The sequence below is a fragment of the Sorex araneus genome, chromosome 5 (assembly GCF_027595985.1).
Source record: "Sorex araneus isolate mSorAra2 chromosome 5, mSorAra2.pri, whole genome shotgun sequence".
In the NCBI taxonomy this organism is placed as follows: domain Eukaryota; kingdom Metazoa; phylum Chordata; class Mammalia; order Eulipotyphla; family Soricidae; genus Sorex; species Sorex araneus.
In genome coordinates this window covers 36,963,317-37,103,078 of record NC_073306.1, presented here as the reverse complement: position 1 = coordinate 37,103,078, position 139,762 = coordinate 36,963,317, and the positions used below count along the sequence as shown (strand labels likewise).

General features: G+C 52.4%; 4 protein-coding genes and 1 long non-coding RNA gene across 13 annotated transcripts; 2 read left to right on the top strand and 3 right to left on the bottom strand.

Annotated features, from left to right (window-relative positions):
- Nucleotides 1-19,486: 19,486 nt before the first annotated feature.
- Nucleotides 19,487-35,582, bottom strand: HEYL (hes related family bHLH transcription factor with YRPW motif like). Of its 4 annotated transcripts, none has more exons than XM_004614311.2 (5): nucleotides 35,443-35,582; nucleotides 27,951-28,017; nucleotides 27,127-27,210; nucleotides 25,883-25,964; nucleotides 19,487-22,070 (listed from the first exon to the last, which is right to left on the bottom strand). In XM_004614311.2, the coding sequence occupies exons 1-5, from the start codon at nucleotides 35,520-35,522 to the stop codon at nucleotides 21,415-21,417; spliced, it is 969 nt and encodes a 322-aa protein (XP_004614368.2). In that variant the 5' UTR covers nucleotides 35,523-35,582; the 3' UTR covers nucleotides 19,487-21,414. The 4 variants fall into 4 exon arrangements, with proteins under 4 accessions (XP_004614368.2, XP_054995046.1, XP_054995044.1 ...); XM_055139071.1 differs by having other exon boundaries at nucleotides 27,951-28,013; nucleotides 35,443-35,564; XM_055139069.1 differs by lacking the exon at nucleotides 35,443-35,582 and adding an exon at nucleotides 28,617-28,946.
- Nucleotides 35,583-55,112: 19,530 nt separating this feature from the next.
- On the bottom strand, nucleotides 55,113-73,534 carry NT5C1A (5'-nucleotidase, cytosolic IA). 2 transcript variants are annotated; one of them, XM_004614310.2, is made up of 6 exons: nucleotides 73,304-73,534; nucleotides 62,515-62,682; nucleotides 61,946-62,075; nucleotides 60,379-60,501; nucleotides 56,946-57,130; nucleotides 55,113-56,156 (listed from the first exon to the last, which is right to left on the bottom strand). In XM_004614310.2, exons 1-6 carry the CDS (start codon nucleotides 73,430-73,432, stop codon nucleotides 55,791-55,793), a joined length of 1,101 nt encoding a protein of 366 aa, XP_004614367.2. In that variant the 5' UTR covers nucleotides 73,433-73,534; the 3' UTR covers nucleotides 55,113-55,790. The 2 variants fall into 2 exon arrangements, with proteins under 2 accessions (XP_004614367.2, XP_054996547.1); XM_055140572.1 differs by lacking the exon at nucleotides 73,304-73,534 and adding an exon at nucleotides 72,610-73,134.
- Nucleotides 72,803-87,394, top strand: LOC129405115 (uncharacterized). The gene is made up of 3 exons (XR_008630338.1): nucleotides 72,803-72,934; nucleotides 75,485-75,632; nucleotides 85,755-87,394. It is a non-coding gene; the product is annotated as an uncharacterized LOC129405115 (long non-coding RNA).
- Nucleotides 77,746-89,091, bottom strand: HPCAL4 (hippocalcin like 4). Of its 3 annotated transcripts, none has more exons than XM_004614225.2 (4): nucleotides 88,939-89,091; nucleotides 83,490-83,659; nucleotides 82,833-83,048; nucleotides 77,746-81,443 (listed from the first exon to the last, which is right to left on the bottom strand). In XM_004614225.2, exons 1-4 carry the CDS (start codon nucleotides 89,084-89,086, stop codon nucleotides 81,246-81,248), a joined length of 732 nt encoding a protein of 243 aa, XP_004614282.2. In that variant the 5' UTR covers nucleotides 89,087-89,091; the 3' UTR covers nucleotides 77,746-81,245. The 3 variants fall into 3 exon arrangements, with proteins under 3 accessions (XP_004614282.2, XP_054996548.1, XP_054996549.1); XM_055140573.1 differs by having other exon boundaries at nucleotides 88,735-89,063; XM_055140574.1 differs by lacking the exon at nucleotides 88,939-89,091 and adding an exon at nucleotides 87,409-87,433.
- Nucleotides 89,092-123,197: 34,106 nt separating this feature from the next.
- Nucleotides 123,198-135,255, top strand: PPIE (peptidylprolyl isomerase E). 3 transcript variants are annotated; one of them, XM_004614223.2, is made up of 10 exons: nucleotides 123,198-123,255; nucleotides 124,612-124,710; nucleotides 125,952-125,995; nucleotides 126,396-126,422; nucleotides 128,473-128,554; nucleotides 129,032-129,132; nucleotides 130,669-130,792; nucleotides 132,743-132,928; nucleotides 134,204-134,346; nucleotides 134,482-135,255. In XM_004614223.2, exons 1-10 carry the CDS (start codon nucleotides 123,225-123,227, stop codon nucleotides 134,548-134,550), a joined length of 906 nt encoding a protein of 301 aa, XP_004614280.1. In that variant the 5' UTR covers nucleotides 123,198-123,224; the 3' UTR covers nucleotides 134,551-135,255. The 3 variants fall into 3 exon arrangements, with proteins under 3 accessions (XP_004614280.1, XP_054996633.1, XP_054996634.1); XM_055140658.1 differs by having other exon boundaries at nucleotides 126,338-126,422; XM_055140659.1 differs by having other exon boundaries at nucleotides 123,219-123,247; nucleotides 126,338-126,422.
- The last annotated feature ends 4,507 nt before the right edge of the window (nucleotides 135,256-139,762 follow it).

Sequence of the window (139,762 nt, the reverse complement as noted above, 5' to 3'; positions counted from 1 at the left end):
GAGTATGTGTCTGGTATGCACGAGACCTTGAACCTGGCCCCTGGGACTCTGAGCACTGCCAGGTGGTCCTGCTGAGCCCCCAGCACTGGTGGGTCTGAGCAGTGTCACATGGCCGGGCTGGAGCATTGAACCACCTGGCCCTGTTGGCTGAGTATCAGTGGGAGTGGCCTTCGAGGTCGCTTGAACACTGAGAGGCCTCCCCCACCCCTTGTCTCAAATTCTTTTGCCTACCTAGAATCTGTCAACATTTTTCATTGCTCTTAAGTGAACACCCAGATGGGCTGGAGAGATAGCTTAACGGGCTCAATGTCCGTTGCAGATGGGAGGCCCAGGCTCAAAATCCTCAGCTACGTGGTTCTCTGAGCATTACCAAGAATACAAAGTTGGAAGTAGCTCCTGAGCGTAGCTGTCTGTGGCCCCCAAACCATAAATAACAGTAGGCCTTGGGTTGGAGAAAGAATTCGATGCACTGAATGTGTGGGGGAGTTTGATCCTCAGCATCACACGGACCTCTGAACCCTGCTGGGTGTGACCCAAAACAAAAATAAACAAATAACACCGGGGCCAGAAAGAGAGTACAGCAGGTGGGGCTCTTGTCTTGCATGTGGCCAACCTGGGTTTGCTCCCCAGCACCCCACATGGTAGGGCCCCCCACCCTGAAAGTAAATAAATAACTAAACAGCACCCAGACTCTGTGTTCTGACTGAGAGGCTCATAATATTAGCTCACCGGTGCCTTTCCTCCAGCCTCATCCCACCCTGCTGCTATCGCTATTCCTCCAGCCTCATCCCACCCTGCTGCTGTCGCTATTCCCCGTCCCTTTCCCCTCATCAGACCTCAACACTTGTTTGCTTGGAAGCTTCTTCCCCCATTTATCTCACTGCATGTCTCATTCCTGGAGGGGGCCGGGGAACTCCCCAACAGTACTCAGGAATCCCGGGACCCCCTGGCAGGCAGTTCTTGGCCTCCCAGGCTGGGAGCTCAAAGTGAGGGCCTGAGAATATGGTGCTCCTTAGGCTTGGGGGTGTGGGAGAGTCCCCAGGAGACCAGTCAGGTGGTACTGAGATACCTCGGGGAGCTGACTCTGCTCTGCTCAGGGCCTCCAGGCCTGCGCCCGGTGATTCTCAGACCATGAGGCATCAGGAATCAAACAGGGGCTGGCTGCACACAGGCATGTACCTTAAGCCTTCTTCTCTCTCTCTGTCTCTCTCTGTCTCTCTCTCTGTCTCTCTGTCTCTGTCTCTGTCTCTGTCTCTCTCTCTCCCTCTCCCTCTCTGTCTCTGTCTCTCTCTCTCTCTCTCTCTCTCTCTCTCTCTCTCTCTCTCTCGGCACATCCCACCTTGTTCGACTCCCGAGCACTCGTCTGCAAGTGGAGAGACAGTGCAGCATGTCAGGAAGGAGGAGGTAGGTGTGCTTTGTACAGAACATTTCAGTTGAGTGAACAGATAATCATCAGGTTCAGAAGGCATCTGGACAAGGATGAGGGGACGAGGCCACGGAAACTGTGGGAGGCCCAGGAGACACGTGTGTGTGGGGGGGGTGGCGCAGGGAGTGGCAGCGGTGCCCCTTGTGAGGTGGCTGAAGCTGACTGGTCAGTAGAGAGAGAGGAAGACGGCCGCGCTGGCCAGTGGGCGTGTGTGAGCCCCTGGGTCCATTCCTGGCTCTGCACATGCGGGGCCACAAGATCTCAGAGAGAGTGAAGAATCGTGAGGCCAGACTCCCCCACACTAAGGGGTGTCCCAAGGGGTCCAGGGGAGGCTTCTGCTGGGAGTGGACTCTGAGCCCTCCAGGGCTCCTTTGGCTGCTCCCTGACTCACTCTCCTTGGCTGGCACCTTCCCTGAGGGGTATAGGTGCCCCTGCCCTTGTTCTGCCCGCCGAGGCTACCCAGACCCAGGACTGCCATGCTCTTCTTCCCATGGCACCTGGCGTCTAGCCTCGCCCCAATGGCGTCTTCAATTCTCTCCTGGAACAGCTGCTCGGTCCCTTCCCACTTACCTGGGGTTCCAGCCAGAAGAATGTGGGGGTCATTGGCCCACGACCCCACTGCATCCAGCAATGACCCCACCCAGCAGGGTTTCCAGGCAGACACCCCTTCCCTAGTCTCTGCACCCCCTTCACTCTCCGAGCTATCTTCCCTGGTGCAGATTTGCTGCTGACGTCTACTTCTCCTACTCCCTCAGCAATAGAAACTTCTAGGGCTTTCCGTTAACCGGTCCCAGGTCTCAACCCAACCCCCCAAATATCCGCCTGAGCTCAGCCCTCACCTTCCTTATCTACAGTCTTCCCTGCACTTCCCCCTCTGCAGCCTTTGTGGAGTTTTTGGGTCACCACTCCCAGCTCTGCTCAGGAGACCACGTAGTGGTAGGCTTGAACCCAGGCTTCCGGGGGGGCCAAGGAAACCCCTGGAGCTGTCTCTCCTGCTTCAAAGTGAATAGGTGGTAGAGACCCCCGGCTCCAGAGAGCTCCCTTTCCTCACATCAAGGTGGTCCCGGGAGGAAGTGAGGTAGGTGCCAGTTGTGTCTGTCTTCTTCACTGGGTGCCCCGATATTCAGCACAGGGCCACTCTTAATGTGTCCCCTCCCCAGCTCCATATCAAACAGGCCAAGCTGGAATGCAGGGCCATCTGCAGGCGCCTAGCAAGTGAGTGACTTAGGTGAGACAGGGAGGAAAGAGATGATCACTTTCTCCCCATCCACCTCTGCCACCCCGAGACCCAGCTGGTAAGACTAGGACTGACACAGTCTGCGATGAGCCCCTGCTTGGCACGGCCAGAGCCAACCCCTCCTCCACCACCCCACTAGCCCCACCAGGTGGCCGGCAAGCCACATTTGATGTCTGCTTGGTCTCGCACGGGAGTTGATCCCTGCCACCTGATTTCTCAGGGAGCCACGGACTCAGGTTGGGACGAGAATTGCCACTTGCAGGAAAGTCTGACCTAGATCTTACACAGGGCTACCAGGTTCTTGCCTTGCAGAAAAGAATTTCAGGAGCAGACAAGCAGTGAAGTAAAACAGAATTTTTGGGAGGTTTTTTGGAAGGGGGGGAGGGAAGGAAGTGTAAGGGGCAAGGTGGGGGGAAACACGCTCAAGAGAGAATGCAGGCTTCTCCAAGGCAGAGAGCTCCTACACACACCTCGGCGCTAGATATGGGAGCATGAAAGGACACACGTGCTCCCATACCACATGGGCAAGGCCACGGGGGCACAAGCAGCGTATGAGCTGGGGTAGCATTTGCGCATCCTGCCTTTGTTCAAGGTGGCTTTTATAGGATTTGCCTGTGCTGCCTCACGTGGGGCTTTCTAACCAGCTAAGAGTCCGTTGCTAGGGTGTTCCCAAGGGGGTAGAGTTGGGAGTGGTCCTCTTTGAAATTCCTTTGCTTGACTATTGTCCCTGCTGGGGCTTCACTCAGAGGGTGGGTCCAGTCTTCTCTGGTCTGGGCTAAAAGGAAGGAACTGAGGGTTCTCTAGGAATTTCCTTCAGGCCCTTTCTGGTTTTTGTATTTTTGCTTTTTGGGTCACACCCGGCGTTGCACAGGGGTGACTTCTAGTTCATGCACTCAGGAATTACTCCTGGCAGTGCTCAGAGGAATATATGGGATGCTGGGAATCGAACCCGGGTCAGCCACATGCAAGGCAAATGCCCTACCCGATGTGCTAACTCTCCAGCTCCCTTCAGGACCTTACTTTAGGGAGGGGTCCAGTCTCCTCAGGGTTGGCTGCTGGAGAAGGTCTTATCAGGTCTTGCTTTATGTATCCACAATGTGGGTCAGACTTAGGACTGAGGGCTTTATTATTTCCCAGAAATTGCGTTGCCATGATGGGGGAGGGGGCTTCCCTATTCTACCTGCCTCCATCATAGCAGGGAGAGCTCATCCCTGCAAGGCAGAGGCCAGGGTTCAAGCCCTGGCTCCACCGGGCCCCCCAAGCACTGAGCTGGGAATAGCCCCTGACCAGTGCCAGGTGTCTGGGGTACAGGGTATCTTTTTGTAGGTAGAAGCGAGGGAGGCAGGTGCTGGGGTGGGTCAGAGGCCTAAGGAAGCAGAATCCACTTTAGGTCACCAGCACAGATGATGGGAACCTCAGAGTATGTGCAGAATGGTTTGGGTGGGGCAGGGTGAGGGAGATTGACTGGCCACTGCCCCAAAGCCCTAACTGGCCAGCAGCAATAGCCCATGGAGCTGGTGGTCATCTGCGAGTCAACCCTGTGGTTGGTCCTGGCCGATACAGTGGGGGAGGATGGGAGAACTCACTTCTCTGGGGGCTGGAGCCGTAGTCCTGCGGGACGGGTGCTGGCCTCGCACAGACCATCTGGTCTCCCGAGCACGCCAGGAGCAATGCTTGAGTGCAGAGCCAGGAGTACCCCCTGACACTGTTGGGTGTGCCCCACCCCACAAAAGAAAAAAATCAATAACCAAAGAATCCACTTCTCTGGACAGGCCCTGAATTCCCTGAGAGATCAAACAAAGGGGATTTGGACTTGGGTGGGGCTGGTGGGCCGAGCTGGTGGGGCAGAACCCCCCTCGCGCACCCCCAGGATGTCGGCCTCTGCCTCCCTTCCGCCTCTCCGGGGGCACCTGGCCTCCAGCTGCCCTGCCCGCAGCCTCCGCTTTCCAAAATGTCAATGAGCTCATGTCATCGGCCTCCCACAGCTCCAGCCGGGGTTTCCAGGCTCTGAGGGCCGCTGTGTGCCCACAGACAGAGCAAGGGGCACGCTCGGCACACCCTGGCTGTGGGTTGGAAAAACAGAGCCGGCAGGTCACTCTCTGGATTTTTGCTTAGAGCAAGGATCCAAAGGGAAGCAGCTTCCTCCCTCCCCTTTGTTTTTGGACCACACCCAGCAGTGCTGGGTGGTGGGGGTGGGGGGTGGGGGGGTGGAGAGGGCGGGTTTATTCCTGGCTCTGTACTCAGAAATTACCCCAGGCAGGGCCTCAGGGTGATGAGTGGGGATCAAATCTACCACGCTGTGGTCCACTGCGCCTGTGTGTGTGTGTGTGTGTGTGTGTGTGTGTGTGTGTGTGTGTGTGTGTGTGTGTGTGTGTGTGTGTGTGTGTGTGTGTGTGTGTGTGTGTGTGTGTGTGTGGTGAGAGAGAAAGACAGACAGACAGACAGAGACAGAGACAGAGAGAGATGGAGAGAGAGAACAGAGAGAGACAGAGACAGAGAGATACGGTCTCCAGCTGCTGCTCCTCCTTTGGGCCCTGGGCTCTCCCTCCAACAGGAGCCAGCTTTGAAGAAATAATAGCAAAGCTAGGTGCCGTGAAGGGGGTGTGTGTGTGAATGAGCCCTCCCCTCTCCTGGCCCTCCCCATCCGAGAGGCCTGGCAGAGGTCACCCACTCATCTGCCCGGAATGTTCTGAAGTGTCCTCCCTTCGCCTTATCCTGGTGCCTTATCCTCGCACCCCTCTGCCGGCCCGCGTGCTCCCTGACTTGTGATCCTGTTTGGTCTGGGATTAAATCCACAGCACCCACTGGAATGGGAGTTTCTCAAAGCCAGACTGATCTTGCTCAATCTCAGGCAGGAGTGAAGGAACAACCGCACCCTCGAGGGGAGGAATGTGTCCAGGGGGACCAGGCCCGGCTGGGGACCTGGGGACGCCCCTGTGAAGGAAGCAAGTTTGGACCCCCACCTCCGCACAAAACCCCCGAGCCTCCCCTTGCACCCACTGAGGCAGCTGGGAAGGAGGCTGGAGGGGGTTGGGAAGTGGCGTGGGGGAGGGGTGACTCCTTTCAGAAGCCTGGCGGCTGCAGCCTGTCCCTCTGCCAACAGGGTTCCTGGAGACCAGACTGGGGCCCTATTCGGTGGGGGACCCGGGTGATAGACTCTCAGCTGCTCCTTCAGGCCCTGGGCTGAACCTTTTCACTCCAGCTCTCCCCAGCTGCAGCTTCTGACTCCAGACCTGGAAGGCTAGCTATAGAATGCATTGGTTTTATCTTTGGTTTTGCTTTATTTTATTATTATTATTATTACTATTACCTAAGGGCTGGAGCGGTAGCACAGCAGGTAGGGCATTTATTTGCCTTGCACACGGCTGACCGGATTCGATTCCTCTGTCCCTCTCGGAGAGCCCGGCAAGCTACCGAGAGTATCCTGCCCGAATGGCAGTGCCTGGCAAGCTCCCCGTGGCATATTCGAAATGCCAAAAACAGTAACAGCAAGTCTCACAATGGAGACGTTACTGGTGCCTGCTCGAGCAAATTGATGAACGACAGTGCGACGACAGTGCTACTATTACTTTAAAAAATGTTTTTTGTTTGTTTTTTTTGGGGGGCCCCATACCCAGCGATGCTCCTGGGGTTACTCCCGCACTGCACTTAGCAATTACTTCCAGGCAGTGCTCAGGGGACCATATGGGATACCAGGGATTGAACCAGGGTCGGCTGTGTGTAAGCAAACACCCTACCCACTGTACTATTGCTCTGGCGCCTATTATTAGTTTTTACATTTTTGGGCCACACCCAGTAGTGCTCAGGGGTTACTCCTGGCAGTACTCAAAGGACCATATGTGGTGACAGGCTCTAAGCAAGGTCAGATGCTTGCAAGGCAAGCACTTTTATCCCTGTGCTATCTCTCCAGCCCCCAGAATAGACGGATGTTTTGTTCTTTTGTTTTTTTGGGCTCCCACCAGCAGCACTCAGAGGCTATTCCTGGCTCTGGGCTACGAGGCTCAGGCTGCTCCCAGCAGTGTTTAAGGGACCACATGAGATGTTGGGGACCAAACCAGAGTCAGCTGTGTATAAGTGTCTTAATCTCTGTACTATCTCTCCAGCCTCTGGAATATAAAATCAAAGAAGTTTTTAGAAAAACCCAGAGGATAATGTAACAAATACCCATGTTCTCATCACTCAGAATAATCAACTGTCAACATTTTTTCTCCAGATAGGCTTTTTGAAATATAAAATAAACAGCATTACAGATAAAACTGAAAGCCCACCTTTCCCTTCCTTAGTCCAATTTCTCTCTCTGCACGTTCCCAGGGGCAGTTATTATTATGAATTTGGCTTTCTAATATCTCCTTTCTATTTTTCTATGAAGAAAACAGAATATGTTCACAGAAGACTGAAGCATAATAATCCCCAACAGAAGGAATCCAAAGTCCTTCAACTGATGAGTAAATAAGCAGTTGTTTGTGTGTTTTTGCTACACCCAATTTGCTGCTGGCTCTGAGCTCAGGGATCATTCCTGGAAGGGTCAGAGGACCTTATGAATTGCCAGGAATTAAACCCAGGTAGGCTATGTGCGAGCACGTACCTTACCCACTGTACTATCTCTCCAGCCCCCAGAAGGGAATAATAGTAAGCAATTAAAAAGAAGTTCAATGTTATTCCAGTCTGATGTGGAATAGCCTTGAAAAACAGGCTGGGGCTAGAGCGATAGTACATCGGGTAGGGCATTTGCCTTGCATGTGGCTGACCCAGATTCAATCCCTGGCATCCCATATAATCCCCCAAGCACCCAAGAGTAATTCCCGAGTGCAGAGCCAGGAGTAACCCCTGAGCATTGCTGGGTGTGACCCAAAAAGCAAAAAAGAAAGAAAGGGAGGAAAGAAGGAGGGAAGGAAGGAAGGAAAGGAAAGAAGGAAAGAGGGAAGGAAGGAAGGAAGGAAGGAAGGAAGGAAGGAAGGAAGGAAGGAAGGAAGGAAGGAAGGAAGGAAGGAAGGAAGGAAGGAAGGAAGGGAGGGAGGGAGGGAGGGAGGGAGGGAGGAAGGAAGGATAGGCTAAGTGGAAGAAGAAAGATATTAAAGGCTACATATGTGTGATTCCCCTCATACAGAGTAGGAAACCCATAGGCACAAAGAGAGATAGTACAGGGGTCAAGTGCTTGCCTTGCCTTACATCCCACCTGCCCTGTTCAAATTCCCAATACCACATGTGATCCCCCAGCACTTCCAGGGGTCACTCCTGAGCACAGAGCTAAGAACAGCCTCTGAGCATCACTGAGTAGGGACCCCAAGACAAATAATAAAACAATAACAACAATGCACACACATGAAAAGAGATTGATGTTTGCTGCAGCTGGGTGGGGAGGGAAGAGAGCGGAGGGAGGGCTTTGTGTAGGGATGAGAAATTGTTCTGGAATTCAGTGATGCCGATGGTTGCGAACTCTGTAAATAGAACAGCAACTTCTGGGGGCTGGAGCAATAGCACAGCGATTAGGGCATTTGCCTTGCACACGGCTGACCCGGGTTCAATTCCCAGCATCCCATTTGGTCCCCTGAGCACTGCCAAGGGTAATTCCTGAGTGCAGAGCCAGGAGTAACCCCTGTGCAACGCCAGGTGTGACCCAAAAAAACAAAACAAAACAAAAAAGAACAGCAACTTCTGAGGTGACTGGGAGGTGACTCAAGAGGTAGAGCACATGCCTTGCATATGTATGTGGGGTCATAGGTTTGATCCCTGACACCACATGACCCCCCAGGATACGGCCATTGCCTCCACAACAATGGGGGAAAAATACACACTTGCAGTTTGGCTGGTTTGGGGCCACAGCTGAAGTCCTGGAGTTCCTCCCAGCTCTGTGTTTAGGATCATTCACCGCCATGCACAGGGGACCAGGTGATGCTGGGGACCGTGTACAGAGCCTGCATTCAGCCCAGGGCGCTGTGTCTCTGGCCCACATCTTATTTATGGCTCAACTTTTAAATAAAGGTCTCTCCTGGTGCTGCCTCGGGACCACCAGCGCTATCCCCAGCAGTGCCTGGGGGAGCCATGTGCTGTTAGGGATCAAATTTAGGCCTTGAGCATACCACGTATGTGCCCTACTACTTGAACTATCTCCCTGGCCACTGAATTATACACACTAAGAATGGGGTGCCTCAGTGGCAGAGCACCTGTATTATGAGCATGAGGCTGTGAGTTTGACCCCCCGCCCCCCTTTCATGTGCCCTAGTTAAATCCCAGCAGCCCTGCTGTTTGGAATCCCGGAGAGCAATGCAGTGTTGTGAGCCCTCCCTGGTCATTGCTAAGACAGCACAGGGAAAGGAGGAAGAAAGAACTGAACAAAAGTAGTCAAATAATGAATTGGAGTGTGTGTGTGTGTGTGTGTGTGTGTGTGTGTGTGTGTGTGTGTGTGTGTCTGGGAGGGGGTGCACGCCTGGTGGTGCTCAGTGCTTACTCCTGACTCTAATCAGGGATCACTCCTGGCTGTGCTCGTGGGATCATTATGAGTGCTCAGGATCAAGCCCCAGTCGGCCGCATGCAAGGCAAGCGCCCTTCCCAGGGTGCTGCTGTACGGTGCAGGGTCCCTCCGTACGGCTGTGGTTTCTCCTGCCCAGAGGCACGACAGTGTGATTTTTCTCCATTAGCAGCGAGGCCGATCAAAGCCTAGACCATGTCTCCTGGGGCGTACTGGGGAGACTATCTCTAGAGTGCATAATTGTTAGATTGAAGGAATTACAATTTTTCAAAATATTGTCAAGTTGTTCTCTAAGTGGTGATATTAATACTCTCCAGGCAGTGCAGGGTTCCCACAAGTCTTTAACACTGACACTTGTTTTTATAGCTTTCATTTTGCTCCATCTGAAGGTTGTGTAGTCTTATGTTTTCTTTTTCATTCTCATATTTTCTTTATTTCTAGGGTTTTTTTTTTGTTTTTTTTGGAGGGGGGGCTGTCATACCTTTTTTTTTTGTTTTTGAGGGGGGCGCTGTCATACCTTGCAGAGCTAAGAGGACCTTTCCTGGCCAAGGCTAGAACCAGGGTAGACCATAGCCTGTACTATCTTTCTAGCCCTTTGCTTTTTGGTTTCCCCTTTATTTCTCTCTTCTTTTGTTTTCCTTCCTTCCATTCTTTTTTGGTACTGTGTTTTTTTTTTTTTTGGCTATTCCTGGACTTTTATACTTTCATACAGATTTGGAATCATTTTGTCTAGCACCATGAAAAACCTATCTGATCAATGTTCAGGTTATCCTGCAGTGTGGCTGTACTGACGATTGCCATCGTGAGCAAATGCTAGCCTCTCCTTTATCTAGGGCTTCCTTTACTTTCTCTGAATAGCTGTTCTTTTAATTTTATTCTATTTTATTTTGGTTTTGGTTCACACCCAGAGTGCTCAGGTCTGACTCCTGTCTCCAGACTTTCACTTTTTCCAGAAAGTACTGGCTGGTCTTAAGGGCCTGTGGTCATTTCAGTCAGTCACTCATCAAAGGCATTTCAGGTTCCTCCCTGCTGGTGGTTCGCTTCTTGTTAGAGGTGAATACTGGTCCTTTGTCTGAATGGGCCAATTAACTCACTCATCCACTCAAGGATGTCTTGGTTGTTTCTAAGTTCTGGCAATTCTGCCTAAAGCTGCCATTATCTTCTGCATGAAGATTTTTTTTGTTTTTAATAAGAACATTGGTATTTTCAGCTTATTTGACTGAATACCAAGGGACACTATTGATGGGTCAGATGGTATGGGAATGTTTAGTCTTACAGTGTAAAACATTTTTCTTTCTTTCTTTCTTTTTTTTTTTTTTTTGCTTTTTTTGGGTCACACCCAGAGATGCTCAGGGGTTACTCCTGGTTTTGCACTCAGGAATGACTCCTAGCAGTGCTTAGGGGACCATATGGGATGCTGGGGATTGAACCCAGGTCGGCTGTGTGGAAGGCAAATGCCCTACCCGCTGTGCTATTGCTCCGGCCCCAAGTATAAAACAATTTGGGGCCAAAGAGAGCTCAGTAAGCTGGAGTGCATGCTTTGTGTGCAGGAGGCCTGCGTTCAATCCCGAGCATAACATGGACAACCCCCCCCCCCAACCCCCGGCCCAGCATAGAGTCAGCAGTGATCCCTGGACACCACTGAGTGCAGCCCTTACACGTAACACTTTAAACATGTTTTTGGAATTTGGGGAAATAGCACAAGGGTCAGGGTACATGCTACATGTGTCTTACCCTGCTTCAGGGCCCAGCACCATGTACCCCACACCCCAAGTAGAGCTCAGGAGCCACAGTCAAATTGTCCCCTTGGTCTCCAAAACTGCAGACCCAGGCAGTTCCACATCCCTGGGCCCTCACGCTGAGTTGTCCAGACTGGTTGGCTGAGAATCACCAGGAGTGGCCCCCAGGACCTGGAGCACTGCTTTGGAGGGCCTCTGACACACCAAAAAAGGATATTTTTTGAAATAAATTTCTTAAAAGACAACTAGCAATATTTTGGTCATATATATCTCTAGATGTGTAATACTTTTAATCTTAATTATCCTTTTGGTAATAGATTCCTGTAACTCAAAAAGCATTCAATAAGAATCTAGGGCTGGAGAGATAGTGCAGTGGGTAGGACTCTTACCTTGCCGGAGAGAGACCCAGGTTTGACATATGGTCCCTTGAGCAACCAGGAGTGATCCCTGGGCACAGAGCCCAGGAGTAAACTCTGAGCTCAGCCAGGTTCGCCCCAAACTTCAAAACTAAACAAAACACAAACAAGAGACATTCTATTGATTTATGTAGTTGGATGATCTTATATTTAGTAATCCTGTTAAATACTGCTATTAGGCCTAGTACTTTGCATTTAAATTCCTTTAATTAATTTTATTTATCTTTGTTTGTTTGTTTGTTTGTTTGTTTGGTGGAGGGGGCCTGTTATTATTTTCACATGTGATTGAGTGAGGGGTTTGTTAACGTTTGAGAATAATCTCCTTGCAACTAATCATTTTACCTTACTGGAATCCACCTGGGCTATTTATTCCTATTTACATTTGATGAAAACTGATCTTAGTTTAATCCCTGAAGACTAATAGGATCCAGAAGACTAAAGGAACCAAGAACTATGGGTAGTTTCTTTTTTAGAAACAAATGCCTATGGCCTGAAATTCTTTAGGGATTTTCTTTTTAACACAGCAGTCATTGTTTCAGGTGACCACAAGAGGGCAGTAATGAATCGAGAACTGGAACAATATAATAAAAGGGTTCAAAGGGCCATCTGGTCTCCCAGAGAAACCTGCTGGATGGAGTAATGTCCATCATGGCTCTGCAGGCCACAAAACACAAAACAAAAGGGCAATTTTTCTGTTTCTGCCCAGAAGGACCCCCGAGGGACTGGAGATATAGCTCCACATATAGCTCTTGCCTTGTACGGTGATGCCCTGGCTTTGCTTCCTGGCACCACACACACACACACACACACACACCATAAGGGCCTGAGATTAGGAGAAATTAAGAACAGGGCTAGGAAGACAGCTCAAAGGGTTAGTGCACATGCTTCTTTTTTTTTGTTGGGGGGAGAAAGGGTTGTGTCACATCCACTGAGGATCAGGGTTTACCCCTGACTCTGGGCTCAGGGATCACTCCTCGCAGGGGAGTCTATGTATTGCCAGGAATTAAACCGGGATTGCCTCGTGCAAAACAAGTGCCCTACATGCTGGACTACCTCTCCAGCCCTGGAACATGTGCTGCCTGCAGGAGCCCTGGGTTCAGTCCTGGTACTGCAGGGTCCTCAAGCTGCCCTGGCACTGTCAATTGCAGACCCTCTTGGCCCTGCAAAAAGAAACTTGTCTAAATAAAGTATCTCAATATATAGAAAATTTGGAATTTTAAAATAGACCTCTCTGATTCTCAAATTCACCTATTTTGTACAGGTACACTCTTTTTTCATTCATTCTTTTGAAAGCAACATGATGGACTCCAGACTCTGGGCTGGGAAGGTGGCTCAAGGAGCTAACGTGTATGATACGTGTTGTGGGGAGCCCAGGTCCAGCCCTGGTGCTGCACTGTTATAGCACCCACTGGATGTGGCTCCTTCTCCCTCAGAAAATGAATTCAGCCTCTAGAGTCAGCCCATTTTGATGAAAATTCTGGTCTCGTTACATACTATAACCATCAGTGCTCTGTGTCTCATTGTCTGGTGTGTAAGTGAAATATTAGGGTTTGCTTCATGAATATCACCAAAACAAAATGAGACAATGGTTATGAAGTGTCTGAAGCAGTGTCTGGTACATAGAAAGGGCCTAATGGAGTCAAGCTGTTGTTATTTTTAAACTCAACCAGTATTTATTAAGTGACTACTGTGTTCTAGTTGCTGCAGTTGTAGGTTCTGGGGACAGAGTAATTTTACACACACACACACACACACACACACACACACACACACACACACACACCAGTCTCTTGTACTCTTGCAGCTTGATTCTAGGCATAGTGACTGATGATAAACAAAAGAAGAAAAAGAGTCTTTATTTTTCTTAATACGAAGATAAGATGATCAAAAGCAGATAGGAGGGGCTGGAGCAATAGCACAGCGGGTGGGGCGTTTGCCTTGCACGCAGCCAACCTGGGTTCGATTCCCAACATCCCATATGGTCCCCTGAGTACCACCAGGAGTGATTCCTGAGTGCAGAACCAGGAGTAACCCCTGTGCATCTCCAGGTGTGACCCAAAAAGAAAAAAAAAAAAAAAAAAAAAAAAAAGCAGATAGGAGAGGGCACGCTGGGCTGCAGAACAAGCTGTTCAAACGGGGACTTCAGAGAAGGTTGGGTTATGTGACATCCAGCACAGAGCTGGTGAGGCATGAGTGTATGGACATGGCAGGGAAGCATGAGGGCATGAAGAGTGAGGGTCCCCCCTGGAGCAGAGGGGAACAAAGAGCACTATTAAGGGAGGCAGAGTGGGGGCCAAGGGGTGGGGTGCTGTTGGGGCAGGTCCTGGAAGCCCAGTGGAGGCCATGGCCCTCTCATGGACTGAGCAGTTCTGGGGGGGTTCTGAGCTAGGGGGTAATTGGCCTTCTGTGTACAAAGCCTCACTGGCTGCAAGGTCGGGCTGGCGGCTGCCGCAGTAGGATGGCAGAAAGCCAGGCTCACCTGGAAGCTAGGAGTGCAGAGGCAGGGACAGATTCTAGGTAAGTTCTGTCTGGGGTTTGGGTTTTTTGTTTGGTTTTGGACCATACCTGGTGGTGTTCAGGTTTCTCTCCTGGATCTGGGCTCAGCGATGACTCCTGGCAGTGCTCAGGGAACCATACATGGTCCCGAGTCAGCACAGTGAGGCAAGCACCTGAACCTGGGTACAATCTGTCCAGCCCTTTGTTTTTGTTTTTGTTTGGGTGGGTCTGAAGATATATTGCTGACAGGCTAGATGTGATGCTAAAGACAACTCTAGGGCTTCCTGGCCCCACAGAGGGTACAGTTATTCCTCTCCTCGGCCTTGACACCCGGGAAGAAAAGTGTCCCAGAGGGGCCCAGGGCCTCCAGTTTGCATTTGGGCGTGTTAGCTTTGGATGCCTCTTCCACCCTGGCTGTGGAAACTCCAAGCTGGGAGGAGGGGAGGCGTGGGATTGGGCCAAGATGTGGATCTGTCTGCAGCTCTGAGCAGGCCTCACCCAGGCCCACACAGGGTGGCCGTGGAGTGTTGCCCAGAACTTGGGGTCCGGGTGTTCCCTCCTTCACCTCAGGGTGGGCTGTGCCCTAGTGAGCCTGCTGCAGACACCTGACCCTGCTCTAAAGGTCTCCACACCCCAGGCAGGTGGAAACCGCCCCCCTCCTCCCCGCCGCTCTATCAGTGCACTGAGGCCACAGCTAGTCACAGATACAGGCACACCCCACTTCCGGTTACCCATTAACCAGCACCCTGGCCCGTCCCCTCACAAAACAGGGTCCTGTCAGTTTAGGGAAGGAAGCTGGGCTCCTCACTGGTGCCCATTGTGATGGAGGAGGGCTGACTGTGGGAGATGCTGTCTTGCAAGTTTTTTATTCTTTATATTTCGTTTTTGTTTGTTTGTGGGTCATATCCTTCGATGCTTAGGGCATTGCACTCAGGAATGACCCCTGGGGTTCCCTCCCAAACACTCTATTGTTTCCCTGGTACCACCGGGTAGAGGCGAGATGGCTCAAAGGATGGACGCACAGGCTAAACATTTGGAGCCTCTGGGCACCAGGCCAGAAATGGCGCCATACGTGGTACTGGGGGCCCTTGTGGCCACATGCAAGGTGACCTCCCATATTACCTCTCCGGCCCTATTTTTATTTTTAGTAGAGGTCACTCCCTGTGGTGCTGGGGGCTTGCCCAGTGGTCAGCTAGTGGTGCTTGGGGTGCTACATGGTGCGAGGGATCGAACTCGGGGCCTCCACACAGGCCAGGCATGTGCCGCACCACTTGAGCCATCCAAGTGCTGTAGCACCTGAAGATCATAAATCAGTTTTTGTCGTATTTATGTTTTGATCACACCATGTTGTGCTTAGGGGCTGCTCCCAGCCAGGTGCTCAGGGAACCGTGCGGTGCCTGGGCTTAAACCGGAGCCGACCCCTGCACAGCATGCACTAAACCCACCAGCCTCACTGTCTCCGGGCTGAAAGCGCATGCTCTGCAGGCAGGAGTTCCCTGGGGTTCCCTCCCAAACACTATTGTTTCCCTGGTACCACCGCGTAGAGGCGAGATGGCTCAAAGGATGGACGCACAGGATAAACATTTGGAGCCGCTGGGCACCAGGCCAGACATGGCCCCAAATAAAAATAAGTAATTCAAACCACCCTCAGAAAGCAAGCCAGATGGTCATTAAACGATGAGTAGGTGGCCATAGGTGGCCATCTATCCAATGAGTAGGTGACCTAAGGTGGCCATCTATCCAATGAGTAGGTGACCTAAGGTGGCCATCTACGCAATGGACACATGTCAGCAATCAAGGAGGAGGCATGACTGACCGCACAGTGCTGCTTCCTAAAGCTCCACACTGATTGAAGGACCTGGACTCAGCTGTCACCCATGGGGCTCGTGGAGGTGACTCAAGGGCAGAGCACTCACCTGGCATGTATGAGGCCCTGGGTTGCATCCCTAGCACTGAAAAAAAGAAAAAGTTGGGACTGGAAAGACAGGGACTGAGGCACAGGTCTTGCATGGGACTGACCCTGGTTAGATTCTTAGCACCTCTTAGTTCCCTGGATATCACCAGGTGCATCCAGAAGGCATCACGATGTGGCCTCAGTCATCCCCAGTACTGCAGGCCACAGCAGCGCTGCGTCGTGGGGCCTTGAATTAAACCATTAGCCCATTGGCCGAGAATGGCTGGGGAGTGGCCCCCAGCCTCCTAATTCCTCTCAGGAGTGTCCCATTACTTATTGTAAGATTTCACTGATAAGAACATTTGAAAAAAGGTCAAATACTAGCACCAGAAAGGTCTATGGATCTCTAGTGACATCCAAGCAGCCCCAGTGGCTGAGAAGAATGAAGGGTTGACAGCAGAGGGGTAATAGGGAACTCTTTGGGATGACAAAATGTTCTCAATTGCAATCAGTCATCATGTTGTTAGGACCTTGGCTAGCACCTTGAGAGGAGAGGGGAATATAAGCTCATGTGAACGAGACCGCCATGCCCCTGAGTTCAGAAGATAAAACTATTCCCGGGAGCTTCATCCCCTACAGGAGAAAGGAGCGGGACCAGCCTGGGAGGGACACGAGGTTGGGAGGGGGAGGCCACGTGGCCGTGGAGTCTCACGGAGAAGGACCTGCACAGAACTAGACGGTCCCCACAGTGAGGTTTCTGTTTATGGATTAAGTCAAACTCAGTGCCTTTTCGCTTCAAGGGATGGGCTCCTTCCTAGCACTACTTCTAGGCTGTTGGCCAGAGTCAGAGGCCAGGTTTTGCCTGGAGTATTAGTTATCTATTACTGTCCCATTGTCTGCGGAGTGTGACAAGCAGCACACACGTATTATCTTGCAGTTACTTTTGCTTTTTGTTTTCGGGTCACACCTGAAGGTGCTCAAGGGTTTCTCCTGGTTCGGTTCTCAGGCATCGTTCCTGGTGGTTCTGCAGGGACTGTGCAGTGCTTCTCTCTTCAGCCTGCATGTGCACGCACACGCACGTGCACACACTCACACACAGGGGCACACACACATGCGTGCATGCACATCCACACTCACACACATATGCATACACATGCGCGCGCATGCATACACACTCACACTCACACACATATGCATATATGCACACCCACTCAGACACACATGTGCTGACACACATTCACACTCACACATATGTGTGTGTGCACACTCACACACTTGCAAAAGCGCGCACACACACATACACACATATGGGCATCAGAAATCAAACCCAGGGCCTCACACATGCAAGACAATGCTCTATGGCTGTGCCTCCTCTCTCACCCCAGCTCTGGTGGGGTTTTTTTGTGTGTTTGCTTTGGGCCACACCTGGCTGTGCTCAGGGTTCACTTCTGGCTCTGCACTCAGGGATCACTTGAGGGATCATGTGCCTGCCAGGGATCAAAGCTGATCCCTGATGGCTGTTTGCAAGGAAAGTGCCTTACCCCCCGTACTGTTACTCTGGCCCCAGCACTGCTGTCTTATTTCTTTATTATTTTCTGGCCATGCCTGGTGCTGCTCAGGACTCCGCACTCGAATTACTCTGGCAGCGTTCGAGGGACCATATGAGACGCCAGAGATAGAACCCGGTCCTACGTGCAAGGCCAGCGCCTTCCCCGCTGTGCTATTGCTTCCATTTCTGCACTGGTGTTTCAAAACAGGGTGTAGGTGTTCCCAGTGGCTCTGAGGAGCTGAAGTGTGTGTGGAGTCAGAACTCCGCACCACCCCAGGCGGTGCTTTCTCAAGCAAGAGCTGCCCTTGGCGCTTACCCTTCACCTGGCCCCAACTCCTGGGCTTCAGTGGCTTCAGGCAGAAGCCCGTACCCAGCACAGCCGCTGAGGCCTTTGGCAACCCAGAGCCTCTTTCCAGGGCGGCCCCTGGAGGCTGAGCCAGAGCTTTCCCCTCGCTGCCTTTCCCAGCATTCTCCCATCTGTCCTCAGCCGGCTTCGGGAGAAGACGCACCGAGGCCATTTTCCCATCTGCGCTTTTGTTTTCATGTCTGGTTTTGGTTTAGGTGCTACACCAGCTGTACTCAGGGCTCACTCCTGGCTCTGTGTTTAGGATCACATCTAGGCGGTGCCAGGCATCGAACCCAGCACTGTTCACACTGTATGCGTGTATGCACACCCACACTCACACACACACACACACACACACACACACACACGTGTCTCACCTGCTGTCCTAGCTCTTGGGTCCAGTTTTCCCTTCTGTAAACTGGGCACCGTCCGAGACAAGCCTTTAGCAATGTCTGGAATAAGGTCATCCCTCAGTGACCGCATCACCCCACTTTACAGATGAGAAGGTTGAGTTTCAGGGGTATTAAGTAACTTGCCCAAGGTAATAGCCCTATTAGGTCCAGTGCCCAGACTTGAGCATTTGCTCTGCCCCCAAAGGTCTGTGTTCCACGAAAAGGTCCCCTCTGCTACTAGAATGCCTCCTTCCTCCTCTTCCTGGAAGTCTTCCTCCCTGCACTCCTTTCTGCAGGCCCCGCTGGGGCAGAGGCAAGCTTAGCCTTCTCAGCAGACTTCTCTTTTCACTCACACCTCACCAGGCTGTCACTGGTGTCGGGTTGACAGCGCCCTCCTCTCTTCTGGCTGCCCGGCGCAGAGTAGACCTCCACGAACCTCCCCGAGTGCGCCACGTCCGCTGTGCTTGCTGTGAGCCAGGCCCAGAGGGGAGGACAAGCACGCTGGCCGAGACAGGCCGCCCGCTCCCAGCTGTCCGTGCACTCAGAGCAAACACACTAGCACTTTCCTTTGGCCGGCTGCTCCAGACTGCCGGCCAGAACTCCCAGTCCCTTGGCTTTGCGTCTCACTTTTGCTCTCCAGCCTCCCCCAGAGTTGGCGAGCCTGGAGCATCCAGCAGCCCGTGTCTGGAAGAGGCCTCCCCTCTCCAGTTCACTGATTCCACGAATACGGACTCCACACCGGCCAAGCCAGGCCCCGTGTCTGCTGGAGGCAGGTAGGGGGAGAGGCAGCAGGAACTTACTGTCCAGGCTGGGGGAGGGTCAGTGCATAAGGAAGCATGCAAGGGGACATGCAACGGCACAGTCCTTGTGAGGGGGAGGGGAGAGGGCTTTGAGAGTGACTCTGAACAGGGCCACGTGCCGGTATGAGGCGCTCAGGGTAGGGGAAGCCCTGGGCAAAGGGAACAGCACCTGCAGGCTCATAGGAGCGTGGGAGGGTGCAACGTGCAGGAACGAAGGTCAAGGGGGGTGGCAAAAGCTTGGGGACACAATTGGGGCTAGTAGAGATGAGGCTGCGGGAAGTTCATGACCAGCAGAGGGGAACCTGGATCTTTATTTATTTATTTATTTATTTTTAGGGTTTGGTAGCTTTGGGCCAAAGCCAGTGTGCTTAGGTGCTACTCCTTGCTGGGTGCACAGGGGACCTTGTGGTGCCAGGACTGAACTTCAGGGCTCCCGCATCGAAGCACACACTCCATCTCTTCAGCTCAAGGACCTGGGTCAGGTTCTTAGAAGCCCAGGATGACAGAGTGTGAGTTTGAAACTGTTCAACAGGACTTGCATCTCTGCTTGCTCTTGAGAGCTGACAAAGCTAGAGGGAACCCAGGCTGACATTTTGGGGGTGACAGCAGTGCAGGGAGTGGGGGGTAGGGGTAGGAATGGGTGAGAGGGAGGGGAAAGGTGATGCAGCCAGAGCAGGGTGATAGGTTCAGAGAGAAGCAGTCAGACTCCAGAGTCAGATCTCTTGAAGGTTTCCAGAAGTACAAAATCTTTATTGGCTGCTACCCCAGGCAATGGGGTGGGAGTCTGGGGCACCAGGAAGAGTAGGGATACAAACATATCCTCAAGCATGAGAACACAGGCAGACAGCCCCCACCTCCAGTTTCTAGTGAGGGTGATGAGCTTGAGGAAGATTAGGAAGCTGGGAGCCCAGGCCACCTCCTTAGGGGGCACCTGGACACTGTCCCATGTGGGAGCATCACAGGTATGTTGGGAGTTGGCACCCAAAGAGACGTGTCCCCCATGGCCTTGCAAGTGGTTCACACTGGCCTCCCCCGTTAGGAAGACCCCCGCCAACTGCAGGACTAGTCTGCTACTGGGGACCAGGATCCTCCATCCAGGGTGGGCAGAGAGGGTGGGGGAGAAGAGGGGTGTCGGGGGGAGGACTTCCTGCTCTTGGGGAAAGACGGGAGGGGGATCTTGGCTTTCTGCCACCTTTGCCTGCTCTGTCCCCTCTGCCAACGCCTGGGAGCTGCTGACCACCCTGCCCTCCCCAAGCCTGTACTCAGGACCCCTCTCCGGCCCGAGGTCAGCCTCCAGCTCTCACTGCCTCCTGAAGGAAGGGGCCTTCTCAAAGGAGTTTTCTGGGTCACTCCAATGCCCCTGCCCTCTGCCCCACTTCCCCAAGAGCTCTTTTCCCCCTGGGTTTCTGCAAACTTGACCTTGGGCCCAGAAGGTTTCTGTACCAGAGGAACAGGGAACCACAGTTCCCAGAGGCAACTTTGGAAACACTCAATGGCTGCACAGAAGCTGGGAGCACTGACTGGCAGCTGGAGAAGCGGGTGGGCTCCTGGGGGCAGCCTGGAGGCAATGGGCACGGACCGAGACCCTTCACGGCTACTCTGTTGACACCGACCCTGTGCAGCTCAGCCCTGGGACTGCCCCGTTTGGTCTAGTCTCTGCTGTGCCCCAGGGGATGGCGACTGAGTCGCTCCTTCGCACTGTGCTGACCCAGCGGCCGGGGTCAGCGCGTGGGGGTGACAGTCTGTGAGTGGAGCCAGCTGTGTGGAGTTGGGGGGAACAGGCTCTTAGGCACCTGACCTCTGCACGACCTTGAAGGGCCCAGACGCCTCTGCGGCCCTCACTCTGCCCCTCCTCACGGTTATTTTGGTCCAGCCTGACAGGCCGCGGCTGTCCCAGCAGTCTGCGCTCCCACCGACGGCCGGACGCAAACCAGGCGCGCAATGTCTGCTTCTGAGTCCCAGCGGGTCCCGCTCTGGGCGCCGCGTGTGGGAACGTGGCCTGGGGCACGGTGGACCCAGCGGGGGTCACTCGCCTGGGGGTTCTCCAGTGGTCAGTCTGGTCTCCTGCCCCGGGGGCTGTCCCAGGCCTCCTTGCTGCGGCTGGGAGAGAGAACTGCCAGCTGTCTGAGAGCTGGAAGATCCCCACCCCCAGGCTTGGCCGTTGGTGGACCGTCTGCGTGACAGCGATCCAGGAGGGCAGAGTCAGGCAGACCAGGGGTCCCAGGAGACCTCTTTGTGGCCTCTGTTCGGCCAATCTCTTCAGGAAGTGGGGTAGACGCTGAGTTCTGGTCCCCGACCCTGGTCCTGGGAAGAATGGGAAGGGATGGGGGGGGTGTCTCACTTCATCGGGGGGAAGAGCAGCCTGTCCCCAGGAGTCAAGCCACTCAGGTTCAAGAGTCCCAGACTCGTCTGCTGCCCTGTGGGCCCTGAGACAGGAGAGGGGTCAGGGCACAGCTCTGAGGGCCTCTCCCGGGCTCTCTCCAGGGAAGACTTGCCAACAAGCCTCTGAGCAGGGTAGGGGACAGCTTTGAGCGGGGCACTGAGGCCAGCGGACAGGGAGGGGCCTCAGCGGGGTGAGAAGCCCCGTCTCGGAGCCAGTGCAGGGAGCAGGCCGAGAGGCAGGGCCGAGTGGGGACTCGGGGATGCCAGCTCAGAAGGCCCCGACTTCTGCGATGTCAGGGATCCAGGAGTGGCAGTGCCCCGTGCCCGGGGAAGAGGCCCTAAGAGCAGGGACAGCAGAGTAAGTGGGGGACCTCACTGCCCCAGGCGGCGCGGGGGAAGGGGACCGGAGGAGGGGTGCCATGAGGCTGCTCTGGGCAGCCCTACCACTGGCAGCTGTGGGCAGGGGGGCAGCTGGCCTCTCCAGGGCCCGGGCCCTCCGGATAGAAGAAGCTGCCCCTCGACTGGGCAGCAAAGCCCTCCGGGCAGGCTGGGCAGTGCCAGCGGCTCTGCGCACAGGTGCGGCTCGGAGGGCCGGGAGCGGGTAAGCGAGTGAGGAGGGGCTGGGGGGCACAGGGACGGGCATCCTGCCAAGGAGGGCAAGCTGGCTGTTCGGGGTCGAGAGCCCAGGGCAGCCATGGAGGAAGGCCCAGGGCCAGGCGGGGAAGGCCAGTGGCCCCGGGGGCGTGGGGCAGGGCTCCATCTCAGCCGCGTAGCTGTTGAGGTGGGAGAGAAGACGAATCCGAACAGGGTCCGCACGGCTGCTAGGCCCTTCGAGGACCCCCAGGTATCTGATGACCTCGGTGAGGCATTCCCGAAATCCGATGCACCGGAAATCCACGGCCAAGGCTCGAGCGTTGAAAAATCCTGCAAATCGAGGCACGATGATTTGCTCACCAAACAGGGTTGCTGAACGCCTCACCTGCGGTCACCCACCCTCGGGAGTTCTGGACCACCTCCCACCGCCCTCACTTCCTATAGCCCCAGGATGTGCTACTTCACCTCTCCAAGCCTCAGTCTCCCTACTTACAGAGTGGGAAGAATCACTACGAAGGAAATTTTCTACGCTACCAAGTATCGCAGAATGTTAGGTTTTCATAAGGTTCATGATGAATCCAGAGCAGCAACTTTTTGGTTTTGCCTTTTTTGGGGGACCACACCCCCTGATCCCTGGCATTGCTCTGGGGACCCGAGGGGGCACCAGAGACTGAACTGTGGTCAGCTGTATGCCAGTGTCTTAGCGCCTGTACTCTACCTCTGGCCCCAGAAGCATCTCTGTGGTCAAGGTGACTAGTTTTCTGCAGACACTTGTCTGGGGTGGCTTGGCCGTGCACAAGGTGCCTGGTGCCATGAAGGTCCCTCAGAAAAGGCATCAGAGTGAACTGAGAAGGGTCTTGAGAGGCCCACAGAGCTCTCAGAGTGGGCTTCAAACCCCAGCTCTGCTACTTACCTCCCTGACTGTGGTCACACCTTTGCATCACAGAAGTGGGACAAAGGCGCGTTCCTTGCATGCAACTGACCTGACTTTGATCTCTGGTACCCCGTATGGTAACCCCAAGCACCTCTAGGGCAGAGCCAGGAGTGAGCCCTGCACTGCTGGTATAGCCCCAAACAGAAACAAATCCCAGATGCGCTTCCATTTCTTTATTCTGAAGTGCGCGTGTCACAGAGCCTGGGGGTGAGATGAGATGGACCGTGGTGCAGAAATGCTCAGTTGGTGAACAGTAACTCATCTGTATGCCTGGCCCCTGTGAGAAATGGAGTTTGCCAGCCCAGCGGGCACTTTGGAGAGCAGGACCCCACTCTGGCCCTCAGAAGCTGCCCCCAGTTTGGAGATCCTCGCTTTCATTCTGGTGACACCAGGCCCCTGCTCCCCAGGGTCATCACTGAGGCCCTCCAGCACATGTACCCTCCCCACCCCCTACTTTCTGGGCAAAGACAGTGCCAGTGGGCACTGGCCTCATGACCAGGGCAGCAAATGCCTGTCTGGGGTTCTCAGTGGGGGTCCCCGCGGAGAGCCTGTATTTGGAGTTGGCCTTTTGGGGCAAGAGCCAGCTCCAGGGATCTAAACCCTTCACCCTCTGCATGTGCTGTTTAGTCAATAGTTGCTGAGTCCTGACTAAGCACTAAATTTGCACAATCTAATTTTCTGTTTATTTCCCCTTTTTTTCTGAGGGGGCTCTCCAGGGGCAAGGGGCCATCAGGGTTACTCCTGTTCAGGAGCCCATGTGATGCTAGGAATAAACTCTGGGGTCTTACACATGCCAGGATCGCACCCTGGCTCTCTAAGCTCACGCCACGCCCTAGCCCCTACACGATTCATTCCCCATGAAAAACCCGAGTATGATTCTCTCTGTAGAGATGAGGAAGCCGAGGAATAGGGAATTAAATCATTTGTCCATGGTCATAAAGCAAGAGCCAGAGAGATAGTACAGCGGGTACGGCGCTTGCTTTTTGCACAGCTCACCAGGTTCAATCCACAGCACCACATATGGTCCCATGAGCCCCACCAGGGGTGACCCCTGCATACTGAGCCAGAAGTAAGTCCTGAGCACTGCTGGGTGTGGCCCCCAAGCCAAAATCAAAATGAAACAAGAATTAAAGTAAGGAAGTCGTGGAGTCGGGATTCAAATCCAGGCCAGTGTCCCAATTTTCCATCTTTCCTTTAGCCTCAGCCAGAAGATGGTGATGCCAGTGACCCCACCCTTGAGGCAGATGAGATAACATTACTGACTGTGTCATGAGAATGGTCCCAGGCTACCGCACTCAGCAGTGCCCAGCAGCTACTCCAAGCTCTGTGCTCAAAGGGGCAGAGGTTGTTCTGGCAGTGCTCAGGAACCATTCTGAACTGGTAATTCTGGGCTGCCTGCAAGTCAAGCATGCTCTCAAGCTCGTTCACCAATCTCTCCAGTCCCTGAATCTGTATCTTTCTTTTCCTTTTTCGGGGGAGTGGGGGTTGGGCCACACTCAATGGTGCTCAGGGATTGCTCCTGACTCTGTGCTCATGGGTCACTCCTGGTGGTGTTTAAGGGGGACCATATAGGGTGCTCGGGATCAAACCTGGGCTGGCTACATGCCAGGCATGTGCCCTACCCTCTGCGCCCTCCCCATCTTTAATGCTTTTCTGTTCCTTGGATAAGATACTCATTAAAGAAGTTTGAAACATGCGTGTCCGTCTCCCACCCCACCACAGCTGCTGAGAGAGAGAGAGGACACTGGTGACTGGTAGCCGTGCATGCCTCGAGCAGAAGCTTTTGAAGTGACTGCCTGCATCAGGGTTGCGGGGCACAAAACTTGCCCATTCCTACACTCCAGCCCATAGTCCTATGTACACCTCACTATCTCTGGGGTGTGACCCACAGCTCTGCCTGTTCCCAGATGCTGCTGTTACAGCCCAAGAAATGGCAGTCTGGACTACCAGATCTACACCATCAGGCTCAGCGATCTCCCTTGGCAGGCCTGGGGTATCTCACCCAGGTCGGCTGCAAGCAAGGCTAGTGCCCTGAACTAGCTCTCTGGCCCAGAAGTCTTTTTATTTTTAAAATTTATTTATTTGTTTGTTTTTAGGTCACACCTGGTGCTGCACAGGAATTATTCCTGGCTCTAAGCTCAGGGGTCATTCCTGGTGGACTCAGGGGACCACATGTGGTGCCAGGGATCAAAGCCTGGTTAGCTGCATGCAAGTCCAGCGCCCTCCACACTGTACTATCGCCCCGGACCCCAGAGTCTCTTTAAAACCACCGTTCATGGTCTTACTGGTGTGGACTAGCAGGAATGAGACACCTGTGCCTGGTCAAGCCTGGGATCCATCGTAACTGTGAAGAGAGGAACCTATCACGGCAGTCCTGCCAAGGGCACGACAGCCCAGGAGCAGAGACTCGGGAAAAGCTCAGGACCCTCCCTGAGTTCTGCTTGGGACCCCAGTGAGGATGACTCCATTCGGGCTTAAAGCTTAATGAGGCCTGGAGAGAATGGAGTGTAGGGGGAGCAGAAAGAAGATCCTAGAGGGGACGGAACGATAGAACAGTGGTTTGGACGTTTGCCTTGCATGTGGTTCACCCAGGTTCGATCTCAGGCATCCCATATGGTCCCCTGTACACCGTCAGGAGCAGTTCCTGAGTGCAGAGTCAGGAGTAACACCTGAGCATCACCAGGTGTGGCACCAAATCGAAAATAGAGGAGGAAGAGGAGGAAGAGGAAGAAGAAGACAATAAAGACAATGACTAGGGGCTGGAGCAATAGCACAGTGGGTAGGGCATTTGCCTTGAATGTAGCCGACCCAGGTTCGATTCCCAGCATCCCATATGGTCCCCTGAGCACCACCAAGGGTAATTTCTGAGTGCAGAGCCAGGAGTAACGCCTGTGCATCGCCGGGTGTTACCCAAAAAAGCAGTAAAAAACAAACAAACAAAGACAATGACTACAGAAGAGACGAAGAAAGAAGGAAGATGGGAGGAGCAGGAGCAGGAGAGGAGGGCTGAGAATCATTTGAGTACAAGGCACTGAGGGTGGAGAGGGCAAAGGCCAAAGAAGAAGCCTTGGACTGGGGAAAGTCGCACCTGCAGTTCCTTTGGCTCCCTGCAAGCTTCCTCCACTTTCTCTTAGGGGCGTCCCCAGGGCCCAGTCCCCAGCTCTTGGTGGCAGGGACACTCCTGCCCTGGACAGAAAAGCGCACCTACCTGCCCCGCCTGTGGCGTGGAGCATTTTCAAGTGATCAACGGTCATTTGGAGGACCTCAGCCTTCTCCAGCTTTGAGGAGCCCTGTGCACACAGGAGAGGAGTGAAGACACCCCCACCGCTGCCCGCTGTCCGGCCCGGCTCAGGGTCAATACTGCAACCCACTCAAGGTTCTCTCCCCCACCTCCACTGTACCACCGCCCGAGGCTGCAACTCCGCGTCCATGGCAGCGCCCCGTGGAACAGTCTCTCCCAGGCTCTCCTTCCCCAGCACGGAGCAGCACAGGGCCAGGCTCCGGCTGGCCCTTCCCATAATGCTTTGCCTCTGCACACTGGGGGCTAGGGGGCTGCTGGCTGCCAGATCCCTGTGACCATCAACCACCTCAATCCCTACAAAATCTCAAGCCTCCCACCTTGCACTCTGAGGAACCACCTTCATAGACAACACGCCCCCCAACAGTGCAGTCTCTTCCTCTACCACCTCCCCCAGGAAGTGTTTCCTGGCCTGCAGCCTCAGCTGCGCCCCTGCAGGTGGAAGCTGAGGGTCAGATTCTCTCAAGAGCACAGGGGGAGGGCCTTCGGGCTGTCTGGAATACGAGGCCACCACCCCACCGCGTCCCACGGCAGACGCTCACTCCGTGCGCGTCCTATTCTCTTTGTCTCCTCCTTGTTTGGGGTCACATCTGGAGGTGCTCAGAGGGAACAGAACCCAGAACCCCACTCACACAAGGCAAGAGCTTTACCACCGAGTGGCATCCCCAGCCCCATAGCTCTGGGAAATGCCCCCGTACAGGGGCTGGGAATCACCTGTCCCCACCTCTGAGAGGTCTCTGCAGCCCCCCATGCTCTCAAGCCACCCCCCCACTATTCCACTTCTCTGTCCCCCAAGGTCTTCCCAGTCCAATGGGCATAATTGTTCCTACGCTTCAGGGTTGGTTTTTAGTCTTTTGGGGGGCTGGGGTGCGGGGCCAAGTCAGCAGCACTCAGGACTACTCTTGGCTCTGTGCTCAGGGAAGCTGGAGGTGCTGGGGATGGAGCTGCCAGAGAGGCGCCTCCAGCCCCGTATTTCCTCTCCAGCCTTCAGGGTCTTGAGTCAGCTCAGTAGAACACTCACAGAGCCCAGAGGACCCTCGGTCCCTCCGTAAGCTTCAATGTCCACTCCTCGTCCCTGACCAAGAGGCAGGTGACAGAAGTGAACCCCAGCCACCCCTCTCACCCCTGCAGAGCTGTCCCGCAGGGTCACACACCTGCTTCTCAAAGGCCGTGGGCACCAGGCGCCGCAGCTCCGACAGGCTGCTGTTGATGCGGTCCCGGCGCCGCTTCTCGATGATCTGGAAGGAGGAGAAGTCATGTGAGTGACATGGAGCCACTTCCCCTCTCCCAACGTGTCCTGGACAGACGGATGGACATGGGCTCAGAGATGCTGGCACCATGCTGGTGCGAGGACAGAAACCTGTTTGGACTCTATGCAGGAGGAAACCGAGGTCCCGAGAGGGACAGGGGCTGGCCTAGAGTTGCAAAGCAAGGAAATGCACACCTGGGAGTAGAACTCGAACTCGTCTCTCAGTCTGCAGGGGTGAGAGCAGCAGTGAGCCCACCACAGGGCAGGATCACCTGGAGGCTGGGGAAGTCCCCACATTGTTCTCTCCGGCTCTGAAGGCCTTTTATCCACGCCGTCTCATTCTACTTCACAATACTGGTGGCCAGCAGGACAGAAACCAGAACTCCCGCTGAGGTACGGGACCCAGGGGGACCGCTGGACGTGGGGGGCTGTCTGGCATTTCCTGTCAGTGAGCAGCAGACTGGACCTGCTCTTGGTGGTAGGGGAAGTCTGGTATGGTGGGAGGGGGCAGGGGCGTCCCCTACTCCAGCCTCTGCACAATGAATGCACTCAGAGCTCTGGCTCAGAGCCCGGCAAAGGGTCCGATATTGGGGGGGGGGGGTGCCCTGTCATGGCATCCCTGCAGAGCTGAGGGCACGAGGCACTGGACAGAAGGAGTTGGTCTGGCCAGGATTCGAACCGGGGGTGCAGCTGCTGGGGGTGGAGTCCTCCTCAGACACAGACACTCACCCCTCTGCGTTTCTTCCGGGCTTGCATCTGAGAGGGGCTGGGGGTGGACAGCGGCCTGGCCATCTGGCTGGGGTGGAAGAGAAAGAGGCGGATTTTTCCCAGCCCTGGGCCATCTCCCTGGCCTGGGCCGACCTTCAGGGAGGCGAGACTGTGGGCGGACAGAGACCCTCCCAGGCAGGAGATACCGAGGCAGGCGTGGGCGGGCACTCTCCCCTTCACCCCACCAAGGCCTTCCCTGCGGGCAGGCAGCCAGGGGCCTGCCTCCCCCCCCTCCCCTGCACAGCCTCACCCCTGCCCCCTCTCCCTCTCACCTGTCACTTGCTGGGCCCAGTCCCCCTGACCCTCCTCTGTCCCTGTTCCCCACCCTGACCTCACCCAAGCCCGGCACCCCATTCCTATTCCCCACAAGCCCCTCACCCTGCCCCTGCTCCTCAACCCAGCCCCTCATCCCTGGCCCAGTCCCCCATCCGTTTTCTCACCCCTGGCCCTGCCCCTCTCTCCAGTCCTCAATAATGCCCCTGTTCCACACCCCTGATCTCACCCCTGCCCCTCACCCCTGCCCCTCTCACCAGCCCCTCACCCCTGCCCCAGTTCCCCACCCCTTTCCTCGTCCCGGCCCCTCACCCTGCGCGGGTTCCCCACCCCAGCTCCTCACCCCTTCCTCACCCCAGCCCCTCACCCCTGCCCCTGGCCTGAGCTCCCGCCCCGGGCTCCTGCAACCCGATGCCGGGTTGCGGGTGGGCGGGGCGGCAGGGCACGGGCAGCCGCTGGGCGGGCGGGTTGGGTTTCAGAGGGAGCCGCTGGGAAGGAGCGTGGAAAGCGCAGACGCCGCCGCTTCCCACGGGCCGGGCGCGCCGGCCGCCCGCCCTCCGCCCGCGCTGCAGCTGCCGCCTCCTCCCACGCAGCGCGGCCGGGGGTGGGGGAGGCGGCATCTGGGTCACAGGCCCCTTCTGGACTCTGGGGACACGACCCTGGGCTCCCCAGAAGGCCCCGGGCCTGCCCCAGCCTGGGCGTCCCGCCGCAGCCCCGCAGCCCCAGGGAGATTTGCTGGCGCGCCTCGCCCGCACCGGGGGGTGGGGGTTCCCATGGGGGGGGCAAAGGCCGGCTCTGCGGCTTGTCCTGCCCGGACCCTGACCCAAGCCCCTCGGCCCCCGTAACGGTTTCCTGCATCGCAGGCTCCTGGGACCAGAGGGGGCTCGCCCCGCAGCGCCGAGGCGGTTTCCTTTGATCCGCACCCTGGAGCCCCATCCAGGCCCCGAATGGACTTGAGGGTCAGCTCCCCTGCGGAGACCACCCGCCTCAGATCACTCCGACCCGCGCCCCCCTGCCAATGCAGGCCCTCATCTGCACCTCACACCTTCTCCTTGTCTCCCCTGGGGTCCCAGGGCAGTGGAGGCACCCCCAACCCCCAAAGCCCGCAACTGAGCCTTCTGATTCCTTCTCTCCCCAAAACCGCCCAGGCCATATCTGAAATGTTCTGTCTCCCACCTCCCCTTTATCTCCTGCTTTCGCACCAAGCCTGTGTCACCTTCCTCCACGGCCAAGAGTCTAGTTAGTGTTGGCGGGCTGAGAGACAGCTCTAAGGGCCCCTGGGTGCTTTGCATGTGGGAGGTCTAGGTTTGATCGCCAGCACCACATGGTCCACCAAGCACTGTCAGGAGTGAACCCTGAGCACTGCTGGGGTTGCCCCTCCTAAGGAGTTCAGCACTGGGGGCCCCTTGCACTCCCTTTGCTACTTACAAGCCTCTGCTGTGTGCAGAAAAGTCACTGAAATGCAAACATGATCTTGCCTCTACTCCTCAGTGGCTTCCCAGTGCTTTTAGGAGCACAGCCACCCCTACAGGTGCAACAGCTGGTCACCTAAATTGACCCTCCTGGGCTCTGTGTGCAACAGCCTATAGATGCACTAACTCCTTCCTATGGTTGTATTATGGCTCCCTAGTCTAGAACTCTGCCATATCTCCAATTCTAAATCTCAGCACCTCTGCCTAGTAATGTCTTATTCTTCAGATTTCAACTCAAATGCCACTCTTCTTCTTTCTTCTCCATCTCCTTCTCCTTCTTCTTTTTTTGGGGGGCGGGGAAAGCCATACCCAGCAATGCTTAGGGTTATTCCTGGCTCTGCACAACAGGAATTACTCCTGGTGGTGCTTGGAGGACCATATGGGATGCACGGAATCGGACCTGAGTTGGTGGCATGCAAGGCAAACGCCTACCCACTGTACTATTGCTCCAGCCCCAAACACCACCTTTCTGGAGATGTGGGCTTGGTTTTGTTCTTTTCTCCTGACCTCTCTTCCTGACATATCCCTCCTACCTGGTCTCCCCTGGTCTCAACTCTCCTGGCATCCTTCATTCAAGCATCCACACAGCCTACTTTGCCTTGCTATTCATTGATTATTTGGTTAATGTCTATCCCTCCAGTTCTAAGCTGCACCAGGCATGCATCTGTTTCCTTCCCTTGCAGCCCCCAACCTCACAAGAGCTTTGGACATCCTGCCCTGGCATCACTGCACAGCAGAGAGGCAAGCACATGGAGTATCTACATGGATAGATCTACATGAAGTATCTACATGGATAGACCTTTGGAATGGGGGCAAAGTGGCTTCCGGGACAGCTAGTCCACGTACCTATCCTCTGGGCCCTGGGGACTGGGAACACTTTCATCAACTCCTCAAAAGAGAAACTTGCAGGAGGAAACAGATGAACATTCATCAGATCTGACTGTTGTGCCCCTGGCTGTTTAACGCCACTTGGAAAAAGTCTATCTCGCATCCAAAACCCTAGACAAAAAGGACTAGTGAGAAGGGGGAAAGTTTCTGGGCCGGATGGCTCAGCCGGGTCAGGGCTCTGAGGGCCAGATCCTGAGATCTGCAGTGCAGGGCAGCTTGTTTACCACGTTTCACTTGGGACCAGCCCTCAAAACCAAGGTCCACTAAGCCTTTGTAACCCTCCCCACCCCCAAACTGGATGAGGCCTCTCTCAGGGTATTGGGTTAGCACTGCACACGTCACTGTCTCTCAGTCTGATCCCTCCTCAGGGACCATCTGTCGGAGGCTGACACCTCCTTTCCAGGGCCAGGCAGTTCTGCCATCCCCCTCACCAGTCTTCAGGTCGGCTGTTCCCCGTGACATTCTCTGACTCCCCAGGTGCCCAGGCCTCCCAGCAAACCTCATGGCACAGTTTCTTCACTTTGTATATCTCCCACCTAACGAAAGCCCACTTAACAGATGGGGATGCTGAGCTTCCGGGGGCTAGAGCAGCTCATCCAGCCTCCGAAGCTGCTAAGGAACAAAGCCAGCATGGGAATTCATGTCTTCTACCCCCAAATTTAGCATTGTTTTCCCTCCTAATTCCAATTTCCGGTCTGTCTGAATAGCCCTCCTGTCCTTTATCCCCAAAGCTCCCAAGAGCTGAGCCTGAGCTTGTCTCCAGTGGGAGGGAGTGTGGGAGCGTCTTGTCTGAGTTGGAAAAGAGGGTCAATTTTTATAGACCCAGAGGAGACACACTGACCACCAAGGTCAGCGCCGTGGGCCTCAAGTGGTCCCGAGCCAGAATTCTGGGGTGGTCTCCTGGGAAAGGGGGAGAGCTTGCTAGGTGGTCTGGCTGCCAGTCCTGTCCACCCTCAGTACTCACCCTGGCTCCCCCAGGAGAGATCCCCTTGACGCCTTTGTAGCCGATCCCATTCCTCCTGCGTCAGCCAGAGGCCGAATCACAGTGTTCCCAATGAAGGGATCAGGACAAGCATTTGTAAAATGAGTCAAATCAGAGAGCAGAAGGAACCTCTCTGTTCCAGGGCACACGGCAAATTAGAGGCAATTCTAGACCTGGAGCCAAGTCTACCAGCTTTTAATCCAGTGCTCTTTCCAGAGCACCTCACGTCTTCGTCATTCTACTGGACGTATTTCATAGCCAGTACTTTATGATCTAGATGGCACTTTCACACACACCTCACGTATTACACAATAAACCTTATGAGTTCAAGTATTACTAGCGTTATTCTACAACAGGAAAAATAACCATCTGAGAAGTGGCGTGAGTGACAGAGACACAGTTAAGAATTATGCCCAGGCTGGAGCAATAGCACAGCGGGTAGGGCATTTGCCTTGCACATGACCAATCCGGGTTTGATCCCCAGCATCCCATACAGTCCCCCAAGCACCACCAGGAGTAATTCCTGAGTACAGGGCCAGGAGTAACCCCTGACCCCCCCAAAAAAAAAATCATGCCCAGTTATAGGCCCAGTCTTCAGGTTTCTAGTCTTTGGGGCTGGGTGCATGGGTAGCTATGCTCAGGAGTTACTCCTGGTGGTGCTCAGGGGACCACTCGGGATGCCAGGGATCAAACCTGGGTTGGCCATGTGCAAGGCAAGTTCCTTACCCACTATACTATTTTTCTGGTCCTCAGACTTCTAGTCTTTTCATTAGACCAAAATACCTCTTGAACACATTCCCCCAAAAAAAGGGTGACCCTGTGGGAACAGCATTCATTGACCCCTACAGGAGCAGCATTCATTCTTGTGCCAACGCAGGAAGCTGTGTACTTCAGATACATGAGCAATGGGCTGGAGAGATAGTAGAGCAGGTAGGGCATATGCCTTGCATGCAGCCAACATGGGTTCTATGCCTGGCATCCCTTATGGTCTCCTGAGTCCTATTACATGCCAGGAGTAATTCCCGAGTGCAGAGCCAGGAGTTAGCCCTGAGTACAGCTGGGTGTGATCCCAAAACCCTAAAAAAATTAAAAAAGAAAAAAATGACACATGAGCACATCAAACCTGACCCACAAGCCCATGAAGTAGGTATTTGCATCCCCACTTGGGACAGGAGAAAACTGAGGTTTAGAGCTAGGGAAAGACATTTGCCCAAGTTCATGGTGGTGAGAACCAAACTCAGGGCGCTCTGACTTCCAAGGTCCCTGCGTGCCTTAAAGCATGCAGGAATAGCCCAGAGACCCTAATCCAGTAAGTGACATGTGACAGGTGCTCTGTAAATGCTTGTGAGGGGGAAGGGCAGGCATGTCTCTGGACTGAAGTCAGCTGTGCAGCGGGCTGGTTCAGGTAGGAGAGCTGTGGAGGTCTGTGGGGAGGGTTGCAAGGCCAGGGCAGGCTGCGGCCACCAGACAGACATCCGCAGTGGCCACGGGGCACAGGCTTTTCTTTCAGTCTCTGAATATGGGTCTCTGAGTCCTGCCTTTTACAGGAGGCAGGGTGGGGGGTTCCTGGCTCCCCCGTCCCGTGGCCCTGGCCACTCTTGATCTGGCTTTCTTTGTCTATGAAGCTCTTCTTCTCTGAGTTCCCTGAGGGCAGAGGCTGAGCAGGCTACATCTGGGCCCCCCACGCCCAGCCTGGGGTCTGGGCCACAGCAGGCAACTGAATTGAAGCATTGATGTCTGCCTGGGGGAGGGTCCTTTGGTGAGCGCTACAAAGAGGGGTCTATAAGTCAGCCTCTGCCAGATGTCCAACGGCTTTCTCTGCTCTGAGGGGGTCTGCTCCTCCAAGAATCTACACAGTCTCCAAAACTGGGCGCTGGCTAAAAGGGCAGAATGCTACAGAGGAAATTGTGCCCACTGATCCTTTATGTCAGAGCCCCACTGTCACCACCATCAAGAAGCCCTCCCTGCTGGCATCAAGATGACATCTCCCAGCTTGGGTGCCCTCACAGGCGACAGGCCATCTCTCCTCCTCTCTTTCACCCTGCCCATGGGCTTTGTGACCTGATAGGTCACCACGTGGGCTGCTAATTCTTGGAGCACAGAAACCAGCCTGAAGTAGTCTAGCTCTCTGGCATCACTTTTTTTGCCTCAGCCTCACAAAGACCCAATGACACTGAATTTGGGGCCCCTCTCTACTTTCTGATTCTAGAGGCACAGACTCAGAGAACTTCTATACGCAGCAGTTTCTACCAAACAGGATTAATAAGCTAACATTATAAGTGTAGGTCAGTTGCACTGTATGACCCCCCAAATTTAATATACAGGGTACAAGGGGAACATCTACTGCCTTATCACTTCCTATCATAAATGATACATAATTGGAAGCTGGTGGCATTTTTGTGGTTTGTGATGGAAGATTTATGATGGATAATAGACCCCCTGGTCTAAGACAACTGGGAATGATTGAAATGATAAAATGTCCTCAAGAACACCCTAAGAATGAGCTGCATTCCTCTTCCAAATCTACCAGAATCAGGTCTGACTGAGTCGAGGGAGATTCTTAGGCCCTTCCTTTCTCCTTGCCCTGGCACTGGGGATCGAACCCAGAACCTCATGCACACCAGGCATGCATTCCGCCACTGAGCTGCATCACCAGCTCTGCCCCGAGATGAAGAAACAGACAGAGAAAGGGACAGGAATGACCCAAGATTGGCCTCAAATTCCCAGTCAGCCCCTGATGCTCAATCCAGGTTCTGGGTACCACATGTCTGGGTGCCTGACACCAATAAAGCATTTATATGCTCAGGCGCTGTGCTCATCCCGGCATTCCTCATTTGATTTTCCCATTAGTCTCAGGAGGTCTATTCTGTTAGTTAAACTCATTCCACAGGCGAGAAAATGGAAACTCAGATGTTTCACAGGACCAGGAAGTCGCAGGGCCATGAAGTCATTTCTTCCACCGGTACGAATATATAAATATATATGTATATATAATAGATATTACAAATTAAATTCTCTACATGATTAGGATGGGTTTATTTTGGCATTTGGGTCCCTCTGGCTATGCTCAGGGGTTACTCCCCTTTAAGTATGATGATCTCGGGAGACCATGCCATGTTGGAGATTACACCCTGGCCACCTGCTTACAGATTAGGTACATCAGCCCTCTGAGCTATGTCCCTGGCCCCAGAATAACTATGGAGTTAAATACATGGGCAGCAGAGTGGTACAAAGCCCTGGAATTGGAATCTAGCCCTTCACTGATCCCGGGCAACCTGCCACTACATTTTCCAATACCAAAAGCCTATTCTCAAAGTCCAAACTCCACCTAAAGAGTTTGGTACACTTAAATGATAGGGATAGCCAGACAAGGGTTAATCAAGTATGGAGATTCTGCCCAGGTCAGTGCAAAACTGGCAAGAACGGCGACTCTGCTAAATCAGCGGATTCGCAGGGGCTGAGGACAGGGGGGAGTGGCGCCCACGTCCAGAGGGTTTTCAAAGATCTCGCAAATGGTCGCATCCGGACACCTGGACAGAAAGACTGCTCACCAGTCGGACGGCAGCCACCACCTGAACTCTCCTTCTTCCCTGCACCCCAGAGGGCGGAGAGCACATCGGACTGGACCCCAGGTCCTGTGTGTGTAACCGCACAGCCTGCACAGGGTCCTCCTCTCCCCTGACCCCAGCCCAGGCCTCCCACGCCCACACCCCCACACACCTGCCGGGCACTGGCGCATAGCCGGCTCCAGGGCTGTGCAGGTCCCTGCTCCCCGAGACCTCCCGGTGCTCCCCATACCACTCTCCCTCGGCGCACCTAGTCCCATCGCGGCCTTTACCTCAGCTCCCCCTCGCGGCCCACGTCGATGGGTCCGTCAGACTCGCTGTCCGAGCCGCTCGGGTCCCTGGGTCGCTTCATGCCGAGCGCAGGAGGCCAGCCAGGTCGCTGCCGGCAGCTTGCGGGGTCCCGGTCTGGAAACCGGGCCCCGCCCCGGCCCCGCCCCGGCCCCGCCCCGGCCCCGGCCCGGCCCCGCCCCTCCCACACCAGGTCCCGCCCAGTTCCGGCCAGGTCCCGCCCCTTCACGCCCGGCCCCGCCCCGGGGCGCCGCCGCCGCCCTTTCCCAGGGCCCTTTCCTGCGCCGCAGCCCCGGGCGCCCCGGCGCCCCCTCGCCCCCGCGGTGACGCGCAGGCCGAGCCGTGGGAAGGCCCCGGGCAGTCACCGCCCCCACTGACGGCTGGGAGGTCCGGCTCCGCTCCGCCGCCCCGGCCTCCGCACGCTGGGTGGCCTTGGGCAGGTGCCTTGGAGGTCCCCGGGGGAAGCACTGTCCGTGGTTCACTGCGGGGTGCTGGCCGTTTGTGGCGGCGCCTCTGGGTGATGCCGCAGACCCCTGCAAAGGTCGAGGCGGCGCGCTCCTGCCTCCCAGGGCTGCCCGCGGAGGCTGGTGGGGGAGGCTGTGGGCTAAGCAATATAGGGCATCTCAGCAGCCTCTCCCATCGGGGTCGAAGCCAGTGCAATCTGGGGGTGGGGGGGCGAGGCTCAGGCCTGTGAGAGCGGATGTCAGTCCCCCAAGGGACAGCTGAAGCTGTGGCTGCACTTCCCAAGCAGGAGGGATCCCGGCGTAGTGCCCGAGGGGCTGACTTGCCTGGTGGCCGGAGTCTCTCTCCTCCCGCAGCTCTCCAAGTTGGAGCTGTGCCCTGAGGCCAAGTGCAAGGGTGTTGGGGGTAGGGGTGAGGCAGGCCTGCAGCAGGGTGCCTGGAGCCGCCTTCCAGCCTTCCTTCTCTTACACCCTTTCCCACACATACAAAACAGACTCGGCTGTTCATCCCCAGCAGCTGCCCTGCCTCCAGGGAGGGGGCTGCAGAATATTCCTAGAGATTCTCTGAAGATCCCTCTGGCTCCAGGCTCAAAGAAGACTGTGGGGTTTCCAAAGAGGTGAACTGGGAGTGGCCAGCAAGGTGTGCTTCATCGGCAAAGGGGAGAGGACCTTGTCGAGGTCTTGGCTTGTTTGTTTTGGAGTTTGGAGCCATCCGGCAGTGCTCAGGGCTTACTCCTGGCTCTACACTCAGGGATCACCCTTGGCAGAGCTCAGGGGACTATATGTGGTGCCTGGGATAGAACCTGGGTTGGCTGCGTGCAAGGCAAGCACCCTTCCTGCTGTACCATCGCTCTGGCCTTGGGCTGGAGGTCTTCATATGATGGGTCAAGTCTTCCTTTTGACTCAGCTACCAGCACATGGGAGCCCCTTTGTCACTAGAGAATCGGGTTGGTCAGCCAAAGATAATTGCCTTGTTACTACCACCACAAGACCTGCTTGGGGACACTTGATTACAGTGGTGGGAAAGAAAGTTCTCGTGCACCCTTCTACGCGTGTCCACAAGCACATGGCAGAGAACACAGGCACATTTGGACACACACTGCTCCCCACACAAGCAGTTAAGCACAGACAGATGGAGTACCCACTGGAGTACCCAGAGCCATACCCCATGCCCTCCTCTCCGTGATCTCAGCTCTCACATCACCTCCGCAGGCACATACCAGGAGAGGGAAACCTCAACCTCAACCAAGATAGAACTGGCACAATCTATGCTTCCAGATATCTGTTTGTTTGTTTGTTTTTGGCTTTTTGGGTCATACCCATGCCAATACTCAAGGGTTACTCATGACTATGAACTCAGAATGACAGTTCTTGGGAGACCATATGGGATGCTGGGAATTGAACCTGGGTCGGCCACATGCAAGGCAAATGCCCTACCCGCTGTACTATGGCTTAGATTCCTCCCCCAGATATCTACCTCCTGTAACAGGAACTAGCCATGGAGCTGATCTGTGGTGGGGAAGATCCAGGGCCACTTTGTGGGTATGTTCATGTGAACTACTCTGACTCATCAAAGTGGTATTCACAATTCAATAGGAGATGAAGAGCTCAGAACAGAGTAGTCTGGGTAATAATGTTATTAGAAAGTCCATTGGGAAGTCCTTAGGAACAAATGGTTTTTAGAGTAGTGGAAGCACACAATTTACCCAGAAAAAAAAAAGTGCAGGGGCTGGAGAGATAGCACAGCGGGTAGGGCGTTTGCCTTGCACGCGGCCGACCCGGGTTCAAATCCCAGCATCCCATATGGTCCCCTGAGCACAGCCAGGGGTAATTCCTGAGTGCAGAGCCAGGAGTAACCCCTGTGCATCGCCAGGTGTGACCCAAAAAGCAAAAAAAAAAAAAAAAAAAAAGTGCAGAGGGGTGTCAGGGATGTGACATAAAACTTCCATGTGAGCTTTACATGCATCTGTAGGAGGCACTTGACTAAAGAGCCTGCATCTGAGGCCAGAGGAATATAGCAAAGGAGCTTAGAGCACCTGCCCTGTATGCGCAGGGCACGAGTTCAAGTCCTATCTGCAGAGTGAGATCTTGGCAGCTCTGCTGTCTGAGCTCCACAGGTCTGCTTTCTGCAGATCCTGGAGCCACAAGCCATCTCTGGCCACACTTCAGCTAGATGTGTGTAAGTGCCACAACAAAAGGGGTGTGTGTGTAACCTCAGCAAGCACCACCGCAACAGTGACATGTAAGACACAGTGGCCAGGAAGTGAGATCCCTGGTGATCACATGTGTGAGCAGAGCTGTGGCCCCAGCAAACACCTCAACCATAATCCGTGTGCCTCAACCAAGAGTGCCACTTCTGGCAATGCACAGCTAGAGGAGTGCAAAGAATAGGTGAGCACTGCAGCCTGGTGCCTGACTCCCAGTGAGCACCACAGCTAAATTATGTGAAGACCCTTGGTCAACACAACAACAACAATAGGGAGGGAAGAGGGACAAGTAAACACAAGTGACCTCATTTTTTTTTTTAAGTTTACATAACGCTTTGAAACCATATTGTAAGCCTTAACTCATTTCATCTTGACAGCTCTATGAAGTGGTAAGATTGATATGATCCCTACTTTGCAAATGAAAAGCAGAAGCACTAAGTGGTAGAATAATTCTAAGATGAACAGGTAGTAAATGGAAGGGTTGACATTCAACAGGGCACTTTGGTCCCAGAGATAAACCATAAAGTACTATTATCTAATATGCTTTTAAACATTGAGCAACATTATCCAGTCTGATCAGAGAGCTTTAGGGTCAGTCCAACAGCTGTGAGATACATGCAGTTCCTAAAGCATTTGAAACGTGACTGGTCTAAATTGTTTTGTATAGTAAATGTGACACGCCAGACTTCAAACTAAAAAAAAAAATCATCTGACAGATATTTTTCATCTTGATTGCATGCTCAAATATACTGTTTTGTACACATTGAACAAAAAAATAGAGAGCAACAAATTTAACTTAGCTTGTCTCCTTTCTTCCTTTCTTTCTTTCTTTTTTTCTTTCTTTCTTTCTTTCTTTCTTTCTTTCTTCCTTTCTTTCTCTTTTTTTTTGCATTTTTGGGCCACTCTGGAGGTGCTCAGGGGCTATTTCTGGCTTAGTGTGACCCTGGCAGTGTTGAGGGACCATGTGGGCTGGTCAAGGGATCAGTTGTATGCAAGGCAAGTGTCTTAGCCCCTGTATTAACTTCTCCCTTATTTATTTTTAGATTTAAAAATTTTGACTACAAGAAATTTTAGTTTTGTTTTGGAGTCCTACCTGGTGATGCTCAGGAGCGACTCCAAGCTCTGTGCTCCTGGGGATCCTTGGGGACCATGCAGTGCTGGACCTCCTAGAAGCAAAGCATGTGCTTGGTCTGTTGAACTATCTTTTCAGGCTGAAATTTTTCTGATTGTATATACAGGTTCCATTAGATTATCCTGAACTAACCAAGTGCAGGTTTTCTTAACTTCAGTCTAAGCTGATGTTTTGGAAAATTCTTTATTGGGTGGGAGTGCTATGTGCATTTTAACACGTTTGGCAGCATCCTTGCCTCTACCCACTAACTTTCAGTGTATGTGCCCCAGTTGTGACACTTTAAATGTTTCTAGATGGTACTAACTATGCTTGGAGGAGGAACTGTCCCAGGAGCCTTGGGTCTAGAGAGATTCCATGATTTAAACAAAGAGAAAAAGCTGCCAAAGGAGACGGCAAAGGCAGAGGGGCAGTGATCAACATGATCCCACAGAATGTCCACCAGGTCCTGTGACTTCCTACTCTAGACTGTTCATGGTCTCAGAATCACATTCAGAGTTGAGTACCACCTGTTTGCAAGGCCTTCCCATGGGTAATGGCATCTTTGAGCATTAGAACCTGAGCATCTCTGGGTATGAAAGGAGATGACAATAAAAATGACATGGATCAGTTCAGGCAGCCTGGTCACCTGAGGCCCTGGCCTCTGACGTCTTCTCACATTGTCCCCACCACTTCCAGCCTTGCTCACTGAGCCGCCTGGGCCTTCTGCGGTACGCCAATGCATCATGCTTTTTTTTTTTTTTTTTAAAGTGGGGTTTTAAGTCACACCTGGCAGTGTCCAGGACTTACTCCTGGGGGCTCGGTGTGCATGGGGGTGTCCGTGTGGGATGTTGGAGAATGAACCTGTGTCAGTCACATGTGAGTCAAGCACTCTACCTGCTGTACTCTCTCTCGGGTTCCTGTTTCCCGTTTTGTCATGCTATCCCTTATGTCACCTGCCCCCCACAGCCTTTATGTCTATGCCTCCTGCCACTGTCATCCTGGCCCCCTAGACCTCAGTTAATCAGCCTTTCCATTCCAACCTTTGCTGAGAATCTTAGTCCTCAGCGAGGAGTCTCCTCATCCCTGTTCCCCTCCCCCATCCAGAATAGCTAGCCCTCATCACTCCAATGCCCTCCCCCCCCCCCTGCCCGTTTACCTTCTTTTAAGCACCTGCTTGTCTCATAGATGGCACTGCAGACATCTGGGAGGAATTGGCTGCTGGCTGTGCCCACACGAGAACAAACACTTGCCTATTCGGTTCACGGCTGAATCCCTAGCAGCTGGCACCAGGCTTGGTTGTGGTACATAAACGACAGATACTTGCCATCAGAATAAACTCACTCGAGAGGCTTAAGTGTGATGGCAAAGAATCAATCACTGGAGGGAAAGACCAGTCTGGGTGCTTTTGCGTTCTCTTAGTTTTGAGTTGGGGAATCATGGATAGAGAGCAGGAAGCCGCCACTCAATGAAACGTTTATGAAAAGGCTTCCATGGCGTTGGTGACATGCTTGAGGACAGAAAGCTTTTAATTTTCCTGGGTTTTAGGGCCATACCTACCTGTGCTTGGGGCCTACTCCTGGCTCTGTGATCAGGTGGTGCCATGGATTGAACCTAGGTCAACTATGTTCATAGTTGTATTATCTCTCTGGCCCCTAGGAATATATTTTTTATTTTTTTATTCAATCACCATGAGATATATCATTACAAAGTTGTTCATGATTGGATTTCAGTTGACAATGTTCCAATACCCCACCATTAACCAGTGTACATTTCCCACCACCTATACCTCCAGTTTCCTTCCCGCCACCCCCACCAACCTTTTCCTTTTCTCTCTCTCTGTCTTTCTCTCTGTCTCTCTGTCTCTCTGTCTGTCTCCGTCTCTTGTCTCTGTCTCTGTCTGTCTGTCTGTGTGTCTGTGTGTCTGTCTGTCTGTCTCTCTCTCTCTCTCTCCCTGTCTCTCTCTCTGAATATTTTTATTGTTGTTTTGGGGCCACATCCAGTGGTGGTTAAGGCTTTCTCCTGATTCTGTGCTCAGGAATTACTCCTGATGGTCTCAGAGGACCAAGTGGGATGCCGGGTATCAAACCTGGGTTGAATATGAGCAAAACAAACACCCTACTCACTGTACTCTATCTCTCCAGCCCCAGAATTATTTAATTGTCAACGGTTTGCTGCATAGTGGCTAGAAAAGTTTTGGGCACATAGGGATCTGCCTAGCCTTTAACATTTTTGGTTAATGTTTGCACAAGGGACCCTGGGAGGGCTCAGTGGCATAAATACCTGCCTTGAAAACCAGGGAGCTGGCACCCCAGTGTTAGAATGCACGAGGCCACTCTTGCAGGAAGCTAGACAAGAGGGGGTGGTTTAGAGGGGTATGGGAGAGGGGTCAATCCAAGACAACATGGATGAAGGGGACAGAAACCAAGGGCACATGGGAATAGGGAGAGTCCAACGTGCCCTGCTGTCTGAGAGACCCAGGGGACAAGCAGGAGAACGTGGAGAGAGGCCAGGGCGGGAGGGGTGGGTTAAGGGTTTCAGGGTTCCTGGAAGAAAAAATGTCAGGAACGGAGGTGTCAGGGGTGGGTGCAGTCATTCAGGTCTGTCTCAGTCTGGCTCCCTGCCCTCTCCCCATGCTCCCCAGGGGAATGGGGGCTCCTGATGCCCAGCGGGGGTGGCTGCCCCCTGGGAGCACAGCAGGCATTTGGTAGCCTCCTGGCCCCGGCCTGGGGAGAGGTGGCGAGCGTGCAGCCTTCTCTCCATAGAGCCTGGTTCCTTTTTGTGTCTGGGGACACTGAGACCCAGAGAGGGGCAGAAGGCAGAAAGAGCAAGGCAGGAGGTGAGCCTGAGACAGGCCTTTCTGGGCCTTGGTCTTCGCATCTGTCAAATGGGCTTATAACACGCATTCTCCTGGGCCTGCAGTGAGGGAAGAAGCACCAGACTGTCTGGTGAGTAGTGCAGACAGCAGCAACCAAGCAACTTTCTCCTGGGTGACTCAGCACCCTTTGAGCACTACCTACAGATCCCCCAGGTCCTATCACAGAGCCTCATTCTCCTGGTCCATCTCTAAGCCGGGCCCTGACCAGGATCCTCAACCTCTCTGTGCCACACCCCCACCTCCAGGCCAGATGCCCCACGTTCAGCACCCATTGGCTGCTCCGGATCTCTTCCTGAGAACACGCAGCGCCTCTGGGCTCACCCCCTTCCTGACCCCTGTTCATCCCAGGCCTTTCCTGTCCTCCCTTTGCCCTCCTCCCCTGTTCCCCGGGGACCCATCAGCACTCACTCCCCACCTCCCCAGCTGCTGCCACAGCTGGTGGCTGACGGAATGTGCAGCTGCTAGAGCCACATGTGTGGGACAGGCGGCCCGCAGCTACCCGGGGCGCGGGGGCGCGGTGGGGAGCAGTACCATCTGTCTGTGTCTGTTCATCTCTCTCTCTCTCTCTCTCTCTCTCTCTCTCTCACACACACACACACACACACACACACACACACACTCACATTCACACACCCAAGTTCCTTCTCCAGGGAATGTGGCCCTGCAGAGCTCATGAGGGTCTTACTCTCTACAGGCGTCTAGGGCCAGCTTGGGTGGCCTAAGAGCTGCAGACTGAGATGACCAACCTTCAGGGTGATCCTTACCCACTTTCCTGTGCTCAGCCCGTCCCCCCCCCCCCCCCGCCCCTTGGCTCCCAGGGCTGGAGTGAGTGCTCAGAACCCCCTGACTTTCCCAGGCCCTGACAGGGGGAGGGGGGCCCAGCCACGGAAGCAGCCAGAGGCCTCGGACACATTCCAGGGCCCCCTTGGCAGCGCCCAGAGACTCCCCAGGAGCCCCAGGCTTGGGGCGGAGCCAGCAGCATCTGTCCTGGTTCCCACACTCTGGCCTGTCTGGAATCTCGCAGATTTCTCGTCCATCATATGTACACAGTACCAGCCGGACACGGACGCCAGGGGCAGGGGAGGACCTAGGACTCCATGCACCTAAGATTCAGATGGCCGTGGAGGGTGCAGTGGGGGAGAGACTGGTCCTGGGTGTCACCCACCAACAGGCAGAGGCACCTTGGCTTCCAGCCTCCCCATCTATGAGCAAAGCCGAGAAGAGACGGAGCCAACAACCACCTCTGCAGCGCTCTGGGGCGGGCCGATGTCCAGCTCTTCGCTGAGGTCCCTGCTGGGCCAGGCTCAGCTCGCTCGCTCTCACTACAGCCCTAACCTCCATCCTGTCCTGCCATGTCTCATAGATTCGGGCTTTGGAGGCTCTGTTTTCTGTCTGCTGCGGACACCTTCCCTATGTGAAAAACTTCTACTCTGCCTTCAAAGCCCAGCCCAAGTCCCTGTCTGGGAACCTCGCCAGCTTTCGTGTGCTCCCAGGGCGCCTTCACGCAGCCTGGCCTCAACACACTGCTACCGTGTATTCCTGCCTCCTGCATCAACTCCTCCGGAGTGGCCCTTCCTGCGGTGTTTGTGTTTGGGGCCACATCTGGTGGTGCTCAGGGCTTCTTCCTGGCCCAGGGATCCCTCCTGGCAGAGCTGGGGGACCATGTGGGGTGCCAGGGAACAAACCCACATCTGCCCTGTGCACAGCAAGCCCTACCTGCTGTACCATCTCCCCGGCCTGGAGGAGAAAACAGCCTTCCGCACACACGCTTCCATCCAGGCCAGCCACACCCGAGAGCCCCTGTGCAGATTGAGAAACGGAGGTCCAGAAAAGGAAAGCGAGCAGCAGAGATTGGCTTAGGACTTGGGGTTCCGGCCTAGTATGAGTCTCTGAGACACTTTTCCTTTCCTTTTTTTTCCCCTCTTCATTTTTTGCTATTTTTGGTCACACCCAGCAGTGCTCAAGGCTTCCTCCTGGCTCAGTACTCAGGAATCTCTCCTGGTGGGTCTTACAGGGGTGATGGGGGCTAGGGGGGAGGGCAGGCAGGCGTAAGTGGTGCTGGAGATCAAACCTGGGATTAAACCTGCAAAACAGGCACCTTACCCACTGTTCTACCTCTCTAGCCCCTGAAGTACTTTTTCTTAATTTTTAAGATTTATTTTGGACCTCAAGCTGGCGATGCTCAGGGGTTACTCCAGTTCTGTACTCAGGGACCATACGAGATGCCAGGGGTTGAACCTGGGTGGGCCACATGCAAGGGAAATGCCTTTCCCTCTGTCCTATCACTCCAGCCCTGAGGTTTTCTTAATGCCAATTTCGCTCTGGGTTGAAGGCTGGGAGGATGGGAAGTGACCATGGACATCAGCACCTGGCTTGGGCAGATGAGGCTGTCCCTCATCTCTGACTCTGGCCAATGTGGTGTCCACCATGTCCCCTTGGTGCTGACAGGAAGCCACGCTTCTCTCCCCACACTATGCAATGAGAAGCGTGAGATGGATGCAGCCATGACCCAAGAGGCCGGGCTGCCAGAGCCTGGCCCAGAGGCTGTCACTTCAGGTCTTCCAGGCTCTGGTCTCAAAAACTTGGGTGATGACCCAAGAGGGGCCATCTCACAAAATGTGGGGGCTACAAAAATATTGGAAGCAGTAAAAGATTTATTTGTTGCTGTTGTTCTGATTTGATTTGATTTGATTTGAGGCAGGTGGCACGTGTGTGGAGAGGAGGTAGGTGGCATGTGTGTAGAGAGGAAGCATGTGGCACATATGTGGAAAGGAGGTATGTGGCATGTGTGTAGGGAGGATGCATGTGGCACGTGTGTGGGGATGAGGCATGTGACTGTGTGTGGAGAGGAGGCATATGGCACATGTGTGGGAAAGAGGCAGGTGGCATATGTGTGAGGCGGGAGCGTGACAGGTGTGGGGAGAGGGCACAGGTTGGGGCATTGGGAGGAGGGTCGGAGGCTGCAGGCGATGGTGCTCAGGTCTAGGGCAAAGGTTGTCCATGCAAGCCAAAATAACCAGGTGTGGCACCCCAGTCACGGGCGCAGCACAGGGAAAGCAGGAACCTGCGACCTGGTCCCTGCAGGTGGGCAAGGAGAGTGGCCGTCATCCCGCAGTGCCACGGCTGTGGCTGACACCCCTGTGGTGAGTCTCTGTGCAGCAAAACCACATCACCCCCTTCCTGGCAGTGGCATAGGGCAAAGCTCTGCCAAGGTCACCCTCCCAGCGAGCAGGTGACGGGTTCACACCTATATGGGTGCTTTCTCTTCAGGTGACAGTGAAACCACTTGGCTCTCCTCAGAGTCTAGGGGACTTTGCAGGAGAATGAGATTGAGGAGATTAAGATGAAGTCAGGGAGAAATGTGGGGCTCAGGGGGGATGGCGCTGAATTCAGAGTCAGACCTGGCAGCTGTCTCTCCTCTCTATCTCCCTCTCCGTCTGCCTCTCTCTGTATCTCTGTCTCTGTCTCTCTCTCTCTCTTTCTCTCTCTCAGCTTTCCTCTCAATGAAATGTGGTGAGACTGACTCTATCACCTCCTCCTCTGCCCAGTTCAGAAACAGTGGGGTTCAGGGGTCTCCTTTATTTACCTCTGGGAAGAAGGGTCTGCTTAAAAACCATGCCTCAAAATTTCCTTCTAACTGGTAGAATGTTATTTGTGAAAGTTACACGTGTGGTTGAAGCCGGCACAGACCAAGCTCACGGGTGTGAGTGAACAGGGGCCCATTGGAGGTTGCTCCCATGAGTCACTCCCAGTAACCTGGGCTGGTGAGGGGCCTCTGGGTGTATCTGAACCATTTCCCTGCCTTTAGGTCAAACCACACCCAAATGCTCCTCCTTGTCCTTCAATCTGAAGTTCCCACCATCTCACTCATCAGGGGAAAGGAGACGTGTGTACCCTCACTGCTTCCTTCCAGCACAGTCTCTCAGGAGCCCCAGGGGCACCTACTCAGGAATGTCCTGGAAGCTGAGTTCTGTGATGTCTTGGTCTTACTGTGAAGTTTTTGCAATGTTTGAGAGACCAGTGGAGTCAGGGATGCAGCCTGATGTTTGTAGGCCACAGCCCAGGTCTTGAGTGCCCCATAAGGTCCCCTGACCCTGCCAGAAGTAATCCCTGATCGCAGAGCCCAGAGTAAACCCTGATCACTTCTGGGTGTAGACCCCCAAACAAAAAAACGAACAAAAAAAGGAGGTAATTCTATCTCCGACTGGGTAAGGGGTGCAGGGTGCCGGGTAGTTGCCTTCTATGCTGGGCAGAGGGAGAGGCGAAGTTCCAATACTCACATCTGGCCAGGTGTTGAATGACCAGATCCCACACACGGCCGTTTCCAAGTCCCCTACCTCCTAACCTGTTCTGGGACTGGATTTGGGAAACCTCATGGCCCCGTAGAAGTGTCCCTGAGCGAGAGAGACTGTGGGTGTCTTTCACTTCTTGGCCTTCCCTTTCCAGCTTCCAGAGACGTGAGAGCTCTCTGTTCTCTCTCTTTCTCGCTCTTGTCTTTTGCTTATTGCTGGTCAGTTTTACTTACCAAGAACTCATTTCTTTTTGTTTGTTTCTGTTTTGTTTTCAGCCTTCCACAGCTTGCTCGGGGCTTATTCTCAACTCTGTGCTTAGGGGCCATACCTGGTAGGGCTCAGAAGACTATATGTGGTGCCGGGGATTAAACCCAGGTCAACCACGTGCAAGGCAAATGCCTCACTTACTTACTGTATTACCTCTCCAACCCCTAAACTCATTTAAAAAAATTTTTTTTACAAGCACATAATTCAAGGGATAAAGTGACCAATCCACATGCCATTTTCTCAACATGTTATTTAACAGAAAATGCACTGCTTCATATGTACACTCTATGTACTCCATGTAGAGTACACGCTGGTCCAAATCAATTCAGTTACTACTCACAATAAACCTATAAAGCAGGTGCTATTATTAACCCCATTTGAGAGCAAAGAAAACTGAGACTCAGTGAGTTGACTCACCTAAGAGCCATGGGTATAAGTCACAGAACTCGATTTAAGCTTGTCTTCTGGCTCCAGGGTATGTATCTTAAAGGTTGTACTGTACTAACCCTGTAGTGTATTTTCAAACTGAAATGCTTTGCTTCCTCGGGTACCCCGTGTCAGGATCTGAGACTGCTGGCAACATCTCAGAGATGCATCATCTTGGAAGAGGCTCCTCTGGTCCCAGTTAAGTCTTCAGGTGTCCTCAGCTTCAGTTGATGTCTTGGACCTCTTGAGTTCCATGAGCAAGAAGTGTCCCCCATGCCTGCTCCTTAGAGACCATGAGAAAACAATCGTTTTAAGTTGCTAAGTGTTGGGGCAATTTGTTACATGGCACTAGATAACTAATACATAGTTAACTAATACACAGCCAAGAGTCTTAAACCTTTGCTTTCCCACGCAGATAGGCTGCTGTGAGACTTTGGTGATCTTATGAAGAAAGATTGTAAAAATATGTTGCTATCAGTTCAGAAAGTAGCATTGACTCAAACGATTGGCCCAGTTCTAATCAACTGTGAATGCGAGCGTTAAGTCATCAGTACTCTTATGACATCCACTTAAGGCACAGTGACCCCAAAATGAAGCTGAAGATTCTCCTTCAGGATGTGGGAGAAAGGGCCACGGGCCTAAATATTATTTCAGGGAGGAAATGATCTGTCCTTTGTGAAACCATCATGAGGAAGCCTTGTGGAGTCAGTTGCATTTAAGATGAGCCCAAGCAGACAGAGCTTAGGGGAGTGGGGGAGAAAGGAGGGTGATGGGCACGCGGTGGGCACATGCTATGCGATTGGCTCAGGTTGGGTAAGCTGTGGAGAAGGACTGTGGTGCAGGAGGAAAGAGTCAGTGAGGGTGGCCAGAAAGATAGTACAGGGGTTAAGGCACTTGTCTTGCACATGGCCAACCCAGATTTAATCCCCAGTACCCCATGTGGTCACCATCAACAGTAATTCCTGAGTGCATGGCCAGGAGTAATTCCTAAGTGCATCGCCAGGCGTAATTTCTGAGTGCATGGCCAGCTAAGCACCGCCAGAATTGGCCCCCAAACTAGAACAGATACATAAAAGTTTCTCTTGAAAAATGGGCTTGAAAACCTGGTGCCTTTAGCCTGCACTTCCCATCAGACCATGCTTCATGCTGCCCACGAACCCCTGCTGACCCTCTTTGCTGTTAATGTTTCCTGTGGGGCTATCTGCGTTTGCATCTTCACCCAGGCATCTAGGTATCTGGAGATCCCTCCTGATTTCCTACTCAGCGGTAGCTGCATGGTAGCCTGGAGCCTTTTCTTCCCCTACCCCTAAGGCTGACCCAAATGTTGAACTGGGTCTTGGAAGTGAATTGACCCCAGGCCAAGAGTGTGGGTCAAATGACGCCAGCCTGCATAGCGTACATTTGTCTATGAGAGTCACATCCTCTGCAAAGGTAGCTGAAAACTGGCTGATTTTCCTTTCATACATCACACCCCAAAGGCCTATGAGTCAAGACCCCTTCGGGAGATACTTCTCTATCAAGGCCAAGGGTGAGTCGCTTCTGGGCCAGATTACAACACACAACGGAGGAAGGAATCCCAGTCCGGGACTGCACCAGCCTGGGGGCAGGGCACAGGCAGCTTTTCGTGGTCAAGGTCAGGAGATGGCCAGGGCAGCTGGGTACAGATGGCAGGTTTTGTAAATGCCTCAACATATGTCACCGTGTGAACGGCTCAACAGTATTTGAGCCACACACAATCGGCCCAACTGCTATACCTGTCAACCCTGGGACTATCAGGGGGAAGAAAGAGACAAATGGGGACAGTGAGGCAGGATCAGTCCAAAGGGAAGCCCTGGCACGGATCTTCCTTTCCAAGGCTGCGGGGAGAGGGCTGAAGGGCAGAGATGAGGAGTCTCGTTGCTGGAAGTGGGAGAAGCAGGAGGGGCCTGACCTCCACAGCCCCTGAGCTACATATGTGCAGGTGCCCAGGAGATGGTGGCCACACAGTCTTTTGATGTCCCGTGGAATCCAGTTGGTAGCAGCTCTAGTCCAGCGGTCATCTCTGAATCACATTACATGTCCAGCCCATCTGATTTTTGATGTCTTGGCAAATGAGACAGCGTCCCTTATTCTTGACCATCGACGGAGGTCAGAACTCCAGATTCCTTCTCTCACTTGAGTGAGACGTGATACTCCAAGCATAGCTCTTTCGATTCCTCTTTGGGATACCCGAATAGCATTCTCATCCTGTTTGTGTAGGGCCCAGGTCTCTGAGGAGTACGTTAGTGCAGGAAGAACGGTGGAATCAAAAAGATGTGCCCGGAGTCGGAGGTTCTTCATCCTCTTAACCACTTCTTCGATGCTCTTGAAGGCATTCCACATTGCTCTCTTCCTCCTGCGCAGTTCTGGCAAAGTCGTTCTTCATGTTGAGTTCTCTACCCAGGTACACATAGCTGCTGCATTCGGAGATGTTCATTCCATTGAGAGCAAATGGAGCATCAGGGACTAGAAGGGAACTCCCAGAATGACCACCAACTGGGAGCTCTTTGGCACTATTGCGGCAATGTGGGAAGATGCCGTCCTTGACAACATTGACAAGGAATACAGTCGACTGGTTCAGCACCTCCATGACTGCACGAAGAATGCCGAGAGTGAGAAAGCCACAAATGGACGCCTGTCTTCGGAAACTCTCGAGCTCATTCATCAACGTGGTTTGGCACGAGCCTCAGGCAACCACTCATTACACAGGTACTTTTTGTTGTTGTTGAGGGCCACACCAGGCAGCGATCAGGGGCTTCTTCTGGCTCTTTGCTTGAGATTTGCTCCTGATGGTACCCAGGGCATTTTGCAGTGCCAGGAGATAAACCTCATGCACCCGGCACTCAGCCCTCTGAGCTATCTCTACAGCACAACACACACATGCACACTCACATACACACACATGCACGAACACACACTCACATGCACACACACATGCATGCACACACATACACACATATGCATGAATACACACACATGCACACACGCACACACACATACACATATGCACAGACATGCATGCACACACGCACACACACATACACATATGCACAGACACGCATGCACACACACATATTTAACAAACATTTTTAGAGCACTGTAAGTCCATTCCATCTAAACTAATTGCAGATCCACACAGCAGCAAGTAGCACAGTGAAAAATGTAAAAATCGGTAACACCACAAAGAATCTGGTCTGCAGTGCCACCTACTGGCGGGAGAGGGTAGTAGGTGGTATTTGCTTCTGAGGGAACGCCCTCTTCTATTCTGCCGACCTGAGGAGAGCCCCTGCATGCTCAGAGGTAGTCCATAGCTTAAGATCAGGAGCACCAGGGCCTCTGGTGACCCCTGGAAAGCAGTACTTGACCCCAGGAGGGTTTCATTGTTCCTGCCAACTCCGCCCCACTCCCTGATAGTCGCTGCCTACGAGGGTGGCTTGAGAAGGCTCTGAAGCCGCGCCTGGGCTTAGCAGGGAAGAGTATTGCGCTGGAGCAGTGACACTGCAACAGCTTCGCCCCTCCATGCTCTTCTTTGTGTGTGTGTTGGGTAGAGATGGGGGTTGGAGCACCTGCGATGCTCAGAGGTTGCCTCCAGCAGTGCTCAGGGCATCTTGCAATGCCCAGGGCTGGAAGGGGACTCTGGCACGCAAAGTATGCACACACTTGCCTTTGAGCTCTCTCCCCAGCCTCTGTTCGTGCTGTTCTCGTGGTGGCGCCTGGGCCTCGGGGATTTTCTCCATCTGCAGATCTCTCCCGGTCCACCATTCACCATGCGGGTTAGTGGGTTTGCTCTCGGTTACGCCGGAAGTGGCCAGTCCACCTTTCCTTCCTCTCTAGAGCAGTAACTTCGGAGGCAGCAAATGCCCTGACTGCGACTCCTTTTGGGAAGACCTGGTTCCTGCTTCCCCAGAGAGCATCAGGCTGACCCGTTAGAGCAGAGCAGAGCCCTTAAGTCAACACTAGGCACTTCACTTTATCCAAGACTAATATTTAGCTAAGGCCCATCCATCTACAGACACTTGTCACTTCCCAAGAGGCCCCGAGAGGCCCTTGATGAACCAAGAATGACAGCACACTAAGCAGGTGGCAGACTGCCAGCGGCTGCAGCCCCCACCCAGCCAGGGACCTTACTCCCCCTGCCCTCCCCGACTGGCTGGGGAGGGAACACGGATGTCAAATGTGAGTGTCAAGGGCCCTGCAAATAAGAACAGGCCATGGGTCACTGGGAAAAAATCAAAACTTGACATCTGAAGTTCTCGGATGCCTGGAGCAGCTGTTTGCTCAGCCAGTGCCTGCATGCTCTGCAGGTGCTCACGGAGTCCCTGTCTGCTTGCCCCTCTCCCCTCGCCCCCTCTCCCACCTGGCCTCTGGGGCTCAGGAGCATGAGTGGGTCTCTCTCCATCAGGGGAGTGGGTCAGGAAGTTTGCCTTTATCCAGAGGTCAGCAGGCGCTTTTGTAAAGAGCCAGATCAGTGTTAGCAGCTGCAGTCTCTGTTGAAACAACCCCCCTCTCCTTGGGCCATGCCAAAGCAACCCCAAACAATAGAGAAGCCACATAGGCATTGGCTCAGTCAATGTAGGGGTCTTCAATCTGGGTTCCAGAGGACTTGGGGGTGTTTGGAGGTATTTCAGGAGGGGTTGAAAATGCTTGACTCAAATCCTTTGTAGTTCTTTTTTTGGGGGGGGGAGTGCAGTGTTTGGGGGACACTCAACTGTGCTTGGGTGAGTTATTCCTGGCTCTGTGCTCAGGGGTCACTCCTGGCAGGGCAGCCCCCAAGTGTAGTGGGGATGGAGATCAAACCTGGGCCTCTCCCGTGCAGAGAGGCATGTGCTCGGCATTGAGTCTCCCTGACCCTGACTCCTCCTTAGTTCTTTGAAAGGCTTGAATAGGAATGTGGTACTCCCTGTGCCACAGCATCTGAGCTCCAGGATGGCCCACGCGAGCTGCCTCGCCAGTGAACTCACGGGTAGAACTTCTCTCGCCATCTCCATGCAGGCCCCATGTCCACAGGGCAAGGAGCTAGCGGTCTTGGCATGAGGCAAACACAGCTGCAGCCCTGCCATTAACTGCTCTGAGTCCTCAAGCCGGTTATCTTACCCAAACCAGCCTGGTTGGGGTATCACCAACCAGGTGAAAGGTTCCCTTGAGGCACCTTTTGCCAGTTTGAGGGAAGAGGAAGAGTCTAGGGCATCTAAGACGGTGGAGGGGGGCTCTGCGGAGCTCTAGCAACTATTAGGAAGGATTTCGGCATTTCAGTATTTCCATCTTCGGTTGGGTCGGCAGGTGCACACCCGCGGCATAGCTTTAGCATGCTGGATCCAGATTGGGTTTGGACTTCCTGCTGATTTTGATTTCTTCTGATGTATACTGCAAGGGGGAGCAACACTTTGGCTCCAGGGGCCCAGCACGTAGCTGCAGCTCCTCAGTCCCCGCACTGCAGCATTTGTGCAAGGCCTGGGGCTGGTGTGCACAGCCGCCTACTAAGCCGCTGGTAAGACAATAATCGGTGCCCCCTTCCAGGCCCTGCTCCTCACTCACGCTTTCAGATGGTGCTGTCTGCCCCCAGGACTCCTGGCCTTTCATTCCAGCCACTGCCAGCTTTTTTCCAGACCTGAGCTGCTCCTTAATGGTTTCAATAATTGAATTTGGACTCTTGTGTCTCTCGTTGCCCCGGGCTGTCAATGCTTATTAAAGGCGGCTCCCTGGAAACCCGCAGCTTAACTGCACCTTCACTTCAGCTCTCTGCTTCCAGCATCTCATTTTCCTGCTTCCAGAGGGCAGACCTGGAAGGAAGCGGTGGCTGTTGCTAGGCCTCTGGGGGTGAGGATAGGTGTCCTGGAGTTGATCTAAATTCGGTGACATCTGGCACTGTCCACCCAGGGCAGGTGTCCACTCTGGTCACAGCCTAATGTCTTTCTCTGAGTCTTTGCTGTGCCCGGCCACCTGCTGGAGATGATTTTGAGGGCCAGAGGAATAGAACAGTGTGGGTAGAGGGCTTGTCCTGCATGCAGTCAACACGAGTTTGATTCCTGGCACCCCAGATAGTCTCCCGAGACCACCCGAAGTGATCCCTGAGTTCTGATCCAGGAGTAAGCCTTGAGCACTGCTGGCTGTACCCTCCCAGCACCCCCCCAGAACCTCCTCAAAAACAAAGGTGGTGATTCTGACCCAGACATGGGTTGGGGGTGCAGGTGCTGGACAGCTGTCTTCTATTCTCAGCCTAGATCAAAGGTGATTTGGGCTAAGACTTTCTCATTTACTCCCTGTTTGTTTCCTTGGGGTAGTTCTTTTTTTGGGGGGTAAGGTAGGGGGAGGTCACACCCGGCATTGCACAGGGGTCACTCCTAGCTCAGGCACTCAGGAATTACTCCTGGCGGTGCTCAGGGGACCATATGGGATGCTGGGATTCGAACCTGGGTCAGCCGTGTGCAAGGCAAACAAACGCCCTACCCACTGTGCTGTCGCTCCAGCCCTGGGGTAGTTCTTTTGTGGGGAGGCAAAAAAGGGAGAAACTGGGGCCACATTCAGCAGTGCTCGGGGACTATTCCTGGCTTAGCGCTCAGAAGTGACCCCTGCGATGCCCTGCTGGGGATTGAATCAGGGTTCGTATGGGGCAAGTACCTTTCCCCTGTTCTCTCTCTCCAGCCCTCTGTTCTTAAGTCCGGGAGCATTCCTGTAACATCTGGGCTGGGGGCACAGGCAAGGAGCTCAACACCAGCCCTGTGCTTCCTGCTGGCCCAGGGATCCTGACAGTGCATGTATGTGGCTTTGTGCAGAGAAACTTCCTGACAGTGCTCCCCCAGATACTCATCTGCCCTTGGCTCCAGGAATGGACTCCCAGAGGCCCCAGATCTTAACAGCAAAAGTTCAGCCCAACATTTTGCTTCTGCCCCAACACTGCTCACCTGGAGAACCACATCCTTGGTCTTCTCTCTTTTCCTCCACCTTGGACTCTCTGCACCTACCATCCTGCACGACCCTGCCAGACCTGGCATGCCTGTCATTGCTGAGTCCTCACAGCCAAGGTCAGGTCCCAGAGGGCCTTTCTTCCTCCTTCCCTGCCCCACATCCAGGTCCCTGTGGTCACCGCTCCCCTCTATGGTGTCTGCTCGCCTTCCTGGGCTCTGGACACTCCTGCCTGCCCTTGTTCTGCAGAGGGTCACAGCTGGGCATAGAAGGAGCTGTGTGAGCTCTCTGCAAGGGAGAAGAAGACGACCTGCATGGGTGTATTTTAGGGCACCTCAGGGGGTCCCTGACATGGGACCTTGGGGATTAGAACTCACGCCTTCCTCTCCCCGTCTCACGGCTGGAGAAGCTGGCGAGTGGGATGGCAGCTCTGTGCTCTGTCTGGTCTGCCCCACACCCCTCTCCCACTCCTGCAGACCTGCCCTCCAGCCTGCACGCCCCTCACATCTGCCTCTGCGCTTTCTCCCCTGCATTTGGATCCACACAGAGCACACCACCCTCTGCCCCTTTCCCCATAGATGGAGGAACATAGTAAAAAATGAACGGACAGAGTGAGAGTGAGAGTGGAGGCGTTGGCAGCAGGGAGTGGCTAGGAGCAAGCAAAGTCACCACTAAAGCGCCTCCCTGGGAGTGCCTGCAGTGCCCCCAGCTGGCTGAAGGTGGGATTGCATGTAGATGATGTCTGTCTTCCAGTCCCTTCACTGGACCGCCAAGCACCGAGGATAAATATTCCAGGCTCCCAGGTAGCAGCGAGGCAATCTTATTGAGTGGTTTCCACGCATGTGAAACTATAGCAGCTGTGGATGGTGGTACACTGCCTATACCCTGTTTGAACTGTGCACCCCACAGGGCCCTGGGTGCTCCCAAAGAAGGGTAGCTTGCTCCTCACCCACTCCCCTAAAGACAGCATTCCTTGTCCTTGGCACGATGGTGCCGTGCACACCAGCAGCAGCCCTGGTGGCTCTAGAATGCTTCCTTCAAAGAAGGCAGTCTGGGCTCGGAGAGATCAGATAACAGTCAGAACTCACGCTGTGTATACGCCAGACCTGGGTTTAATCCTCAGCATCACACGACCTTCCAGGCACCAGCGGGGTATAGCCTGGAAGCCCCCAAGCACTGCTGGGGTGGCCCCGGTGACCCTGGCACCACAGAGTCCATGCAGCACCATACTCTTGGGCTCTGGCACTGAACCACTGGCCCAACTGACCAAGCACTGCTCAGAAGCGCCACCTGGAAGGCCCCTAGACAGAAGCAAAACACGCACACACACCCCAAACTAAAGAGGGTGGTCTTAGAAAACTCAGCATCCTGGCGAAAGGAGAGTTTGAAAGCCACCTAAGAGATAGAAACTGCTCTGAAGGAGGGGGACTTCCTCCTGGGTGTAATAAATGCCAGGCCAGCCGAGAAGGCTCTTTCCTCAAAGCACTGTTCTTTGAGACTCAGCTTGTTTTCCACACTGGCGTCCTTTAAAGCTCCCCCGTTCATCCCCTCATTCTATCTACCTCTCCCCCAAATCCAGGTACACTGACTCTCCTGGCAAGATTGTGCCACTGTGTGTGCCCTCAGATGGGAGGGGGCAGGTGAGAAGGCTGAGCCGGTCTGTGCCATCTCCCACCCCGCGCCTTGGGGATGACAGAAGACATGCAGAGGGAAGGGCGCCACGGAACCAGAAGGATCTGGTGTCCGGGGGCATCAATAAGGCCTGGGCTCAGCTACTGTGCAGGTGGGGCCGGCTTTGTGGGCACAGTCCGCCGGGGTGCCTGGGCCACGCCATAAGGCACGTGGGCAGCCACAGTGCCCATCTCCTGAGCCCCAGCCACGTGGAACATCTGGTCATCGAAGAAGATGTGCGGGCGGATCTTCTCAAGGAGGGGGCCCTTGGGCGCGCCAGCGAGGAACAGCGCCTCATCCGTCTCCAGCCCCCAGCTCCGCAGGGTCTTGAGAGCCCGGGCCCCCGAGCTGGCAGCGCTGCGTGCCGTCACCAAGTAGGTGCGGATCGGACACTCCAGCCGCAGACCTTTGGAGTAGAACTTTTTCTGCAGCCGCCCCAGAGCTTCCAGAAAGCCCTTTAAGGGGCCCTGAAAGACGGAAAGGGAACACTGTGAGCTCCTATGACTCCCCAGCACGTGTCGCTGCTCCAGTCAGATGCCTGCCACGGTGCCAGCCCATGGGACCTGCCCGCTGTGCCAGCCTACAGCATCTACCCACAGTGCCAGCCCATTGTATCCGCCCACAGCGCCTGCCAAGGTGCCAGCTTATGGCATCTGCACCCTGCTGTTTGGTAAGCAAACGGCTCAGGATTCCTGGATCTCTCCAATCTGCTGTACCTGCCTGGGCACCTGTGGGCATCTGTGGGGTTTAGGGACCCGGACCAGGCCTGGTGCTCTCCACTGTGACTCAAGATGATCGTGTCAGTATATTGGACCAGGACAACTGTCGCTGTGTGTATCTATACCTCCGTATCCCCAGGGAGCTGGCCGTCGGTCCTCGTTCTGGGAGGGAGGTTTGTGCCCACAAAGGGACAAACCGATGAGAACCAATCACTGGCCTGTGCGTCGGGGATCAGAATGAACTGTGGCTGTGATGGGGGCAGACTGGCCTGTGTAACTTCCCAACAACACCCCACCCTGCGGGCCAGGGCTCCTGTCCCACTTACTAGGGTCAGGGACAGTGTCTACTGGGCCCAGAGCAACGGCGCATAGTGAGGAGGGAAGGAGAATGAGCCGCCCTGCAGCTGGCAGGAAGCAAAGGCAACTCCAGCCCGGGCTCGGGTCAGGTTCTAGGCTGGGCGTTGAAGCCCAGTGCAGGTTCTGGGGAGCCACCACCCACCAGCTCCGTCCAGGGGCCCCAGGGAGTGTGCAGAGCACCTGGGCCAAAGGCTTGTTCTCATGTGCCTTCTCGTGCTCAAAGAAGCGGTCCAGCCCGTGGGCCTTGACGATGCGCTCGGACTCGTCGGAGAAGAGCACGGCGTCGCCATCAAAGGCCACGCGCAGCTGGTTCTGGGACACAGTCACGTCTCTGCTGGGGCTGAAGATGGTGGCGGCCGCGATCCCTGGACAGAGAGAGGAGGCGAAGGGGGGGTGGTGTTTGTGCTCACACAGGCCACAGAAGGCCCCAGCTTGGAGAGGAGAGGACTATGGGGGCATGGGCTCTTCCCCTCCCCCAGCCTCAGCCAGCGGCAGGGCCAGGCTGGTGAGGGACGATGTTCTGGACATGTCAGCTCAGGGTAGAAGAGAACTGGGGCTTTGCTCTGTGTAGGGCTCCAAGGGTCTGATCTATGCCAGCGTTTCCCCTTTATTTATTTTTCGGTTTTTTGGTGGGGCTGGAGCAATAGCACAGGGGTAGGGCATTTGCCTTGCACGCAGCTGACCTGGGTTCGATTCCTCTGCCTCTCTCGGAGAGCCCGGCAAGCTACTGAGAGTATCTCGCCCACATGGGAGAGCCTGGCAAGCTACCCATGGCGTATTCGATATGCCAAAAACAGTAACAGCAAGTCTCAAGATGGAGACATTACTGGTGCCCGCTCGAGCAAATCGATGAGCAACGGGATGACAGTGACAGTGACAGTGTTTTGTTTTGAGCCACATCTGATAGTACTCAGGGCTTAATCATGGCTCTGCAATCAGGGATCACTCCTGGCAGACTTGGGGGACCTTATGGGGTCCCGGGGATTAAACCTAGGTCGGGCTACATGCAAGGTAAATGCTCTACCGCTGTTCTATGACTCCGGTCCCAGGGTTCCCCTTTAGCTGCAACATTATGAGATGGGGTCCTGGGGCTGGGCGACCCCAGGATCAGGGCAGGAGCCCTGCAATCAGCAGGAACAGGAGTGGGTCCCAGCAGCTCCAGGCCTCCTGTGAGGGACCTGCTGACACCGGAAGTGAGGAGCCCCTGGCTCACAGGCCCGGGCAGGAGACCGACTGCAAGTCCCTCCCCTCTGGGCCAGGGTCAGTTAGGATGTTTTGGTGTATCCAGAGTGACAGTATAGCAGGTAGGGTGCTTGCCTTGCACGCGGCTGACCTTGGCTCCATCCCCAGCACCCCGGATAGCCCCCCAAGCCCTACCAGGAGTGATCCCTGAACCCCGAGCCAGGAGTAAGCCCCGAGCACACCTGAAGCCCCCCCAGTAGTGTTTGAGGTCTGTGTGGGACTTCGAGGCCGCAGTCTGGGGTGTGGGGGATGCCCATCACCCTCTTCTAGATCCCCAGGAACTGCTCCGGGCAGCTTCTTGTGGCGGTGGGTCCTTGAGGGAGCAAGTGACTACGGGAGGCCACGGGCCATATCAAACCGTGTCCACAGACCTGCAGCCTGGGTATCTCCAGGGCAGTGAGGGGAGGTTGGCCGAGGACTCCCGCCAGAAGAATGGGTGCTCAAACACCGCACAACTGAAACTCAGTCATGAACTACTCGGTAACTTTTTTCATTTGGGGCCCCACCTGGAGGTGCTCAGGGCTCACTCCTTTATCTGCATCTTAAGGATCACTCCTGTTGATCCCCGGGGACCATATGGGGTGCTGGGGATTGAACCCTGGTCAGTGGCACGCAAGGCAAGTGCTCTATCCAATATACTGTCTCTCCAGCCCCCCAAAACTTTGTAACTTTATATCTCAACATGGTTCAATACATTAAGGAGAAAAAAAAAAAAAAGACTCTCACCAGGAGTCCAGGCTCCAAGCCCAGAGCCACCCCGGACAGCTGAGGGCCTGGCTGGTGGCTTCCTCCCTCCCCGTACCCGTGCCCCACATGTCGCCCGGCTCTTAGGGAGTTAGGTTCAGGCTTCAGCATCACCTGGGGCTGAGAAGCAGGGCTGAGGGTACCACACAGGGCCTCGCACTTCGGCCAGATGCCTCCTCCGCTCTGAAGCATAGAGCCAAGATGCCCCCACCCAGTTGGGCCTCTTGGTGGACCCGCCCCTGCTCCCAGCCTGAGCTGAAGTCGGGGACATAGAGCTTCACCGGCAGGAGGGCGGACTCTGTGTGGGGAAGAGGCACTGGCTTCTCAGTCTGGGAGCCTCAGAGAGGCCCCAGGAAGCTGCCAGTCCAGCTTTCACTGGCCTTTCCTCCCTCCCCGGAGTAGGAACTTCGGAACCAGCACTCGCCCGGGCTGCAACTCTCTTTGGGAAGTTCAGAGGTGAAGGCACTTGTCACAAGTTTCGATCCCCAGTGCCACATCTGGCCCCCCGAAGACCTCCAAAAATGAACCTTGAACACAGAGCCAGGAACAGCCCCTGAGCACTGCCAGGTGTGGCCCCAGGTCCCCCAACCCCCACTCCAAATTTAATTTCATATTAAAATGATGCGCCCTCACGGCAGAGCCTGGCAAGCTACCCGTGGCATATTCGAAATGCCAAAAACAGTAACAACAAGTCTCACAATAGAGACGTTGCTGGTGCCCACTCGAGGAAATCGATGAACAATAGGATGACAGTGATTAAAATGATGAAGAATGTCTCGTGGAGCCCCACAGCAGCCCCTCAGAGAGAGGCAGTGTGGGAGAGCTGCTGGCCTTCAGTAATTAGAGAGGGAGAGAAAACAGATCAACTGCTATATGAGGAAGACTCCTGCCACAGTGCTCAGCCCGGCAGCTAACTAGCAGCCCTTTCTCCCCTGTGGTCTTTTTTTGTCCACATGCAGCCAGGATCCAACCCCTATGAGAGGGCCGAGACTGGGCACAACCTACTCCCCCTGCAGAGAAACACATGATGGGCAACTTTCTTTGTCAGTATTTGCAACTGGGGCTCCTTCACCGTGGAGCTGTCCTGTCTAGCTGCAGAAACTGGCCATCGTGTCCTGGCCTGCTAGGAGCTGGAGGGGCCACTGGCCAGGAGGCATTTTAAAAAGAAATCTCTGGGCTGGAAGAAGGATTTCCATGGAAACACAATACCGGGGAACAGTGCAGAGTAAACATCCTTTTTTTTTTTTTTTTTTTTTTTTTTTGCTTTTTGGGTCACACCTGGCGATGCACAAGGGTCACTCCTGGCTCTGCACTCAGGAATTACCCCTGGCGGTGCTCAGGGGACCATATGGGATGCTGGGAATCGAACCCGGGTCGGCCGCGTGCAAGGCAAACGCCCTACCCGCTGTGCTATCACTCCAGCCCCTAAACATCCTTAATAAGGCCGGGCAGACGGTGAGACTGATGACCAGAGTGGATTAGTGGGCCTGTCCTCAAAGTTCATTGGACAGGTGATAAGAATGTGGCGCTGCAACCCTCAGGGTCTGCTCAGCGCCCAGGGCCAGGCCTCCCACCTCTGGGACCCCTTTGCCAGGCTCCCCTTTTTCTCCCTCTCCCTTCAACTCACCTTCATCAATGGCTTCCCGCACTTTGTCGGAGTCAGCGGACAAGTAGAGGTTGGTGTGATAAGCCTTGAGGTAGCAGATGGGGCTGTTCCCACCGGTCATGCAGAACCTCTCGATGAACAGGTCTGGGAAGAGGGAGAAAGGAGTGAGGGGAGGACTTAAGGCAATGCCTGTCCCAGGTACTCAGGGCCTGCGGCCCAAGCAGCTTACATAGTTTGAACGACACCCCCCGCCCCCAGAAATATGAAATCCAGATTTTAAAATGCCACTGGCGGGGCCGGAGCGATAGCACAGCGGGTAGGGCGTTTGCCTTGCACACGGCCGACCCGGGTTCAATCCCCGGCATCCCATATGGTCCCCCAAGCACCGCCAGGAGTAATTCCTGAGTGCAAAGCCAGGAGTAACCCCTGAGCATCGCTGGGTGTGACCCAAAAAGCAAAAATAAAATAAAATAAAATTAAAATGCCACTGGGACGGGGACGTGGCTCAAATGGCATATGTGAGGCCCTAGGTTCACTGCCTGGGTGCCACATGAGTCCCCTCCACCACCCCCTATGTCCACCCACCCCCCAACACACACACAGGCACACACACACACACACACATACACACACACACACACACACACACACACACACACCTCAATAGGAAATGGCCCCCACAAGACACAAAAAGTCAAAGGGGCTCACTAGGTTGCTCAAAAAAGGGACTTGAAAATGTAAACATTTGAGCCATAATTAGGAAGGGCAGAGAAACCTAGAGAGGGGGGTAGAAGTAGACTTTGAGCAGCAGAAATTAGAGTCACGTATCACAGCTGAGAATAAGACTCCGGGAAGATGCCCAGTGCTTGGATGGAGTCCTGTGTCAGTTCAATTTTGCTCCCTGCCCTGTGGTTTTGTTGTTGTTTCCTGGTGTTCAGGGCAGCCTCCTGACTCTATGCTCTGGGATCACTCCTGGCAGGCCCAGGGGATCATATGTGGCGCCAGGGATCAATACATAAGGCAAGCAAGCACCTTACCCCTCCCCCGGCCCACTTCCTGCCATATGGCTCTTAGAGGCAACCCTTGGTACAGAACAGGAAATAGTCTCAATTTAATCCTGCCCTGGACATTATTAAGTTGCGCCAAGAGTTTGGACAGATGCTCAAATCCCTTGCTCTGACTACAGCACCCGCTTCTCCCGGCAGTCATATTAGGCTACTGGGCCCTGCGCAGGGAGAGAAACTGAGGCAGCAAGCGCCATGTCTGATCGCTAGGAAATAAGGCTTGCACGGGGTGTGCTGGAGCTGGTTTGTTCTGGCTTGGAAGAGCTGAATGTCAAACACCCAGGGATGCTGTGAACCAGTTAGACTGCCCGGCAGCCGTGGCAGGAATATTAACACCCAGAAAGTGGCACTGCTACAGACAGACAGGGCTTTTGGGGCCATTTATTGTGTTTTAGCAGCCAGTTGACCCACACGATGCTGGGCGTGGGGCTCTTGTCCTGCACCTCGCTTTGTCGAGATACGGTCCCAGGCCCGGCGGGGGCTGTCCTGGCAGGAGCAGCCCACAGCCAGCGCCTCGTGCTCACCATAGTGGTTGATGCTGTTGATGAGACGGACGCCCACTTGGGCGTGGTTGTTGGTCATGAGGACAATGTCGAAGATATCCTCACTGTCGGGGTACAGCTCCCGCAGCCGTTTGTTCACAGCCTCCAGAGCCTGGATGGGAAAGGGGAGCCTCCAGCTCAGACCCCCGGCTCTGATTCCTGGAGGAGGGCACCAGGTTTGGGGACGAGGGGTGAGCCGGGAGCCAGGGGGGAACAGAGGGGAGGTGAGGTCAGGGGGTGGATCCCTCTCCCAGGGCCATTCTCTGTCCTGTGCCTGCTCAAGGGGCCTCTCTAGAAGGGTGAGTAGGGGCTGGAGCCCACCCAGGCTCCATTCCCTCCCTGGTTCCTGGGAAATGGTGTGCCCCTCCAAAGATGGGACAGTCTTTTCCCCCCTCTGTGGCCGGGGACCCTGGCCAAGCCATGATCCTTGCAGGAACAAGGAGAGGGGAGAAACGCTAGCCCCGAGGGGGGCCCTTTTTGCCTTCAGATTCCCACGGGGGTGCTTCTTTCTCACCCCCACGAAGACACCGTGCTGGTGGAAGTGGCCTCACCTTCACGAAGGGGAAGGCCGGGCCTGGGGTGAAGGGCTCGTTCTCGTGGTCCAGCTGGTAGCGCACATACTCCTCCACGCCCTGCTCCGTGTAGATGCGCTGCTCCTCGTCCATGCGGAACAGAGCGCGGGAGGACACGGCGATGGTGACCGCATTCTGCGGCTTGGGCTGCAGAGATGCAGGACAGGGACAGTTACTGGCTCGCCTGAGGCAGGTCTCACGGACAAGCCCTTCGGGGCGCTGGGAACAGGGACCCCCCCACCCGCCTTGGGGCTCAGCAGACTGGGATGATAGCTGGGGCATAATGATGGTCTGGGGCACAGGCTTTGCATGGGGGCATTCAAGGTTTGTCTCTAGCCCCCCAGACCACCACACCCTGCCCACCTCCCCTGCCCCCAAAATAACTACCACAAGCTGAAGAGGCCCAACCTTGGGCAGGGCCAGAGATAGAGCCTCACTCTGTGCCGGGTGCAACTGAAGACCAAAGAAGGAGATGGTGAGGAGCCCTGTCCCCTAGGCGGTGCCACTCCCCGAAAGAGTTCCCACTCTCGGCCACCAGCGCAATGACACCAGTATCTGTGACTGAAGCACGTCTGACACTTGAGAGGAGGAAGTGCTGAAGTTTTCTCTTTAGAAAGATGAGATCATGGCACCCCGGGGCAGAAATTGCTCCTCCAAGTCTAGGTCTGTCTCCTGAGCTCCAGACACACAAGCCTAACTGCTAGTTGACTAACAGACACACAGTCCCAGGCTGATTCCCCACCCTCCTCTCCCCTTCCACACCAACCCCTTCCCCCTCTGTGCTCAACACTTACCTCCTAGGCCAGGACCCCAGAAGACAACCCTCACCCTCGTCTTCCTCCAGCCAGCCAGCCATCACCAAATCTAGTCAACTCCACTGGAATCTATTCATCCATGCATCCATCATCCATCTATCCATCCATCCATCCATCTATCCATCCATCCATCCATCCATCCTCCATCCATCCTCCATTCATTTATTTTTGTTCCCTGCTAAAACTATCCGTCATCACTGCCCCTTGCCCCTCCTACCTGGCTTCTAAATCATTGTTCAGGGGAGTTTCACAAGTTCAGGCATGCTCACTGCCACCCTTCCCTTCAGCCTCCTGCACACAGCCTGGAGTATGGATCAGGAAGCTCCGCAGCAGGCCCCAGTCTCCCTTGGTTCTCGCCTCCACATTTCTTGGCCCGCCTCAAACTCACTGCCCCTCCCTCTCTCTGAGCCTTTCCGTGGCTGCTCCCTCTCTCCGTTCTGTTCCTTCCCTGACCTGAGGCCAAACTCTACCCAGCCTTTGGCTTAGACACTTTGTTCTCTCTGGGAGTCTCTCTCCACCCCAAGGATGAGCTTATTACCTCCAATATGGATTTTCTCGTTAGCAAAATATATTGTCAAATTATAGTGGAATATTTAATTCTGTTTCTTTTCTTTTTGGTTTTGGGGAGACACCTGGTGGTGTCATCTTACTCCTGGCTCGGTGCCCAGGGATCACTCCTGGTGGCTGGGGAACTCTATACAGGAATTGAACTAGGGCCAGCCACATGAAACACGAGTGCTTTAACCCCAGTACTGTCTTCTAAACAGAGTTGTGGGGAGGGAGTAGGCGTCATGCATCAGCTCTGAGGGGGCGGGAACTATGGTCACTGTGTTCATTGTTATATCCCGTGCTTACAACTCTACCAGGCACATAACAGGTGCCCTGTACATTTTTTTTGTTTGTTTGTTTGTTTGTTTGTTTTGTTTTTGGGGGGGTTACATGTGGTGCTGCTCAGGGGTTACTGGTGGCTCTGCACTCAAGAATCATTCCTGGCAGACTCAGGGGACCATATGGGATGTCAGGGATTACAAGGTAAGCGTCCTAACCTCTATACTATCACTGTGGCCCAAGCTCTACATTTTTTTTTTTTTTTTTTTTTTTTTTGCTTTTTGGGTCACACCCGGCAATGCACAGGGGTCACTCCTGGCTCATGCACTCAGGAATCACCCCTGGCGGCGCTCAGGGGACCATATGGGATGCTGGGATTCGAACCCGGGTCGGCCGCGTGCAAGGCAAACGCCCCACCCGCTGTGCTATCGCTCCAGCCCCAAGCTCTACATTTTTAAGGCTTCTGAACTTTTAAATAGTCCAAAGCAGGCAGGTGATAAATGGGAGCTGGGGGTTGGGGGGACACCTTGACAATGAGTTCCTGGGATGTAATAAAAAACCAAGATGGGATTTGAAGAAGTGACTTTGTCATTAGCCCTAAAGCAGATAAAAGCATTATTGCTGGATCCACTTTGTGGACACTGGAACTAAGGCCTGCTATGACTCTACCTGGCCCCGGCACTGGCCCAGAGAAGGCCAAGGCCCCTCCAGAGAGAAGCTCTAGCAAGCACACGGGGGTGTAATAGGGGCATGTGGGTGAGCACCAAAAGTTTCAGGCTCATGGTTTTGTTTGTTTTGTTTGGGGGCTACATCAAAAGATCCTCAAGACTTACTCCTGACTTTGTGCTCAGGGATTGCTCCTGATGAGCTTGGGGGACCATACGAAATAAGTATCAAATAAAGGCAAGTGTCCTACCCACTGTACCACTACTCAGGCCCCTGGATCCTCCTGACAGCCCCATAGCAGTAAACTCTTTAGGTAGAAAGCCCCACACGGAGGCAGCTTGCAAGGAAACCTTTAAAGCCACCTCTACAAAAGCAAGTGCATGCCATGCCTCCCCGTCCTGGGGGATGGCCACATCTCCACCTGAGACGTGTACTGAAACAAAATGGTTTCATCTCACTGTTCGACTCCTGAAATTCTTTTCTGTGACGGAATGGCAACAACCCTGGAAAACCTGGATAAGGTCTAGGACTGACTTTCCTTTCCCGCAAAGAGCAATTCCCCTCTCCGGCCTGAGTCCACAACCTCCCGAGAGATCAGGGTGGGGGGATCATCTCCCAGATGGTGCAGAACTCAGGACTTCAAGTGCAGCTTGACAGCTGCCTCGTGGGCTGGTGAGATGTGAGGTCTGTGCCGAGCAGGGATCCATTGCAGACTCTCATCCGGTTCCCCAGGCATTTCCTGGGTGACCAAGGTGGGAACAGAGGGACGAGGTAGATTCACCTCAATACTTCAAATAAGTCAACTGCAATAAATCCATTTCAGTGAGAAAGTGATCAATTTAAACATGAAACAGAGAGCCAGAGATACTAATGGCTGAGGGCATGCCCTGCATCTAGCAGGCCGGGGGTTCAATTCCTGAGCACCACTGGGAGCAACCACTCCTGCTCCCCAACACAGAGTTGGGGGAAACATCCAAGTGCCACCAAGTGTACCCCCCAAAAAGCAAACAAACAAACAAACAAAAATGAAATAAAAATTCCAGTGTGGAGGCCCCAATCTGCTCAGATTGCTTCATAATTGTAGGTGCCAGGGGAATATATTTTTGGTTAGTGCCATTTGACAAACAGTTCCTGGTACTCTGTGCCAGGCACCTGGATTCTGCCTGGGTGGTCGTGGGAGATACTGGGCTCCTGCCCGAGCCCCGGGCTGGTAGGAGAGAAAGCAGGTACACGGACCCAAAGGCACCGCAGGAAGTGCTAGAACAAAGGGAGAGCCCCTTCCTGACAGCGGTTCACAGGAAGCCGTGAAGGCAGAGGGGCCAGTGGGCACTGGGCAGGGGAGGGCAGGAGGGCACAGAAGGCGGCACACGGAGCGTGTTCCCTTGGGGAGCAGAGCCCAGCTGGGGGCTGGGTGCTGATGACCTCAAGGAGCTAGACTGCAGAGTCTTCTTTCCGCAGAGCGCCGCAGAACCCCACTACCACCTATGGGACACAGGGAGAAGAGTTGCCATAGACCACGGCTGAGTCCCTCCTCCTTCCTGGGATTGAAACTGTGGATGCCCAAGACACCTCAGACTCCCACATAACCTCAGTGACCTGACAGTCCTGGGGCAATAACCCTCACATGGTAGGCGGGGAGAGAAAGGCACAATCTGGGGACCAGACTTAAATGGACTTCGAATTCTGGGCTGCTCCTCTTAGCCCTGCGGGCAGGATCTGAAGCCAACAGCCTCTCTCAGAAGGGAGGCTCAGTCCCAATCTGTGGATCACACTGAGTAATTACCACGTGACTCGTGCTGTGCCTGCTGGGCGTGGGGGATGCTTATCTCCATGGAGCTTCCACTAGACCGTGGCCCAGGCATTTGGGCTGTTTTTCCAAAGAGCTCTGTCCAACAGAACCACCCCCACCCCATCCCTCCTCCTTCCTTCCTTCCTTCCTTCCTTCCTTCCTTCCTTCCTTCCTTCCTTCCTTCCTTCCTTCCTTCCTTCCTTCCTTCCTTCCTTCCTTCCTTGCTTGCTTTCTTTTTTTGCTTTTTTTTTTCCTTTTTGGGTCACACCTGGCAATGCACAGGGGTTACTCCTGGCTCTGCACTCAGGAATCACTCCTGGCGGTGCTCAGGGGACCATATGGGATGCTGGGAATCGAACCTGGGTTGGTCAAGTGCAAGACAAACGTCCTACCCACTGTGCTATCACTCCAGTTCCCTTTCTTTCTTTCTTTCTTTCTTTCTTTCTTTCTTTCTTTCTTTCTTTCTTTCTTTCTTTCTTTCTTTCTTTCTTTCTTTCTTTCTTTCTTTCTTTCTTTCTCTCTCTTTCTCTCTCTTTCTTTCTTTCTTTTCTTTCTTTCTTTCTCTTCCTTCCTCCTTCCCTCCCTCCCTCCCTCCTTCCCTCCCTCCCTCCCTTCCTTCCTTCCTCCCTCCCTCCCTCCCTCCCTCCCTTCCTTCCTTCCTTCCTTCCTTCCTTCCTTCCTTCCTTCCTTCCTTCCTTCCTTCCTTCCTCCCTCCCTCCCTCCCTCCCTCCCTCCCTCCCTTCCTTCCTTCCTTCCTTCCTTCCTTCCTTCCTTCCTTCCTTCCTCTGTCTTTCTCTCTGCCTGCCTGTTTCTTTGTCTCTCTGTCTCTGTCTCTCTCTTTCTCTCTTCCTTGGACCACATCTAGCAGTGCTCAGGAGCTACTCCTACTTCAGTGCTGAGGGATCACTCCTGGCAATGTTAGAGGACCATGTGGTGTTGGGGATCAAACCCGGACCTCCCACATCCACCCAAGCCCATTAGCTTCCTTCTCCAGCCCCCAGTAGAACTTTCTTAGAGATGTCTAGTGTGGGACTGTCTCCCTATGACAACAGAGCCATTAAAACGTGGCCAGTGAACTGCAGATGTAACATTTTTCATGGGTGCAGGAGGGACCACACCTGGCAGTTCTCGGGGAGCACTCCTGGCGGGGCTTAGAGGAACATGTGGGCTGCCAGGGACTGAATCCAGGTTGATGGTGCGCCAGGAACAAGCCCTAACTGCTGTACTATCATTTTGGCCCACAGCTTTTTGGGCCACACCCGGTGTTGCTTGGGGTTACTCCTGGCTCTGCACTCAGGAATTACTCCTGGCAGTGCTCGAGGGACCATAGGGGTTGCTGGGAATCAAACCCGGGTCAGCTGCATGCAAGGCAAATGCCCTACCCACTGTGCTATTGCTCCAGCCCCCGAATGATTTTCTTTTTTTTTTTCCCCCAAGCAAGATGCTGGTGGCTAGTGAAGCTTTAAAGCTCTTAGCAGGAAAGGAAGCCTAAAGAGTTCCCTGAGTGTGTGGGGAGAACTTACATTTGCATTTGATGCTGACTCCACCAAGATGACGAGTGGGGCCAACAGAGTCAGTGTGAAGGGGTGGCAGGAGCCTTTCTTCTCACTCTTCTCCCCATTGCCAATCACCCTTGGGCTGAGGACCTCCCACCCCCTGACAGCTGTGAGCCCTCAGAGAAAGAAGGAAAAGTTAAAAGATAAATAAATAAATAAATAAATAAATAAATAAATAGGGGTGGGGGTGGGAGGGGGGTATATTGGGGTTCTTGGTGGTGGAATATGTGCACTGGTGAAGGGATGGGAGTTTGATCATTATATGACTGAGACTTAAACCTGAAAGCTTTGTAACTTTTTTCATGGTGATTCAATAAAATAAAAATTAAAAATATAAATAAATAAATAAATAAATAAATAAATAAATAAATGGAAAAGGGGCTTGAGCACTTGCATGCAAGTAGGAGGCCTTGAGTTTGATCCCTGGTGCCTCTCACAAGCACAATTCCAGCAGTTCTAGATCACCAGGCACTGCAACAGCGTGTGCAATGCCAGCTGCATGCAAGCATCACTGAAGAAGTGCTGGACTTCTAGAGAGCACTGCAGGTGAGGGAGCATTAGTATATGCCTCCCCCCTCCCCCGGCAAGCACCATAGTCAAGTATATAAACATGACAGCAAGTGGTACAAACCTGCTTCATTGCAACAATAGAGGTAGAAGGGGTGGGGGCAGCAGCAGGAGGGGAGTGGGAGCCCAGGATGGGAAGTGGGGGGCAGGGGTGAATCCGGGAACTCCCCCAAACCTAGGAAGCCCATTGACCCTCAGGAGAGGCACTGAGCAGGTCTGCTTGTTTGGGTTCCTGGCCCCAGAAACAGGCCCATCACCTCTTCAAGGACAGAGGGCCAGCTGCCCTCCCAGCCCCTGCAGGCAGGCTACCAACTGCCACAGCCCCGGCAGCCAGCCAAGACCGCAATCGCTCACGTTCTGCCCCACGTCCCCGAGCCTCAGGCAGACCTGGATCCCCTCTGGCTGAGCTATGCCTAGTCCATTCAGGAAAACGTTTGTCCTGATGACCTTTGCCCTGGGAGTTGCTACTTCCCTTCTCAGCAGATGGAGAAATGGGCTCAGAGATGAGCTTGTCCTACTCTGGGTCACACAGCCAAACCAGGCAGAGCAAGGTCAGAGGCCGTGTTGCTGGCGTTTAGCAGGGGCCCCTGTCCTCACAGCAGCTCCTGATATGGTCCTTCTTAGTAACTCCCCGGAGACCCCAAACCCTGCTTTTATAGCCTCTTCCCAGAGGCACTCATAGAACTTTCCAGATTTGAGAGAAATGGTGGGGGCCTTCGTGCCCTGGGACAGGGCTCTCTCTCTAGAGAACGGTCATCTCCAGGCCAGGACCCCGCCTCCCCGTTTAGCCAACTCTGTAAACACGGGGCCCTATGCTGGGGACCCTGCAAGTGAGGTGGCATTTCAGGCCCTCGGTGGCACGTGTAGGGCCCCACGGTTTCCAGCCCGGACACACGAGCAGCCTGCCAGACTGGCGGAGCTAGGGAACAGGTGGACGGGGTTGCGCGTGCCGGGGAGCAGCAGCGGAGAGAGGCCTTTAGCCGCGTGCCTGCAAGTTAGTGACAACTGCTGTGGAAACCAGAAAGAAGCGTAGGGTCCAGAGAGACCCGTCCTGCTCCCTGATGAGAGACTCAGCCCGGGAACCGTGGCTCCAGGGAGCCTTCTCTCTGCCTCTCACGGGGACAGTCCAGCCTCAGCCAGCCCGCCTGGGGAGCCACCCTTAGGCTGGCAGGAGTCTGCTGCTGGGCGCCAGATGGGAATGGAGCCCCCAAGCTGTGACTGCTAGAAGGGCTTGAGCTACTGGGGGAGACGGCGACAAGCAAGCGAGTCTTGGCTGAGATGGCCCTCTGCTCAAGCGCGCACCGTAACGTCTCCATTGTGAGACTTGTTACTGTTTTTGGCATATACTGTTTTTGGAGTATGCCATGGGTAGTTTGCCAGGCTCTGCCTTGCAGGCGGGATACTCTCCCTAGCTTGCTGGGCTCTCTGAGAGGGACGGAGGAATCGAACACGGGTCGGCCCCATGCAAGGCAAACGCCCTACCCGCTTGCTATAAATACTTGACTCAAGTTCCTAGGAATGAGAATTAGCCCAGTACAGGCCATGATGGGGCCCATGAGGCCCAAAGTCCCCAAAAATAGCCCGTGGGAGGAGAGACAATTACAGGAAGGAGTAGGGGGCCAGAAGGCCACCAGGCCCCGGACCTCACAGAGAACTGCGAGATTTGGGAGCTGACTAAGCAGTCACAGCGGCTAGCTGGGCTCGAGTCGCCTTGTTCCTGGGAGCGTGGGGAGGAAACGGGCTGAAGAGTTCCACTCACCTCTTTAGTCCCACAGTCTCCCCTCCCCACTCCCAGCCTGCTCCCCCCCAGGCACGGCCCCAACAGCCAGCCTGCCCCTGATCACCCACCACATTGGCCCCTTTGAAATCTCGCTGAAAAACCCACATTCCCACCCCGACAGTCATTCTGGTTTTGTTTTTTGTTTTTTTTGGAGGGAGAATTTTTGTTTTGTTTTGGGGTCACATCCAGCACTGTACAGGGCTTGCTCCTGACTCCACTATACTCTCAGGGGACCCAGGGGACCATACAGGATGCCAGGGATCAAACCCAGGTTGGTCATGTACAAGGTACTCGAGTGCCCTACCAACTGTACAATCACTCCAGTCTAGGGATCATTCTTGGCAGCACTCAGAGGACCAGATGGGGTGCCAGGGATGGCACCCGGGTTACATGTATACAAGGCAAACACCCTACCTGCTGTCTTATCACTCCAGCTTCAGAGGAGGGTGGTCTTAGGGCCATGCCCAGTGGTTCATGGAAGTTCGGATCTGACTCTGCTTGGGGGACACTCCAGGCAGTGCTCCTGGAACCATGCAGTGCCAGGCATCCAACAAGCACCTTAATTCCTGTGCTATCTCTCCAGCTCCTCCATGCATTTTAAAAAATTTATTTATTTATTTTGCTTTTTTGGGTCACACCCGGCGATGCTCAGGGGTTACTCCTGGCTTTGCACTCAGGAATCACTCCTGGCAGTGCTCGGGGGACCATATGGGATGCTGGGAATCGAACTCGGGTTGGCCGAGTGCAAGGCAAACCCCCTACCCGCTGTGCTATCACTCCAGCCCTCCTCCATGCACTTTAAAATGTGTTGTTTGACCTTTTTATCCAAACAAATTCATGGGCAGAACCCCAATATGTAAATCAGTTATGGCCTTTGTTTTGTTTGGGGTCACACCAGCTCTGCTCAGGGCTTACCTCCTGTCTCTGCCCTTAGAGAATACCTCCTGGCAAGCTCAGGGGACCATATGGAGTGCCAGGGTTCAAACCCAGGTCAGCCTTGTGCAAGACAAGTGCCCTGCCTGTGTACTATCTCTCTGGCCCCTCATCTTCTTGTATTGATAAAATTGATTTTACAAGTCCAAATGTACCCCACAACCAAGGGTATTTATTACAGTGGCTTCGGGTTGCTATTTGGGGGATGACACATTCGAAAGTAGGAATTAGGGTTCCTGTGCAGACATAAGCTTCATCATCCAACTCACTTGTTTCTGGTTCTAGGGTGTTTTGCACAGAAATGAGAAAGTCCTGAGTCATAGCAAGAAGTGGCTGCACGTGTCAGAAAGCTTTTGTTTTGTTTTGGTTTCAAGAGACAAACCTCAAGATCCTCAGCAGCAAATATCAAGAGGATCTTCTATCCAGCTGGTGCCAGGAAAGGCATGGTTCTGAGGTCTGCTTCACAGAACCCAGCCTGCAGCAAAGCTACGTCCTGGCATCCAAGGCGCTCCCAGGAATACCACATTGCACGCTGAAGCCGGGAGATTTAAGACACATTTTAAAAACTTGTTGAAGCATGGTTTGACCTGTGTGCAGGCCCCCTGACATATGGGGCACCACAGAACCTGGTTTTAAATCTAGAACTCACGAAGGCCTGGGCACTCAAGGCCGGCCTCAGGGCACCAACTCTGACCAGCCTTCTCACTTCCTTTTCAAAGTCCTTTCAGGCCCTTTCCCTTCTCTCTAAGGAACTGTCTAAGGAAACGGATGTTTAAGGCCAGCTCTAGGGCCTCGACCACAAAGCGTCCCTTAGTCTGAGGTCCTCTTTCCCGCTGGTCCCCATACCAGAGCAGGAGGGTTAGTTATCTCCCAAGTAGCTGCAGGTAGAGGGTGCCCCTGCAACCTTCTGAGCCTTGGCGCTAACCTGATTCACCTCTCCACCCCCACCTCTGAGCAGACCTGTCAGCAAGGATCAATACTTGCAGACAATATTGCAGACAGGGCTGATGGGGAGCAACAGGACGTTCCCTGATTGACTGAGAACTCTCTGGAAGAGGCCCCTCGGCTTATCTCTACCCTATTCCTCCACCCAGAGACAGAGATGGGTCAAGTTGGCGTTAGAAAGGCCTAGGCACCAACCTGAGCATCTTGAACTTGTCCAGTTGGGAGAGGAGCCGTGTCCTCTGAGCTTCGGAGGGCTGAGGCCTCCGTGGAGGTCTTGGGACGTGCGGAAGCCCAAAGCCAGGGCAGCAGAGCTGCGGCGCGGTCCAGGCTGGGGGCTGGGCGCCAGGGGCGCAGAGCGCAGGGCGCAGGCTGATTCCCAGGCAGCTGCTTTCGCCCCAGACGCGGCAGGCGCTGCGCGCAGAGCCCGGGACCCGTGGAAAAGATGGGGTACACGGCAAGGAACCGGTTTCTAGAGCCCGGGTGCGCGGCCCGGGCTGCTGCGGACCCGCTTGGCCAACAAGTGCGTACCAGACCCCAAGCTGCCGCGGGCGGTGGGGGCGGGCAGGGGGTGCTGGACAGCGCGCCCCAAGCGGAGCCGGGTGACAGCATGGGGGAGGGGGATCCTGGCGTGGAACCCGAGTCCCGGGGTCAACGCACACCAGGGCAGAGCTCCCAAAATAACCCCGAGCCCGCGCCAACCCCGGGCACATTCAGGGGCGGAGGAGCCGTGTCTCCCCCGCCCCCGTCCCTACCCCCCCCCCCGCGGGGCCACCCCGGTCTCTCGGGGAAGGGGGGTTCGACACCCCCTTCCCCGGGAGACCCTTTCCCTGCTTCCCCTAACCCCACCCCTACATTCACACACACACACACCCCCAGCCTCTGCTTTTACCGATTTGGGTTTCTTCTTGGGCGCCAGATTATCGTAAAAAGTCTTGGCTTCCTCCCAGCGCGGGGCCGGCGTGGTGGTCTCTGCCCCCGGCCCGGGCTCGCGGGGCTGCAGAGGCTCCCCAGCTTCCATGCTCCGGCTGCGACCCGGCCCGGCCCGAGCAGGCGGCGGCCCGACGCGGAGCTGGCGGGGCTGCGGGAGGGAGGCGCGTCCCGGGCGCGAGAAGGGGCGGGCGGCGGCGGGGCGGGGGCGCGCGCCAGCCGGGCAGCGCGGCGCGTGCGGGGCGGTGGGCGCTCTCCCGCCCTGGCCGCTGCCGCGCTGCCGTGCCGAGTTGTACGTGGTTGTAGGCACAGCCGAGCTCTCCCTCGCGGGGCGTCCTACACCTGGAGTGAGTGCGGCGGGGTGCGGGGGCAGCATTGGCCGCGAGCGCGGTTTTAGCGTTCCTGGGGATCGGGATGGCGGGGCATCGACAGACGGGAGGCCTGACAATTTTATTCCCCAGGATGATGACCCCTAAAGGAGAAAAAAGAGAAGCCAGCCGCCGGCACTCTCCCTCCAGCCCCCAAATGTCACCCAACTCTCCTTTTCCTTCTATGAGGCTTTGACCCTGAGCCCTTGAATGAGACTCCCTAGTCCGTCTGCGGACGGGAAGGAGGACAGGGTGGACAGCTCTAGCCGGTAGCACCCTGGAGTCCTTGCCTGCCAAGGCAAGGGCCCCTGACGTCTCTGGCGAGATCGGAGTCGGGCCAAGCCGGAGAGCGACTCTGAAAGAGAATGCTTGCTTGGTCCACTGGTGGCCAGTAGGGGCCGCGCACGCCCAGACCCCCCTGCTCGGGTTGGTTAGTTACAGCCTGCAGAGGAGGCTCAGCAGCAAAGACTTTTGACCCTCACTTTGGACCGTCCAGGGCACTTTCCCCTGCTGAACTGCACATGCAGATACTGATGCCGTCCACACCAAGGTGCAACCCAGGAAGCCAACAAGGGACATTTCTGTTTGGGTTTAGAAGTGTGCACTGGCAGGAGGGAGCACAGAACCCAGCTTAGGACGATGGAGAGCGTCTGCCTGAAAGGGGTTAGAGAATGGAAGGATTATAGAACACAGCCTCCACTGTGTCCTGGGAAGAGCCAACCAAACCCTGAGTGGGAGGGAAGAGAAAGTGAGTTTTAGGATTTGGGGAAGTTTGTTTTCCCTTTCCTTCTGTTGTTTTTGCAACGACAGGAGCCACACATGGCTTGGATATAGTGCTCACATCCTTAGTCCTTGGGGCCTGGGGACTATTTCTGGCTCCATGCTGTGGGTTGCTCCTAACGGTATTTGGGAGACCATGCTGTGCTAGGGAGAAACCTCTTTGCATGCAAAACATGCACTTAGCCCTGGAACTATATCTCTGGCCTCCGTGCTCATATCCTTGACCATGGTGCTCACTGGGGTTGCATGCCCTGAGTTTTGGTGTTTGCTTAGGGTCAAACTCGCTCAGCTATGGTGCCCCTTGCCCCAGGAATCGCACCCTTTAGTGGTGGGGCTCACATACACCGGGCTGTGGTGTGTCAGAGATCACACTCTTTGTTGTAGCAAGTAGAAGTCCCAAACAGCAGAGCCACTGACCAGCACATGTGGGTGACACAGGATCAAGGTGGGCACCACCGAGCCGCCTCTGAATCCCAGGGAAGTATGCTTACACTTGCCCTTCTCGAGTCTTTCAGAGCATGCAGTGAGCCCCCGAAGTCTCCCACATCCCTGCCCTGTAGTAGTATGACTTTGACACCCCTTCTGTCCAGAGGTGAAGTTGAGGCTGGACAGCTGGAACATAGTTTTACATGCAGGAGCCCCTGGAGCTCCTGCACACCCCTCCCCACAAGCATGTGTGACCCAAAAAGCAAAACCAGGTAACATTGACTCTGAGCTGACCCAGGGACTTGTTTTGATGAGTAAGATGTGTAGAAGCAAAGCTACACATGCAGGTGCTTGCAGATTCCATGATACCTTCTTGGGAACCTGCTGCTAAGAAAGGAGTCTGGATTTTCATGTGGCAGGAGAGTGGCCATGGGAGGTCAGAGGAGAAAGTGGTTCCTCTGGTGACTGGAATGCTTAGCCTCATGGGTGAGGCCATCTTGGCTGTCCCCAGCACTAGGTTATTGCACCCGTAGGACCTAGGTTTACTTTTTTTTTTTTTTTTTTGGCAGTACCAGAGATCTAACTCATGCATGGCAAGCAAGTGTTCTAATGCTGAGTTGCATCATCAGGCCCTCAGCTCCCAGAAAGACATCGCTGGATGGCACATGAAGCTGCAAATGTTCCAGCTGAGCCCAGCCCATCTCAGAACCACAAAGGGTACACAGCGTTATTTTAAGCTCTCAGTTTGGGGATGCTTTGTTTTGTAGCACAAGAGACTGAAATTGAGAAGGGCTTGGGCACCTCAGGGAGGGGAAAACTGTATTGAGAATAATCATGAGTGGAGATGGGGAGCTCCTGAGGTGATGTGACGCAGTGTCAGGCTGTCCAGTCACCTCTGACCTATGTGGCCTGGGTTGGAAAGATGATCTGGGTCTGTAAGATCCCTATTTGGGGGGAATGGGGCTTGGGAAGAGAGGGTGGGAGAAGAGTCCATGCTGGCACAGAGGATGCTGCAATGTCAGGGGCTTCTTGGACACGTGGGCCAGCCTTGCCACCAGCAGCCTAGTGACAATGGCTAAAGGCTAAGAGGAGACAGGAGAGGCCTCTTGATTTCCCCTCTGGAGGGTGCCTGTGGTCTGGACACCCTTTTCTTCTCAGGGGGTCAGCAGCTCAAGATGGGGAAGAGATAGGGGGCAGTGAACACCATGAAAGAAATCATACTGTTTCTGATCATGCGGGCCTTGAGCCCCAGTGAAGGTCTGGCTGAAGTGTCCTTCTCTAAGTTTCCAGAACATTCTTCATTTCAACAAATGCCTCCAGGAAATACCAGTTCCCTGGGGACATGGGATCCTGTGGGCAGCTGTTTGGTTACTCGGGTAGGCCAGTCACGCGGGGCTGGTCCTCTGGAGTGTGGGAGACTTCAAGGGGGAGGTGACTGAGACTGGGAAGAGCCCTGACTAGGGAGAGGCACAGGAGCCTGAGAGAAATGGAGGGAGGGATTCAGGGGGTTTAGGGCAGGGTCAGCAGGCGGCAGATCATGCCAGGCCAGGCGGATGTTGGAGGAACTTCACAGCCAAAATAGGGGTGAGGAGGGTGGCTCTGCTTTCCTCCTGGTGGCAGCTGAAGGGACAGAGGAAAGCCTGTGAGTGGGCGGCAGAGGGCACCAGGTCCTGTTTGTCCCCAGCAGGTGGGAAATAAGACCCGTGCCCCAAAGTGGCTTTAGCTGGAAAGAACAGACCCAAGGCCTCAGGCTTCTGAGTCACCTCCTTGGTTCTCACTTGCCCCCAGCCAGGTCACCCTCCTTCCTCTGCTCTAATTGCTTCCTGCTGGGAAGCTGCCCCCTCCCAGCGCCCTTGAGAAAACCCTTAGGAGAGCAATGGAGCATTGCGGGAGGACGCTGCGCACCAAGCGGAGCCTCTCAGACCCCTGCTAGGTTTTCTGGAAGAACAAGCTGCCACCAGACCCCACCCCCAGGCCTCTCATGGAGGGGTCCAGGCTTCTGGGCTGGACTGTCCTGCAGCTGATGGAGCTGGTCACGCACCTCTCTGTCACCTCTGGCAGTAGGGTAGGTGCGGGCTGAACTCCAAACCAGGATCTATGTGTCCACAATGCCGCCCTGAACTGATGTTTCAGGGTTGTGTTTTCCTAATTACCTGAAACACTGAACACTTATGGGCCTGCTTCCACTCAAAGGGGGCCTCTTTTCCTCATCTATACAAAGGCCCCCTATAGATGCGTCATAACCCAGTTCCCCACCTCTCCCCAGCTTCTCTCTTGGGCTCTAAGGGATTCTGCCCATTGCACAGAGGAGAACCCACATTCTGTGTCTTCTGCCACATATTCCCTTCTGGGCAAACTGCTCTGTCCATCCAATCCCCCATATCAGCATCATCAGGTATGGACCAAGGGCTTCCAGCAAAAACTGAGCAGGACCAGTCAGATTCTTTGGCTTGAGAATTGAACTGAAGAGTCTCTGGTGAGTCAGGGTGCAGAGTTTTGGGGGCTGCTCAGTCCCTCTGTGCAGGCAAGCATGGAACTCTACATAGGGACCAGGGAGGCGTCCAGAGGCCAATACTGCCAAGGGGACAAGAGCGCCTGAGGTCCAGAAAGAAGGCCATCCTGGAAGGCCCAGTACCCCCTCCCCCGCGAGGCCAGCCCCCTTGGCTTCCCCTCTGGAGGGTACCTGTGATCTGCACACCCCTTTCTTCTCAGAGTTCAGGTGTGGAGCCTGGCTCATGCAGTCCTCAACACCACGGTAGAAGCTGGGCCCTCCTCAGTGCGAGCTCCCCCCACATCCCCACCCCGGCCCCTCTCAGAGAAGAGCCCCCAGCACGGTCACACCTTTTATTCACTGTCAGAGGGTCACAGCACACAGTACAGGGGCAGACGTGAGGGCAGTCACTGGGGCACAGTCACAAGCTGCAGGGGACAGGGGGGTCCTCCTGAAGAATAAGCTAGGATGTCCTCCAGCACTCAACCCCTGCTTCCCTACCCCCTCCCACTTCCATAGCCTTACACAGCAGCCAGAAAGACCATGGACCCCTGGGATGCTCAGACCCTCACATCTGGTAAAGGTAAAAGAAAAGGCTGGCCTTTTCCAAAAATAACCCCCATCTTTGTCTGAGATGTCTCCAGGTCAGAAGCTGCTATTTTTCCAATGACCAAAATATGTAAGAAATGTCTTCCTGCCCACAGTGACCAGCACAGAATCAGCAGCAAGCCTCTCCCAGGGTGGGTTTTCAGGAAATATCTGTGGCTTTAATCAATTTCCATGTAAAAATATTTACAGTGTCCACTTACCCCTCTGCCTACAGACCCATTTCTTTCTTTATTCTCTTTCCCCTGTTTCTCTGTAGCAGGACTGTTTGCGCCCTCCCAGGGACCTAAGTTATTGTTAGAAAAAACCCAGGGCCTTGGCTGTAGGGCTTCCTTTCTCTTAACGTCGGACTTCAAGATAAATTATAGAACCCAGACTCCAACTCAGGAACCGTAATGGCCATCGCATGCTTCCCTTGGAGATGATTTTAGAGAATAGAAATCAGAGTCTGCTCTCTAACCCAAAGGGATATATGAGGACAGAAAGTGATGAGAAGGAAGATCCTGGGACCCAGAAATTCAGAACATTTGTTACTGCAAGAATCGGAACTTCAAAGGAGTCTGGATCTGGACAGAGCTCTGTGGTAACTGCATCTGTTTGTGTTGGTGCTAGGTAGATTCCAGCTCTGCTGATCTGGCTCTGTGGCGCATCCCTCCCACTACAGTAGAGATGTGAGGGTTGTTCCTCTTCTCAGGGCAGGACTGCAGCTCCACCCTGAGCACACATCCCTGGTACCCCCAGGAGCATGTGGGAGCATGTATTCCACCTGGGGGCTTCTCGAATCCACAAGGAGATGTTGCCAGCGCCTAGCCTGGCGTTATGGGTTCACACTATTTGGGCCATCTAAGAACCAGCCAAGATCACCCACGGGTATGTGTCCGGGAGCTGAGCATGAGCCAATGTGCCCCATGTGGCAGAGAGGGCATGAGAAACTCACAGAGTTCTGAGGCAGAGACATGGGGGACAGCAGAGACCCATGAGCAGAGGTTCCCAGAAGCAGAAGACAGGAGGGTTGACCCCATGAGGAGGGCCACCACACTCCTGTTTCTGTTTGGAAGACCACAGCTCAGAAGCTTCTCAGCGGGAAGCTTGCAAAAGCCAACTGGGACCCCAGAGTCAGCCCTGTTACCGCTGAGCGTCAGAGAGCGGGGCAGGGAAGAGACTCGTGAGGGAAGAGGCACTCTGAAAGCCTGAGTCTGGAGAACGGGAATGAAAATCCCTACTACCCTCAGCTTCGAGGGTCAGTGGCAAGCCTCTGAAAGCCAAGACATTCTGGCTGACATGGTTAGATTTAGCCTTGGGGCGGGGAAGGCACCCCACTCTGTAGAACGCCTTCCTGTGTTACTCTCTGGGTCTCAGTGGAGCTGGGCCGAGTATCTGCGTGTCTATTACTGACAGCACAAAGCCCCATAAAAGCCGGCTCCTGAGAGCAATGGAGCATCCTCTGAGGTGGTGCCGGTTAGAACCCTGTTGGTTACCGCCCTCAGGGCAACGTCCCCAGTTTACTAGCAAAAGAGAGGAAAAGGGTGGCACCCAGGGGCCCTGCTACCTTCCAGGGCAGCAAGAAGCAGAATCCAATGGAATTCAGGCCCAAAAGACGCACCCCCAGGTGCCTGCAGGGGGGCACAGCCCCAGAGAGGCGAATTCTGTGTCTTTCCTGCAGACACATCCGTGCACCCCTGCCTGGGCAGCCATTCCCTGGTCCCCCTCTGGGCAGGTAGCCACTGGGGATAAGACCGTTTTTCACGAGGATGACCTCGCCAGGGCACAGCAAGCCACTGATCACGAGACAGGAGGGCAGCGCGGGAAGAGAGCAGACTCGCTTTTCTGGCGGTCAGAGCATGCAGCTGGGAGCATGTGGCTCCCAGGGGGCAGAGCAGACACGGGGAAGCAAAAGTAGAGCACTTGAGAGATGAGGGATTGCCTGGCAGATTTAGGACAGAGGGCATCAAAAAAGCCTTTCCCGTGAAGCTCGCCCAGCGCAGGGTGAGGCCGCAGGCTCATCACCGCCGCCTATTCAGCCTAAACAGTGGCTAGGGGTCCTCGTCTTCCAGCCCCTTCTTCCTCTAGCAGCAAGAGAACAAGCCCCTCCATGAACTAGACCAAATTCAGGGCCGAACCACCAAGAGGCGGGCAAGGCACTGGTCTCACCCTGGCAGGCTTGTCTTTCTCCCTGAAGTCAGCACCCTTCCAGGGTAAACGCGCCCGGGAGCTGCGGGGCCTCGATATGCTCATGGAAAAGGAAGCGGCAGCAGAAAATGCTGACAACGGCAGCCCAGACTCAGCCTGATAAGGAAATGTGTGAGCCGACAAGTTTGGTGGCATTTTCCCTCTTTTGTCCCCCAGCATCCTTTCCTCCTAAAATCAGCATTTTCTATATTTAAGTAATCGTAAGAATCCAGTAAATATAAAGACTTTTTTCATCCTATACTAATAAAATGGGAGCTCTTTTCAAGGGTGCTAAAAAAAATAATTACATGATTGCAATTTTTCTTAAAACATCCGCCCTCAGGGTTCAGAGACTTCCGAATCCTCTTTGCTTCATCCTCCCGCAGCTCTGTGGGAGCCAGTGGGAAGGTTCAATAGTTCCCTTCCGATGAACCCGCCTCACCACGCCCTGGCTGAGATCCGTCTCCCGCCATAGGAGCTCCCACGGGGCACTGCACACTCTTAGCACCTAGAGGTGCCTGGCATGGAACAGGCGACTCAATACATGTGAGCTGAGGAAAAGGCTGGATGCACACTCCCAAGTAGGGGCCGAGGGACCCAGTAGAATCCAGGGGGCGAGGCAGTGGTCCATTTTAAGGACTTGGGTCTTCAGCAAAAGACAGACCCAATTTGGCCCTTGAACTTGGGTCAGTGGGACCACATCCTAGAAAGTCTGATGCCAGGAACTACAGAATTCCACGGGGGGGGGGGGGGCGAAATCCCAGACCTTAACCCTGTCTCTTGCAGCCAGAGCCAGCTCTCCGATAAGCCCAGGAGATGCTGGGCTCTGGACAACGACTGGGTATGGGGTTGGAGGACAGGATACCTGAGGATCTGTCTCTTTTCCAGAGGGGGAGGTGGTCCCTCGAGGATCATGGAGTGGGGGAGGGACAAGGACTTGGGCAGAGGGGTGGGTTAGCCAGACAGTAAGACTGGTGTCCCCTTCCCCTGGGGAAGGACCAGCCAGAGAGGTGATGGGGTGGGAGGTGAGAGTGCTCCTCCGGGGGCCTGCCCCTCACCAGCCTCTACTTCTGCATGTCACACTGCAGCAGCAGCACGATGGACGGGTCACTCTTGGCTGCCTCCTTGAACTCCTCCAGCGTGATCTGGTCGTCCTTATCCCGGTCCATCTTCTTGAAGATTTTATCCACGCGTTGCTGGGGGGTGAGCCCATCCTGGTTCATGCGCATCATGATCACAGTGCCCACCATCTTGTAGATAGCCTGGGGCAGAGAGGGAGGACCAGGGTGAACAAAGGAAGTGGGGGGGCCCACTGGGAAATGATAAAAATACTGGGAGGTGATGTTTAATCATTAAGGCAGAATATAACTGAGCATCTCACAACTAATAACATCTAAAACCCAACTCGGTCTAGAGAAATAGAAAGGGCAGTGGGTGAGACATTTGTCTTGCATGCACCTGCCTGTGTTCAATCCCCAGGACCATATATGGTCCCACCAAGCCTCCCAGAAGAGATCCCTGAGCACAGAGCCAAGAGTAAACCCTGAGCACAGCAGGGTATTCCCTCCTCCAATTAATTAATTAATTAATTAACTGAAAAAACCCAACTCTTCACCCCCAACCTACTTTCCTGTCCCCACCCCCATTACAGCATTCCCTGTCTCAGTAAACAGTATCTACCTTGCACGTACTTATATCAAGACCTAGATTCCATCTGGACCTCCTTCCCTTTCTCACACCGGATCTTTCAGCAAATCTTGCCTGCTCTAGTTCTGCAACCAATCCCAGCCCCAACCATTCCTGCCACTTCCTCTCCTCCATCAGCTCTGAACTGAGACACGTGGAAGGCTCCCTGCTTTCTGTGGCTTAGGTCTGTTCTCCAGGCTGAGAGCAGAGAGCCCTCTAGTGGCCGCTCTTCTCACTGGTAAAGTAGCCCAGGCATCAGGAGACACTGAGACTTGGGTGCTGGAAAGGAGACCACATTCCCTCTTGCCCTCCTTCCACCCTTACTGCTCCTTGAGCACTATAAACCCGATTTCACAGTAGCACCTCTGCATTTGTGGTACCCTCTGCCTACAACACTCTTTTCTAGACAGCGACACGGTTAGTTTTCACCCCGTGCTACTCACTCACATTTCACCTTGTAAAATCACTGTTCCTCATCATCCTCTTATGTTGCAGTTTGCCATCTTCAAAATACTTCATATGCCTAACACTGCCTAGGCTGTTGCTCCTGCTGTTCTAAATTATGTTCACTAGAAGGACTGTCCCAAAAGCTGGAACGTCGTAGAGTGCTCAGCATATGTCAGGCACTCGTTATGCGTTTGCCAAAAGAATGAACGAGAATTTCTCAGACCTGACTGTGAGGTCAGACTCCAACAGCTGTCACCAGCTGGGTTTCCCCGTCTGTAGAATGGGGTCCCTGCCCGCTCGGGCTGTTGGCACATGCACTTGGCACAAGACGGAAGCTACACTGAGCCTGATGCCAAGAAGCCACTGGAGCCTAGGAGGCTGCCTGTGGGTGCTGTGAGGCTCCTGGCGCCCTACAGAAGGGTGGCTGGGGGAAGCTGGGTCAGGGGAGGCCTGCCGCAGTGAAGGAAGAGGTACTGCCTGGCCCGCCAACCCGGCGTCTAGGATTCGTCCCGGCGCACCTCGATGATCTCTAGCATTTCGAGGCGCGTGATGCGCCCGTCGCCGTCCAGGTCATACATCTCAAAGGCCCAGTTGAGTTTCTGCTCGAAGCTGCCGCGGGAAGTCACTGAAAGGGCGCAGATGAACTCCCGGAAGTCGATAGTGCCGTCGCCATTCTTGTCAAAGGTGCGAAAAGCGTGCTGCGCAAACTTGGAGGCGTCGCCGTAGGGGAAGAACTGAAAGGGGGCACGGGTACAGCGGGGATGGGTGACCCCGCCCCGCCCCGCCCCGCCCCCGCCTCCATCAGCTCAACCCCGCCTCCTGGACTGCCCGGCCCCGCCTCCATCAGCTCAACCCCGCCTCCTGGGCTGCCCGGCCCCGCCTCCATCGGCTCGGCCCCGCCTCCTGGGCTGCCCGGCCCCGCCTCCATCGGCTTGGCCCCGCCTCCTGGGCTGCCTGTCCCCGCCCCCAGCGACTAGCCCCGCACCCTGGGCTGCCTCCTCCCCCCCACACACACATACACACGGGCCCCGCCCTGCCCCCACCCATTTGGCCCGCCGCCAGTGCTACCTGGCTCCGCCCCAGATGCGCTGCTACCCCCACCCTCCTCCGGTGACCGGCCCTGCCTCTGCCCACTGGACTAGCCACCTGAGGTACCTGGCCCGCTCCCCGCCCACCTTGATATAGAGCTGCTGGAACTCCTCCAGGTTAAGGATGCCGCTGGGGCAGTCCTTTAGGAAGCCCTTGTACCACTGCTTCAGCTCCTGCTCACTGAACTCCGTGTTCTGGACCAGGTCCTCCAGCACCTCTGGGGCCAGTTTGCTGTTGGTCTTCCCCATGGCGGGGCCTGGGGACAGGGTCTCCATTTGGTGCAGGGCCACACTTGAACGTCAACTGTGGATCCCCATATCCCCATAGAGGGTTCCCTTTCCCATACCAGCTGTTTTCCATAGTGTCTCACAGTCCCAGAACCGGGAACACTCCTTCAACAGCAGGGTGGACCCCCCCTTTTCCCAGCAGCAGCCCCCACAAACCCCACTTTCCTAACCTAGGCTATAGAGGTCCTGTAAGAGTCTTACCTTCTCAAAGCAGTCCCTCCACCCCATACCACAAGGGGCCGTCCCTTCCCCTCACCATGCTGCCCGTCACAGGGCTTCCTCTCTGAAGCAGGCTTCCTTCCCTCCAAACACCCTGCACCCCACAGCAGGCCCCACTCCTGTCCTCAGCGCAGGTTTCTGTCCCCCAGGACGCCCCCAGCCTTCTGATCCTTCTCCTCAAGAAAAGCACGTGCATACTATAGGCCACAAACTTCACCCTCCGCTGGGGTTCCTTCCAGAGCACCCCTGAAGGCTTAAGTCTCCGCCAGCTTCTCTCCGGAGTTTCCACACACCGCCTCCACCTGTCTCCCAGACTCATCTCCTCCTAGGGCCTCAGGCAGGTGCCCGGGCAGCAGCTGTTCTCTCTCATTCCTCTGTATAAATCATATGTAGCTCTGATGACCGTTATTGCATTCTAATCTGCACAGAATCATTCATTCCCTGAGCAGTTTTTGCTGAGGCTGACTGCATGCTTGCCCTGTACCAGTGATGGGGGGTGAGGAAGCCACAGGCCCATTTTCAGTAATTCACCTTGGGGTCAAAGAGGCAGATAGCTGATTGCAAAGAGTCTCCATCCATGACAAAGAGTTTGGCCTTTATGGAGAGGGCACAGAAACCCCTGGGATTTAAAAGTGTGGGTTAAAAATAGAGCATTCAGTCTACAAACACTCAAAGAGGGACTCAGGTACTGAGCCAGTGGTTGGGAATCCCAAAAATATATGTGAGGAGGCCGGAGCGATATAGTACAGTGGGTAGGGCGTTTGCCTTGCAGGATTGACCCGGGTTCAATCCCTGGCATCCCATATGGTCCCTCAAGCACTGCCAGGAGTAATTCTTGAGCACAGAGCCAGGAGTAACCCCTGAGCATCGCTAGGTGTGGCCCAAAAAGCAATATATATATATTTTTTTCTCATATATATATATATGAGAGAAGGGAATATATTTCATAGTTTCCTGTGGAGTCTGTGAGGAAAAGAACTGGTGTGGGAGGGCAGTGAGTAACTCTGCACAGGTTTGGTGCAAGGTGTGGAGAAGTGAGGATGAGCTGAGAGGTGAAGGGAAAGGCCATTGGCAAGACCTGGGGACTGACTTGATGTGGCAGTGACTGGAGCTGGGGCATACCCTGAATTAGAGACAGATGCATGGAGCTAGCGTGGCTGAGAAGGAAGCTTGGGGATGGTGAATTTTCACAGCCCAGCCGGAGCATGGTCCTGGTCTGTGGGGCAGGTATATGCTTCTCAGGCCAGGTGGGTGCTCCTGTCTGACCTCCATGGGAGAAACTTCCCTTCAGAGCCTGAATTTCCCAGAATATGGCTTGGCAGTTGACTCTGACCTGCTCAGAGTCTCCCGGGAAGGGCGCCAGACTCCTCAGAACTGCCTGTCATGAAGCTTCTCTGAGAAAGGGAGCCCTCAGGCTGGCAGAGGAATTCCACTTCCTTCTGCCCCTTACCACTGGGCCTGTTCTAAACCAGGCCTGAGCATGGTCGGTTCCATCCCCTTCCTTGCTGTGTGACCTCCGGCTAGTGACCGGTTATTTCTGGGCCTCAGATTCCTCAACTTGAGGAAGTTGGCCGCCCCCTCTACCTCCCACCACTCCTGAGGATCAGGCCCCAAGAGAAGCATGGCATGGGGCAGGCATGCTATTCTCTCTCTCTCTTTTTTTTTTTTTTTTTTTTTTTTGCTTTATGGGTCACACCCGGCGATGCATGGGGGTCACTTCTGGCTCTGCACTCAGGAATTACTCCAGCGGTGCTCAGGGGACCATATAGGATGCTGAGAATCGAACCTGGGTCGGCTGCATGCAATGCAAACGCCCTACTCTCTGTGCTATTGATCCAGCCCCAGGCATGCTATTTTGGGAGCCTGCAGCAGCAGATCCATGACAACTACAGGAACCAGAGTCAAGGATGCCTCGGGAACCCCAACAGGTGGAAGACGGTAGGCTGAGCCCCTCTCGTTCTCACTGGGCCCCTCATCCACCAGATCCAAAGGAAGCTGATGCAGGAGGAGGTGTCTAATGGCGGAGGCAGAACTCTCCTGCTGTCACCTGTGCAAAGTGCTGTGTGTCTGCGCGCATGCTGTGTGTAGGGGGAGCGTGTCAGCATATGAGACTGCAGAGCTGCCAGGAGCACACGTCTGGGTGTGTCCCGGTGTCTCTATGGTCCTGCTTCCTGCCGCTCTTCTCCCTGCCATGAGCTGCTTTTCTCTCACTCTCACTTGTGCCTGGACCCCTCTGAGCCTCCTGAAGGCCAGATCTCCTTCATACCTTCTTCTGTTCTTAGATTAGCAAATAAAAACTGGCAATGCCCTTTTAAATCACTGCCTTCATGTAGTAAAAACAAGAAGCCTACCACGAGAAGAACTGGCCCTGAATCACAAGGCAGCTCAGTGCCAGGGCACAGGGGAGCACCAGACTGACATGTGGCAGGACCATCCTCTCCAGTCACAGCTGCTCTTGTTGGGTAAAGGACCTCTCCCACCCTCACCTGCCTTTAGGGGAAACCTCTGACCTTCCTTTTGGCCTCAGTGGAACCGCGAGCTGCAGACTGTGAGATCCATAGGAGATACCCAGCCCTCCGGGCCAGCACCAGCAGAGCTGATTTAGCACATCTTCAACCAGACTTGCCCTCGGCGGGGAACACACCCTTTCTCTCCATGTCCCCTTCTTCCCCTCACTTGTCCCAGGGGAAGATGGCCATCACTGTTATCTTTGCTTTGCCCAGCTCCTTTTTCTCTAGCTCCACCTTGCCAAGTCATGTTGTTCCTTCCTTTGAAGTGCTCCTGGAACTTTAACCATGTCCTCCCCCACCTCCCATACTCAGAGCCAAGGTCATGGCAGGAATCTGCAGTTCAGCTGGGGTGTGGCTTGCCAAGCCGTACCATTGGCTCAGCTGCCTCATCAGGACCTTCTCTTCTGACTTCTCTGTTCCCAGGGAACTTCCCTCCTAGCTTTGTCCAGAAGACCAGTCTAGGCAATGCCCTACCTATAGTCATGTCTATCAATATCCCCAGAATCTTCTCAACTCTGAAGCCCGCTCCCTCCCACCTCTTCATGCCTTACCTGTTTCCCCTCTCTCCTGATACCCTCTCTTCTCTTCTGCACTGCTGCAGCTCTGAGCAATCATGGGGCTCAGTGGAAGTCCACTTTCTGAGGATTAGCCTCTCCCAATCGGGACAAGCAGTCAGCAGTAGGGACTGAGCGCTGGGGCCTGACAGAGTTGCGAGCCTGGGAAATTGAGTCCCCACAGGTATACAGGACTCTCTGACCCACATCTAGAATTCTAGAATGCAGCCTGAGGAGGGAAGAGCCCTTTGCATGAAGCCCTGGCCCGAGCTACAGAAGTTCTCCAGTGCAGAGAAGAATCCAGAGTCCTATCTGGAGCCATGGTCAATGAATATCTCTAGGTGGGTTACAGGAGAGGGGCACAACTCCCTCCCCCCTTCCCCAACATCCTATCATGAAGTTTAGTCTTTGTTGCTCCCCTTCCCTTGAACTCACCTCAGGGACAATAACTGCCAGAGCCAGAGAAAGGGAGGGTGCCCCCAAGGCTGACAAGCCCCACAGCAGAGGCAAGGGTAGAAACCCTCTGGGGGCACGTTCTGATGGCACTGTAGCCCAGTGGCACCCAGGCAGGCTCCTCAGCTGTCCGCAGGCAGGCTTCCCTCTGGCTGAAAATAGTTTGCACTGCCCCTTGGCACTCAGAGGCCACCAGAGCCAGGCTCAGGATGGTGGGCTTCCAGTGGGGAGGTGGCAAGGAGAGTGGGAGGGACCAAGGGAAGCAATAATCCCACACCCTCACCCAGCTTCAGAGGAGCTGGTGCTGAGACAGTTGCCATGGCGACAATAGCTCCCTGGTCAGGAGATTTTTCTCTCTTTCCTCTCCTCCCTTTGCTCTTCTCCAAGAAGCAGTCAGGTCTTCCGCCCTCTTTCTTAACAAGAGACAGCGGGTGGCCTTCTGACCATATCCACCTCAGAGCTGGCCTGGGAGGGAGTCCAAACAGTCACAGGGTCCAGCCCACAGAGTGAGCAGAGACAGTGGCCATCCCTCTGCCTGGGGGAGATGCACTGACCCCTGGAGAAGGCAGAAGCTTCCTCGGCCTCCTCTCTGAGATGCACTGTTGCTTCGGGGAAAGGGCCCTGCTTTCTCTCAAAGAACCAGAGCAAGGCAGCGTAGGGGACCGGCTGAGACCATCTTTCCTGTCGCCCCTGGCCTGCCCATAGCAGGGAAAAGAGTGTGCTGGGGCCCTTTGGAGCAGCAAAGAGAAGGGTGCAAGGGAGTGATGGGGCACAGAAGGCCAGTGGGACCTGGAGTGACACCTGAGAGGCAGGAGGCTTCGACTTTGGCTGCAAAGACTGACAAGTTATGGTGGTTGGCCAGGCGGAATGACCTGGGTTTATCCTCCAGCCTGGGGGAAAAGGTCAAACATAGGGCCCCTGTCCAGCCCTGGGAGGCGCATGCGAGGTTAAGGCAGCTGAGAGGTGTATAAAGGCCCCTGTGTAGCGTGCGGGGCTTTCTTCCCTCCCCGGGGTCTTCTGGGAGGCTGCCAGTGTGAAGAGTGGGAATCTGGGGTGCCAGTCAGCCAAGGAGGGCTGGGAGTGGATTCTCACGGAGGGGACTGTCTTGGGGCGCCTTGTGAAGTGTCCTGGATGAATGGGGCACAGTACCTGGGTGGGGTTTCCCTGGGGAGGTGGGAGAGGCCAGGCGCTTGGGTTCAAGGAAGAGGGGATGGAGCCTCTAGAACCAGCACCACCAAAGCCCCGTATGTGGGGGTGGGGGCGAGGTGGGGGGTGGGTGTTGGAGGTTAGAGCAGCGGTTGATCTTACCTGAGCTGGAAGTTAAGTGTCGCCCCCTTCTCCCTGGGAAGGTGAGGCCGGAACCGGGTCGGGGTTCCCTGCCCAGGGTCTCTTCCTCCAGATGCTGCCACGTATGGCGGAATCGGGGTCAGGGAGACGAATCAGGGGCCGAGGATGGGGAATGGACAGTGGAGGGGGAGGGGACGGGGCCTCCGCCGGTCCCGCCCGCGTTACCTGAGGCCGCTCGCCGGGTCGCCGGATGCCTCGGGCCGCGGGGACAGAGGCTGGCTCGCGGCTGGTGCCCAGGCTCTCCTAGGTCCGCGCCGGAGCCGCCTCCCCGCTCTTGTATCACTATGTCTCTCGGAGGCGACACGATTTGCATAAGCCCCGCCTCATCCCGGGCCCCGGGGGCGTTGATTGGCTCCGCCGGAGCGGAGTGGCAGGCGGGGTTTCAGGTGGGGACCCGGTGGCCAGTGAGGCCCGGCTGCAGGCGCGCGCCCCGCCCGCCCGTCCGGGCTGACCTTCCTCGGCTCTCTCGGGGGAAGGAGGTGGGCTGTATCCCGAGCCGTCCCCCACACCGAGACTCAGACCCCGGGCCAAAGTCTGGGGTGAAAAGTGTCGTTGACTGAGGAGGATTCGCAAAACAACCGCACGGTTGCTATGGAAACGGGAGAGCCACAGCCGAGCCTCTAAGCCTTCCTCTTCTGGGCCCTAGCGGGGGTGGGGATGGAAGAGGAGATGAGTCACAAGATGTGACCCCCCCCTCCATATCCCACCCGAAATTGCAGGAGGGCGGGACGATGCCGAGTGGGGGGAAGGAAAAGACGGGGTGGTCAGCACCCCACGTCTTCGCATCCTACAGACCCACTCCCGTCGAGTGGGTGGGCGCCGCGACCACAGTGCCCAGCCGCACCGTGCCCCGCTTTCCCGGATTCGGATTGCTCCCCAGACCTGCTACTTAGTAAGGACCCCAAGAAGTCTCTCGGGATTCCCTCCAGAAGGAGCCCGTGGGCTGCTCCATGGATCCCTCCAGTGCCCCCCCTCCAGTGCTCCTTAGACCAAGTGGACCCCAGGCGCCGCCAGCCTCGACCTCGGAAGTTGACACAAATCCAAGGCGGTTTACACAGAGCAGGTCTGGAAGGTTTCAGGGTCCAGGAACACGTCCTCCCCGCATCGGGGTCTCTCCCGAAGCACCGGGACAATGGGAAGGAACCCTTTCACTCCTTACAGGGACTGGGAGGGGAGCTGACCACCTCGGGCCGGGCCACGTGCGGGGGACGGACCTGGAGGCATCTGTCAAAAAGTGGGGCGGGGCATCTGGGAGTTTGTCGAATGGGAGCGGGGCTGGGACAACCTACCCGGGGCGGGGGGGGGGCGGGGGGGGTTCAGGGTGGGGAGAGGAGGGAGGTGGGCTTCTATCCAGGGAAAATCTCTGAGGTGGGCAGGGTGTGGACTGGCGTCTTCCGCTGTCCCAGAAACTTCCTGGCAGGCTCACTGGGGAACGATCCGTGAACATCTGCCTCTTTTTCTTTAGGAAACGTGGCTTCCTTCTTGAGCTTGTTTTGCTGTCCCATCCTCCCAGCTGCAGGCTCTCTTCTTTTTGGCACCCCAACTGGAGAGCAATATCTGGCGCCCCTTAGCAGGCACATGTGACCCCTTTGGTGACTCCCCAGAGTCAGGTATTTAAGAGCCCTGACACTGTCACTTCCCTGGCACCTTCTCTGTTTTGGGTCCTGGGGGGTCCAGAGAGAGGCAGGAACTCCTCCCTGACAGATAACCATGATCCAAACTCCCACCAAGAGAGGTTGGGACTCCTGAGTGAAATTCTACAAGGACACCACAAATGACCAGAGGGGTGGGGGTGGGGGGCAAGCCCTTCTTTCTCTGCACCTCCCAGTCTGTAAAAATGCTGTAACTGAAACAGCCGAGGATCGTGGTTCTAGTGGAAGAGCACTGGCCTTGCAGATGCAAGGCCTGGGAAGGACATGGCGGTGGGGTGGATGGAATTGAACAGGTAGGAGGTCCAGTGAAGCAGGGGAAATTTTTCAACTGGGAGGGATGAATTATGCTTATATAGATCTGACTCACACACATTCACAGTCCTGTGAGCTCCCCAGCAGTAGTTAATACTGCCAGGCACTGCCCTGACACTTTATATGCCTCACCTAATTTAGTCCTCTCTAGAACTCGGAGGCAGGTACCATTACTGTTCTCTCTCTAGAGATGAGGCGCTGAAGCACAGAGCAGTTAAGTGGCCAACCCACATTCCTGGAGCTAAGTCAAGCTGCAGAGCTGGGATTTGAACCCAAGTTGTCTGGCCCCAGAGCTCACACACCTAACCAGGACACAACACTGCCTCTCCTTAAGATTCTTCGGGTGCTTAAGAAGAGGGTCCTTGGACACTCAATACCCTATTGCAAACCACAACGCCCAAAAGGAGAGAGAGATATCAAATTGGAATGCCCCGACACAGAGGCGGGGTGGGGTGGGGGGATGGGATTAGGGGGGTGGGAGGGATACTGGGTTCATTGGTGGTAGAGAATGGACACTGGTGGAGGGATGGGCTCTCAAACATTGCATGAAGGAAAAACAAGCACGAAAATGTGTGAATCTGTAACTGTACCCTCACTGTGACTCACTAATTAAAAAAATAAATAAATTTAAATGATTAAAAAATTTTTTTAAAAGAAGAGAGTCCTTGCATTAGAATATTTTTCTCATTCCCCTTGGCATCAGAAAGGCAAGCCTAAATTAGTAGGAGCAGTTTCTTAGTCTTAAAGGGACAAAGCCATGTCCGTTGTCTTGCTGGGGGAGGTAGGTCCTCAGGGAAAGAAAAGGCAGGTAGTAAAGGAGATATACTGGTCCCGCTCTGACTTTATTTATTTCAGTGAGGTCACCCCTAGAAGTGCTCAGGATCATTCCCCTCTGGTCTTTTGAGGAACATGAAATGGTGGGGACCAAACCCTGGGCTCCCGTGCATACAAAACCTGAGCTCAACCCTTTGAGCTGGCTCTGGTTCTTTTTTTTTTTTCTTTTTGGGTCACACCCAGCGAAGCACAGGGGTCACTCCTGGTGCTGCACTCAGGAATTACCCCTGGCGGTGCTCAGGGGACCAAATGGGATGTTGGGAATTGAACAAGGGTCGGTCGCGTGCAAGGCAAACACCCTCCCTGCTGTGCTATAGCTCCAGCCCCAGGCTCTGGTTCTTTAAGCCAGGCAACACCATGGACCACCTTGGGGTTCTTGGACTCTTCCTGAGCTCCGTCATAACCCATTTTCACCTGCTGATGGTACATGAGACCTTGCTCTTGATCCTGCCTCTGCTCTTTTCAGTTTGACGTTTAAAGTGGCAACAACTGACCCGACCGAGTGGCTTCATGATGTACCAGACTCTCTGCCATGTCCCTTATCTATCAGCATCCTCTCACTCAATCCCAACAATGACCACTCCCAAGGGGGAGATTAAAAATATCTAGCAACCTTTTTAGGCATAAGCATTACCAGTCAGAACACCAATCAGAATGAAGACTAACTTTAGTGCAGGATCAAGGGCTTAGTAGCTCTCCTCCTAAGAGGTGACACTTTAGTTACTGGACAAAGGGAAGCAAGAGGAAAACCTCAGGAGGTGGAAGCCAAATGGGGTACTACTATCAATTCAGCAATTTGAAAGTCTTTTGATGCTCTTAACAACCTATTCAACTGATGGGTCCAGAGGGACTGAATTGCAGTCCTGGCATCACTACATTATTTCATGACAGAGGCTCAGAGAGGTTAGACAACTTGTGCACTGTAACACAGCTCATTAGTGACAGGGTTGGGATTCCAATCTAGGTCTCGCTTCAGAGCCCACACTCTTCTCCACTGACTGGCCTGTGTTCCTGGGAAGGGAGAGTGTCCAAGGAGGAGTTGGGGTTTCCACTGTTCTGGAAAGCCTAAGCCACATAAGAATCGGAAAGTTCTGGAGGTCTGCATGGCCTGCTTTACTTGACCTTAGAGTCTTCACACCACCTGTCACACATTCTTGGAGGAGAGGGACCTGCAGAGTGAATAAGGCAGAGCAGAGGCTTCCTGGAAGGAGAGTGTGGCTGTGGCGGTTCCTCCGCCAGCAGGGTTGGTGATCCCCTATCACTGCCGCCCTGTCAGTTGATGGATAGAGCCACTGCCCTGGGTTTCTTTCCCCAGTCGGACCCAGACAGCCCAGTGATGGCTGGAATCCTCCTGGGTCCTAATATTTCGGTCTTCTGGGTTTCTGGGTTCAGAAAGTGAGATCCCCGCGTTGGGCTCTTTCCCTTGCCCCTAGTGGCTACAGAGGATTTAGTTATGCATTTATTTATTGTTTTAGGGCCACATGTGGCTCCGCTCAGGGCTTACTCCTGGCTCTGCACTCAGGGATTGCTGCTGGCAGGCTTGGGGGGCCACATGGGGTGCTGGGGATCAAACCTACATCAGCCCAGTGCAAGGCAAGTGCCTTACCCACTTTACTATTTCTCTGGCCCTGGATTTTTTTTTTAATTTCCAAAATAGAATTCTACAATATATTTTTTTCCCTTTTGGCTTATTGATACATGGTGGTTAAAAATCATGATACAGAGAGAATGGAAGTTCCCCCCTCAAGCCCACCTTGAGCCATCATTTCAGGAGACTTACGTTTTTACCTGTCTTCGCTCTCCTTCCTGCTGGAGAAGCTCTTTGGTGTGGTGGATTAAGTGCACAGGCTCAGCAGCAAGGTTGGCTGGGTGTGATGCAGCTCTATCATCACTTACCAGCTGGGTGACCACAGGCAAGTGATGGTCTATGTCTCAGAAGAAATACTTGGATTCCTCTGATTCCCAGATGCCATTCCCCTATCTGTGTCTCTCATTGGCCAAATCCAACTGGAAGATAGAGGAGATGGAGTGATAGTATGTGGTAAGGAACTTGCTTTGCGTGTGGATTCTATCCCTGGCACTCCATGCGGTCCCTTGAGCCTTCTAGGAGTAACGCCTGAAGGCAGAACCAGGACTAATCCCTGAGCAACGCCTGGTGTGGCCAAAACAAAAAAACAAAACCAACTGGAAGAGAGAGGGCAAAGAAATTCAGCTGATGTATGCACAGAGGGTGGAGTGGAGGCAAGCCGAGAATTAAATTACTGGGAATAGATATATCCATACATCCACACCCATTAGATGTCTACATAGATCTGTGCCTATCTGCGCATAAGCTTTTGAGGAAGACAGCTAATAGATGAATTACTTAACCTCTTTGAAGTTGAGTTTTCTTGTCTGAAAAGGGGAATGATAATAGGATGTATGTGTGTGAAGATGCCACAGGGACAAGGTGCTTAGCAGAATGCCTGGTATAAGTAAGCATCATTTTTTTTTTTACCACAACTGGCAGTGCTCAGGGCTTACTCCTGGTTCTGTGCTCATGTGTTCTGGGATCATTCCTGGCAGTGCTCGGGAAAACACAAGGGGTGCTGGGGATCAAATTTAGGTTGGCACATGCAAGGCGAGTGCCCTGCCTACTATACTCTCTCTCTCCAAGTAAGCATCTTTTCCATACAAATCTGCAAGTAAGCGTCTTTTTCATACAAATACATAAATCATGGTGGTCTTATTAGTTGAGGCAAAAAAATAAGTGGCTATAGTAAATCAATCCAAACACGCAATAACTCAGATCACCAGAAGTTTCTCTCGTTCCTACCACCCAAGGTTGGTGTCAGGCTGCTGGGTGGCTCTCCTTACAGGGATTTGGGACGAGAGCTCTGTCAACACTTGTTTCTACTATCCCCGAGGGTTTCTGGCCACCGAGAAGGGCAAGCGTGGAGGAAGCATAGCTCTGCTCAGAAAGTGGCTCATATCACTTCCTCTCACATTCCAGGGACAACAAAAACCATCCTAGAGGTTCCAAGAAGAAATTTAATATCCAAGACTGGATACAAATGTGTTAGAAGGACTAGAGGAGCAAAAAGGCAGGCAGTAAGGTTACCCAGAGCAGAGGGGCACCACTACTCAAGCTGGAGGGGCAAAGCGGGGATGATACACCTGGACTTCGAGGTTGTTGCATTGTGAAACTAATTGGAACCCCCCTCCCCACCCAACACTCTCTCTCTCTCTCTCTCTCTCTCTCTCTCTCTCTCTCTCTCTGTCACACACATACATACATACATACATACACACACACAGTTGCGGCCACTAGAACTACCACCCCCTAACACCATCACCACCACCACCACTGCCAGCACGGACCAGGGGCTCACACTTGCTGATGCAGCGTCCGAGAGGTTGAAGTCACTCACCGCTACTATTGCTGCTGGAGCAAATGTTTGTGAGCACTGTGCTGCTGAGGCTGCCCGAGTTGCCTACACAGCCAGCTCTGGGAGCAGGCTGCTGGAGGAGTGGGGACCCAGGCCTTGTTTTTGCTGCGGTGGCAACTGCTGCTCCTCCCACAGCTGGAAAAAGAAGAAAAGCCTTTCCCTCTGCTTCCCAAACTCCCACCAGTGCCTCTCATTGGCAAAACCGAACGGAAAGTCAGTTGAGACAGGAATCTGAGAAATGCAGTTTAAGGGCTTCCAGCCCCTTGTCAGACTATGAGGGAGAGCACAATAGGATGAGGCTAGTCACAGAGATGTATCTGGTACTACAAAGTCAGGGTTCGGAAGGGTCCTCTGCAGGGTGTTCTGCAGTGTGGGCTGAGAGAGATCCACGCCAGAATTAGCCCGAGAGCCTTTCTGCCTACCCATGATTTTTTTCTGCAGAGGACCCAGATAAGACAAATACTGTGATTATCAAGGGAAACAGACTCCTCTCTGCATTGCTTGTCGAGGATGTATTCAAATATTTCCCTTCCCCAAAGATATCGGAGGGGTACCCTAAAGAATTAACTCTTGAAGTTTAGGGGTGCTCTCAGGAAGCAGAACCTGAGTCACTTCCCTATCTTAGCTGATTCATCATTACACTGATCTACCTTAGTGCTGCCGGCAGGGGGATGGGTGAAAACTCTGGGGAGAGAAGGGAGGTGGTGATGCCAGGTGGGAGAGGAGAAGGTCTGTACCCTCAAGAGTCACGTCCTGAGAGTTCTAGAAGACAGGTAAATGCTAGCTGACAAAATTTTGATGATGATGGAAATGTCCCATGTCTACACTATTCAACAAGGTAGCTACCAGTGACATGTGGCTACTGAGTATTGAAATGTGGCTAGCTGAATTTCAGTGTTCTGTCTCAGGGTAATTAACTGTAGTGATCTCATTTAGGCTGTGCCTCTGAAGTTTGAGAGCACAGGTCTGCTGGTAGAGTAAGAGGCAAGGTAACACTGAGAGCTGAAGGCTGGCTGGAGCCACAACAGAGACACACAGCCTGTTGCTAACGGGGATCGCCAGGGAATGGAGCTGTGTTGCAAGAGACCATTGATATCGGAGAGACCAAGGACACTTCCCATCGAGTGTCTCACCAGCAGAGCTTGGAGAGATCTCACCGCTGACTCTGAGCTCACATAGAATTCACGCATGGTGGCTATGCTGAAATTCAACCAGATCAACTATGCTAAATTGGTAAAATATTGAAACTTTTTCATAGCCATTGGTAAATAGCCACTTCTTCCAGGTGACTGCTTCTGGCCACCCAAAGCCCCTTCTTCCAGGTGACTGCTTCTGGCCACCCAAAGCCCCTGTGTCCATGCCTAGGGTTTCTTGGACTCTTTCTTTGGTCATACCCAGCCGTGCTCAGGGGTTACACCTGGAGGTGCAACCATTTGTGCCGGGATTCGAACCAGAACTGCAGCCCTAGCCACATGCTAGGCCTTAACCTCTACATTGTCTCTCTGGTCCCTTCCTAGGCTTTGGAGCCCAGTGGAGCAACACTCTGGGCCTGGGCAGTGGGGAGCTCTCAGGGCCTGCTCCAGGGACTGGCTGGCAATGGTCTGTGGGTTGCACCTGACTTTGGTTGCATTTGTGGAGCATCACCACTCCTGTTGGACACTGAAAGCACAGCCATTGCTCCGTTACACTGAAGGGGAGTAGCAGTTATCACCCACTGGCAGAGGCCTGCTCCAACTTACCATGGGCACTTGTGAACACCCACTCACACACCACACACACACACACACACACACTCACTCACAGTTACACCTACACCTATCCCACAGTTATAAGCTCATATACTCACACAAACACATATACACTTACACACCTATACTCAATCACTGTTACATAACTTACACATCAAAAACACACATATGCACATACACTCATTATTCCCTCATACAGACTCACTCACATACTCTCTTACATATTCAGACATATATACACTCATACATTCACTCACTCATATTCTTACATAAACACACATACACTCACACGTACACACACAAGTCATACTCACATATTTACACTTACATACATAAACACACTAGTATACTCTTCACACATGCACACTCACACATACACACACACAAACACATACACACATACACACACACTCACACCTTGGCATGTCTGACTAACTCTGAAGACTTCCAAGGTTAGGGCTGGAGAAATAGAACAATGGGTAAGATGCTTGCCTTGCATGCTGCTGAGCTAGGTTCAATTCCAGGCATCCCATCCCATATGTTTTTCTAAGCCCTATTAGAAGTGATGCCTGAGTATAAGAGTAAGCCCTGAGCACCACTGATGTGCCATCCCTGTGGCCCCCCCCACTCACACACATACACACACACACACACACACACACACAGACTTCTGAAGTCCTTTGGGTGTATAGGGGCAGAGGGAGGCATCCAAAAGCCAGTCTGGGCAGTTAGAGGAAGAGAGTTACCACCAGCTCCATGGCTTCATCCTGTGCTCAGGGTAAATGCCTGGCTCAAATTGGACTAGTCAGATGTGGTCTCCTGGGAATTCTAAATGGGAGGCACAAAAATCCCAGTGTCCCATGAGCAGAGGCACATAGATGACAGTGCTCTGGGAAGGAAGACTGTGGTCAGCTGCTGTGACTGTTCTAGGCCTGTAACAATTTCTTGTTGTTCAACTCTTAGAATCTGTCAACTATCTCATTACCCTACTATATGTTCATCCCCTGCTCCCATATGTCCACTTAACTTAGCCAGAGCTAGTTTTTACAACTTGCAGTCAATTCTGTGAAAGGTCAGAGACAGATGGTACAGTGAGAGGCAGTCAGCAGGTGGGGGTGTGATAGATTCACATGGAAGGGGCCTTGCTTGGAGTGACCCAAAGGTTCTGGAGGCCTTTAAAGGAAGATGAGTGGAGGAAAAGGTGGAGAAGGTGGTGGGAAGAAGGTTCTTCCCATGCAGTATTTCAGCCTAGCAAAGGAAGGAGGCCATGCTGGAATATAGGAGGCAAATCAGGCCCTTGAACCTATCAGCTATGTTATTGTGTGACCCGACCTTGAACCAGTAGCTCCACCTCTTTGGTTTCATTTGTAAAACTAAGATAAGACTAAAATCTCTCTAAGGTCAGATAGTGGAGGGGGTGAGGTGCTTGTCTTGTACCCAGCTGACCTGGCTTCAGTCCCGGCCACTCTGTTAGTCCCCCAACCCCCCACAGAGTGATCCCTGAGCAGAGACAGGAATAAGCACCACCATGTATGATCCCCACCATGTATGATCCCCACCTGTCCTGCACCACCACCACCCGCCCCCCGACATAAAAAAAAACAACAATCTAGAACCTCCTTTATCAGGTTCTAAATGCAGCAAGAATCTTAGGTTCTAGAACATTGACGTATATATTGAACACAAGGGTAGAGTCAGAAAATGACAAAGAGGGGCTACACAGTGGTCCAGTAACTCCAGGGAGCTGTGATGCTATGGGAAGGGCTGGGTCCAAAGGCAATGGTCAGGGAAAGGTAAAAGGAAGATAAGAGGGCAAAGATGGGCTGAAACTTCTGCAAAGGGAATAAGCTCTTCTCTGCAGTGATGGGAGAGGAAATTAGGACAAACACTGGCAAATCGGGGTCAGGTGTGGAAGCCTCCCACTGCCTCCCACAGGAGTCTAGTCTGTGCGAGGTAGTTTGTGTGCTCAGTGTGGGGGGGCCTGGGGAGTTTCAGTTCTCACTTTCATGACACTGGGTCTTCTTTAACATGTGCATCCTGTATCTGTCTTCTTAAACCTTCCCTTCATCACTCAATACAGTTATTAGATGCTTTGTATAATAAGTACTAAGTTCTGCAGTATATACAAGACTGGATTCTTGAAGGAAATAGAACCAGTGAGGCGGGGAGGAGGCAGAGCTAGTACAACAGGTGTTTATCTTGCATGCAACCAACTCGGGCTTGATCCCCAGCACTCCATATGGTTCCCCAAGACTGCCAGGAGCAAGCCCTGAGCAGTGTCAAGTGTGACCCCAAAACACAAACAAACAAAAGAACCAATAAGGAATGGCTCACACAATTGTGGAGTCTGAAAACTGTAGCCAGCAAGATGGAGAGTGCAGGAGAACTGGTGGTGTAAGTCCTAGCCTAATGCCAGAAAAAGATCAACAGTCTTTTGGTGTCATTAGTCTATGGTATCAGATAAAACCAGGTAGAGATACTGAATTCTCCGTAAGTATTTTGTGCTTTTCTGATTTTAATGGGTTAGAGGAAGCCTATGCCTCATTTGAAAGGGCAATTTGCATGACTGAGTCCACTGATTCAAATGCCAGTCACATCTAGAAACACCCTCGCACACACCCAGAATAGTGTTTTTGGTGCCCTATGCAGTCAAGTTGATGCGTGAAATTAGCCATCATAAAGACCAGTACAACAACTCCTCCCGTGGGCTGTAGGATCAAACAAAAGCAACAGACACAAAAATCAACTTAATAACTTTAATAACATATTGTTATCACAATATGCTATAAAGGAAATAAACAAGCCAAGTGATCAAATAAGGGAGTGTTAAGACCAGATTGGAGGTGTTCTAGATGATGACTTATAAAAGACTGTGAGTGTAATCTGGGGGCAAAAAGAAAGCGGGCATTCTCGGTCAAAGGAAAGCATGGGGGGAAGATGGGCTCATCACAGGAAATCAAGAAAGCCCCCGATGGCTGGAGAAAATCAAGGATGCCAAGAGGACTGCAGTGGGAGTTTGGATTCTATCCTAAGTGCCATCAGACTGTTTTGTGGACAACAGAAATGACCTGAACCATGCTAAGGATGACTCAGGTTCTGGGTGGAGAGTGGGCTGGAGGGAGCTGAGAGTATAGGTGGGAGAACCGGAGTGATTTCAAGAAATGGAGAGGGTGAGCAGGTAAGACCTGTTACAAAGAGCCTACATACCTCTTCCCACTCCGAGAGCAGGGAAGTTGATGGGGAGCCTGATCCCATTCTGGATATTGGGGCATCTTCATGTTGAGTGCCAAGGTGCTGGGAGGGGGATGCCTGATGGTAGCTTACCCGGTGAGAGGGAAGCTCTGGACTTAACTATTTGCCCTATACATAGTGGGTGGTTAGATGGAGTTCAAGAGTCAATCCCAGTTCTGCTCCTGGCTAAGCTTGTAGGAAGGGAAGCTACCAGATTTGCCCTATGCATAGTGGGTGATTAGAGGGAGTCCTAGGGTCAATCCAAGTTCTGTTCGAACCCCAGCTCTGCCCTCCAGCCCCACTGGACTGCTGATCACTGAGGGTGGGTATTTTTCCTGTTGGAGGCAAGAGGAATAGCACCTGGAGCTCAGGATTTGTGCTCCCAGTTGGGTGAGAGGCAGCGTGAAAAAACACACAGTGATATGCCTGCACAGAGCAAGGGTTCTGCTAACAAAGTGCCCTGGAGGAAGCTCTCATTTCTGGGTGAGAAGAAGGGAAGCTCTGGGACTTGGTGTTCTGGGCTGGATCTCTGCTCTCGTGCAGCACCCCTGTGCCCCCACCTTCTGTGCAGACTGTTTACTTTGGGAGTCTGCCTTTTGGAGGGAGACTGGAGAACAGGGCCCACGATCTGGAAGATGGAGAGGTAGCTGGGGCCAGAGAAGGGTGAAGTTCCAGGCGACCTGTAGAATATTATACTGTTTCAACATTGGAAACATAGGGTCACCCCTGGGATTCTGCATTCTAAATGTACTAACAGTCTTATCAGGGTTCAGGAAAACTGGAGGTCAAAGGAAAAGGAAAAGAAAGGTAGGGATAAGCTTCGGTGCAGAGCCCTGAGTGGCAGGAAAAAGCCTGAGGGCCATCTAGATGTATAAAACTGGTGGATACATAAGATAAATGTCCTAACACAAGAGAACAAATGTGCACTTCCGTCATTTAAATTCAAAAAGAGATTTTGAGTTGGGGAAAGACCGCCAACAAAATCACCCTATTCCAGAGGCTGGAGTGATAGCACAGCGGGTAGGGCGTTTGCCTTGCATGCAGCCAACCCGGGTTCAATTCCCAGCAGCCCATATGGTCCCCCACCGAGCACCGCCAGGAGTGATTCCTGAGTGCAAAGGCAGCAGTAACCCCTGTGCATCGCCAGGTGTGACCCCCAAAAAGAAAATAAAATCACCCTATTCTGCTCTTCCATCCCCCCAGCCCCCTTCCCACTGAGGCAGGCACTGCTCATATTGCCGGAAGCAGGTCCAGACCATGAAGAGTACTCCGGGGGTTGAAATATTGGGATACTAACATTCCTGATAGCAAATGGCAGACAGTAAGTGCAATCAATGGTGCAATATATGAACATAAGTTATGATATAAACTCATTCGTTCACTGGCTGCCATTTTCAGCCCTGATAAATGGGTCTCCTAAAATAGCCACTCCGAGCTGCACGGCTGCACTCTGCGCCACCGCCCACGTCTCTGAGGGCCCCCCCGGTGAATTGCTCATTCTTAGCTAGCACTCTGGGCCCAGTTTATCTTTATCCTCCAATTACTCACTTGTTAGTGCTTCTAAATAGTTTACCCTTTCCTTTGTTTTTATTGTCGGTGCATTATAATGCTTACATAAGTAGTAAGTGTGCAAGGTATTGTTTTCTTAGAGGAGCCAGAATTTAAGGGGAGCAAATTCAATGACAAAACCCAGGACGGAGACCACAGCTTAGGTACTTCTTTTGCCTGTTAGAAATAATCTGCTGAATCTGGGGAAGAACCTTCTTTTGTAAAAAGGATGTTCATAATTGCTAGTGAAGTATATGTGGGATGAAAAGGTGCCCAACATTTACTAAGCTTTGAAGGTGTTCAGCTTGTCTGGCACTTGTACCATTCAGAGCGACAATTATGTTCCTTTGAAGCTTGCGGTTTGTATCCTTCAGGGGTGGGATCAGACAAGAGGGAACACAGTGAATTATGTGACAATCTGAAGGGATGGGATTGTAGGGCACACACGTTCCAGGGAACAGTGGGGGAGGCGCTTCTCTGCTCCTCGTCGTCTGGGGCCTCAATTGGGAACATTTAGCAGCTGAAGAACAAAGTCACCTACAGGCGCCATCACACAGGCCAGGGGCTTGAGACCGGCTGCTAGTGGGGGTTCAGCTAGAGCTGCTGGAGTGAGGACATGTGGCTGAGATCTGGCCCACCAAAAGTGAGTGGGAGGTAACCCTTCCCTGCCTGACCCCCCAACCTCCCGGGCCTGAGTCCTTCTCTTCACTCAGCTGAATGGAAGTAACTTCAAGGCCCTTCCACCTTTCTAAGGTGGAAGAATGACCAGATCCCTGTCCAGCTTTGGCCTGTCCGCACTGCTGCTGGGCTCCTATTGCAGTGAGGTCAAATCAATAGCCAGAGGAAGAGACATGTAGGATGAGGCGTTGGAAAGAGCACAAGGGTTCCAAGGCCTCTCAAGGTGTCCCACACCACACTCCTCCACGTGCTCTCAGACCCACAGGTTTCCTCCACCCCGGGTTCTTCTGGGTTTTTATGGCGGTTTCATGACACAGTCATGATTGATTAAATTATTGACTATTGACAATTGATTCAGCAGTTCCAGTCCCTCTCCCCTCCCTCGTGGTCTGAGGGGGATAGAACTGAAGTTCTAACTCTCTAATCACATGATTGGTTTCCTGGCAACTAACCTGTCATCCTGAGGTGTTTCCAAAAGTCACTTCACTCATGTAACAAGACACCTTTGACTTTGTCAACTGTCACTGTCATCCCGTTGCTCATCAATTTGCTCGAGCGGGCACCAGTAACGTCTCTCCATTGTTAGACTTCTTGTTACTGTTTTTGGCATATCGAATATACCACAGGTAGCTTGCCAGGCTCTGCTGTGCGGGTGAGATACTCTCGGTAGCTTGCCGGGCTGTCCAAGAGGGGCGGAGGAATCGAACCCAGGTCGGTCGAGTGCAAGGCAAATGCCCTACCGCTGTGCTATCACTCCAGCCCGACATTGTCAACAGGTAGGGAATTCTAAGCTTTCTGACAATGGAGCCAGGCACTGGAAATGAGAACCAAATATATATAAGAAATATATTTCAGTCATCTAAATGATCAACTATGGATTTCTTATAAATTATATAATCCCCAAATCACAGGAACAGCTGAATAGAAAAGAAGGACTTTATTACCAAGATTACATGTTGTAAATTGGGTGGTTGGCGTGTTCTAGCTTCAGTGGGCTGTGTGTGGGCTCAAGGGCTGTCGTGCGTGATTTGCATGGAGGAGTCTTGGGTTTACTCCCTAACATGATCTTTTCAGCCGGCACAGAGTGGCCCAAAATTTTAAAAAGAAAAGGCAAAGAAGAAGATAAAGAAAACAAGCTTCAGAAAGGAAAAGGCTTAGTTTCGTGCCAAGTAGAGTTAGGGTGACATAAGTGTCTATGCATATTTAGTAGTTTTCCAGGAAAATCATGCACATTGATGAGGGGAAATAGTGAGCATATGCAGTTAAGCGATATACGATGTGCATATTGCATATACAGAAAACAGTAGGGAAATATCACTGGGGGTGCTTTGTGTCTGGGGTAGTCAAGAAAGGTTACATTCACAGCCTCCAGTGACCATTTCTGTCCAGCTAAGATCTGGGGTCTATTAGTCACAAAGGTGTTTGTGAAATTCTTTCTTGAGCCAAAACCAAAAGAATCTAACAATGTGACCACTCCTGAGAGGGCTTGTCACATTACCCAAACTGTCTCAGCCAGTGTGTATTACTTTCTTTACCCAGAGAGTCCATTTCCATTTAACTTTTTTGGGGTTTTTTTGTCTTGTCTTGTTTTGTTTTGGGGCCACAGTCAGTGCTATTCAGGTCGAATTCCTGGCTTTGCACTTAGGGATCACTCCTGGAGGGTTATGGGGGTCAAATCTAGCTTAGCTGCATGCAAGGCAAGTGCCCTACCCACTGTGCTATCTCTCCAGCCCCCATTTAACTTTTAATGAGAGAGAAAAAGGACACAATGTTCTATAAAGTATTTTCCATAAAGCTTTGATTTACAGTATCACAGAGCTCTCACTAACCTGCATCAGACTGAGAAATAAATAAGAAATTGCTTCCTAGTAAGTTACACCCTTTTACATTTTGGATTAGTTTATTGTAGCAGTTAATATTGACTATCCTAAATGGTCATATAGATGACCATATCCTGTGGTCATCTATTGAAGTGATGTATGACTAGTTGTCTTATTTAATTAACTTTTCTTGTGGGACCATACCCAGTGGTGCTCAGGGCTTACTCTTGGCTATGTGCTGTGTGGTACCAGGGATTCAAACCAGGAGTGGCCGCATACAAGGCAAGTGCCTACCTGCTGTGCTACCTCTCTAACCTGTGACTAGACATTTTCATCCAGCATCGAGAACAACCATGCTGATTACTCTTACCATCACAACCATTCCATAAGCCTTTATGTGATCAGGATGTTCAGGGTTGCTCTTGTAGCTAACATTACCTGCAATGTGTCTGATGAAATTTTGATGATCTCAAATGCCTTTTTTATTTCTTTTCTGATGAATGGTCACAACTCATGAAGTTATCTTATTGATGTTTTGGTAGGGGGAAAAAAGGGACTTCTAATTGTCTTTCAATCATCAAATTTACAAACCATCCATGCTGTATCTATCTCTCCTGCCCCTATGAGGATGGAAAAGTGCGTATCTCCATCTGAATGCAGTCCACAGCCCTCCTAATCCTCTCTCCAGGTTGAATGAAATTGATTAGACGCTCCCTTGGAGCATTTTCTTCCTTGACCCTCTACAACACACCTTTCTTTTTTATAACCCACTGGGCTCACCTTTGCCCCTTTTATAGGCTCTTCAGTTAGAGATCTAATAAGGTCTAATCAGATCTAATAACTCTCATCCAATAAATCCGGATGAAAGAAATAATTTTTTTTTTGCTTTTTGGGTCACACCCAGCGATGCTCAGGGGTTATTCCTGGCTTTGCACTCAAGAATCACTCTTGGCAGTGCTCAGGGGACCATATGTAATGCTGGGAATCGAACCCAGGATGGCCGAGTGCAAGGCAAACGCCCTACCCCCTGTGCTATCGCTCCAGCCCCCAGATGAGAACTTTTGAGAACCCTTTCCAAATCTGTGCCCCTCGTGGGCATCACCTATCAGGAGCTCAATCACTCGCTTAGGAAATCATTCTCTACCCCCAGCCCACTCACCCCCAGACTAATCTATCCAAACCTTACGAGTCCAGCCTCCAGTGATGTACACTGAAATCAACAGCTTTCTCTCCCTCTCTGATTTGTGTACCAGCTTTTGTTCCAGCCGCCACCACCTCCACTAGGTAGACTGTAGTAACTCTGGCTTACCACCAGGTAGACTGTAGTAACTCTGGCTTACTCTAGGTGGGCTTGGGGGACCATATGGGATTTCAGGGATTACACCCTGGTTGGCCACATGCAAGGCAAATGCCCTCACTGCTGTACTATAGCTCCAACCTCAACTGTGGTAACTCTAGAACTGGTTTGCCATCCTCTTCACCTGTTCCTCTATAGAGTATTCCCTGTACATAAACAGAATGATCCTTTGTTTTTGTGAGCTAGTTTTTCCTTCTTCCCTTCCCTTGGTTGATGTCATTGTTGCAATGTCCAGTAGGTTCACCCTTAGTTGCAGCACTGGGGATCATAATGACAGGGTCAGGGGTCACACTAGGTGATGTGGTGTGGTTTGTGGATTGAACATGTGATTTCATATCTACAAGGCAGATGCTCTACCACGGAATCACAATCCTAATCCCCAGAGCTGCCTGTCTTATTTTCACTTTTTTGGCCACAGCAAGTGGGGCTCAAGGCATACTCCTGGCTCTGTGCTCAGGGGTCACACCGGGTGGCCTCAGGCAACCCGTATGTTCTCCCATGATCTGTTTTATTTTGGTTTGGTTTACTCTAGAAGCCATCCCCAGCATTGCTCAGGGCTTGCTCCTAGCAGGTTGCTCATGGGCTACTCCTGGTATTGCTTGGGGTCTAAGCAGTTCCAAGCTCAAACCCAAACCCAGGTCTTCTGAGTAAATAGCATACACAAGTGCCCTTTGAGCTAAACCAGAGTGATATTTTTTGTTGTTGATTTGGGGCCACAGCTCAGATGCTCAGGAGTTACTCCTGGTTCTGCACTCAGGAATCGCTCATGGCGGGCTTGGGAGATCATATGGGGTGCTGAGGATCAAAATTGGGTAGACTGAGGGGCTGGAGTGATAGCACAGTGGGTAGGGCATTTGCCTTGCACGCGGCAAACCCAGGTTCAAATCCCAGCATCCCATATGGTCCCCCGAGTACTGCCAAGAGTAATTCCTGAGTGCATGAGCCAAGAGTAACCCCTGTGCATTGCCGGGTATGACCAAAACACCAAAAAAAAAAATTGGGTAGACCGAGTACAAGGCATGAGCCTGATCCGCTGCACTATCTCTCCAGCCCCACCAGAGTGATCTCTGGAAAGTAAAAATTTCCTTTACAGTTTCCCAAGTATACCAAGCTCTTTTCTGCTTGTGGGTCATTTTGTGGAATGTCCTTCCCCTATTCACTAAATGGCAATTCATGTCTGTCAGCCCAAACTTAAATGTCATCTTCTCTTTTTTATTTTTGAATAAATTTTTTATGGTGGTGTCATAGTTTGCAATAGTATTGAGGTTGTCCTTTTACAGTGCAGAGCTACCACACTAACCCCTCCATCAGTGTTTCTAGATCTCTCCACCATTACTAAAGGCCATCTTCCCAGAGCCATTTCTCACTCATTTTTCATTAGGATCGGCCATTCCGTTTTTGCTTACTTACTACATTGCCCACCTATATGAGGTGCTAACAGCCATGAGGACAAATATTCTGGGCTGAATTGTCTCCTCCACAAGCCTAAGTTGGAATCCTATAACCCCTGTGTTCTTGGGGTCTTCAGGAGTTAATGAAGAAAATGGTTGGGGTCCATGTCTAGTGTTGCTCTAGAAAAGGGAAAAGTTTCCCTCCCTTTCCTCCGCCTCCCCGAGCCCCCAGACCCTCTCCAAACGGGCTCACAAGGGAAATGTGGGTGAGGACACAGCTGCCTCACAGAACTGGCTCCGAGGGCGCCTCCCTCTGGGGCTTCCCAGTCACCAGCCCTGTGAGGAAATCAGTGTCTATTGTTCAAGTGCCTGATCCGTGTACTTCGCCATGGCAGCCGGAGCTAAGACAGATTTATAGAATCTGTTTACACGTTTTGTCCATCCAGTGCGCTTGGCAAACAGGTTCTCCCCTGACTACACCAACAGCATGTGACACAAGGTTTCCCTCCGTTCGCTCCTGCCTCAGACATCTCTGCTCCCTGCCCCACCCAGGCTGCTCTGGGGGAAGGACGGAGCTAACCACCAGGCCCATCGTTGGTGCAGTTGCCAAGGAGTCACTTTTCTCGGCCCTACAGGAGACATGACTGACAGAAAACTAGATCCCACCCCTGTCCCTTGGTTAGGACAGCATCAGCACCCCCCAGCCCAGCCAACCCTCCTCCATCACAGCGGGCACTGGAGAGGAGCACGCTGCCTTCCCCCGACTGACGGGGACCCGTTCTGTGAGGGGACAGGCCTATTTGCTCAGCCTCCCTGCGGGCTGGTTAATGGGTAACCAGAACGGGGGGGATGCCCCTGTTTTCTGAGACTAGCTGTGGCCTGTGTGCACTGACCCAAGCAACGAGCAATGAGGAGGAGGGGGGCTGTTTCCATCCTGCCTGGGGCTTGGCTGAGAAGGAGGAGGGAGGAGTGTGTTGTGTTGTGGTGTGTGTGTTGTGTACGTGGTGCAGTGTTGTGTGTGTTCTTTGTGTCTTATTGATCTTGGCTGTGTTGTGTGTATAAGATGTGTGTGTTGTTTTGTTATAATGTGTTGGATTTTGCCAGTATCCACAACCAGGCCTCATGTGTGCAAGCTATGCCTCTATCACTGGGCGATGTCCCTGGTCCCCACTGAGCGATGTCCCTGGTCCCCACTGAGCAATGTCCCTGGTCCCCACTGAGCAATCCCTGGTCCTCACTCACTTATATCTCTGGTTCCCACTGAGCAATGTCCCTGGTTCCCACTGAGTGATGTCCCTGGTCCTCACTGGGTGATATCCCTGGTCCCAATATGAATCTTCAACAGCCATAGGTCTAGGCGCATGGGTCCCCGCATCCCTGTACTTGTAGCCTCAGGCACGTCCTGGCCTCCTTCCATGCCTGCAGCAGCCCCTGCTCCCGGCCCCGTTTCACCCAGCAGCACATTCTCCTAGCAGCAGCCAGAGGGGGCCTTGCCCACACAGAAGTGGAGTCATCACCTAGCTCAGAATCCCCCAAGGACTTCTCAGTCCTTGAGAGGGTCATAGCCCTCCCCCTGGCTCTGCCCCATTAGTGCTCCACCCCAGGGCCACCTCCATTCATAGTGCTCACCCCCCGGCCCCTCTTGCTGTGACTCTGGCCTGTATGAGAGGCCATCAGAGAAACAGAGCAAACAGAATAGGCTGCATGGGTCTGTAGAGAGATTCTCTTCCAAGTCCCTTCCCTTTCATTGTTGTTTGAATCCAGATTCACAAACATGCTGGCTTACGGGGTTTTAGAACTTGTACTTGCTGTGACCTTGGTGGTCACAAATGGCAGTGCCCTGTGCCATTGGGATTGCACTCAGCATGTGGACAGTGCAGTACCTGGACTCACTCTGAAGTCTCATGCCTGCAAGACTGGCTTTCTATCTCTAGGCCATCACTGACCAGGAGGGATTTATAGTAAGGAACCGGCTCATATAAGTGTAGGCGCAGATCAGTCTGAACTCTAAAGAGCAGGCCAGCATGCTGGAAAATCCTGCTATAGTTGATAAAGTTTTCAGTCTTCAGAATTTTTTTTTCTCTTTGGATCATACCCAGAGATGCACAGGGGTTACTCCTGGCTTTGCACTCAGGAATCACTCCTGGCGGTGCTCAGGGGACCTGGTGGGATGCTGGGAATCAAACCCGGATCAGCTGCGTGCAAGGCAAATGCCCTACCCGCTGTGCTATTGCTCCAGCCCCCAGTCTTCAGAAATTTTACATTGCAGAATTCCTTCTTCCTCGGTAGAGCTAAGTCTTTGCTCCAAAAACCTTTAGCTGATTGGCTCACCTGCATTATAAAGGAAATCTGCCTTACTTTGTTGATTTCATCGTTGTCCGTATACCAGAAGAAGCCACCCAGCAACATCTAGAACGAAGTTTGATCAAAGAACCGGATGCCAGGAACTAGCCAAATTGACATACAAGGCTCAGTTTCTTCATCTGTAAAGTGGAAAAACAATATATTCCATAAAGAGCACTCAAATGATTCTATTTTGGGTAATGGTTTCTTAAATGGTGTACCAACTTATGGCCCAAGACTGCCCCCTCGAGGTAAAATTAAAACAAAGCTTTATAATAATTAAACTACATGTTATCTCTGAATGGCTTTGGGAACAAGAGGCAGCCTGGAGATTTTGTTCTGTTTTATTTTGTGTTGGAGTCACACCTGGTCATGCTCAGGTTTAATCCTGGCTCTCTTCTCAGGGATCACCCCTGGAGGTACTCAGGGGACCCTCTGAGGTGCTGGAGATCAAACCTGAGTCATCTGTGTGCATGACAAGCACCCTCCCTGCTGTCCTGTCTCTCCAACCCCAGTTGCCTGGAAATTTCTTACCAGAGCCTCAGCTTCTTCAGCTCTTCAGATGGAAACATCAGGGAGTGGCTCAAAGGGCTGAAGCACATGCTTTATGTTTGGGATGCCTGGGCTTGATCCCTGGCACTGCAAGTTCCCTTGAGCACCTCCAGCAGCAGTCCCTGACACTGAGTAGCCCTGAGCATTGTTGGGCATGATCCTTTTTAAAAAGAGACAATATTATTGTGTGTTGGCTGGCGCGATAGCACAGCAGGTAGGGCATTTGCCTTACTTGTGGTTGACCCGGGTTCGATTCCTCCGTCCCTCTCAGAGAGCCCAGCAAGTTACCAAGAGTATCCCACCCGAATAAAAGAGACTGGCAAGCTACCCGTGGCATATTTGATATGCCAAAAACAATTACAAGTCTCACAATGGAGACGTCACTGGTGCCCACTCGAGCAAATTGATGAACAATGGGAGGACAGTGCTACAGTGCTATAATCTCTGAAAGGCTTTTTCTTCCAAACTGTCCAGACCAAAGCCCTGTAGTTTCTAGAAATTAAATTGCCCAATAATAACTGATCTCTGGTGTCTCTGATATTTTTGTATTATAAGTCTGAGTTTCCTTTAGAGAACCAGGAAGACATGGCCCAGTTAGATATCACTGCGGGGAGAAGCAGGACACCAAGGATTCTTGTGAAAAGTAACCCACTATCAGCAGTAATACCTCTCACTCTCTCTCTCTCTCTCTCTCTCTCTCACACACACACACACACACGTATGCCATAATCCAGATAACTTTACAAATTTCTCATATATATTTCAAATAAATTATCCCCTCCCATGTAAACTACTTTAAATAATAATAGCAACAACAATAAAATACAAAAATTGACTAATTCATCGTATTGGCTAAAACATCCATATTTGGGGGGACCTGGGGATTTAGAAAAATTATAGCATAAATTTGTGTATTATATCTCACTCCCACAATCAAATATGGTAATATTTCTTTTGTTAAATATAGCAAATAGGCTAGAGCAAAGTTATAAATAGCCTCATGCCAGTTCAGATTAGATTTTGCCACCAAATGTACCTCCTCCAAACCCTATGACCAGTACTCAGAACTTTCTGAATTTTCAAATTGCTAATGACGATGGTGGACATTTTAGCAATCCCCCCCCCACACACACAACACCAAAATAAGAAAACAACAAAACAAAAAACCCTAGTTTGAGAAAAGCTCCAACTCATGAATGTATCTGCAAAAATACTCAAAATGAAATGCAAACAAAAAGAGAGTTGGGCAGTGTACTAAATATCCTCTCTGTGTCTAGTCCCCTGCTGAGACTACAGGATCACGTTGGCAGTCAACCCCTAAGCTGCAAATAGACTTAAATCTAGATGACAAACAGTAGATATGGCAGATGCCATGTTTTTGTCTTCATCTCCCTAGGAACCCCGCAGCTAAACACATGCTCGGGCCTTTGGTCACTTGCTTACAGGACCTGGTCAACTGCAACAGGAGCCAAGATGTATGTGGGGCCACCTTGACTCATAGGAGCTGCTCCCCACTATTTTCTACCATTTCTGTTGTCCGAACCCACAGCTTACGTGCCTGTGTGACAAAGCTTCTAAGCCTATGCTTACGCACAAAGGAGACTTACAACAAAGGAGGCATCCACAATCATCCTTGTTGGTCTTAACTGTAAAGGTTTCCAAGGAAACAGAATTAGAGAAGACCGAGCGAGGTCAGTGCTAGTTAGGCTTGCATCAGCTCAGATATGATAGCCGTTTTCCCTTGACTCACAGAAGCTGATTTGTTGTTGTTGTTTGTTGTTGTTTTTCTGTTTGGGGGCCACACCCAGCGATACTCAGAGCTTACTCCTGACTCTGCACTCAGGAATCTCTCATCATGGTGCTCAGCGGACCATATGGGATGCCAGGGATTGAACCCAGGTCAGCTGTATGTAAGGTGAATGCCCTACCCACTGTAATACACCACTCTGGCCCTCACAGAAGCTGACTTAACATGAGGAAATAATCACGGATTTGCCAACAAAGTGGTAAAGGGGAAAATCCCATGGTAATTTTTTTTAATGCAGAAGTATAATCCACATATGGGTTCATAAATTGTTTTTTAAAAAGTCTTAGGGATAGAAAAGACATCTTTCAATTTCACCACAGCTATTCATTAGTAGACCAGAGTTCCTAGAGGATGGAATAAGAATTAAAAGAAAATAGAATTAAAAGCGTGATTAAAAATGAGAAACATAATACTGTTTCTATCCACTAGAAACCCCCCCCCCAAAAAATTTAGAGAAAAACTATTTGAACTGGATATTGGAATAAAAAACTAAACGATATAGTAGGCAAAAAGATAACACTAAGGGCTGGAGAGACAGCTTAAGGGCTGGAGCCACACTTTGAATATAGGAACCCCAGGTTTGATCTCTGGTCTCACATGGTCTCCTGAGGACCAAGTCGGGAATAGCCCCTGAGCAGCAATCAAAAAATTTAAAAATTCAAATATATATTAGCATTGTATATATATATATAAATATATGTACATATATGCATACATGTATTCATGATGCCAATAAAAAATTTTGCTATCTAGACAAATATAAATATATTCCTAGATATAAAAATACATATTATATATATTTATATTTGGGATGGATTTTTTTGCCATATCTGATGGTATTGATCATACTTGGAGACTGTTTCTACCCCCAAAAAAGCCTTACAAATTCAATTCATCCTAATATTATATTTCTTTTGGGTAACAGGTAAGTGAACTCTCAAAAGAATTTTCTTTTTGGATTACCAGGAATAGAACTCAGGGTCTTCTATGTCCAAAATAACAAGTGCTGGACCACTGAGCCCTCAATCCTGCCTCCTAAAATTCTTTATTATTATTATTATTATCATTATTATTATCATCATCATTATTTGATTTTTGGGTCACGCCCGGCGGTGCTCAGGGGTTACTCCTGGCTTTGCACTCAGGAATTAGTCCAGGAGGTGCCTGGGTACCATATGGGATGTTGGGAATCGAACCCGGGTTGGCTGCATGCAAGGCAAACACCCTATCTGCTGTGCTATTGCTCCAGCCCCTAAAATTCTTATAAGTATGCATGAAACCCTATTTTTAACAGCATTTTAAAATCATGGTTCCTAAAATTAGAAACATTTTTCAAAAAATAAAAAAGAAAGAAAAATCAAACCCTTGTGCAGAGCCAGGAGTAAGCCCTGAGCACTGCTTGGTGTGCTGCACCCCTCCCCCCAAAATCAAACTCTTAGAATATAAATTTAAAAGAAACAAAGAAATAAAATTCTTATTAAAGAGCAAACATTAAGAAATAGTCAAGATAATTATAAAAAGAGAATAAGAGGGGCTGGAGTGATAGCACAGCAGGTAGAACGTTTGCCTTGCATGCAGCTGACCCAGGTTTGATTCCCAGCATCCTATAGGAACCCCTGAGTATCACCGGGTGTGACCCAAAAAGCAAAGTAAGAAAGAAAGAAAGAAAGAAAGAAAGGAAGGAAGGAAGGAAGGAAGGAAGGAAGGAAGGAAGGAAGGAAGGAAGGAAGGAAGGAAGGAAGGAAATAAGAAAATAAGGTACCAGATAAAAAACTTTACAATTACAATTAGAAATAAATAGGGGTAGAGTTAGTTCAGATCAATATAAAGGGGAAGAGAGTCCATATACATTTTGAGACTTGATGTATCACACCAAAAAGCATGATCAATCATGTTGAATGGAATGAAGGGATAGGACCATACTATTAAATAGTATAAGAATAATCAGTTCATTTGGAAAATTTTTATACATCAACAAGAAAAAAATAACCCAATAGAGGGAAAGTCTAATGAGAAAATGAGGGAAAGTCTAAGAAGAATTTATAGGGAAATCTCAGGAATGCAGCCTGGCTGTGACCAACATTAGTAACCTTCCAATGAAACAAGATGATTTATAATAGTAATAAATGCAATGAAGCAAATCACCCAGAATGATTTGACTGAGAATAACTAGAGCTGACTTTGATAGAAGGAAAGGTCAGGAAAGAAGGCCTTGATTGGGGGCAAGAGCCATAGTACAAGAGATAAGGCATTTGTCTCACGTGTGGCTGTTGTGGGCTGGAGCGATAGCACAGCGGGTAGGGCGTTTGCCTTGCATGCGGCTGACCCAGGTTCAATTCCTCCGCCCCTCTCAGAGAGCCCGGCAAGCTACTGAGAGCATCCTGCCTGAACAGCAGAGCCTGGCAAGCTCCCCATGGCATATTCGATAAGCCAAAAACAATAACAGCAAGTCTCACAATGGAGTCATTACTGGTGCCCGCTTGAGCAAGTCAATGAACAACGGGAGGACAGTGCTACAGTGCTACAGTGGCTGTTCTAACTCTGGCTTGATCCCTGACACCACATATGGTCTACCAAGTTCCACCAGGGGATGCTTTTGAGCACAGCATGTGGCCTGAATGCTGCCAGCACCCTCAAAACAAAACAGAGCAAGACATCCCTGATTGGGTGCCTCCTAATGGTGTGGATGCTTATGCAGGACAGAAATTGAAAGAACCCATGTGTAGAATTCCTTATATTTTGGGCTGGAGGATAGTATAGCAGGTAGAGTGTTGGCCTTGGTAAGCAGCTGACCTGGGTTCAATCCCCAGCAACCCATATGGTCCCCAAGTATTGTCAGGAGTAATTCCTGAGTACAGAGGCAGGAGTAATCCCTGAGTACCATCAGGGTGGCCCCAAAATCAAAGGGAAAATATTTTAAATAAATATAATTCAACTTTTACAAAACTTCGCAGATTTTCTGTTTCAGGGGACTCTCCTAGTACTTTTTAATACATGTTCATAGTGTTCAAGTCAGTAACAATTGATAGCTAAAGAATTGTAGCACTGTCCTGTCCTCCCGTTGTTCATCGATTTGCTCGAACGGGCACCAGTAATGTCTCCATTGTGAGACTTCTCGTTACTATTTTGACAGCAGTCCCTGACACTGAGTAGCCCCGAGCACTGTTGGGCATGGTCCTTTTTGAAAAGGGGACAATATCATTGTGTGTGGGCTGGAGCGATAGTACAGCAGGTAGGGTGCTTGCCTTATTTGTGGTTGACCTGGGTTCGATTCCTCCATCCAACTTGGAGAGTCCAGCTAGCTACCGAGAGTATCCCGCCCTCACGGCAGAGCCTGGCAAGCTACCTGTGGCATATCTGATATGCCAAAAAAAAAGTTAAAGAATTTGTATATTTTAATTATTTCTTCTCTCTCTGCATATCTCTCTCTGTGTCTCTGTCTCTGTCTCTGTCTCTCTCCATGTCATTATCACACCCAGTGGTGCTCAAGGGCTGATCCTGGTTCAGTGTTGAGGAGTCACAGCACCAAGTCAGGAGTAGCTCCCAAAACCACCCCTCCAGAAAAGAAAATTCTCCACAAACAATATAGAGCCCTTTGTTTGTGCCCCAAATGGACAGCTTCTCTGACCCTGAGGATGTCACTGCTTTTCTTGGGGAAAGTAGTTCTTTAAGGAGCTTCCCATGCCAAGAACTTCAACATCACTTGGAAACTTGTTAGAAATGACTATCCCAGTGTCACCTGCCCATGTCCCCGGGACCTACTACACTCAAAGGTGAAGCTGGTGAAGGTTAGTAGTCTGTGTTTAACAACCGTTCCCAGTGGTTCTGATGCTGGCTCAAATTGAGACCCAGCATCATAGAATGGAACTTGCATATCCTAAAGTCTTTTTTAATAGCTCAATGGGCTGAGTGCATGCTTTGCATGGTCCCTCAGGCACTTCCAGGAGTGACCCTTTCCTATAAAGACTAGAGGCAAGAGTGTCACTGATCATGGCTGGGTGTGGCCCAAAAGCAAAAAAATTAAAATAGACAAATACATAGGGGTCACATGCCACCATTCAGTGTTCAGGTTGCAGAACTGTTCAGAGGCCACCGGGGTGCTGGTGAAAGGGGTCACATCTGCACGGGGGACTGAATCCAGAACCCAGCACGTGTCAGCATGTGTCCACTGTTTGAGCTATGCCCCCAGTCTCCAGACATGGCATCTAGAGCACTGGATGAATCTAGTGCCGTGAAATACTGTGGAAAGCTAGAAATGAGGTCGTCAGCGCTAGGTTCTGTCCCTCCTGCTGCCAGGGAAGAAAAGGGCCCCCTCAGCAGAGAGCATTTTCCATTATGGCCTTTCAAACAGTCTCCATGGAACAAGCATGGACTCAGGTAAGACTCAAAGGGAGGGGTCAGAGGCACATGCCAGGGTTGGATCCCTGGCACCACATGGGCCCCTGGACACTGCCATGTATGGTTCTGAAGGCTGTCGAGCACTGTCAGATGTGGTCTGGGTCGCCTCTGGTCCCCAGGGCAGAGAAGCACCCAATACCATGCCCTAGCCTTGAACTTCTGGCCAAGGAGGTCAAATATTGCCAGGATTGGTCCTCAGACCCCTGGGGACTTCTTAGGAGGTCCACACCCCTCAAATAAGCCTGGCTGCAGAAACTGCTTGGCTTTAACTTGCCTGTTGTCTGTAGGGGCTCCCACTGCTGTGTGGCACTTACCCCTGAGCCACTGGTCCCCCTCCCTTCCTCCCAGGCTCTTGTTCCACACAATGTGCCCCCACTCCTAGCAACCCACTCCCTGTGATTCAGCCTCTGCTGAGGAGGCCCAGGCTCCCAATGTGCTAAGAATAGAATTTTCCATTTCGACTTCATTTGAAAAAAATTTTTTAAAAAAGGCTTTTCTCTGCTTCATTCATCAGATATTCAAAGACCACTAAATGCCAAGGAATTGTGCAGTGTGCTGGGGTTACAGCACAGTAGAAAGCAAATAGATGTGGTTCCTGCTCTCTAAAGACTCTTTCTCTCACTCTTTCTCTCGTGGAAGAAAGGGAGTGGGAGTGGAGGTCAGCTCCCGCTCGATACAGTCGATACAGATCGTGCTGCAGATGAGCATGAAGTGGAGCCACTGCCTTCAGAAATACTGGACATGGGGCTGGAGCGATAGCACAGTGGGTAGGGCATTTGCCTTGCACGAGGCTGACCCGGATTCAATCCCCAGCATCTCATATGGTCCCCTGAGCATCATCAGGAGTAATTCCTGAATGCAGAACCAGGAGTTATCCTTGTGCTTTACCAGGTGTGATCCAAAAAGGAAAAAAAAGAATAGCAGGACGTGGGGCTGGGACAATGGCAAAGATGGTAGGGCACTTGCCTTGCATGTGGCTGACCAGAATTCAATCCCTGGCACACCATGTGGTCCCCTGAGCGCTTCCAGGAATGATCTTGAGCACAGAGCCAAGACTGAGCACTTCTGGGCATGACCAAGAAAGGGAAAAACGGAAAAGAGTAGAAATTCAGAACGAACCTTTGTGGAGGCTGACCACTCCGCCCCACCAAACACTTTTCATAATTAGATGGCGTATAGGTTCTATCACCAATTCGTGGGTGGGGTGAGGTAACTCACCAGCAGAGTATCCTGCAATTCAACTTAATTCTGACACTATCTAGCAGGAGAAAGCACCGGAAGATCCTGAGTGAAGGATCAGTCTGACAAAACAGACACCCTTCAGCTTTCACTCTGGTCTAGGCAGCCAGCTAACTATACCTTTGACTGGCTGTAAATCAGAGGATGGCAACTGGAGCAATGGTATAGTGGGTGGGATGTTTTCTTTATATGTAGTCAAGCCAGGTTCGATTCCCAGGTCCCCCAAGCCCATAGAAGGGAGTAACCCCTGAACGCAGAGCCAGGAGTAAACCATGAGCACTGCCAGGTGTGCCCTCCCAAACAAACAAACAAACAAAAATCAGAGGAAGACACAATCCACCTCCTCAGATCTAATTTGTTAGGGTGCTCAGAGAGAAACATTTTATTGGATGGATCACTGGTTTATTACTATTAGAAGACATAATAAAAATACAAATGAGCATCCAGGTGGAAGAAGGGGACTGAGGTCCAGGAAAGGGTGCAGCATCCCCAGGTCTGTCTGTGCATGTGGCTCTGCAAATCTCTATCTGAGTCCTGTCCACTGGGGTTGGCTTTCTGGTTTGGGGCTACAGCTGGCAGTACTCAGGGTGTACAGTGCAGGGACTGAACCTGGGTCTTGCACATGCCCTTGGGTACCAACCTTTTGAGCGCTCTCCCTGGCCCCCATTTGGGTGCTGTTTTGTTTGTCATGGCTTTGGTTTTTAGATCATACTCAGAAGTGTGTGGGGGCTACTTTGACTCAGTGCTGGGATCATTCCTGGTGGTGCTGGGGGTCATTTCCGGTGGTGCCAGGGATCAAACTAAGGATTCCAGAATGCAAAATCAATGCTCAGTCATTTGAGCCCTCTTTCCAGCCCCTATTTTGGTTTTTAATGGATATTTCATTACACAGACATGATTAATGAACTAATTGGTTATTGGCGATTATACATCCTTTCCAGCCCCTGTCCCCTGCCAAGAGTTAAGGAAGAGGGACTAAACATCAACCCTCTAAATCATACAGTCGGCCCACTGGCAACCAGTCTCCATTCCCAGGTGTCTTCCCAAAGCAATGCTTCATTAACAGCTTCATTAATAATAATAATAATAAAGGACAAGACACCATGCTCTCTCTCAGCACTTAGGAAATTCTAAGGGTTTGGGCAGCTATGAGCCCAGATTCTGGATGTAGACCAAATGAATATGATGGAAACAACCCAAATAGAAAACTTGTGGCATATATGAAAAATAGACTATTATTCATATATAAGAAGACTAAATGTTGCTTTTTGCTGCAAGTACTGGAGGGCATCATGTTAAATGAAATAGGTAAAAGAAAGTGAAATATCTGATGATCTTGTTCATCTGCAATGTATAAAAAAAACAAGGGAATAGACAGGGTTGGTTTTTTTTTCCTGTTGTTTTATTTTATTTTGGGGCCACACCTGGCAATGCTCAAGGGTTACTCGGCTCTGCATTCAGAAATCACTCCTGGTGATCCTCTATATATAGGTTACCAGGGATCAAACCCAAGTCAGCCATGCGCAAGGCAAGCACCTTACTCACTGTACTATGTCTCCAGCCCTGGGAATAAACATTGAGCAATACCAAAATTATAAAACTGAGATTACCAAACAGGAGGGGCATTGGAGTAAGGAAGAAGAGAACTAGGATAATAGAGGACCTTAACTATATGTGTGGTGGTGAAGGTACAGCCTATTTGTACATCAAAGCCATACACATTCACACTATTGTAACCATATTTTCTAGAGAAAAAATTTAAAATTAAAACTATAAAAATGTACTCATTAAAAGTGGAATGACTAAGCTGATAGGATTTCCAAAACTCAATGACATGTGAAAAGACCTGAGTCCTTTCTATAGCCTTCAAGGACTTGCTCTGCTTCTAGCATCCTGCTCAATACCAACCTCACAGAAGCATCCAGACATCTAGGAACATCTATTATTTCTAGAGAATTTTTGGAGACAGCTGTATTATGGCACGTAATAAGTATAACTGCTCTTATAGGTATGCCCCTGGGCCCAGTCTCTTCTGGGAATCCTTCTGAAATTCATCATCATCATCATCATCATCATCATCATCATCATCATCATCATCATCATCATCATCCTGTTGATTGTAGATTTTCTCAAGCTGTCTCAGTAATGTCTCCATTTGTCCTAGCCCTGAGATTTTAGAAGCCTCTCTTTACTCGTCCCTCTCAATGGTGCCGCATTAGAGGCTCTTTCAGGGTCAGGGGAATGAGACCCATCATTGTTACTGGTTTTGGCATATGAATACACCACAGGAAGCTGCCAGGTTCTCCCATGCAGTCAGGAAACTCTCGGTAGCTTGCCAGGTTGTCCAAGAGGGAGAACTAGGCTATAAAATATCGTACAGCTGCAAAGCAGCTATGAGCTTCCGGGAACTTTGTTTTATAGTCTCTGGATGTTGGCCGTTGATGGGATTACATGGCGCTGGGGGCAGTTTCTGGGTGGAACTGCCTAGCTACTGGAAAATGGGGGATCTGGGCAGAAGAGGCCCAGTCCCAATCCGAGCAGGCTTGGAGATCTCAGCCTTGAGTCCCGGGACTGGGGCTGAGATCTGAAATGGATATTGTGGTCTTTATTTAAAAGCTGTAGCGTAGGGCTGGAGTGATAGCACAGTGGGTAGGGTGTTTAACTTGCATGCAGCTGACTTGGGTTCGATTCCCAGCATCCCATATGATCCCCTGAGCACCGCCAGGAGTAATTCCTGAGTGCATGAGCCAGGAGTGACCCCTATGCAACTCCGGGTGTAACCCAAAAAGCAAAATAAATGAATAAATAAATAAATAAACAAACAGAGAGAAGAAAAAACTTGAAACTTGTCAGGACTTAAAACAAAAAAACAATGTCATGGAACAGCTGCCAAATGCTGAGGCTGACTCCAAGCAGATGTGTTCTGTGGCTCACTTCACCTCTCCTTTCTAATCCTATTGCTCTATTACATACAAGACCACAGATATGAAAAACTTTGAGTGTTCTATCTTCCCACCATTCCCTCCTGGTGAACTGAATTTGCTCCAAGACTATAGTTTCTCTCCCCACCCTGCATTCTGAATGAGAGCATTCAGGTGCTGAGTGGCTGGACTGGCTTCCTAACTCTGACCATTGTCAAGTGTTTTCATTGGTGTGAACCTGCTGCCTCTCCTGGTTCCCAGGCACCCAGCCTATGGTTTAATTGCAAGTGCAGGAGTCCTTAAACACCTCCATGCTGACCACAGCACATACAGGAATGTGCAAACGCACACACACACACACACACATACACACACACACACACACACAGAACAGGAACAGAAGCAGATGCTGAGTGATAAACCTGCAGAGGAAGAGATCCTGGTACTGACCTGAACGCCAGTGCATGTTTTACTAGGATTCCATCTGCTTTTCTCTTTCGTTTGCTTTTTTATGCTCAGGGCCTGCTCCTGACTCTGCTCAGGAATCATTCATGGATGTGCTTGGGTGACCAGATGTACTGCTGGAGACCAAACCAGGCTTGGCCTTGTGCAATGCAAGAGCCTCACCCGCTGGACAATCTCTCCAGGCCTCCAGCTGGTGCCTACTCAAACATCTTCCCACGGGAGAACATTTGTTCCCCTCATGCAAACAGTGCACTTAAACCTGACTGGAAAGGCCCCGGGTGCTGCTGGAAACCAACCACACTGAGGGGCTGCTCATGCGGGGGTCTCTCAGTGCAAAGCCGGTTCTCAGACCCTGCAGTCTTAGAATGGGGTGGGGAGTAAGGAGCAATCCTAAATACCCAGGTCTGGGGGCACCCAGGTGTCTTCGATCCCCAAGATCCTCACTGGGTCTTACCTGGGACTTGACAGTTGAGGTGCCTGTGTCTGGGGAAACAGCAGCAGTACCCCCACCTCTGCCAGGCTGGGCAGCAGAGGGGCAGGGAGGGCGCTCTCCTCAGGTGAATGAAGCTGTAGTGGTTCTCCAGGCCCATCATGCCAAAAAAGAAGCGGCCTAGAAGGTAGGCACCATGGCTGCTGCTACCTCCCAGGCCAGGAAACATCATAGGTGATATTTTCGCTCCCGCTATGATTTGGGTTTAAGAATTTAAGAATACCATTCTAGAAAGACAGTAGGAGAGGAGTATAAACTCTGATATCTGTCCCAACAGCTTGAGATGTCACTAGCTTTACATCTTACCTGGCAGCTGGGATTAGAGAAAGGAGGGTAAGAGTTGAGAATTACACAGGACAAACAACAGTTTCTACTCCTATTTTATTTCCTGGCATCAATTTTCCATCACCAATGGGCCCAACATTTCAATTCAATTCTGACACTACCTGGAATTAGCAGTCCACATAGAACTCTGTAAAGGGCTGAGTTCCTCAAGATTGACCCTCCATATGACATTAGCCACAAATGGGGTCCATAGGCTCCCCACATTTTGACTTGACCAACAATTTGGGGATTCCCATAACCTCCTGGTTTGGCCTGAGGTAGGTAAGGTTCACTTTGTACAGCCACTGCTTGGCTCTGAGAGTTCAGCGGGCATAGCCTGGGGGCCAGCATGAGAGAGATGGACACATGTGACTAGTTGTGGGTGTCCCTGTTAACTTCTGAACTTGGGGCTGTGGCCTCGTGTACATCTGCAGAGTACAGATGTGTGTCTGTAGGTGGAGAAAGGAGAGATCCAAATGGGCAAGGTTGGGGCCCAAGCAATAGTACAGGGGGCAGGGTGCTTGCCTTGCACATGACTCACTCACATTCGGTCCCCAGCATCCTGTATGTTCCCCTGAGCATTGCCAGCAGTAATTCCTGAGTGCAGGATCAGGAATAACCCCTGAGTATTACCAGGTGTGGCCCCAAAACCAAAACCAAACCAAACGGGCAGGGGCAGAAGCCAGGCCAGCGAGTATAAGGACAAGTGAGACTGGTATGGACTGGACACAGCCATGCCCTGGCAAGGGCCACAGGGGCCTTGTTATCAGCAGGTATCCTAGAGAGTTCAAGGCACTCTGACAACAAGCAGGAGGGTGAACTGGAAGAAATGAGCCTCAACTTCCCTAAATCCTCTGCATCTACCAGGTCTCTGGCCAGAGCACCTTAAATATGGGGCCAGAGAGAGAGTACAGGGATTAAGGTGCCTGCCTTGCAATGTGAATATCCCCAGTTCAATCCTTGGTATAACATATGGTCCTCCATAACTTCATGGTCCTGTCTGGGCAGAGAGCAGGAACAGCACTTGAGAGGCACTGGGGGTGGTCCCAGAATCCCAGAGTACCCCTCCAACATTAATGTGATCACAGAACCCCGATAAGCCCTCAGGGCCCCCCAACCTTCCACATCACTTGCATAGCCCTTACATGGTAAAACCCAACCCCATCTACCTTTGGACCATGTGGCCAGTGTAGTGTAAAAGCAGCCAGACAAGACTGAAAGGAATAAGCATAGCAGTGCTCCGGTAAAACCTGAGTTATTGCTATGGAAAATTGTACTTCTGGGCTAGAGAAATAGAACAAGGGTAAAGGCTAACCTTGGTGATTCCGGCACTGCATATGGGCCCCAGGGTCCCGCTAGGAAGGAGTAAGCCTTGAGCAGAGCCAGGAGTAAGCCCTAAGCACAGCTGGGTGTGGTGCAACAGCCCCTCCACCAACCCCCGCACTCCCCTTCGCACTTCACATATTTTTCACGTGTCAGGATCTATTATTGTTTTAATTCGCCCTCCCCTCCCACACACAACTGTTTGAACCATAAAAAACACCGTTAAGGAAGGGGATTTTGCTCAAAAGTACAGCACAAGCCTTATATGTGAGCGACCCTGGTTTGATCTCGCTGCATGGTCAAAATTAAAAACAAACAAAACGAGACAATTTTGCGCTCCAGTTGTTTAAAAAAAAAAAGATGAGAGCAACCGGCTCCCAGTGCTTTATTATGCTGGGCAGCGAGAGCGCGCAAAGCCCGCCGCAGACTCCCGCCGATCTCAACTACACGACTCTGCACTGTTGCCGCAGCCGGAAGCCGGTTGGCGCTGGGTGGGCGGGGCCTTAGAAGAATCGGGGACGGAGGGGCGTGGCCACGGCTCGTGGGGGCGGTCCCAGCGCCAACTTCCGGCGGAAAAGCGCGGGACCAAGATGGCCACTACCAAGCGTGTGCTGTACGTGGGTGAGCAAGCGCCGGCGCCCGGCGGCGTCTGGGCGAACCCGACCCCGAATCGGTGGGGGGAAGGGGCGGGACGTGCCCCCGGACACGGAGGGCTGCGTGTAGCTCTCCGGCCGGAGCGCTGACCATAGCCTTGCCTCGGTGTGTGCCGGAATGTACGGACTTGCTCACTCTGCCAAGTCTCCCCCTCTCCCCCCCACACGCATACAAGCGCTTTACCGAGAACTTCACCTCCCCAGCCCCGAGCTAGGCTGGAGGGTGATTATGGGCCGCCAGACCCTCGCTCCCACTCACTTTACAAACGGCTGCCGCAGGATGATGCAGTCCCGGGCCCTGCCCTGTGGAAGGCGTTCCCGGCCGGCTAGCCAGACAGAAGGGCAAGTAGCCTCAACAGTGCAGCTTGACGAGGCCTTTGAGGGGACCCACATGATGACCTGGGCTTGGGTGCAGGGAGAAATGACCCCCTCCTCCGGAGGTGGAGGTCACCTGTCATGGTGACAAGGAGCTAACGTCCTAACATGGCAAGTGTGTTTGCTGGAAGGGAGCTGCAAGAGAAACCCTTCCTTACAGTTGGGGAACGGGGACTTACCGCGGAAACCAGAGGGTTGGGAATGCAAAGACTTAAAGAACCGGGCTGAGTTCAGGTCACAGACCAGTGTGCACTACTGAACTTATACTTTACCCCGAGGACACTACGAAACCTTTAAGGTTTTCGTTTATTTGTGGGGCTGGGTTGAATCCTGGCAAGACATGCACTTCACCACCAAGCCCTGCCCATACCCCTCTTTTGTCAGGGAAGTGAGAGAGCTCAGTAAGTTGGAGTGCATACTTTGCAGGCATGGGTTTGATCACTATGGTTTTGGGGTCACATGGACTCCTGAGCGTGTGTGCATGCACACACACACACACACACACACACACACACACACACCAGTGAAACTACTGCAAGGTCAAGGATATAGCTCAGGAATTGGTGTCTGTGCAAGGACAGTTCAGTCCCCTCCCCCAACAGCACCACAGAGTGTACTTCTGGACACCCTCCCCCCATCTCCTCTTCCCTCCAATCTCCCCTCCTGTCCCCACCCTCGTTTGTGGCCCTGGTGACCCCAGTACTGCTGACCTGGACATTGCTGGGTCAGAGTGTTGAACATTTTGACCTAATTGGTCTAAGATGGTTGGAAGTCATTTTTAGGCCCCCTGAGCACTGCTTGGTAGCACATCCCCCACCCCCACAAAGAAAAGGATTTGCAGTAATCTTGGGGCTCCAGGAGGGTCTGAAAGAAGGGTAAAGGGACTGCTTATGTGATATGCCCAGAAACTGACTTTGGACAGTAACTTAGAAGGCCCTTGAATTTGCAGGTGGACTCGCAGAAGAGGTGGACGACAAAGTTCTTCATGCAGCTTTTATCCCTTTCGGAGACATCACAGATATTCAGATTCCACTGGATTATGAAACAGGTGAATCCAAGAACTTAAATGTCGCTGTGAAAGCTGCATCACAGTGCTTTTTATGTTTTTGTTTTGTTTGGGTCAGTGAGGGGACCTCTGAAGCAGAGTTCAGATGACCCTGGGGGCCACTCCCAGAGATGCTCAGACCTATGATGTGATTTGGTGCTGCTTGATCCAGTTGTGCCGGGGCTGTGTGGTACCACGAATGGAACCTGGGGCTCCTGCATACAAAACATGTGCTCTAGTTCTCTGAGCCATCTCCTGGACCCTTGCCCCTAGGCCTGGGATCTTTATATGTTAAAGACAATAGGTTGGGGTCGGGGAGATGACCCACGGTAGAACACATGCCTAGTGTGTGTGAGACTCTTGAATTCAATCCCTGACACTTAATGTCTACCTTGCCCCCATAGTACTGCAAGGTGTAACCCCTTATTTAAAAAAAAATAAATAAGGTGGGGCTAGAGATATAGAACAGTGTGTAAGGCACTTGCCTTGCACGTGGCCAACCCAGGTTCAATCCCCGACTCCCCATGTGGTCCCCTGAGCCCTGCCAGGAGTAAGCCCTGAGCACTGCCAGTGTTACTTCTAAACAAAACCAATAAGGTTATATTCATATCTAAGGTTAATTGGTAATTAAAATGACACTACTGTGCTTGACCTTTCCAGTTTTGACAGCACCTTCTTGTGGGTAAAAATTGAGTATTATGTCCAGGTTTCAGGATTCATGCATTCTGCAGACTTGATGTTCAGAATGTGTATTTGGAACAAATAATTGATAGGTTAAGTACTTAATTTTTCTAGCTGCTTTGCATATATTGGTTATGGTTTTACTTAGAAAACTTATTTAGTTATGTCCACTGAAAATTTGAGATGAGGGCCTGCGAGAGGGCTCTACTGGCTGTTCTATGTGCTGGAGGACCATTGCTGGCGGCCCAGGTTCAATCCCGGGCACCACATGGTCCTCCCACACACCAGGAGATTCAAGCACTGAGCTGGGAATAGCTGCTGAGCACTACCAGGTGAGACATCTCCACCCCAAAATTCAATGCAAAGTACTGCCAGAGATGTTCAAACAAGGAGGCAAATCAAAGAATGAGATTCTATCTTAGTGAATGGGCAGAATTTCTATTGTCGCCATGGTAAAAGGCTGACTTCACTGTCTTGTGACCATCTGTTTCTTCCCATTGCCACAAATGGTAATTCACTGCGTTTTGTTTTCTTCTCCCCCCAACCCCATTTCCTTTCCCCAGAAAAGCATCGAGGATTTGCTTTCGTTGAATTTGAGTTGGCAGAGGTGAGAAAAGTCAGTCCTACCTATGTTTCATTCTTTATTTGGTTGAATTTCTGGACCTTAAGCTGCTGCTTCCTGAGAGACAAGCGATGGGATTTGAAAGGAATTTTTTTGCTCACTTGATCAAACTGCACAAGCTGAATAATACCACCCATCCACCCAGACCTCCATGCTGCTCTGCCAAGCTTCTGAGGCCCTGCTCATGGAGCATTCTTACCCCCAACCCTCAGTGATTAGTTCCTGTGCCTTCCACCTGTGCTGAAGTCAGCCAGGAGGTACTCTTCCCAGACATAGGAAATGGAGTGGTGACTTCTGTCTGGGTTCTCTGCCTGTGTATATGTTTAGACACCACAAGAAGCATTCAGCTGCAAGCCTCAACATGGATCTTGTCTTTTCTTGGCAGGATGCTGCAGCAGCTATCGACAACATGGTAAGGCTGAAGTCTTTGTTGTGACTGATGTTGCCCTTGGGTGGCACAGAGGATGCTTATTCACATATTGGTTCACTGATCCTCCAGAGTTAGAAGATGGTGTGGACAAGAGAAAACTGCCACGTGGAAATACTCATTGTGAATTCATCAATTCTAAACTAAGTCCTTCCTCAATATTCTTCCTCATTTAATAATCTTGTAGATCCTAATCATCCTCGTGGGTCACTCTCCCTGGCTGCCCTTTCCGAGGATAATACATTGCAGACACAATGTGAACTGATTGCATGGTGAAATTGCATATTTTGCAAAAAGAGGCAAGGTTTTGTGAAATGTTTGATCAGTTTACAGTTGAGGAAAGAAATTCACAAAGGATGTGGATAGGGTGAGTTACTGAGGCAAATGATTTGGAGAGCATGGAGAGATCCTTTTGAAACAAGATTTCCCAACTGTATGTTCCTCTTCAGATCTTCTGGCTTTTCATATTAGCCAAGAAGTGGAAGATGTTGTGTCCTGCTGGCAATAGATTTTATGGGGGGGGTGGGAGGGGGAAATGCTCAAATCAGCACCCAGAGTGTTGATCTAGAGAAGTGTTGTTCCTTAGAGCATAGCTAAGCCTTAATTTCATTATTTTTGTGAAGTAAAATAGTTTTATTTAAAGAAACTTACCTAGAGATATGAGGAGAGAAGGAGAGGTTAATATTCAAGTGAGAACACAGGCTTCTCCAGAGAGGAGAAAGCCAAGTTCACATCTCAGGTCAAGGTGGGGCAAATTGCCAAGGTCGAGAAGGCACCATGCCTGGATTTCTACTCCAGTAAATTTATTTTCATTCTATTCAATCTTGTCAAACAAAATCCCAATCAGACGTTCTTTCTCATCACTGTTAATCATGAAATTTTCTTCACGGCCTTAAGTCGATGTTCTTTAATTGGAAAATAAACTCAGGTACTTGGAAGCTTCATTTGCCCTGTGATTGCTGAGCCTCTGAAGTCCGGGTTATTTCTGGCAGTAGCGTCTGCTTGTAATGAACAGGAAGGAGGCTTGACAACTCAGGGAGGAAATCCCTCAGTGCTGTGAGGTGCTGACAGCCTGTTAGGGACAGCAAGTTAGGAGCATCCCTCATAGAGCAGAAGCCAGCGAAAAGCAGTCTTTTTTTTTCAAATGATCATCTAGCTGGAGAGGTATGCTTGGGGAGGTGTTCATTTCATAGTTTTTTTTTTTTTTGTAACTTATTTTTTTTTCTTATAACCTATTATGCATGGCAGAGCCTTGCAAGCTACCTGTGGCGTACTCGACATGCGAAAAATAGTAACAATGATGGTCCTCATTCCCCTGACCCTAAAAGAGCCCCCAATACTCTATCAGGTTACACTAGCACGTGACAGAAATGAATGGAGACATTACTGGCGCCCGCTCAAGCAAATCAATGAATAATGGGATGACAGTGATGATGATTAAAAAATACTTTAAAAAAAATTGAATCACTTTGAGATACACAGTTACAAAGTTATTCTTGATTGGGGTTTAGTTATACAATGTTCTAACACCCTTAGCTCCACCAGTGTACATTTCCCACCACCAGTTTTCCCTGTTTCCCTTCCTACCCAACCCTGCCTCTGTGCAGATGCTTTACTTCTCTCTCTCTCTCTCTCTCTCTCTCTTTCTCTCTCTCTCTCCCTCCTTCCCTCCCTCTCCCTCTTTCTCTCTCTCTTGTTCGCATTTTCCCTCTTTAGGCATTGTGCTGTTGTGATTTGCAATATAGCTACTGAAACGTTTTTATATATATATGTATAAAGGAGATATGTATACACACACACACACACACACACACACACATCTCCTTTCAGCACTCAGTTCTTGTCCAGAATGATCATTTCCAAATATCATGTCATAGTGGTCCCTTCCCTCTCTGTCCTAACTGCCTTCTACCACTCCCCCCCCAACACACACACACACACACACACTTTGTGATAAGCTCTCAGCCACAGACACTTCTGGTCCTTGAAACCAGTTCTCTAACAGTCTCAGCAACAGTTTTTGTAATCTTTTCAGAATGAATCTGAGCTCTTCGGACGGACAATCCGTGTCAATTTAGCAAAGCCAATGCGGATTAAAGAAGGCTCTTCCAGACCTGGTGAGTGGCCACATCCCCCATTATCTCCTCTGAGTAGCCTTACTTTGGGGGCCTTTGTTTTGGAGTGCTAGGGGGTCAAACAGAAGGTTTCATACACTGTAGGCTCTATCAGCCATATCCTCAGCCCCCTCAGTTTTGCTTCTCCCATTTATTTGGAATTAGGCACTGACCACCCCTTCAGGTGGACGGGAGTGGGTGGTGCCTGTCGGTGATTGGCATGTTCCGCCTAGCTTGGGGCCAAAAAAGTCTGAGCGTCTCAGCAAGCCGGAGTCACTGCTCCCGTTCTGTGTGAAAGTGCTTGGTCCCTTACCTTGCCTCCTGTTCTCAGCATTTGACTTCTGGAATGTTCCACCCAGAGGGGACCAGCCACTCCCTCTGTGTGGCCCTTTCACTCAGTCCTCCTAGGAGCTGGCCCTTGCTGCTGGCCTTGCCGGGGGGACTTTGCTTTCTTAACCTGGACTGGTTCTTCCCTTTCAGTTTGGTCAGATGATGACTGGCTGAAGAAGTTTTCTGGGAAGACTCTTGAAGAGAGTAAAGAGGAAGAAGGGTCAGAGCCTCCCAAAGTAGAAACCCAGGAGGTGAGACCGGCGTGTGCTCCCGGGGAGGCCCGTGCCCGTACTCAGCCTCTCCTGGCTGCTGGTGACGCTCCCTTAGTTTCTCCTGGAACCCTTCCTCCCTTTCTGCCCTGAGCCATGGCTGCAGCAGGCCTCAAAGGCAGTGCACTGTTGCCTGCCCTGGACCTTCCCTCCACTGATCCTGTTCTACCTGTGTTCACGAGCTCAGCGGCTTGCCCCCGGCCTGTCCACACATGGACATCAGACATAAACGTGGGAACCACGCACAGCACATAAATAACCCCTTGGTCAGTGGAGTCACTGGAGGCCGTCCTGGCCCCCTTGTTTCAAATAGCTGGAGTATCACCAAGTTCTGCTCCATCTTTCTCCAGAACCATCTGCTTCCCTCCTCCTGGTTGCTCCTGATCACCACGCAGCCTGGGCTCGTTGCCGTGACTGCGTGGCTCCTGAGTAACCCCTGTCTGCAGTCTTGGCCTCCTCCTGTCTTCACCAGACAGCTGTGATGTTCTTTGGAAACCCAGCTCTCCTCCCCGTCACCTGTCCCCGGGGAAGGCTGGGCGGGACTCTCCTGCTTGTCCTGCCACTGCTCCTGTGTCTTCTGCACCTTGCAGCCTCCACTTCACACACTTGGTGAAACCCATAGTGGGAGCCCCGCCGGCCCCCGCCGTCTCCGCCTTTGTACAGGCCGCTCGTGCTCAATGCCTTTCCCTTTCTTTCTAGGCAATAAATCAGTAAATTTTGTGAAGTAGGGTTCCCCAAGCCCACCAGCAGTGACCCCTGAGCACTGCCAGGTGTGGCCCAAACCATCCCCCCACCAAAGAAGAAGAAAAAGAAAGCGTGGGCTGGGGGAGAAAGTGGTTTCAGTGTGGATTAAAGCTTCTCTTTTCATCATCTAAGTGAGTTTGGGCAAACAGGGAACTTGGTTTGCCTCGATTCGCCGTCCCTAAGTGGGAATGTGGCGGTGCTGCTCCCGGGTGGCCGAGCAATAAGCGGACCATATCGCAGCACGATTCAGACGGTGCCCTGCACAAGGCGAGTGCCTCTCACTGGCCCCCGCTGTGCCAGTGCTTTGGCAATGAATAGTAACAGCCTGTTGGCACCTCAGCCCTGTTTACACTAAACCACCATCAACAGGTGACTTTGCTCTTTGGAACCAAGGGGTGGCGTATGGGTTTCTCTGTCCTCTGCTTAGTCTTGACAACTTGGACCACAAAGCCACGACCTCTGTTCTTTGTGTTCATCTGAGCAATTGGCCCGGGGAGCAAGGGAGGTTGGGGGCCATCACGGGTCAGCAGAGCTGGAGGCAGGTGGCTGGGCGGCAGCGGGCTTTGCAGGGGAAGAGTCTAAGGTGCGGTGGAGCCTGTTGGCCAGAGAACACAGCTCTGACAGGAAGGGAAACTCCCCGTGGGCACTAGGCATGCCACTGGCCTCTGAAGGGGTCGTGCCTTCCACCTTCCCTCTCCACAGAGGGTTCCGGGTTACACTCAGAGGGCCACGTGCTCTTGCATCCCTCTAACCAGGCTACCTTTCTGCCCGCAGGGGGAGCCCGCAGCAAAGAAGGCACGTGCCACCCCCCAGGTGTACATGGACATCAAGATCGGGAACAAGCCTGCTGGCCGCATCCAAATTCGCCTGCGCTCTGATGTCGTGCCCATGACAGCAGGTGAGGATGAACCCCCAACCTGATCCCCACAGGTCTCCACTGCCCCCCCCCCCCCCGTGCCCCTGACTGCAGGTGAGAAACACACGTACACACACCACCACACACACACACACACACACACACACACACGTAAGTCAGAGCAGGCGTTTTGTTTTTCATTATTGTAATACCAGGGATCAAACCCAGGGCTTCACACATGAACGGACCTGCTGTCCCAAAGCCCCAAAGCAAGTAAAGTGCTGGTATACTTTTTATATTTTAAAGAGCCTCTAATGCGGCACTGTTGGAAAGGACTTGTGAAGAGAGGCTGCTAAAATCTCAGGGCTAGGATGAATGGAGATGTTACTGGGCCCGCTTGAGCAAATCAACGATCAATGGGATGATAGTGATAGTGATAGTTTTTTAAAAAATTAGGGGTGAACCACAGTAAACCTGCCCCCCACCTCCCATCTCCCCAGCTCACCACATGGTGATTCAATAAAAAAGAAAAAAAGAAAAATAAATAAAAAAAGAAAAAGAGCCCGTGTGAAGCCACAGTTCCCATATGTTCCCCAGGCGAACAGGTCCCTATGTCCTAATAAGATATTCCCTCAATAAATGTAGCAGGAAAGTCTTATATATATATAAGACTTATATATATATATATATATTAGGGGTGGCCAGGGACTGAAGACTCTAGGCCACATGGTGGCAACAGGGACACCTCCTCCATTCCATCCTGTCTGCCTGCCCCTTCAGGGTCCTGGCTGAACTGTCTCTGGATCATATTTAAGTGTGTCACCGACCTTGATCCAGAGACTCACAAATGAATGTCAAAATGGATTAGTTCCCTACAGAGATGTCTCCAGACCTCAGTTATTTACAATTTTAGAATTTCAGGAGTGTGCGCCACTTTCGCAGCTGCACGACCTCTCATGATACTCATATTGAGCAACAGAAAATAAATTACCTAGCATCTGCCTATGGCAGGCAGGCTTGAATAGTGGTGGGAAAATTTGAAATAATGGTGGTGGGAAGGTGTAATGGTGGTGGGATTGGTGTCGAAATATTGAGTGTAACCAATTAATGTGAACAACCTTATGAAAATAAAATTTAAAAATTAAAAATAATTGGGGGTGGGGGGTGTTGTCCACACTTGGAGGTGCTCAAGTGCTTTTCCTGGATCTGTGCTCAGGGGACCATAGTTGCTTCCTGGGATTCCAGCCAGGATCATAGTTGACGTAGCCACATCCAAGGCAAGTGCATTACTTTCTGTACTGTCCCTCTGGCCCTACTCTTGGTTTAAAAGGTGATACAAGGGGCCAGAGAGATAGTATAGCATGTAGGACTCTAGTCTTACATGCGGCTGACCCACATTTGATCCACAGTAGCACAACGTATGGTCCCCCAGGCCCTGTCAGTAGTGAGCCCTGAGCACAGTGAGTGCGGCCCAAAAAAAAAAAAAATTATTGCTCTTGTTTTCATTCAGATCAAATAACCATTTCACCTTTTAGATAGATAGATAGATAGATAGATAGATAGATAGATAGATAGATAGATAGATAGATAGATAGATAGACAGACATAGATCGAGATATATAAAGCTTTTCGGGGAGGGTCACACAAGGATCCGGGGCCTCTCAAGGATGCTGGGGACCTCCAGGGGTACACCCAGCAACGCTGGGGGACCATGTTGTGTCAGGGATCAAACTGAGGTCAGTTGCTTTAACCCCTGAACTCTAACCCAAGAAGCATTTTACATGGTTTTCTTTTGAGGGGGGCCACACACAGGAGTGCTAAGCACTTACTCCTGGCTCTGCACTCAGGGATCACTCCTAGCAGGGCTCAGGGGACCATATGGGAAGCCGGGGATCAAATCCGGGTCTGCTGAGTGCAAGGCAAATGCCCTACCCGTTGTACTGTCGCTGTGGTCCTTTTGGTGTTTAACCAGAGCCTGCCTTTCTCACCCAGAGAATTTCCGCTGCCTGTGTACCCACGAGAAGGGCTTTGGCTTCAAGGGGAGCAGCTTCCACCGCATCATCCCCCAGTTCATGTGCCAGGGCGGCGACTTCACCAACCACAATGGCACCGGTGGCAAGTCCATCTATGGCAAGAAGTTTGACGACGAGAACTTCATCCTCAAACACACAGGGCCCGGTGGGTGTGGAGGGCCAAGCTGTGAGGGGCCATGGTTCTGGCAGGGGGCAGCAGAGGGGGGTCCTGGATGGGGAGTCAGCACTCCTCAATTCAGATCCTTCCCCGCCCTCCTTGCCTACACCTTCCTCGACCCTAGCCTCTCCTGGATTCTCTCTGCCCTCAGTCCCCACCCTCGTCTCGGCCAGATGCGCCCAGCACTTGCTCCCCACGAAGCTGGAGAGCACAGAAGTATGCTGAAGGCCACTTCAGATTTAGGACATTAGCTCAAGTCTTTTCATTAGCTGCCCGATCACACTGTCCCATCCCCACCTTCTTTCCCTCGGCAGCAGTCCATCTCTCCCTGCCCACACGCCCTCTCTGACCTCTCCCCCACTTAGAACTTGGGTCCTGCTGTGGATCCTAGCTGCCTCTACTTCCATTTCCCTGTCTGTGCTCAGCCCCTCAGCGTAAAGCATGTATGGCTCTTTTTAAAATTTCCTTCCTTTGGACCAGGAAGTGGCTGTGGATGGTGCAACACATGCTTGGCATGTTTAAGGCCCCAAGTTCACTCTCTGGCAGTGCATGGCTCCTTAGGCAAGCTGTGACCCCCCTCAAAACCCATCACCTTTTGTCCCCCTCAGCTAACATGTATGTCTTTGGCTTTCCCCGCTGTTCTATTTTTGGACTGCTCCCAGAAGTGCTTGGGGAACCATGTCCTGTTGGGAATTGAACCAGGGCTCCTGCATGCAAGGCGTGTGCTAGCTCCTGGCCCTCCTGGCCCTTTTAGGCAAAAGTTTGGCATGGAGCTGGAGAAATAGCTAGGCGGTCAAAGCCTGTACTGGGATCTGAGCTTACACCCCAGCCCCACCTGGCCTCTGAGCACCTCCACGTGTATTCCTGGAGGCCTTGGAGCATCACTGGGGTGGCTCTGGGGGTCCATGGCCCTGTCGGCCCCAAGTAGCACAGCACCTTGGGTCCCAATCCTGAGTCTTGGGTCCAATTGGCAGGGTATTTCCAGGAGCGGCTGGGAGTATACTCCCTGAGTACTGGACTGGAAAGCCCCCAAAATAGTAATTATTTTTAAAATGTTAATGTTTTATAAACTACCTTCCATTTTCTCTTTCCCTCTGCCATATTTCTAGCACACTCCACTGACACTGTCTTAGCAAGATTCTGCTGAGGCCGTCTTTCAGTTTCAGCTGTCACCACCTCTCAGCCTTGTCCTCGGGGTGGCAGGGGGTGTGGGAGATAGGGTTAGCAGGGGTGCAAGAGCTGATGGATCCTTCTCTCCCCCAGGCCTGCTCTCCATGGCCAATTCGGGCCCCAACACCAATGGCTCCCAGTTCTTCCTGACATGTGACAAGACAGACTGGCTAGACGGCAAGCACGTCGTGTTTGGGGAGGTCACAGAAGGCCTGGACGTCTTGCGGCAAATTGAGGTGGGTGCGCGCCCTATAGGGGCTGGGAGCAGTCCTGGCTCTTTCCAGGAAGGGGCCCCCTCTTCAGGGCTTGGGTGTCGCAGACCTTTTACTTACCCTCCCCCACTTCTCTCTTGTTCCCATTTGCTCGCACAGGCTCAGGGCAGCAAGGACGGGAAGCCTAAGCAGAAGGTGCTCATTGCAGACTGTGGGGAGTACATGTGAATGAGTACCTGCGTGTCAGGAGCCATCAGCTGTGAAACGAGCCACTGGGGAAGCCACGTTACAAGGCAGGGAGTATCCTGACTTCCCACCCACAGGGACTGCTGAGAGCAGACTGGGCTCTTCTGAAGCTCTTTCCCGTATTGCTGTGGGCCTGGGAGCTGGGACAGATCCTATGGCCCCAGTCTCCATCCCTCCCACCCCACCCCAAAGACGGCTGTGCAGCTTTCCTCAGCTCTTCACTGCTGCATCTCTCTTGAGCCCACCAATAATATGGCTCCTGGATGATCCTGGTAAAATAAACTGCAGTTTTTGTACTGCTGCTTCTAGCTAGTACCATTGCTGAGACAGGCTGGAGAATGCACAGGGTGTGTGGCTTCCCCTTGACTTTTGTTTGCTCCCTGGGGGAGTCCTTCAGAAGCCAAGAGATAGAGCCACTCCCCAGGCCCCTAGTCAGACCATGGTCAGGTAGTGGGAATGAAAGGTGTTGGGTCATTCCGGTTTGCACGGCTCCTTCTGGCCAGACCTGTAACCAGCATGTGTACTTAGCAGTGTCAGTGATTCATTTGTTTGTACACTTTTATTAACTTTTTAAAATGAGATTTTCTGTCTCAAAGTGCCTTCTCCCTGAGGTCAGCAAACCACATGGACCTAAAAAAAATTCAGCCTGCTGTGTGTTTTTTGTGAATAAAATTGTATTGGAACATGTCCACACCCCTTTGTTTACATGTTACTTGTGCCTGCGTCCTCCCTGAAGTGGCAGAGTGGGACAGTTGGCAGTAGACATCATAAGGTCCCTGTATTCGGGTTCTCAGAGAAACAACTCATAGGATGGGTGTGCAGAGAGGCTTACTCTAAAGGGTCTGCTCTGCAGTTGTGGATGCTGGCAGGTGTGAGGCGTGCAGGGCCATCCACAGGATGGAGACTCAGGAACATTTCATGTGGACTTCAAATCCAAAGCCACCTGAGTAACCTCAGTCTTCTCTCTCCTGAGGTCTTCAGAGGATCAGGTCCACATTGTGGAGAGTAATCTTGATTTAAAATGTTAATCACATCTGAAAAACCCTCATGGCAACATCAGGATTGGTGTTTGGCCAAAATCAATGCTGTGGCCCATCCAGAATAACACATAAACCAACCCTCCCAAAGCCTAAATTACTTGCTTCACAGAGTTTACTGGACACTGTGGCCAGTAGATACCTCCCTATGGGTCAGGTTCCTCAGACCATCCAGAACCCACTGGGCGGGCTTTCATCCCGAGTGGAAGCCTCTGGGCATGCCTCTGGCAGGCATGTGGGCATCTGGCTCCTGTGTGCTAAATTGACTCTCAGCCCTGACTCAGCACCATCTGCTGCATGTGGGGTGTATTTGTGTGGCTGGATGTACCCCATGGTGACTCCTGAACTTCCTGAAACTCCCAAAAAAGATCCTCCTGCAAGGCACAGGCCCTGTCTGTGCCCGCCCCAGGTCACTCATAGTGTTAGGACAGGCTTTAGTGGGATCACAGCAGTGATATGAAGGAGTGTTTGTCAATTTGTATTTTTCTTTTTTGTTTTAAAATTTTTTTGGGTGGCCACAAAGGCTATTCCTGGCTCTGTGCTTAGGGACCACTCTTGGCATAGCTGGGGGGAGCGGGGAGGGGGACCATATTTGGTGCTAGGGATAGAACAGGGGTCAGTGGGATGCAAGGCAAACACCATGCCCACTGTCCTGTCTCTAGCACGCCAGAGTGCTTGTACAGCACCCAAGAAAGGGTGTGTGTTAGGGAGGCACCTGGCTCTCCAGGAGAGCCCACAACCATGACATGGCTTTGTCTTTTTCGACTTCCCAGATGCCTTTGGAGAGTGAGGACAGCAGTCGGGTCACAAGCTCAGTGGGTCTGAAGTCATTGGGTGCCATGGCCCCTCCCAGTGCTTGACCAGAGTGTTATCTCACTGTGCCCACAAGGCTCAGGTGACATGACTGCAAAGGTTGCCCAGGATGGCGTGGCAGAACTGGGATTGACCTGTCTCCTCCTGGTCACAGTGGAGTGACCAAGAGTTTACTGCTGTCACTTGTCTATAGCAGAGGTCCCCAGCCTGGGTGGAAGACAGGGTCACATGATCAGTTTTCACCGAGGCACAAAGTACTCATCTTCCAGGCAGGGGTTGGGGCTGCAGAACCTGGGAGCTGCCATCAAACTCAGCTTCAGAGCCCATGTGATCTGCTGCTCTGGAGACTGACACTGTGGGGCCTTTGTCACTGCCTGAGGTGCAGGTGACTGTCATGGCCTCCACCTTCCCACTGCTCCAGCACCAGGACTAAGAAGGTGGGACAGGATTTGGCTGACACGTTGCCTGACTGCTGGTCCCCACCCACACTGGCCTTTCACAGAATGACTGCTGGGATGTCCTCACAGCCTGTCTGCAGCCACACTGCCAGTCCAGCCCCAGTGGTTCCCAGCAACCTCCTATGAAGGGCTCTAGGTTCTACTTTTCATTTGTGAAAACAGCCTTAGAGAATCCAGGGGAGAGAAAATGAGAGCTGTGTTTCAAAAAAATATTTATTAATAGGGAAATTTTCACCATATCAGGTGGGGAAAGCACATCAAGCAATCTATATAGTATAGTTATGATACCAGTTCTGTATAAACATCTAGATGTATATCCTAAGAAAAACGCCAAGTTCACTGATTAAAAATATCTGAATATAGGACTCAATATGGCTTGGACTGTATTTGTTTTCAAACATTTCCTTACAAACTGCTTCCCCCTTCACCCCATTTTTTTGTTTTGGATTATACCTGGTAGTACTTGGAGTTCCTCCAGGCAGTGCTGGGGGACCTTTTTCTCCTGTACGGACTCAGCCAGTCAGCTACCTCTCTGGCCCCCAAACTGCATTCTTTATGTAATAAATGAAAAGTACATTTCTTAGAAGTGCTTGTTTAAGACCTTTCCTCTAGGAAAGCCCAGAATAAGGAATTCCCATTTTAAAAAGCCTGAGGAGGTATTTAGTGTAGTACCCTCAGGAATCTCTTTCTGAAGACAGGACAAGGGGACATAGGACCCAACCCCACCTCCCACAGTATCAGGCACTGGCCTTGGGCCTTTAAAACAGGTGAGCTGCAGCTCCCCTCAGGTTGTACCATGTAGATGTGTAAGAAAAAAGCCAGGCTCTGAAGTAAACCGTCACCCCAAACATGTTTCTGAGAGAAGGCTGTTAGAGAAGCGTAGACAGGGCCTCAAATTAGCAAATTCACTTCAGATAATGCCACTGGGAACTGTGTTGAACACGTGCATGCCAGACATAGTCTGGAATGTGGACACAGCTGGTCCTTCTGACAGTAGGAAAGCACTGACATCTTGCACCAGAGAGCTGAAACTCTGACAAGTTGGCTCCAAAACTCCTCTTGCTCCAAGGCTTCTCTTTACAGAAGGTGAACACATCATTCCGAAGGGTTGGTCCTGATGCTAGTGTTGCACCCAACGTTTCCCAAGACAGCTGGTACCTCCGCTTCACCTCTCTCATGTCCCCCCTGTCATGCCTAGCTGCTTCTTGCTGACAGAGGGTTCAAAGTAAACATCATTACTTGTGTTCTGTTCTGGGGCAACCTGAAAACAAACTGCTCTCTGAGGAAAAGGGCAGCAGCGTACAACAGGGTATCACTGTGCCACGTTCTGCTCGTGAAGCAGATAATTTGCCGAACTCCATGCACTTGCTTCCTGCCCAATTCATACCTGCACCACAGCTTGGGGCCAGTGCTGTTCCATCTCACTGTGTTAGGGACAGGCCTGGGCAATGGCAGCAAGGACAGTGAGTCCTGTTCAGGCCTGCATTGCATGGTTGGGCTGGCAGGGACACCCTCTCCATGTCTATAGGCATCTTGCAAATGTGAGGGACACTCCTATGCACCCCTGTTTGTGCTGGGTCATTAACTGGGCCACTAAAGGTTGTTTTTGTTTAAAAAAAAAAGACCAGGGAGGGGCTGAAGTGATAGCACAGCGGGTAGGGCGTTTGCCTTGCACGTGGCCGACCCGGGTTCGATTCCCAGCATCCCTAATGGTCCCCTGAGCACTGCCAGGAGTAATTCCTGAGTGCATGAGCCAGTAATAACTCCTGTGTATCGCCCGGTGTCGCACACACACACAAAAAAAAAGACGAGGGAGATGATGCAAAGGGAAAAAGCACCTGCTTCACGTGTGAGCGCCCTGGGTTCCATTCCCACTTCCCAGTCCTCCAAGCACTGCCGAGTGTGCCCCTCCCCAAAAATTACTTGTTGAGTTGACTGGCTGGTTTAAACACTTACAATTGCCTAAAGGATTACCAGTAGTGTTGGGAAAAGAACTGTCGGAGAAGTAATGGCAGCTCCAGCTTATGATGGCATCCGGAGCCCTGAGTGTGGGGTCATGCAGCTCAGAGAGAGAAAGGGTCAGCAGACAGATTCCTTAGCTGAAGGCCCACTGAAAGTCAAAAGCCGAGTGCCTTCAAGTGTCAGACAGGAAAATGAGGCCTAGAGTAAGGGGTGTCCCGCCAGCCTGGCATCCTAACAGGAAGGTCAGCACGGACCACCTCCCGGGTTCCCAACCCCACTGCCAGCTGTCGGCTCTAGAACAGGAATCTAGAGAGAAACCCTCATCCAGCTGTAGGCGGGGACTGGCTGTAATGATGCAGCAGTTCAGGGCTCAGGCAGCTGGACTCTGTCTACAGCAGGTAATGACGCTTCTCAGGTCAGGAATCCAGAGACACTCCAGCCACTGCCAGCACTCAGGAGAGTAGAGGTTGGTGTGAAGCCCCCACCCTGGGACTAATTACTGCTGGTCACTCCCCAGCCCGGTCTCCCCCCAGGCTGACAGGCCCCAAGGATCAGGACGGGGCTTCTCAGCATACAGGGTGACGCATGTTTGGTGACCAATCTGCTTTTCAACAACATCTGGACATAGCAGGTGCTGTCAGCCAGTCCTCCGCCCACACATAGCCATGCTCAGGCAGACAGATGACTCCTTAGTGTGACAGATGGTAGCTGTCACCGACTCTGACCTGTTGGCAGTGACTTCTTAGAGTTCAGGCTGAGCCTTTCGAAACCTGACGGCGTCTGGAGGAGCGACGTGGCAGATGACTGAACATGTATGCGGGCGGGGAGTGATGACCTTGTTGGCCCATCCAGTGCCTCAGCGGGCAGCAGCCCTGGGGTGGGTGAATGAAGACGCTGAAGGAGACAACTGGAACTGCCTGCCTG

What these genes read in the sequence shown, in the direction of transcription:
- HEYL (XM_055139069.1), bottom strand. Translation starts at nt 28,882, where the DNA reads ATGCCGCCTCCCCCACCCCCGGCCGCGCTGCGTGGGAGGAGGCGGCAG. An exon ending in GGCAGGGGTGAGGGGCTGGG is followed by an intron (nt 28,018 to 28,616) that starts GTGAGGAAGGGG and finishes CTTCCACCCCAG; the next exon opens with CCAGATGGCCAGGCCGCTGT. An exon ending in CCACGCCACAGGCGGGGCAG is followed by an intron (nt 22,071 to 25,882) that starts GTAGGTGCGCTT and finishes CTCGATTTGCAG; the next exon opens with GATTTTTCAACGCTCGAGCC.
- NT5C1A (XM_055140572.1), bottom strand. Translation starts at nt 73,023, where the DNA reads ATGCTGTCACCCGGCTCCGCTTGGGGCGCGCTGTCCAGCACCCCCTGC. An exon ending in CAACAGCATCAACCACTATG is followed by an intron (nt 60,502 to 61,945) that starts GTGAGCACGAGG and finishes CCCTCTTCCCAG; the next exon opens with ACCTGTTCATCGAGAGGTTC. An exon ending in AGAACAAGCCTTTGGCCCAG is followed by an intron (nt 56,157 to 56,945) that starts GTGCTCTGCACA and finishes TCCGTCTTTCAG; the next exon opens with GGCCCCTTAAAGGGCTTTCT.
- HPCAL4 (XM_004614225.2), bottom strand. Translation starts at nt 89,086, where the DNA reads ATGCAAATCGTGTCGCCTCCGAGAGACATAGTGATACAAGAGCGGGGA. An exon ending in GACCCGGCGAGCGGCCTCAG is followed by an intron (nt 83,660 to 88,938) that starts GTAACGCGGGCG and finishes CCCTGTCCCCAG; the next exon opens with GCCCCGCCATGGGGAAGACC. An exon ending in AAATGCTAGAGATCATCGAG is followed by an intron (nt 81,444 to 82,832) that starts GTGCGCCGGGAC and finishes TCTCTGCCCCAG; the next exon opens with GCTATCTACAAGATGGTGGG.
- PPIE (XM_004614223.2), top strand. Translation starts at nt 123,225, where the DNA reads ATGGCCACTACCAAGCGTGTGCTGTACGTGG. An exon ending in TTGAATTTGAGTTGGCAGAG is followed by an intron (nt 125,996 to 126,395) that starts GTGAGAAAAGTC and finishes TTTTCTTGGCAG; the next exon opens with GATGCTGCAGCAGCTATCGA. An exon ending in CCAAAGTAGAAACCCAGGAG is followed by an intron (nt 129,133 to 130,668) that starts GTGAGACCGGCG and finishes TTCTGCCCGCAG; the next exon opens with GGGGAGCCCGCAGCAAAGAA.